Raw genomic sequence first — 144,179 nt, forward strand, 5'->3', positions numbered from 1 at the left:
CTCTACTCCTCAGTTTTTGGCTTGCTTGCTTTTTAGGATTATATGATGAAGACATAAACACCTTAAGAGTTCATCCAGTCTCTCCAGAAATCCAAATTTTCTCTTCATCATCACCACACCTTCAATTCCTCACTGGAACACCATAAATCAAAGATAATTATTGGAGAAGGAAAACAAAAAAAGGTGCTTGAGCAAATATGCCTTTAGGGGAGAGAGAGATTTATTCACAAAAATTGTTCTTATTAACCAGAGCAGTAATGCAGACAATGAGAACAAGTACGTTGAAAAATTTTGGAGGAAGAGATTATTCCAAAAGGAAGAGCACTGATTGATTTAAATCGTTATAAACTGAGCAGAGTCAAAAGGTTCTCCAGTCAGGGGAGATACACAAAGACTGGGGGGGCTGACTAGCTGGAAAGCAGGTTGGCAGAAAAAGATCTTGGGGTGCTGGTGGACACCATGTTGAATATGAACCAGTAATGTGCCCCTGCAGCAAAGAAGACCAACAGCCTTCAGGGCTGCATTAGAAGGAGTGTTGCTAGCATGTCATGCTTAGTGCTGGTGAGACACACCTGGAGTTCTGTGTCCAGTTCTGGGCTCCAGAGTACAGGAGAGACATGGACATACTGGAGACAGTCTAACAAACGGCCACTAAAATAATTAAGGGACTGGAGTATCTCTCCTATGAGGAAAGGCTGAGAGAGCTAGGACTGTTCAGCCTGGAGAAGAAAAGATTCAGGGGGAAACTTATTAATAGAAATATATAAACACTTGGAGGGAGGGTGTAAAGAAGGCAGAGCCATGCTCTTTTCAGTGGTGCCCAGTGAGAGGACCAGAGGCAATAGGCACAAACTGAAACACAGGAGGTTCCTCCTGAACATCAGGAAACTTTCTCACTGTGGAGGTGACCAAGCACTGGCACAGGTTGTCCAGGGAAGTTGTGGAGTCTCCGTCTTTTGAGATATTCAAAAGCTGTCTGGACATGGTCCTGTGCAGCTGGCTCTAGATGACCCTGCTTGAGTAGGAGGCTTGGACCAGATGTTCTCAAGGTTCATTCCAACGTCAACCATTCTGTGATTCTGTGACCATGGATCTTTATGGAAGCAAAAAATGTCTGGTTATAAGACCTAAGTCAAAGGCATGGTCTTTCTTTATCCTGTAACTGATAAGAAATAGCCCTACATGCCAGAGAGTTAGTGTGATGCTTGTGTGCTAGATTCCAAGCAGGTTAAAGCAAATTTGTCTAGCTAGCTTGGACTATACATGGCAGCAGGAGTTCAGCAGCTGAGGGTACATGGGGGAGTCCATAGGAGACTCATGCAACTCGCATTGAAGTCCACCCTGTGGTACCTTGACTGCTAGAGTTAACCAAGTGGGCACAGTGATCCATTTGCACCTATACTCTGGCTATACATAGGAAGCAAATACCATATAATGGGTAGCTAAAGGCTCTTCAACCACAGGATGGGCAGCAAGATGGTTGTCGTGTTAAGAACTGCTTTCAGTTTCCCAATTTGTGGCTGCACAGGTATGCCAGAGTTTATTAATGTTATTTGATACTAAGGATGCACTATTTTCTGCCGTCTTTTGTAATGTAGGGGAAAAGAGGATTTTATGCTTGTTCTTTATACTTATCTGTATGTGCAGAGAAATAAGAACAGTAGTGATTACAGTAAGATTAGTGGTGACTGCAGAAAAATAAAAATGTTTGGAGGCCTCTGTGAAGAGGAGTACCAGGATGTATCCTAAAGTCTTTCCCATTTGTGTGGGGGAGAACCCTCTCCCATTACAATTAGCATACTGATAGCACAACAGTCGACATGATTGCTGAAGGAGATGGAGCCTGTAGGATATCCACCCATACAGAACAATGGAAAATTTACTTAGCTGGCCAACACTGCTTTTATAGCAGGGTTGTATTGTTAGACTACATTGCAGGAAACAATGAAATACAAAAAAAGATGGAACCAGGGAAAAAATCCAGTAATTAGAAACCAATAATTAGAACAACTTCAAGTTCAATGTTTTAATTAAAACTGCCTGTCACCATTGTAAATGGGTCCAAAAAAACCATTCAAAGATGAAGCAACTAGACAGAAGAGAAGGGGACTTAATTTTTTTTTAGATTTCTGGGTGCAGTTGCAGTTCTTTAGAGAACTAAGGCTGATTGGACATTTGTTCCTTTCCACGTGAGTCCTTCAGATGCTCTCCTTCCTACTAGCAAGGACATAAACAATCTCTCATCTCTCCTATTTCAGGATCAGTGCAACTACTGATTGCAGACTGACACAAGGCTAGGACATTTACTAGTGACCCATTTCAGTTTTATGCAATGTCATGTAAATATTTTCTTTGATGTAAGCCCTAAGGGTAAAGATTATGTGCTCTTTTATGCATTAGAACAAGTGACTGGCAGAAACACTTTGGATCTATTAGCACAGAAAATATGGATTCTCAAATTAAAATTTAGTTGCTGGGAAGAACTACCCATTTATCTCCAGGGGTTTAAATTTTCCATACATAAAACAACCCTGTTTGCAATGGAGCAAGGGGTTAATCATTAAGGAAAATTGAGAATTTATGAGCATGAAAACCAGGAAAACAAACCACTGCTGCTTTTCCTTGAAATCAATATGAAAGCAAAGGGAGGAAGGCACAGTTTGATTTTCTGCCACCTCTTTTTTATATAACTACTTGAACAATTCAGTTTGTTTGATTTTTCACTTAATTTATTATGCTCACTTTTATTTAAATGAAGCTGCTTATAAGGGTTAGCCATTCAAAGCAAGCCATTTGGCAAAGCCTTGGGGAAGAAGTCTTCTGTTAACAAAATCACTATTGATACTGGAATGCAACTAACTAGCAGTTGCAAAGCTGCCAGGATCTCATCACTTCTGGGAAAGCTGTTGTTAACTATTTGGGTTGAACACACTGATAACAAGTTGGAACCAGCAAAACACTGTGTAACTATCAGCCTTTTCATCTAGCACCAATTCACTGAGCTAAATGTGTGTCTCTAGAGCTTTTCTTTCCATTTGGGTGACTGCTTGTTAATGATGACTGGCTAATTGTTGCAACAAGCCACAAAGTGGTGTATTCACTGAAGCTGGTAAAAACAGCCTAAAAATAGTTTCCAGTTCCAAAAATTATGGGGGTTTGGCTATGGAGATCAGATTTGATGATGAAGAATGGTCTCTCTGGGCATTAAATCATCTGAAGCAATGACAAACCAGCACTGGGTTTAATAGACTTTCAAACAGACATTTAGATCAGCTGCAGTGAAACTGTTCCATGGGCAAATCTTACCTTTTGATGAATTTATGGCATTTTCTCATCAGTGTAACTGAAATAATGATTTTGTTACAGGAGTCCAGCAGATAAAGTCTGATGCACAGCTGAGTGGCAAGGTGAACAGACTAGAGTGGGGTTTTTGTGAGGTTCGCGTTTGTTTTGTTGTTTTTTTTTTCATTCAGGATTAAAAGCCTGTGTGAAACAACTTGCACTTTGTGTAGTAATTTCCATCAACACTAAGTGAACTTTCAACTCTAGTTGGGTTTGATGCTGTTTGTGCTTCCTCTTGCATTGGTCTAAACAACTACACAGAAGTTGAAGCAGCTAAACGTGAAAGTCTGGCCAGGTGTCAATAGAGAAAACTCTCCTAAGAGAAAGAATTAATTTCCCTGTAATGCCAGTTAAAAGCCATTTCCCTCCTTCTCACTGCCGCCCCCCCCCCCACTGCCCCCCCCCCCCGTTTTATACAGAGCTTTTCAATATGAACACACTGAATATTTATAATGAAAATCTTGTATTGAAGGTATTTTGCTTAAATTAACATTTATTGTTTTGTGATGATTTATTAATTAAATCACAGAGAACAGTGTTAGACATTATTGTCTCTGAGTATTTTTAACTGAAACTGCTCTGTTACTTCATCTGTGACCTAAAATTGATTAAATCTAAGAAATAAAGGTTACTGCAGAGAAGATGAAGCAACAAGAATAGGAAAAAGAAATAACTAGCCTGGGTTATATGTAGACAAAGCTCTACTAAGAGTGTTAACTAGCAGGAAGCTTCATTTGAAGCAACTGGTGCTCAAGGAATTTTGCAGCACAAATTGGGAAAAGTAAAAAGTAACATAAGAACCCCTCACTGAAGGGTTCTCATATCCTATATCATTGCTCGTGTAGTTTAATAATAATTTAAAGAGTTGTCAAGGCAGCATTGTCAAAATAGAAAGAACCGAAGGAAGCTAGAAAACATAATCATATGTGCTGGACAAAGAACTAAGAAAGATTTCAACCAGGAAAGCTTTTGTCCTTCTTGCTGGATTTATCTTCTCCATTTTTTGGAGTATGTCATTTTGGAGCTGCTGTGTATCTAGGACTGCATTAAGTCACCTTTCCCTTTTCTTGCAATGGAATCTGACAGGGGAAAACGCTGGCACCACTCCTGCTCTCTCTGGTCACACAAAGCCTTGGCTTCGGTGAGAGTTTTGCTGGATTAAGAAAGCTTTAATGAGCTTTCTTAAAAGTGAACAGCATATCATGCCATCATCACAAAAAAATCGTAGGAGGGAAAATACTAAATATTGATGTAATATATCTTGCTGCCTATGCATGATAACATATTAACAGGTAGTGAAATTATTTGGCTATCACTTTGATTACAGTAATGATAGAAGTCACTGTCCCAAGGAGGTGCCTGCATACCTCTGTGAAGCTGAAGCAAAGAGCAGCTAATGCAGAGTATCTTTCCTGCTATAGGAGACACTACTTGCAGTTGTGCTGGAAGACAAATTTATATACTTCCTCCTCTAACAAGCAGGCATTAATCATCTTTAATTCTTTGAACCACTTATAACTTATTGCCTTTCTATTGTGCAGTGGGCTTCTTTACCAGGTGCAGAATACAGCGGAGGGCTAAGACCAGCATCATATAAGAAATAAAATATCACTTAGCTGAACGTGTAAGGCACAGAGAGCTTAGCCTTCCCCTGAGCTCTCCATGGATAAGCTATCTATCAAATAGACTGGACACATTGCAAACCCAATTGATACAGATTGCTCCCACATGGTGAAATACTAATGGACAGTTTTGTCACATATGGCTGGCATGTCAGTGAAGTGACATACACTACCTTCTCTGCTGTAAGATACCATAGCCTGGGTTGCATGCATCAGCTCCACAGTCAATGTGCCAGACCTTTCCCTGGGCACACTGCCCAAAAACGCTTCATTGTACTCTTGCTTTTTACAATGATGGGTTGTTTACAGCCTGCACATTTCTTGCTCTCTCTGAAGGCCAGGAGGCCATCTGTAGTTGCTTGACCCCAGGAGAGAGACCTCAGCTTTTCACACAGCAATTCCTGTATGTGTATGAAGACACACAGACACCATACTGACCAATTCATATTATCACAACAATGACTTTACCAGCATCTGATGGCAACTAACTTTAATGCACAGAATTGAGAATCTAAGTGCCTTTTAGGGGTTTGTTTTGCAACAAGCATTAAGACTTATGCATAAAAGCCAGTATTTGAGAAATTATGGGTAAGGAAGGATGGCATTCAGACCTGAGTAATCAAATATACTGCAGTAAAGGTAGAAGTATATCATGCAACACAAACTACCTTGTACCTGACTCATCTATGTTCCTGAGACCTTCCTTTTTCTTTTTTCCTATTTTTAAATTATCCATGAATCATCAAGCTTTGACTCCGATGTTACTGTGTTTTGCAAGAATCTGTGTAGATTAGGTACTTACTCTGCTTAAAGCCCAAAGGCACAAGATAATACAGAGTTTTCTGTAACTTGTGACAGCAAGAGTCTTCATTAGAATTGCAAGAGATACCTTGGCACATATTGAAGCAGTATTATAGCATGAAAATTAGCCTTTATTTCCATGCAACTCCATTGGACTGCTCCTGATTTACAACAGACCTGCTTCTTTTCTGAATTAAAGTAGAGGTAGACACTAGAGTTGTTTATTAGTCTGGCTTCATATGGATATAATACTTTTTAATTTGTAATTTCTGACTAAATTTGAAGGAGGAAGTTAAAGTTTTAAATGTAATCAAGTTCTAAACAAGCTTCATGATCAAGTAGAGGAAAGAGATATTGTATAAATAATGCCATGGAGTGGAAAACATGAGCACAGTGTGTTGTATTTCTTGGCAGCAGCAGTCAGATGGCAGAGCAGCCATCAGCACTGTATCTTACTGATGAAGAGCTGTACCACTACAAAAGAAAGCCCTGGTAATTGTAGTGAAGTTGTTTAGGAGACAGAGGTAAAATGCCTGGAAGCCTGCAGGAAACCAGGCTTCATTCCCTCTGCTCTCTGAGCAACTTGATTTTAAAACTGCAATTTTAATTTTGGAGTTTGTAGTGATAGTGGAAATGAGCTAAGAGAGTAAGGAGAAGCATGGCTGAACAGCATGATTTGAATTTTTTGTGGCAGAGATGCCAAGGAACCCAACTCTGAAAGCACTCTCACGGTATCACCAGGTACTGTGATATACTTAAGCTTTGGGTGCATCTATAGGGCTTTGTAGGGTTATGACTGAGAGCACAGGTCTGTCTCATCTCCTCATAAACATCCAGCTCCATCCCAGTACTCTTCCATCACGACAGAGCTGAGACTCCATGCAAGCGGGGTGGAACATCTCTCCTAAGAGGAAAGGCTGAGACAGTTGGGGTTGTTCAGCCTGGAGAAGAGAAGGGTCCAGGGAGACATTATTGCAGCCTTTCAATATGTGAAGGGGGCTTATAAGACAGATTGGGAAAGACATTTTAACGGGGCCTGTAGTGATAAGACAAGGGCTAGTGGTTTTAATCCAAAAAAGAGTTGATTCAGACTAGATATAAGGAAGAAATTTTTTACGATGAGGGTAGTGAAACAATGGAACAGGTTGCCCAGAGAGGTTGTAGATGCCTCATCCCTGGAAACTTTCAAGGTCAGGTTTGATGAGGCTTTGAGCCACTTGACCTAGTTGATGATGTCCCTGCTGATTTCAGGGGGGGTAGACTGGATGACCTTTAAAGGTCCCTTCCAACCCAAACCATTCTATGATTCCATGATAAGTGATAGCTCCCTGTTGAAAGGAGCAGGGACAAGAGGAGAGTAGAGGCACAGCAAAGCCAAGCAGTGTATGCATAAGAGAAGGAAGAAGGGAGAGAGAAAGTCAGTCATAGAGATACTTCAGTAATTATTGCCTCCCAATGTTGTTGTTTGTTTTTGCATAACCTTATAAACATGTCCTCCATGTATCATGTCATGTCTCCACATATCACCATGACAGCCAAGTCCTTGAAATTGAGGGAATCTGTGAATCAGGAGGGCACAGCTTCTACATTAGTTCCAAGGCATCAAGCACCTATCTTAAGATTTGGACATGGCCATTCTGCCATTTATTGTAATAATGGAATTATAAATGTACTGCAGAGTCACATCTTTGTAACATGAAGGTTCTTATGAGGAATATTTAAAGGTTCTGTGTCTAAATAATTGAACTGTAAACATGATGTAATACTCGGTAAACTCTCAGAGAGATCAACAAAGTTTGTATCTGTGCCATGAAGCTCATCATCTTCCAATAGTGTGACAAAGTACAACTAATACTCTACAAATCAATTTATAAATAACCCTGTTTCTATTTTTATGAAAATATTATTTCAAACACCCTTAGGATTACACTAACATTTTCAGAGAGCAGACTTTTAAGTATCATCAGAAACTGTTTTACAGCCATTAAACATATATTTCAGTTATGAAATATATTGTCTGCACTTAATACTCTGTTTGTGCAAACAGCTTGTAAAATGTATTGCTCGCTCTCTTCAAGCTGCCGTGAAGTCTCTGCAGAGTAGTGTTGCCTCTGAATTTGTGTAGAAAAGGATGTAGTGGTACAGCTTACTGCTGCCCATGGCATACCTAATGCCAATGGAAATGGTGGAGAAATCAAGCAGGATAAGTGTGCTCCCAAGACGCACCTGAGGTCTTGCTCTATTGTCATTAGGAAAGGCGCTGGGAAGAGAGAAATTCTCCACAACAGCAGAACAGCAGCAGAGGATACAGGCAAATGGGCCAGGCTTGCTGATCCTGAATGGTGCTTTGCTTCTGCAACTCCTAACCAAGTCCATGGGAGATGCAGGTCTTCACAACCACTAAAAGTTTGGTCTTTAATGAGGAGTGCAGTAGAGACAAGATGAGTGCTTCATCCTGTATTTTGATATCCTTTTATATTATTTATTTTTTGCTGCTGGCTGGTTTTCAGAAATGCTCTGTGAAATCAGACACCTGGTAGGCTAATCAAAATTGCCAGAACTGGCATGTCTGTCATGTGTAAGGCAGAGCTTTTAAGTTGGAATTACATCAGCGTGAAACCAGCCAATATTCATCCAGGACTCAAGGACAAATTATATTTGTGACTATTAATTAGGAGTAGAATCATTATAATTAGTCTTTTTCAAAACAGAATATGAGTGCACATTTATATATTGCCACATAGGTACAAGACACATTCATGTGTACAATATTAGTGCTTCCTAAAGAAAATACAGTAGCTTGTAGCATACTACCACAATGAATATAGGCTCAATGATATCATATACAATTTTCGTAGTTACCAAAGTCAAAACCAATCTGTGAGCTCCCTTTAAGACCTTCAGATTGCCAAGATCTGTCATACATCTTATCATGTTTTCCTTTACTGTCTTGTTCAGATGAAAACACTCAGTTCATGTAAAAGGAAGAAGAGGCAGATACGACTAGTGACTCATAGCCATAACGTGACAGCCCAGTTTTGCCAGGCTTCTGCATCCTGACAGTGTTTCTTGTGATACCCAGGACTGAGTCAGATCAACATATTTTAACAAAAAGCTCTTCTATTAGAAACTGTTGATTTAGCCAGATAAAACCCTTCCACAGAAATTTCTCAAGTCAGTTGCTCCTTTTGGCAGCAAGAACTAAGAGAATGCCAAAAAAAGACAAAAGGTTCCCCCGTTTGAACCTTACAGAGACTATATGGCAGAATATAATATCTTACAAATGTTGTGCAGGGACTAGGCAAAATGTCCTTCTTATGTTATCTATATTTTCTTCCTGACACATTTTCAATGTCTTATTCATATTAGAATACATACTAAATACCTATTCTGAGTAAATTACAAAAGTCGACATGACATTGAGGTTTGAGAAGAAAAATATTTTGGAGATGTGTTTGGAAAAGATAAAAAATGTGACAGTTCAGAACAATGTCTGAAGCACAAGCATTTTTATTCATTTTTTTTTTCTAAAATTTTATTAGTCTGTGTTGCTGAAGAACAGCTTCAATTTATAAGGACATGCTTGTAGGCAGATTTCAGTACAGAAAAGGATCTGGGTTTGAATCCTTTTAATGACTGAGTTCAATGATGGAACCGAGGTCAGGACGGTGATGTTCAGAACAGGAGAGAAATTATTTCAAAGACAGGATAAAGCCCTGTTTTCCTTGAAGTCAATAGTTTTCTCAATAAGGCAGAATTTCATAAACAATAAGAACTACGAAAACATAAAACCCAGATTGCCTTTGCTTCCAAAACTTGAAAACAGCCAAGACAAGCAGCAAGGTCTGAGTCTCCAGCAAGAAGCTAGCTCCTCATCAGACATGCATTCTCTGAAGAGTTGGGACATACATCCCCATGGTGGTTCCACCAACCATGAGGAGATAGCAGCACAGTCCCTGCTCCATGGTGAGCTGACTCCTATACTCTTTATTTCCACTCAATATGGGGACATTACTCTTTCCAGCCTCTGTGAAGGACAATGAAAATGGCTTTTCTCCATGATGTTCACTCATGTGGGGTTTGACATGAGTCTAGCTCATTGTACTTTATTACTATTCAGCTGTTTTATTTATAACAGCAATAATAAGATGAGATAATGTAATTGCAGTTGCTTAAAACTGATTAGTTCTTCTACACCATGCCTTCCCATCATAGATGCATCCCATCTCCTGATATAAATATTTTACTGCACTGATAAGTATAGCTATTCCCCTTCTCGTCAGCTTGCCACCTATAAATGGGGGAAAAGGGAGCTCACAGTAGCAAGAAGCTTGTCAGTTCCCTCAGAAAGCCACTCAGAGGCCATTTCATAGTGTCATAGTGCATAGTTTGTCATCCCAGTTGTTGTTCTGTTCCTACTTCTGCCCATTATAAGCTCCCCAGACGACTCGCTCTTGCTACACAGCAAGATACTCGCAGCAGTGAAATACAAATTTCCCTTATGTAAGTGTTGTGGTTTAAGCCCAGCCGGCAACAAAACACAATGAAGCTGCTCTCTCACTCCTTGCCCTGCTCCCCTGGTGGGATAATGAGGAGAAAATATAAAGAAATGTTTGTGGGTTGAAGCAAGGACAGGGAGGGATCACTCACCGATTACGGTCACGGGCAAAAGACAGGCTCAACCTAGGGAAAAAACAAAATCCATTTAATTTACTACGAATTCAATCAAAACAAGGATATTAGGAAGTAAAACCCCAACCTTAGAACACCTTCCCCCACCCCTCCCTCCTTCCCGGCTCAACCCCACTCCCGGTTCTCTCCACCTCCTCCCCCCGGTGTCGCAGGGGAACAGGGGATGGGGGTTGGGGTCAGCTCCCCACACCTTGTCTCTGCCGCTCCTTCCTCCTCAGGGGGAGGACTCCTCACTCCTCCCCTGCTCCAGTGTGGGGTCCCTCTCACAGGACAGAGTCCTCTACCAATTTCTCCAGCATGGGTCCTTTCCACAGGCTGCAGTCCTTCAATCACAGACTGCTCCAGCATGGGCTTCCCCATGGAGTCACGGCCATCTTCGGGGCATCCCCCTGCTCCGGCGTGGGCCCCTCCCCGGGCTGCAGGTGGGCATCTGCTCCCCCGCTCCCCTCCGTGGGCTGGGGGGACACAGCCTGCCGTCTCACCACGGGCTGCAGGGGCATCCCCTCCTCCCCCGCTCCTCCTCCCCTCCTTCTGCACTGACTCTGGCATCTGCAGAGGTTTTCCTTTCACATTCCAATATCCTCTGACTCAATGCCGGTTCCCCTTCTTAAAGATGTTATCCCAGAGGTGTTACCGCTGTCACTGGGTGGGTCGGCCTTGGCCAGAGGTGGGTCCGACTTGGAGTCAGGGGAGCTTCTAGCAGCTTCTCACAGGAGCCACACCTGCAGCCCCCTTCCCTGCTACCAAAACCCTGTGACATAAACCCAAAACAATAAGGTGTTTTCAGTTTACTTTTAAGTTACTCTTCTGAGTCCTGAGAAAGGGAACTGCTGGCATCCAACTCCTGTGCTTCAATAAATGATGAGGACTGTTTTGTCCTGATTATGCAACTTTCTAATTACAGCACACCTAAAAATGGTCATGTAAAGTCAGACCATGTCCATACTTGCAAGAAAGGAGTCCCAATAGGGGTAGAGTAGTACATGGATGCAGTTGGCATTGGGGACCCAACATCCACGTTGTAGTCATTTCATTAAGTCTTACTTCAGACTGGAGCTAGTCCACTCCCTCTGATGAAGCTTGCCCCTATATATGTGGTTCAAATATATATGGAGCAGATGCCCACCTGCAGCCCTTGGATGACCCCATGCCAGAGCAGTTGGATGCCCCCGAAGATGGCCATAACTCCATGGGAAAGCCCGCGCTGGAGCAGTCTGTGCCTGAAAGGTTGTGGCCTGTGGAAAGGACCCACGCCAGAGAAGTTTGTGAAGAAGCGCAGGCTGTGCGATGGACGCATATGGGAGAAGTTCATGGAGGACTGTCTCCTGTGGGAGGGACCCCATGGTGGAGGAGGGGAAGAGTGAGGTGTCCTCCCCCTGAGGAGGAAGGTGTGGAAGAGACCTGTGAAGAACTGACCCCAACCCCCATTCCCCGTCCCCCTGTGCTGCTGTGGGGAGGAGGTAGAGAAAATCAGGAGTGGAGTTGAGCCTGGGAAGGAGGGAGAGGTGGGGGGGATGGTGTTTTAAGATTTGGTTTTCTCATTATCCTTGTTTTGATTTGATTGTTAGTAAAGTAAATTGATTTTGTTTTTTCCCTAGGTTGAGCCTGTCTTTTGCCCGTGACCGTAATTGGTGAGTGATCCCTCCCTGTCCTTGTCTCAACCCACAAGCTTTTCATTATATTTTCTCCTCCCCATCCCACCAGGGGAGATGCGTAAGCAAGCACCTTCATGGTGTTTTGTTGCCAGCTGGGCTGAAACCATGACAAACCTTATGACGTTCACATGGGCCCACTTCTAGAGCTTGTCCAGGTCCCTCTGAATGGCATCCCATCCCTCAGGTGTGTCAGCTGCACCACTCAGCTTGGTGCAGCTTTGCTGAGGGTGCACTCAATGCACTGTCTATGCCATTGATATTAAAGATATTATGAAGATATTAAACAGTACTGGTCCCAATAGAGACCCCTGAGGGACAAGGGACAAGGGACAAGGGCAGAGGTCCTTTGTCATACAGCTGCACTTTGTTGAACAAAATTTTGGAAGGTCATGCTTGTGTTGAAGATAGTGACAGTTACCCTACGGAAACTCACTACTAATATCTCCTGTTGTGCAGTGGTTAACTAGTTTGGGGCTGGCAAGTCCACTGTGGTGGTGGCCAAAATGTCCTCCTTCATTAATATGCATGGGAAAGGCAGATGACATCACACAGCCCCTCACAATCTGTGGGTTGTCGAAGTGCACAAGGTCTGCTGCTGAGATGCCCTTCCTCATCCAGTCCCCAGCCCAGAGCAGCTACAATTACATGAAGAACAAGGGCTTCATAAACCTGCCTGGCCTTGTAAACCACCAAGGCAGGTGAAAGTTAGGCAGTCTTAAGCAGCCCTTGACTTCACAGTCCCCAAAGGACCAGAGATGGAATGGTTGCCTGCCCTCAGTCAGTCCCTGTACCATGGTTTTCCTTCTTTCTTGCTACTGTGAACTCCACAGCTTCCAAGTGAACAGTGCTCCCCAGAAGAGCGAATGCAGGTGAAGCTCCTCCTTGACACAAATTCTCCATGTTATGTGCATCTGGTTCAACATCCACTTAGACGGCATAGCCCCTGTCTAATCTGCACTGAGCATTTTAGTATTTCAAGGCTGAACTATCTTCCTTTTTTCCCAGCAGTAGCTCAGGTGTGACATGTCCTGAAGGACACCCATTCCCTTCTAGAAGCTTTAGAAAAAGCTTTTTTTGTTTCTTTTGTATGTTTGTTCCATAAAGCCATGGGATCAACATGATCCTTTGACTGTCACGATTTTAAATTAGTTTCTTTTTTCATAAAACTACGAGGATGGCCAGTATTATAATCCAAGGTAATGACTGTCAATAATATGCCAGATATGTGTAATAAATTAGAAGTATTTAAAGGCATAGCAAAACTTCATTATTATGATGGTATTTTGTGATCTTCATTATAGAATAATTGCTTTTCAGTATTAGTAGAACAAGAGTAATACTTTCTTCATGTCACTGGAAAAGTAAAACCACTGGATTTGATTTCCCCTTGGTGCTTTATTGCTTCACTTGGTACTCAGCCTTGCAAACCTACTGTAATACCCAAAAGCAGAACTGGGCATGTACATTGTGTAATAATCAGAACATTTGTGTGACCTGCTATTCCTGTGATAGGCAAACCAATAACCCAGAGTACAGTACCCACTAGAATGCAATAAAAGCTAGTTATCTGAACAATTAAAGCATATCAGCTTTGGTTAGTTATTAGAAGTGAAGAGTTTCCTAATCAAAAATGACCAGAATGAAGAGGAGGCTGAGAGAAGTCAGTGAACCATGGCCATCTTGCAGTCTGCATGAGAAAGTATCTCAAAATAGAATTATTTGGTTTAATTTTTTCAGACCGGGATGTGTAGAAATTATGTAGTTAAGGGAAACAAGAAAAATTTATATTTTGTTATGAAATACCTTTTTCTACCAGACAATTTCAAATCATTTACCATCTTCTTTGAAAAGAAGGCACATATGATAGATTTGGATAGTAGTGAATATGGAGGTTTAACAAACCTTGCAAAAAAAAGGATTTTCCTGAATGAGAAACATTTTTTCAGTTTATTAAATTTTTTCCATCCTCAGAATGAAATGGAAGAGCTATAATTTTTTTCATAAACTAATTGTTAAGTTGCAACTTAACAATTTCAGAACATTTAGTTTTAAAAGAATTCATTTTGGTTTTGACCTTTTTAACATTTTGAAACAAAAATGACTAAGTAACAGAGGAGAAAAATCAGTAGAAACATAAAAAAGATTTCTGTTTTCATTCTGAAAATGTCAAAAAGGATGTTTAATCAATCTCTAAATGCTTTCCAATCTTTCTAAAAATTAGGACTTTTTCAGAAAGTGTGACCCATTCCCATGCAACACACATCATCATTTTTTTCAATTAAAAAAAGCTTATTATATATGAAAAAAATCCCAGTCAGCAGTGGAAAATGAAACAGGCTATAAAAATAATAAACAACTGACTATGAGATCTCAATTTAGTATTAGTATAAAATAAAACAATGTATCAGTTAAGGTCAGCTGCTTGTCAGTAAAGGTTTGGTTTACAAGTGAATTAATTTTATTTTCATCATTCATGTTTTACAAATGTTATACATACAATAACTAAGGAAGCCAGAGATGAACTTCTGGCTCTGAAGAAAAGGGCTCTTAAGCCAGGTGATACAGGTTGATAACATGATCCCAAGCCTGTGCAATTGTGCCTCTTCAACCACATGGTAATAGCACTTATGTCAATGACACTAATGTACCTGTATGGTCAGAGTGCTTATCAGATTAGCTCTGAGCATGCCAGAGGAGTCAAAGCCTCTGAATTCTTCCCTATAGGGCTGAAGGCTTTGTGGCTTGGCATATTGGGGTCAGATTGAAAATTCTCGGTGGTAGCCAGGACAGGCTAGCTGAGAGGTAAGGGTGATAAATAATTCCCAACGGGGTCCTTTCAGACCAAAAACTCCATTTTTTTAAGCTAATTGCTGAGCTGGAAAATGGCTTATGCAAGTAAGTATACTGAGAGGCAAATGGATTGCTGACATGGGGAGGAGTCACCTCACCTGCAGCTGGGCATCTTTAAGTTAAGCATCTAGTAGAATGCAACTTTCCAAGCTACCTCTGCGGCCCCTGGCACCTCCACAGTGTGTTCTTCCATCCTAACACAGACCAAGAAGGGCAGGGGAGTCACATCTGGAGGTGCCTCTTTCTCTCCAGTGATTACGGAGGAAGCCTAGCTAGCTGCCCTGCTGTTAGCCAGCTGGACATCAGTGAAACAAACCTGTTTCTATGGTCCAACATCTTGCTTGAAAGAGGAGATCTTGCTTCAGTAAGTGTCCATGGCCACAGAGCTGCCTTTTCCCCAGACTTTGCCTTAAAAAAAACCAAAACCAAATGTGATGGGTTGACCCTGGCTGAACACCAGGTGCCCACCAAAGCCGTTCTATCACTCCCCCCTCCTCAGCTGGACAGGGGAGAGAAAATATAACAAAAGGCTTGCGGGTCGAGATAAGGACAGGAGAGATCATTCACTATTACCGTCCCGGGCAAAACAGACTCAATTTGGGAAAATTAACTCAATTTATTACAAATCACCAGAGTAAGGTAATGAGAAATAAAACGAAATCTCAGAACACCTTCCCACCACCCCTCCCTTCTTCCCGGGCACAACTTCACTCCCGGATTTCACCACCAAGCCCCCCCAGCGGCACAGGGGGACAGGGATGGGGTTTATGGTCATCACCCGTTATTTTTTGCCGCTTCACATCCTCAGGGCGAGGGCTGATCACACTCTTCCCCTGCTCCAGCGTGGGGTCCCACCCACGGGAGACAGTCCTCCACGAACTCCTCCAACGTGGGCCATTCCCACGGGCTGCAGTTCTTCACGAACTGCTCCAGCATGGGTCCATTCCACGGTGTGCAGTCCTTCAGGAGCACACTGCTCCAGCGTGAGTCCCCCACAGGGTCACAAGTCCTGCCAGAAAACCTGCTCCGTGGGCTCCTCTCTCCACAGATCCGCAGGTCCTGCCAGGAACCTGCTCCAGCGTGGGGTTCCCACGGGGTCACAGCCTCCTTCAGGAACCTACCTGCTCCGGTGTGGGGTCCTCCCCGGGCTGCAGGTGGAGATCTGCTCCACCGTGGACCTCCCTGGGCTGCAGGGGGACAGCCTGCCTCACCAGGGTCTTCACCACGGGCTGCAGGGGAATCTCTGCTCTGGTGTCTGGAGCATCTCCTCCCCCTCCTTCCTCACTGACCTGGGGATCTGCAGGGTTGTTTCACTTACATGTTCTCACTCCTCACTCTGGCGGCGGTTGCCTCGCATCCCAACTTTTTTTTCCTTCTTAAAAATGTTATCACAGAGGCGTTACTACTATCACTCATTGGCTCGGCCTTGGCCGCTGGTGGGTCCGTCTTAGAGCCGGCTGGTATGGGCTCCCTCTCTCTCGAACACAGGGGAAGCTTCCAGCAGCTTCTTACAGAAGCCACCCCTGTAACACACACCCCTCCCCCCCCCAAAACCTTGCCACACAAAACCAATACACCAAAGAAAAAAAAAAAACCATGATAAAGCCAACTGGCTTTGTTGGCTTTACCCCAGCTGTGTTGTGCTTGTTAACTCCCAGTCAGAGACATGCTGCTTGTGTCGTGATCACAAAGAAATTCTCCTTTCTGGCTTGCTTGAGAACAAAGACATCAAAGATCCCCACAGCTAGGCCTGCTAGGCTAAATTGCATTAAGAGGTGCAACAAGCACGCAGCCCAGAGGAGAAATCTTCACCACCAGAAACAAATAGGCAACAAAATAATAGCTGACATGGGTGCAGGCAACAGCATGCCAAAGAAGGTACGTATGTTTCCTGTTATAAGCAAGCTTTAGATGAGAAAACAAGGGTTCCTGACAGCACTGAGTTCAACAGCACAAGAGTTCATGACAGCACTCAACCCAGAGGATCTCTTCTCGAGACTTAAAGCAACCCTGGGGCTGGCTATGTAATAAACATCATGTGCAGTGTTTTCCACATTGCCCTTCCATTTCCATCCAGTACCAGGAAGCAGACACACCAACATATGCAGGCTTCTGTAAATAAGGAAAACAAACCCAATTTGAAATTCTTACACAGGCTTAAAGTTTCTTCTATTGAAATTCTCAGTGATACTTCTTCAGGTCATTTTTTTGTTTTATTCAGATCCTTTAAAACATATCATTTCGGCTTGATGTATAAAATATCAACAAGAGGGAATTTATTAAAAAATCATGATAGTAGAGATTAAAAAACAAGAGACATTTGTGTGATAGAATTTGGATTTAAAATATAGTACACATGCATTTTACTGTAAAATTCTTTTGAGCTAGTCCCAGTGGAAAATTAGTCGCTCCATCACAATGTAGGTCTTTTCAAGTACAATACACCAGAGACTAAAATGATTTCATTTTAGTTTGTAGAGAGAGTAATAAAAGCAAACAACCCAACTGTAGAAGCCCTAGGGATCATGCATAGACACCTGGTATTTAAAGGAAAAAAAAAAAATGGGGGGGGGGAGGGGGAGGGGTGTAATGTAACCCTAGAAAGCTACATTTTCAGACTTCAGGTCACTTTTCCTATAGTTCACCACTGAATGTTAACCTCAGTGCTGTAAAACTGCTCCTCCCTCGAGTGGCAAGGAGCAAACTGCATTCCAGATGAATATGAAAATAATCCAGAGTAAGGCGCAGCTCTCACTGCCTCAGTCTCCCAAAATGAAGAGCAAGCAAAATCCTAGCATAGAGAGACTCCTATTTTAGTGATGGGGAAAACACACAATGTAATAAACCAAAATGCTGTCAGTTACAAGATACTCATTCAGATAATTTGTGCATATAAAAGTCATAAATCCTTTGCAAAGTGATAGTATTCCAGAATGTCTTAAATCATTCTGGCACACATAATAAACCACATCCTCTTGTACTATATGAGGAAAGACTGTAGTGCACTCATGACATTTGAGAAGGTGAATATTTTGGCTTCATCGGTTCTCATCTTTTTCTAAGACGGCAGCAACAGCCTTCTAGTTTTTTTTCCCAGACCAGGCTGGAGGTGTACCTGGAGAATAAAAGATAGGATTTTCTTTAGGAATAGACTGGAACAAGATACCTGATGGCTTTTGCGTGCTGTTGACAATTTGCCTCTTTACCTGACTTCCACCCTGAGCCTGCCTGCAGCACAGGTGTTTACAGGGCTGGTAGCTCCCAGCCACCTTCAAGTCAAGTCTGCAATGATCAAGACAGCCCCTGAGTGTGGGGAGGGTCTTATCTCCAGCATGCTTCGACCAAATCAATGGATAGTGGTGTGATATGGTGGGCAAGTCTGAGCCAGCTCTGCAACCTAGGGCTGTAATGTGATCATTATAGATTTCTCAAATACTGATGCTGTATCTGGTATAAACAAGTTGAATAATACCCTGTCTGTCCCAACACGCACAAGTCCCAGCCTTCCATCAAAATATTCCTCATCTGATGAAGACAGCATTGGCCCAAGAGAGTCACTGTAAAATGGCACCCTTTTTGAGTCTCCATCAGTTGGCTACACAAAGTCAGATGTGTATCATTGCTATTTCCCAATCCATCACAACAAAGCTGTTACAGCAAGGACAGAAACAATGAACATTGCTTATAAATATGTTCATAAAAGCCAAAAAACATGGTGCAAAATGATTGAGGAAAAAAGTATCCATTTTGATGTGAATGCTTATATACAGCCCTGTTTCCCTGCAATAGTATGCTAGCCAGCCAAAATCTATCATTTATATGCATAATCTGAGTTTCATTTGCTGTGCTGACAGTTACATGGTAATAAATGGTGCATATAGAGTTGATAATGGGATAAAGAGCACATTTTGTGCCCACCTGCTCATCAGCCATGTTCCTGAAAAAATAACAATGTACACATCTCTTATGGGGACTGATCCCAAAGTCTCCCCTTGTTTTTCCCAGTCTGCCCCCCTCCCCAAAATTCCCAAGAATGTTTGAATGAGACAGCTCTTGCTTCTTCAAGCCAGATTTTGCTCTACCACTGTCATCTGAGAACAAAAGCTTGAGACAAAATAGGAAATACATTGGAAATCTTTTGTTAGCAAGACAGCAGCACACATTCTGGTTCCGGATATGTGTTCCTTTGTGCTGGCTGCTGTACACTCTGCAAGACTATAATCTAGATGCACACAAATTAGATGCAAGATTCAGCTAATAGAACAGAGGGAAACAACGACCACATCAAGGGGAGCATAGGGTTACATGTGCAAAAAATTTGCATGTTCTGAGCCTCATTATTGTGAGAAAATTTAAAATAAATTAACACAGTTTATTAACTATTTCACATGCCAAGCCATCAGCAATTTATTGTGAACATCAGTTCAGTGGTGCACAAGAAAATGGGCTTGAAGGAGCTTGCCAAAGAGCTGTGTTTTATAATAGTGTTTGAAACATATGGGGAGGGGTGGAAAAGGCACTAGGTGATGGGGGGAGAAGCAAATTAACATGCAACTTGAGAAAGAAGAGCAAAGGGGAGAAAAAAAAAAAAGATGGCAGAGGCAAAGTGCGTTGGAAAAGTTACTTTCTATTGAAAAATTGCAGCTTTCCATTAAAATTCAGAAACCATGAATTCTGAGATCATATCTAACTCCAGGCAGTCCTTAGGAGCAGCTTTTTGTTACAATTCATATTACTCTGGATTAATTTGCAGTGGTTACTAGAAACAGCTGATACTCTAATTAGTGAAATTAACAAAGAAGTTCAAAACAACAAGGGTTTTGAGGACACAAATTACATTTAGTCCCTTGAAAATTAAATTGTGTTGCTAACTGAAATCACCCAAAAGGCAACAAAATTCCACGACAGTTCAATTTTCCAAAACCCATCCATATCACTAGGATATGAGAGGGCACCAGCCAGGAATGTGTAACAATGTCAGGAACAACATGTATGTCCTGTACTGTTGTACTCACCTGCAAGTCTAAAGTCTTCCTTTCCTCTGCACATCTTGTGCCCATGGTGAGTGCTTCTAGAAGAAAATGAGAAAATAAGTGAATGAGAATGAGAGTTAATGAATTAATCAATGAGTCTATAATCCAGTAGGCAGGGCAATCTGGAAAGAAGGAGATCCTGGATTCCTGTGTTCCCTCAGATAACTTGTGCAGTCTGTATGGATCCTTACTGAATGATACACAGAAGTAAAAAGTAAGACAACTTGGCTGTTTTGATGTGCAAGTCTCCGTGTGGTTCTGCCCCTAAGCGTGTTCCATATTTTCTTCATCAGTCTCCCACTGATTCATTACAACACAAGCAGAAATCCTTTAAGGATAGAAATAAGGTATTTCAATTTGCACAAAACTATTGAAATTAAAGGTATTGCTAATAAAAAGACCAGATATTTTAACAGAAGTTCTGAAACAAAATCTGAATTGTTGAAGATATTGAGTTTATTTATATCTGCTTTTGAATTTGCATCACTTAAAAATAAATAAATACACAATTAACAAATTAAGAAATAAAATTCCTAGCAGTTCCAAAGCACTTCACATTTTTCAAAGCACTCTAGACACATTAAATACATTACCTAATTAATTCCTCCAGAAGCCAGTCTAACAAACTTCACTGCATGCTGTGCACTGAGAAACTGTTGCTTGATTTAAGGTTTATGGTTACTACCCTTCATTTTTCCTCTTTCTGACCAAACAAAACCAATCCTTTAACACTTTTAATTTTGCATGGCTTTTTGGTTACATAATAAATACTTAAATGCCATTGAGATTAGCCACTTTAAAGTCAGTAAAACTAGTAATAGTGTTTACTGCTAGATTTTCTGCAGAGTGTTAATACCAAGCCTCCCTGTTGTGTGGTTAAACAGGGTGTTTACAGTGGTTAACCCTTCAGGATCTCCTCTCACCTGATCAGTGCTATCCAAACAATGAAACAGCCGTAATGTCTGCTGTCTTTTCTGTCTTTTAAAATACTTGGCACACATCCATAAGAGTCTACCTATTAGACTTACCCAAAAGGTCTGCAGCTGGCATTTGCAGCAATGGACAAGGTGGAGGTTTGTGTTTCTTTTAAAAAAAAGACAAATTGAGTTTTTCAAGATGCAATTGTACAGGGTGCTAGATAATCTCATCTAGACTCCCTTTCCCACAAAAGGTTGGACCAGATGATCTTTCGAAGTGCCTTCCAACCTGGGCTGTTCTATGATTCTATGAAACCTGACTGACATTTGAGAGTTCTAAAAGAAACAAAAAGTCAGGGTAAGATTAAGGCACTTCTACTGCAGAGTCTTCAGCAGTTTGAATATGAAACTATAAGCTGTATATGATGCACAGCAGACTACTCCTGGCTCCACCATTAATAAGGTTTCTCCTGTAATGATTTTAGATTCTGAATATATATGAATAAGAAAATATAAATACATCTTCTCCAAAGTATTTTTTTCTCAGGAATATAGTATCTGACAGAAGCAGGTACTGAGCATCACAGACACTTCTTATGCATCATCAGATGGGGCACTAAGGATGGGGAAAATACAAGGGTCAACTGCAATTTGCAGATGCTGAGTATTTTTAGGGAGAATGGCTCTATTATTTTGAAGTTCAGTACTTCTTTTGAAAAAAATAAACCATGGAACAAGGATGTAAGATAAAAATACAAATTTGAATACTCCTTTATTTTTATTAAAAAGCACGTAGATGTGATTAAAAGAATCAGTGCTGCATTTTGACTTTAGTGTCTTCTTAATTCATTCCACAGAATATAGTCAAAAAACCAATTTGCTTTACAGAGACAATAGAGGAGATAGATAATGAGTTGGCCATGCTAAGCCTTAACAGTGCAGGCTGTACTTGTCAGAACAGTAGCTTACTTCACAAGATGCCTTCCTTTGGACCAGGAACCTTTCCAAAAAAGACAACACAGTCCCAGCCTGGGTGTTGTATAGACAACACGCTGCTGATTGCTCTGTGACACAAACTCTCTGGTTTTGCAAAGTCCTTTGGATCTCTGTATTTAAAATCATGAGGTCCCTCCTGGTAGACCTAAGAGACGTTGAAACCTGACAGCATGTAAGTTAACCACTATGTGGTCCATCCAGTGTGTTAAGCTGACTTCTAAAAGACTAAAGGACATTCAGGGCAGATGTAACTGAGAACAACAGATGATATCCATTCCCATATGCGGCACTATTACAACCAAAGAAGCACTTACTCATGACCTGTAGGATAATTATGCCAGCTATGGGTTCCCTGAGCAGGTGTGAATTTCACTCTGATCAAGTATCTTATTTTTGGCATTTCATTAGCGAGTGCTTAATTTTTTCTTAATCAGAAATTCTGGAGTTTTATCCCTGTGTTCCCAAGGTACTGTAAACTCTTTAAGGTGCATTTATTAGAATGAAAGTGCTTGCGTTTCATTACCAAGGCATAAAATGCAGAAAATTCTATAAAGATCAACGTCTTACTATCTAAATTACAGTTACATCATAAGAAAGACAACAAAATAACAATAGAAAAGTAAATCTGGGACTTTGGGGGGTGAAAATGCTTTATGCCAAGGCACTCAGACTCTGATATTGTCTCTAGAGCATTAAAACTGGTATGAAAAATTAATTAAAATTGAGTACAGGATAAAATTAGAATAAAATTAATTTCAAGGCACAATCTTCTAAGTTTTGCCAGTGTGACATCCATTTACAAGAAGGGTCAGAGGGAGGATCCAGGGAACTACAGGCCTGTCTGCCTGACCTCAGTACCAGGGAAGATCATGGAATAGTTTTTCTTGAGAGCGCTCACATGACAAGTCCAGGACAAGCAGGGGATCAGGCCCAGTCAGCATGGGTTTACAAAAGGGAGGTCCTGCTTGGCCAACCTGATTTCCTCCTATGACCAGGTGATCCGCCTAGTGGATGAGGGAAAGGCTGTGGATGTTGTCTACCTTCACTTCAGCAAGGCCTTTGACGCTGTCTCTCATGGCATACTCCTTGAGAAGCTGGTGTCTCATGGCTTGGACAAGTGTACTCTTCGCTGGGTGAAAAACTGGCTGGATGGACGAGCCCATAGGGTTGTGGTGAATGGGGTGAAATCCAGTTGGTGGCAGGTCACAAGTGGTGTTCCCCAGGGCTCGGTGTTGGGCCCCATTCTGTTTAATATCTTTATCAATGATTTGGATGAGGGGATTGAGTGCACCCTCAGCAAGTTTGCAGATGACACCAAGTTGGGAGGCAGGGTCGATCTGCTTGAGGGTAGGAAGGGTCTACAGAGGGATCTGGACAGGCTGGATCATTGGGCTGAGGCCATTTGTATGAGGTTCAACAAGGGCAAGTGCTGGGTCCTGCACTTGGGTCACAACAACCCCATGCAGCGCTACAGGCTTGGGGAAGAGTGGCTGGAAAGCTGCCCGGCAGAGAAAGTCCTGGGGGTGCTGGCTGACAGCCGGCTGAATATGAGCCAGCAGTGTGCCCAGGTGGCCAAGAAGGCCAACGGCATCCTGGCCTGTATCAGAAATAGTGTGGCCAGCAGGAGCAGGGAGGTGGTTGTTCCCCTGTACTGGGCACTGGTGAGGCCACACCTCGAGTCCTGTGTTCAGTTTTGGGCCTCCCACTACAGGAAAGACATTGAGGTGCTGGAGCGTGTCCAAAGAAAGGCAACCAAGTTGGGAAAGGACCTGGAGCACAAGTCTTATGAGGAGCAGCTGAGGGAACTGGGGCTGTTTAGCCTGGAGAAAAGGAGGATGAGGGGAGACCTTATTGCTCTCTACAACTACCTGAAGGGGGGTTGTAGTGAGGTGGGTGCTGGTCTCTTCTGTCAGATAGGACATAGATAGGATGAGAGGAGATGGCCTCAAGTTGTGGCAAGGGAGATTTAGGTTAGATATTAGGAAAAATTTCTTTACTGAGAGGCTTGTCAGGCATTGGAACAGACTGCCCAGAGAAGTGGTTGAGTCACCATCCCTGGAGGTATTCAAAAAGTGCATAGACAAGGCACTTCAGGACATGATTTAGTGAGCATGGATGATGGTTGGACTCGATGAACTTGAAGGTCTTTTCCAACCTAAAGGATTCTATGATTCTCTGATTCTATAACTTATTTCTAGTTTAAATGAATGGGGAGAAGGTGTCTTTTTAAAAGACTAAGATTCATTTCAAACTGGAAATTGGAAACTTCCTAACTGAAAATCTTACACCTTGAGCTTCTAAGAGACTTGACTTTGCAAATTTGAACGAGTTCTGAAATGGATGTACTATAGTATTGCCACAAATCAAGCTAAAAGCCCATTTTCCAGGTAAAATCATTATTAACCCACTATACAGAGCCATTTCTATGCCTACTCACTCTTGTTAGAATGGCCATGTTACACCTCCACAAAACGGCACAACAAACATCAGCAAAAAATGCAGTGATGCCTTATGCCAATTACCAGTATGACAGGACAGCCATGCATCAGATTTAACACTGTTAAATACAAAAGGGTTTTTTGGTATGATCATTACCCATCAAAAGACTGAGAGATAACACAACTCCAGACTGAAAGATGCTGGAAATCAAACGATGAGATTCATCCATTCTAGATATTGCACATGAGTGATTAGGGAGAGCAAGAAAGAGCAAGGAAATTCTCCTCATGGGGGCATGAGGGCCATTTAATAACATCTTACTTTGTGGGACTACTTTCTCCCACAAGACTTACTGATGAGGTACAAGTTTGTATTTTAATCTTAAACTCATGGCAGAGATCACTGCTCAGAACACAGCAATGACAGACTTGATTTGTTATAACAGTTTGTTCAATATACCTGAGACAACCTATGTGCTGGATGCAGCCCACTGTCACCTCCACTTAATGTGCTCACTCTGCATCAGAATGCTTCTAGCATAAGAATGCATCAGAGCCAAATGCAACCCAGCAAGCAATGGGGCAGGCTTTTCTAGTAATTTGCTAGAGCTTTTGTCTTCTTTTGTCACTATTCTGTAGCCATGGTTTTGCTCATTTTTGGTTTAATTTTTTGTTCTGATGTCTTTCCATCCATATGTTACTTCTAGCCTCTGGAACTTCCTTACAGGGGAAGCTCAGACAACAGTTAGCACTTCTGAATTGTTTCCTTCAAGTCATCTCATTCTCTCCCATCTCTTGCTGCCTTCAGGCCTTGCAAGAGAAGCAGCTGCTAGCTTATCAAAATTGGATTTACTGCATCTATTCATTTCCAGGACCAGCAGATCTCAAGGAGTTGGCAAAGAAAAATACCTTTGCAGTATCATCTTTTTGCTTTCTCCAACCAGCTGTTCCTTTTAATCATAGCAATGCCATCACTTAGTCAATGAACAATTCACACACATAAATTCCTTAATAAAGACTGGGATATAAACTACATTATCTACTACTACCTTTCACCCAGAATCTCTGCACAGTCACAGTATCTTTCATACCTGTATTCCATAAAAATCTCGGTTATAGACTTGCTGCAGACCTGTGGGAGAAAAAAAATACACCAAAAACAACAGAGCAAGATATTGCCACAGACCTTACTCTGCTGTTCAAAGGGAGAAGCCATTACCTCTTTTAGCCTTTGCCTCCCTCCTGTTTCTACTGTGACTCCAGTGTTATAGAAGGCACAGCAAGAGTCACACATCTGAGGGCTTATATAAGAAAGTGGACATGGGAAGATGGAGTACAGCTGAGCCATATAGTATCACTGTATATGCAAGGCTTCTTGTGCAAAGAAAGGTCTTCCTTGAAAAGAATGAACTAATTTCTTCCCCTACATAGAATAAAAATGCAACCTGTGGTGAATGCGTGGCTCTGGGCTTTGCTTCCCAAGCAAACTCTATTGCAAGTCACCTTCCATGCTGGTAAGAGAATGAAACATGCTACTCAGACAAAAGACATTCATCAAGCTGGATGAGAAAACCAAGTTTCCACATGCAACTGGTAAAATCCTGTATTGGTTAACACTTCAATCATGCCTGAATTATGGAAAAAAACTGGGCAAGCTTTTCAAAGATACTTGAAACAGTTTTGAAATGTGGTGTATCTGTGACCTGTCAGTCTTTGCAGAACTGTTATCAGTAGAATTGGAAGGGACCTCAAGAGGTCAGCTAGCCCACCACTGTGTCCAAGGGAGAGATCAGCCATATTTACACCATATTTACAATGTAAATTGATAATTTATAATGGCATAATGCTGTTTTCCATTTTTCTGCTCTATTTCTTTCCTAGTAATTCTCAATATTACTTTAATTTTCTTTAATTTCTTCATTGCCACTGAACTTACTTGTACTGACAGAAATGTTTCCTCAATATCCTCTCTTCTCACAGCATAAATATTTTAAAAATCATGCCTGTCTGGGATGGACAGGAGTATTCTTGCTAAATTATCTGGTTCATGTTAATCCAAATTAACATAAAAGAGTTGGAGTGTATTTCAAGGGTTGTGTATGTGGGACAGAACATGTACTGACTGAGCCATATGCTTATGGTGTTAACCTCTCTAATTCATGTTCAGGTCAAAATTCCTATACATTCAGACCAAAGAGACAATAAACTTGGTGTTAAGATACAACCAAAAGTTTTTCTTCTTTAATTAAGACCAATGTATAAATTAATTTACTACAGTAAGCTTAACTAATAGGGACAAAATGTGAATGGACAAAAATGTATCTACGCTAGGGGTTGTACTGGCCTGATCAACTTAGTTTTTAAATGAGTTTTGATTAAATTAGCACTCCTTTACTGTGTGGATAATATGTGGCACATGTGCCTGCTTCCAATTGGTTAAGTCGTAACAGCATGCTCAATAGTGCAGAGTTAGTGTTTTATGTGCAGAGTACATAGCTTTTTAAATTAGTAGTAGGGACCTAATTTCAGGAGCAGCCTTCTGTTTTTTACTGTGCTTAAAAGGGAGGATAAACACAGAAAGTGGAAAGCAATATATGGAGGTGCTGTTACATAGTATATGTACATTGTCAACAGACTTGCACACTTCTCAAACAAGAAAAGTAATTCAGGAAGTGTCACCTACCGTGGCAATGGCCAACAGATTTGCAAAGCAGTCAAGACTAATTGCAACAAAAGGACAAAGAAAGCCTGAAGGCTGCAAATCATTATTTTAATGTGCTGAAGTTTGATATGTCAAAAATGTACCTTGTCCTTCACTTTCTATTGCAAATACATAGATCATACTTTTAAGAGTCTCGTCTCTTTGGATATACATAAATGCACACAGCCATAAACTTAAATAGCATTTCTGCATCCATATATTACACACACACACACACACACACACATATATGCGTAGCCAAAAATTGATTCAGAGATGTTTATGTGCAGTGTAATGTGAAAAAATGGTTGTGTGAAATGAAGGATCCCAATGCAGTTCATGTTACCAAGCCCCACAGAGCCTGGTGGTACACTGGTTATGTGTGCACACTTGGTCCCCAGAAAAAATTAAGGGCATTAGGTTTAGCCTTCAGTGCAGTATCTTGTATTTGCTATCGGCTAGGGACACATATGTGGCTAGTTACCCAGATCGGCCAAATGACCCCGGACAATCGTTTAAGTCACAGCAGTAAAAGTTTATCTGAACCCAAGGGCTACAAATTTAACTGCAGAAAAACACAAATGATAAAAAATATTTCTGATTAGCCCAGGAGATTTTATATTCCTGCTGATGGTGAGCAGTAGACAAAAAAAAGAGCACTGTGAGCAGCTACTCCCTAGAAGGAACAGACTATATCATACATGGATAAGTATGTAGAAAGCCTCATGTGTCTATGCAAGGTCCTACAAAGGAATAAAGTTACTCCTTCCTCTCCGGTGTGAGTTACAAGGACTGTAGGTGAGACCAGCCTGGAGAGTTGGCTCTGATGGCTGTTGTTTTCTTTGGAAGGTCACAGAGTCAGAAAAGGGATGGTAATAGCCATGCTTCACATTGACAGCTGCCTGGGTAAAGGATGGACACAGACAAGGGACTGGGCAGTGAATCACCTCTCAGACAACAGGAGAAAACCTATGCAAAGGTTTTCTCATAAATATTCCTTTGCAAAAGTATCATCCCATGGCTTCTAACATAACATGGAGCAATACATCTGAGAATCCCTTGCTGTCCTTGAGACAGACTAAATGTATCTTGTATCTCAGCCAGAAAAAACAGGGCCTGACCCTGGGAGACAGCAAGAAGGAACAACAGACAATAAAGGTGGGATCTCGCGCAATATCTGAGTGTTAAAGCTTCTCATTTACGCTAGTAACCTTCCCTCCTGCTACAGCCATCGGGAAGAAGATGTTCTTCTAAGTACAATGACACATTATTTTTTAGAGCATTTGCTTAACTCTGTCCTCAGATCTTTCCTAAAATGTGTGTCACTCACAAATACAGCAGAAGATGGGTCCTTGATTTCAATTGCACTTTCAGGGGACTCGCAAAATGACCGCTGGCCTTATCATATGCCAGGTCTGGTAAGATGGAAAGCAATAATTACAGTGTAATAAAGTACATGCAGATACTATTTAATTGGCAGATTTTGCATTTAATGGAAGTTTAAAAATGAAAACATGGAAGAACCTTACTGGTGCAATATCCAGTATAACCTATGCTGCAATCTGAAACTACATTTAGTAATGTTTCTTTGTGTTTCTTTGGCCCACAGGTACATGGCAAATGCCTGCAAAAATTTAGGCTCATTTTGAGACTGAAAACCTTCCTAAACTTTATGTTGTAAGGACATTTTTGGCTTTTTGAACTGTTGCAACTAATCTGAAAAATATTTTACTACTGACATTGGGAGCACAGATCCCATTAGTGGGGCCCACTTAGTTGCTAACAAAGACTTGGGTCTATGGAATCCACAGGAAGGTATATTTTGATTTAAAATGGATAGATAAATGGAACTTCTTGCAGCAGTGATAAAACGAAGAAAAACATAGTTTGCATACATGCATATTCACAGTTATGAACACAATTAATCAGTAGCAGCTGGTAAGTAGACGTGTGGATATCATATTTCAAAGGATTGTAAAGCTTCTCAAAACAACAAAATAAAACTTAAATGAAAACAAACAAATATCTAACTTATTCAATAATACAGTTTATTTTTAAGCATAACATGCAACCTACACTGCAAAGAATCACAAAAGTACTGTTTGGATTAGGCCTGAGAGAGAATATATAAAGGAGCAGCACCACAAACACAGAGGTGGAAAACTTAAGAAAAGTGTAATCTGACATATTCTGCCAAGAAAAAGCAGGAAGAAAAGCCTCCCAAAGGGTCAAGGGCTTCAGTTTTTTTTCTAGTGTATGCTGGTGTGAATTAGCAACAGAAATGAAAGTGGTGTGAAATCAATGTAACCAAAATATTTTGCCCAGGGATTGAGAAAGAGTGTTATGGAGGAGAAAGTTGTATTCCTATTAGACAGGAACGTATGCACATGTGTATGCATCTCCAAAACCACTTCTACTTATACCATGCAAATAGTTTTCTTCATCAGAAGCCCAGCCCTCTGTCTGGCTAGCATATAGCTACAGCAGTGGGAAACTGGAGAAACAGGAAACTGTATGAGGTTAAACTCCTGAGAAAAATCAAATCAAAATGAATCTTGTAAACCCTGAAAACTAGATAAAGTAGACAGAAAATACTGCAGGGTTCCCCCAGCTCTACACCAAACAGACAAGGCAAGCAGAAAATGTGTTAAAAACCACAGCCAGAAAATAATCAGAAAGGCACATGAAGCCGTATCAACTCCTCTGTCCATGGTTAGGGCTGGGAGATTACTGGATAAACTAGAGATGTGACTTTCATGCAATAATACTTACCCTCTTTTAGTGAGTCCTTTATCTTATCAAATATTTTAGCAAAATTCAGGCTGCCAGCCCAACAGTTACATCAACTGAGATCAGTCAATCTGTCCCCTGAATGGTGCATTCTGTCAAATTGGATTATTTTGCTGGGTGTCAAATCAGGTTATGTGATGCTGTCCTCCTTTGGCACACAATTACTGTTGAGGGTAACACAACTTCATGTTATTTTTAGGATTTACAGATTTTAAAAAAATACTCTAACAACAAACACCAAGCTACTTTTAACTTGCGGTGTTAAGGTGTTGACAAAGCTTGTAAGTGAACAGTGTTATATCCATATGAAAGACAAAGAGACTCTTTTAGAATTGCCACCATCTACTAAATGATGATTAAATTAATTTTATTTTATCCATTTTAAATTACATTACATAAAGCAGAACATAAATGGGAAAAAGGCCACAGGAATGCTTTAGCTTAGAGGAGAGCAATGTTCATTTAACCATTCCCCAAATGACACCCTCTAGGTCATCACAGAGGTAACAGATGTATTTTTCAACAGAAAGTCATGGCCTACCACAGGAAGAGAGTTGCATTCATGCATTGTAAGGGCTCGAAGGAACAACCGGGATTGTGTTTCTGTCCCCTGCTGTGACCTGGGAAATCCAAACCAGTCTTGCTGAAACTCAGAGCATTGCCACCGCAGTGCCAACCACACCATTCTAGTGATTAATTATTCTCACTGATGATAAACCCAAGATGAATTTAGGTTTTAATACCTTAGTCTACCAGACTATCTGTAACCATTATTTTGGTAAATGCTGGGTTCTTGACTTTGCTTACTTCCCAGTTGGCTTTCCACAGCTCACAGCTCCTCTGACAATCCTCTCATTTTCATCAATACATTTCTTGTCAGTAACAATAGGAGTCTAGTTGCACTTCCAGCTTGGCCCCTTCCCATGACAAGTTGTCCTGACAACCACAAAAGGAAAAGGCTTTGGTGAATGATCTCCCAGTATCACACAAGCAGAACCTTTGTGCAAGAATGAAACAGTTCTGACCCCTGGCCTCACTTTTCTCTTGAAACGAATGAAAATTACGTGCATCAGGCCATAAGAAAAGGGCCACAAGAGAAGAAGAATGCAGATGCAAGAGGTAGACTGCCAAATGAGTTCAGGATACAGAGCAGATGGCCTGCCATCTCCTAATTTCATGTGTAGTACAGGAAGACATGAACATACAAAGGAAATAGTTATGGGATATCTTCTTTATAGGAAAAGCTTATTTCTATTCCCTGTAGTTTGACATTCATTGTCTTTTATAGCCAGGCCATATTGAAGCAGTTACAGCCCAAATCACAAGCCAAGTTAAGTCCCCAGGGCTACATCCTACTAAGCTGAGACACTGAGAATATTAAGGAAGTCATCTTCTAAGCTGGGTAGTGTCCATTACATACCTGAGAGAAGTTTGCAACTTTGGTCAACAGGCCCCTGTCTTTAAACGGGTTTGGTTCTGCCCCACCAAACCAAAGAGAGTTTTATGTATGCAGAATTCTGGCCAACATTACTCAGCAGAGGCATCTGCAACCTCCTCAGTGATGCTGGGGCATCAGGGTCTAGATCAAAGGCTTAGGAATTAAAATGAATAAGACAACTAATGCTTACTACAACTACTGTTATGGGGCTTTGCTTGAGGTTGTTTTCTAGAAAAAAAACCCTACGTTATTTTCTAGATTTCCCAGTCTTGCTGTCAGCCAGCAAAATTACCAATCCTCTTATTATATTTTAATTTAATTGTTGGCTTAGTGTGAATTCATATAATGCAAGGTGAACTTGTCTTATATTTAACATACAACAGGACCACTATTTATTTTTAGTTTAATCTAAGTGAGGAATTTAAATCACAGGTGGCCTGATAACAGAATAATTCTCTTCCGTGAGTTGTTTTCCTTGTGTGAAGGTATTTTATTTCATCTTATTAAATTTAAAAAGTAAAAAAAAAAAAAAAAAAGAAAGAAAAAAGGACTTACAGTTCAACTAGATATGATAAATGTGAGTCAGAAATGTGCGCATATGCAGACACGTGCATATCTGTGTGAGAAAGGGCAACACACAGTAAAACCAAAACATTTAACCTTAACTCTGTTGATACTATAAAGCACTCTCTTAGGCCATGACAGATACATTTTCACAAGCTTCACACTGAGCATTTCACTCATTTGGGTAGATTTTTCTTACTCTGAAAATGTTTTCTTTGAGAGGTTTTGGATCCCTCCAAGAAATTAGAGTGATTTAAGTTAAAAGAGATACTAGTGCTTTTCTTCCCTTCGGATGGAAAGATGCAAATGCAAAATGGCTTTAAAGGTCTTTGTCCAAATTGTCTTTTTTCCCTCACCTGTTCTAGAAGAATCAGTCATGTCTCTGCAAATCCCATTTCCATTAACCTTTCGAGTACTGCTGACATTCTTGTACAGTAAGTCTCTCGCACTATATGCCAAGAACCAGGACATATACTTTAGAATTCTCTCTTGCTGTATATCTTGACTCTTCCAGTTAGTTTTCAGGTCAGATGACTGGGAATATTAAATCAAAGCTTAATTCACAGTTTCAAAATTAATTCCCAGACTGAAATGATTGCTTTCTATCTTACTAACCCTGTTCATTTCTCAATGCTCAAAGGTTAGAGAGTAGAGGTAAATTTTGTAAAACCAATAATAATGTAAAACTGATACAAGACCCAGAAAGTTGCTTGTATTAAGTAGGAACAGCACTGGAAGTTTTATCTTTATCAGAGCATTATAATTTTTTTTTAAGGTTATGGCTAAATGCTTGCTTTAACCTGGCAGAAGTCCACTCTGCTACTGAAAAGAGCATAGGTGCCTTCCCCTTCTGTGAGGGACTGAGAAACTGTGAGAGGCTGGCAACCATTTTGTCTCAAATAACCAAGCAGGTAGCCACAAGCAGCCGAAACAGGATGTGCCCTGTGGAGGTAGGTGTAAGGAAAAAAAGATTTAACTGCAAGGTTCAAGCAAATGATCTCTTTGAACTTCACCTACAGACTTAACACACTATTGCAGGTTTTACAGATACAATGGAGGAATGCACTATTGCAATTTTAAAAGCAAGAGTAGTACACTATTACAACCACAAGTGATTCACAGACAACCACAAGCACACACGTGTTTACAAACTTAAAGCATAAACAATATTCACTTACCCCTCCAGGTAAGGGCTCTCAATCCGAGGGAAGCTACATTGACTGGCATCCTGGTCAAGGCGGGGAAGGGTCTCCTTCACAAGCCAACTGTATAGCTGGAGAAGTGACTCCCCCATTTCCAACCTGAATCTTCGAGTTTTTATCCCCTGACTTATGGAATGGTGTGTATGACTATGCCTGAGTGGATTATGATATATGCCTGAGTGGATTATATATATTTAAGTGGAGTTTCCCCTTATCTTTCTTTCTTTTGCTGGTCTGTGATTGTTTGACTACACAAGGTGGTGGTTTGAAACTGAGGCTGAAACCCTCCAGCTTTTTTTGTTTTACCTTGTTTCCTCAGGCAACTGGACAGTGGTTGGATTGAGACTCAGGGCATACTATTTGGTGAGGGATTTCAAGACTCAATTCAGGTTTTGGTTCTTTGAATGGTGCAGCCACTGCCCTGTTTAGTTTAGGGTTTATCAGACAGCCCAGGGCCAAGCTGTCTACACAGCTCCCCGGGAATCACCTCTGCAGAGAGACAGGGCCTCAAGGCAATCCAAGGCTGAGTCAATTTGTAACCCCCCATGAGTCGCCTGTGTGCACTAGACGTGGCGAAACTAATTTGTGAACTATGAGCTGGACAATCCATACAGTGGAGTAGTGAACTGTTTCTGGGAGGCTTTCTATCAGTTGTGCCTCAAAGAGGCTTTCTGGGGATTGTCTTTCTGGGAAGTTTTCCAGCGGTTGCGCTTCAGATGTTTTGTCACAGGTTTGGAGTTTTGCCGCAAGCCCTTGCCACAGCAGTTGTGTAAATAAGTTACATGGGATAAAGGGGCATCAGCGACCCCCTGACTCGCTCCTCAAGAACTTTTGAGAAAACCCCACAACACATGCGATGAGGGTGCCTGCTGCCTGAAAAATCCAGACAGTTACTACCGAGACTCTTTGCTTGCTGGATTAAAGGGTGGTGATACTTACCTCTCCCTTTTTTCTCTTTCTTCTTTCTCTCTCTTATCTCTTCTCTTCCTTCTACCTTGTTGTTAGGAATATTTTTCTACGGCTGTTAGGTGTCAAGTTTTTTATTAGAAATATCTGCTGCACCAAATTTAGCCACACTTGTGTTATAAGTCAACATTAAATAAAACATAGTATGAGCATTTAGGAGCCATTGTCGTGACTGCTGCCCTGGGGTTCACCGAGCGAGATGGGGTGTTGAAATTTTCCCTGTCCCTCCTGAGCCATTGTTGTGATTCCTGTGTGCAGCAAGGGACTATCTAAAAGACCTCCACCGAGCTCACCGTGGGGTGGGACACCTCCCTACTGCAGCTTCTAAGCCCTGCCCCTTGGCCTTACACCAATGCTAATGGGAACTGATCCAGCTGGAAATTAACTGTCCAGAGTATTGGCATAGGCAGCTGGTGGGAATGAACAGCCCAGAACAAAAGACAGATGGAGCTGTTTCTTTCAGTGGTGTAGGAGTACATATGCCTAGTTAAAGCAACTGTGTAATTGCATTCCCCATGCTGTGGGTGCTTAACAACAGAATCCATGTATAGAAGTTGTCCAAGCTCTGAAGAGTTCAATTCTATGAGAAAATCCTTAGTGAATCAATTGCAAAGCTACGAGCATGATTTTCAAAGCTCTCAATTGCCTAAGCATGTAGGGTTCATGAAGGTCATAGGAATGTTTGCCCCAAAGTCCCTGAAGGACTGGAATCATAGGAGCTGGGAGTCTCTGTGCTTTTGAAAATCCTTTAATGTTCCTAAATGGATCTTTAAATTCTTAAGTACCATTAAAAATCTCACTCAGAGACATTTTTTAAATGTCTCACCTCACATACATTGCTAAGCTTGAACATTAAAGACTGCATTTGCAGCAAGTATGAGGAAGTGAAAAAGCAGCACATCTAGGGCCTATCCCAAACAAGCCCTTTTAATGATGATAAGCGGGATTGGTGGTTTGTGAAAATAAAACAAAACATAATTTGCTGTGAAAACAGCTGGTACACAGCCCTGGTTTACACATTTCCTACATCCATTCAAGGGACCAGTATTCCAGCATGGCATAATTGACAATTAAATAATTCTTGTTAATGAAATTATAAGATGGTGCCTTTCTGTACTTATTTTGGCATTTATATGTGATTTAGAAAGTGTGTTATTTAACATATTTTATTTGGAAGTGATGTTTTTTTAATTGATGTAGCACTGCAGGGAACTGAGTTTAATTTCCTTGTGGCTTGCAAAGCTTTACTTTGAGCTAAGAACTTTAGCTTTGCTATCGACAGAGTAGGAACATATGTGGTGGCCATATACTTAAAGTTGGTTTTGTCAATGTTAATTATCAGTATTTTTTATATTCTGCTGCTGACTTACACTTACAGGTGAGATGCTGATCTCCCATCCACTGGTAGGCATAATTCCATTTTTCACATCTCTGTAAATATGATCAAAATCTAATCCAATGTGCCTGATGTAACAATGTTCCTCCTCATTGCTATAAGCATTCTGTCTAGTATCACAGCAAAGAATAAAAAAACCCATACAAACTTTTAGCAGATACCAAGAGAAAACAAATTAAAGCGAATGTGAACAAACAACTTACAGAAGAGTTTGAAGGCAGCAACTTATGATGGTAAAAGACGCACAATGGTAAAAGGGCAAAAACTATCACAGCAGCAAGTTAGACAGAACTTGTTGAAATGCTAATTTTGTTTTCATCCTTCCCTGTGAAAAATAAAAGAACCATTTATACAAGTAACTATTGTATGATCTGTTATGACTGATCAATTTGCTATGAGTCAGTCACCCCAGATATTTATGAATCTTCTCAGAGCTTAAGTTTTTTCCCTTATGAAAGTAAAAATTATTCCAGTGTCTGCTATTAGAAAACAGAAGAGTTATGTACTGAAAGAAAGAGAGCTGCAGATGGAAAAAAAAAAAAAACATTATTTAAGATCACGCTACTGTGCTTTTCACTATCATTCTACTCATATGATCAGGAGTAGGAGGCAGATGGTAGGACTTAATATGAAATAATACCAAATAGATCAAAATTATTATTGTTTTTAATTCTCATATATTAATACTTAAACTCTCTAGCACTATGGGTATTAACAAGTCTTAGCAGGATCCATTTATCTTTCAGATATAATTTAGTATAGAGATTACATAGGAGTGCCAGTTAGCCTTCTGTAATGCTGTTTTGGGAGTAGTTAAAATTTAGGATGCTACAAACACAAAGCTTCCTTCCCTTTACTATGTATGACACTGCACTACCCTGTTTTCGTTGATTTTAAACTTTTTTACACCTGAAGAGGTTCTACTTTTTTTCATTTTACTTAATACATGAGCTCCTATTGCAGAAAAGCAGCCCTAATCCCACCGAAGCAATAGGTATTAAATCCTTTACAGCGATCAGCTATGAATGACAAATGATTATTTTTTGGTATCTATCTGATACAGGTTGAGTGTATGTATTATGGATGGATCATGCCCCAGTTTTTATTACTTAGTATGACCTTTATGGTTGCCCAGGATCTATAGTGTATGATAATCAGATGAAGCAAAGTGAGAAAGCATATAATGCAGATTTTCTTAACAAATCCAAATAAACTCAATGACACATTGTGTAGATTAAAGCAGGCTGTCATCATGGTGCACCCAGTTGGTGTGCCAAGATGTTGAACAGTGCTGCAAGTCCTTCATTTAGGAAGGGTTTTGGCATCTGTGACAGAAAAGCACTCATAAGCACACATTGGACTGAATGTGGTAGCAGACAAGAGTCCTATGTCAACAATTAAAATAACAAGAACCAGCATCTTCACCAAAATTTACCTTAGTGTCGAAATGTTTCAATTAAGCAACAGTGCCTCATCTAGCCCAACAGGTAAACATGTAGTTGTGTGAACTGAGGTCAGCTATATACCTGCTAGGTGCGCTAGTAATAGGTATTCCTCTGGCACCCACTTCCACTTATATGATTTTACAGGCATACTAGGAGCAGCAGGCATTTTCTGTGTTATAGCACCATTTTCTTTGCAGCTGCTGGAATTCAAAGCATCCAAAAGTCATGTGGCTGGCCCAGGACTGGAGAAACATACATGTACACAAAAGTTTTTAAACAAACAAACAAATTTTTGTGTTATGTGGTTCATTATGTATTTAGAGACCTGTAGAAGAAGCTTCATAGCTGTTAATTTCACTTTTTGCAGTGCTTGCTCTGGTATTAAACCAAAAAGAGGTGGTATAACTTTTGGTGATTCTTCCTGGCATGCTGTTTGGATAGCTGTTACCTACACTGACTTCATTATGCATGGAAGTCAAATGAGTTCATAGTGTTCCTCCTTTACCAGGGTTAACACATCGACTTCATAGCAGAAAGCTTTGGTCAGGATTCATCTGCCTAATGCAAAACACCTGTTGCATATGTCCACATCTGAAATAGCTCTCTACCCTTGAAATAGCTGTCTACACCTCTCTTTTACAAACAGAGAGAAACAGGTACTTCCAGGGTGACATGGACCCTATCTCGAAAGAGATGTCTAAAAAAATTTGGATCAATAGGGCTCAAGAATTGTTCTCTCTACCAATCACAAAAGCTGTCAATACAAATACCTCTGATGTAGGTATTGGTAGATGATAAATCCCATCTCTTGTGCTACAATCCTAAGGACTGTGAGATACTAGCTTTTATCCTCAGCTCAGCTAGAAAACCAGAACAACCTAGAGGCAGAAAGTGCTACCAAATTTCTTCAAGGGGAGCATGAGGGTGATACAATGGCGGAAGAAGCAGCAAAGTGCTTAAGCATCTTTAAAGAAAGAAATCCACTGCACTGTTTTGGTCACTGATGTTAATTGGCTCTTTGTAAGAAGAGCATGATGAAGTTTTCCAGAAGATAGCACCACAGCTTTAAAAAAAAAACCCTTCAAGATAATTTTGAGTGACGTGTTCTCTTCTGCACATGCTGAATTTAGCAGGGATGGATTGAAGGAGGACAGTGGACTCCCTTCCTAGAACTTTTTGAAGCAGCTGGCCCTTGATTGATCTCAGATTCTAGGGTTGTAGACTGCTGCTGGAGGACTAATAGCTCTGGCTTTCTCTACTCCAGTGTCTCATCCTGACCTTTAATAGACAGGTAATAACCATCTTTCAAAGTGGTAGCTAACAGATCTGAACCTCAGGATCACTGTAGTATATGGCTGACCGAAGTATCTATTTAAGTATATGGAGTATATGTAAGTATATGGCTGAGCAAAGAATGGAGCCGTCCTCTTGTCAGGGGCACCTAGTGACAGGACAAGAAACAAACTGAACCACATGAAATTCCATCTGAATATAAGAAAACATTTTATACTGTAAGGGTGACCATGTACTGGTACAGGTTGCCCAGAGAAGTTTTGGACTCTCCCTACTTGGAGATATTAAAAACCCAGCTGGATATGGTCCTGGGCAACCTACTCTAGCTGACCCTGCTTGAGCAGGGGGGGTTAGACTGGAGATGATCTCCGGAGGTCCCTTCCAAGCTCCACTATTCTGCGATTCTGTAATGTTGTCCAAGAAAAAATGAAGACATACTCTAAATGGCCTATAACTGAGGGAAGGCCAAGGCCCATTTATTATTTCAAGACCGTTTAAAGATTATTTCTATTGTTGTAATTTTTTTCTTTGAAAACCAGGCTAAAGCACCCAGTATCACCCATGAATGAAACCACATGGTAATTTATAGAAACTTTCCTAAAAGATATTCACAGCTAGTGATCAGCCAACAGCTCACAGTGAAACAGAACGCATACCATGTGTATGCAATCAAACTTATCTTGGAAATGGTGAGCAACGTCAGACTTACTGTGGCCCAAGGCTGTGTCCAGCGGAAGTTAGTAGGAAGCAGCAAACACGTTGAAAATTCACTGAACTCCTTGCATGGTAGCTTCCTGGACAGACAAGCCCTAAATGAAGACAAATCTGCTTCAGGATTTTACAAGGGCACCCTCAAAGTTATGATCTGTAAGCTTTTGTTTTATTTTCAATTAAATGGAAAGCAAAATATTGATTCTGTGTTCCTCAGGAATTAGTATTTGCTCTGTTCAAGGTACTGAGTTTATTCAGTGAGTTTAAAGCCCAGAGGAAAGCAGAGAAACCATTAATAACATGAATATAAAAGTAATCTAATGGATTCATTATAATCTTCATACACACATAAAAATAGATTATAACCTACCACTTCTCATCCTGAAGCACGTGTTTTGGTTTATAGCACCTCATTAATTTTAATTGTAAACCTAGGAAATAATCTCTTTTTCTCCTTGCTAGTATACAGAATTGCGAAAGTGTGTCCAATACATTTGTCATTTTGTTTCAGGTAGTTAACCTTCCCTTCAAATGCAAGTCTGTACAGAGTTTATGAAGCATTGAGCATTTTTTTAAGCCCAGGATAAAATTTGGTATTCCTTCAAAAAAAATAAGAGAAAGGACCACCAAAGGAGGATCATAAACTGCTATCCCTACATCTAGGTTGAATAGATCTGTCATGCTTTTATTTTTGGTAATATATCCATGAACTCACAATCCCCAAAAATGTATTTTTTAATTACAATTGCAATTAACGTCATGGCTTGTTTTTTCTGTGCCTTCTAAATGTTCCAAGACTTAAAAACAACAATAAAGGAAAATAGAGAAGAAAAAGCATAGCAATTTTCATCCCATAATTCTGAGTTCTGTCCTTACTACATTAATGTCACTTATACTGAAGGAATCAAACCAGAGCAGACCTAGAGGATATTAGCACTGACAACTACACAACTTTGTTTAAGTAAGACCAAATATTGCAAGACAAACTTTGCTGCATTTTTGACAGAGTTCCTAAATTTGGAAAAACAGAAACTGGGATAATTTCATTTTAAACTATGAACTACGGTGTATAGTTCTAGCATTATAGTGCAGTATAGAACTGTAGCACTCTAGTATAGTATTATATATACTACTACAGTATACTGTTTTTTCCATGCCTCGGTTTCCCACTTGCAAAATGGTTGAAACATTTGCTTCTAGCTACCGCCTCTCTGTGCTCATTATAAACTTCAGAATTACGACTGCCTGCCCTAAGCTGCACAGGTACGCCAGCTAAGATGCTGGTATCTTTCAAAAGTCTATCTGTAAAATTATTCTCTCTCATGATAAAACATTGAGAGGAAAGACTTATTTTGCATTTTTCCATCAACCTGGACTTATCAGACAGACAGATGTTAAATTCCAGTGGATTATTTAACCTGACATCCTGCATAACACTATCTGAAGAACTTTTAGAATTTTAGAACTTTTAGAACTTTTTAGAAAGAACTTCAAAGAACAAATTATCCTTCATTAATTTTCATCAACTTTTTCAACTGAACGGAGACAGTTCATCAACAGTGAGCCATCCAGACTGAGTGTTTTGAGTTTCCAACCAGAAACATCTATACTCAATACTGTTTAAACTATCATCTAAGCAGAAGTATATTATACACAGTATTACACTCTAAACTTTATAATATGTAGAAGGAATCAGGAGCAGTTAAATCTCCACAGGTCATAAATACTTGTATTTTGCAGGAATTAGGGGAGTATAAAGATTATGTGTTAGGAGGAAAGTAATACATCATACACAAAATCCAGGCCCTCCCAAAAGAAAATAAAACCCTGCTGTAGGGCCTGACTAAAAAGTCTTTTTATCAACCCCATTATTATTATTATTACATATTAGAGTGTTCTGAGTTGCAAAAGCGTACTGTAGTTCTTCTTGATTCAACCTTAATACTAGTTATAAAAGTCTGCGTCTATCTGATTACCTGAAATTTAAAAAAAAATGGCACAGAAGGCTCTTGAGAGCAGTGGAGAAAATAACCAATCTTTTTCCTTGCTATTGCCTGTTAGAAAACATCTCTTCTTCAAAATAGTCACCATCTTATTTCCATGTATACTGAATTTATTTTCCTAGTAAACCACCTGCTGAATTTGTCTCTTCTTTTAGCCTTCTGTTGCTGGGGACCTAATTCCACATTCCTCTATCTCTTTTCAGAATGTTCATTCATCAAAACCAGTGGGTACTTGGGTCTAAAGTGTGGCAAGAAAAAAGGCATGGATTTTTAACTATGTTCAGAAGTACCTGGATGTCAAATTCCTAATACGTTTCAATGGACATTTTGTGAGTTTGCAAATTTCATCCAAAGTGTATACCTGAGAGGTGTTTAAAAGGCTACGTAGACAAGAGAGTTTCTGTGATTTACATCTGAAAAATAACCTTGTTTTTTTATGACTCCAGAATAATAAGCACTTGCTCTGAATAAACAAAGAGGCAACTGCTCGTCATACGCATGCATATCCCTATTTAACGTGCTTTATCTAACATTGTGGAGATTGCAATCCAAATTGCAACTTCTTTGGAAAAAGTGACCCCTAAGTTTTTTGCACTAGTCATTTACAGTTTGGAAATAAATTTATTAGAAATCCAATATAGCCTAAGGAAGCACTCATATGTAACCAGAACAGTGCATAGTACCAAAAAATAAACCTTTCTTAGTCTGGACTCCTGGTCAAAATCTGTATACAGGAACTCCCATTGAAAATCACATAAGGATTCTCTTATAAATCAAATCAGACTGAGTTTGTAGAATTTACTTCAGCATTCATTAAGCAGTGGAAATCCCCAACCATTTGCGTTTTAGCTGCTGGCCAGCCCCAGAGACGTTAGCAGGAGAAAAAGCTAGAGATAAGTTCAGAGCATCCAGGAGCATATCTACCATAGCAAAGCCTTCCATTATCCAGATGCCAGCTACTGCTGCATGAAGTCCCTGCTAGTAGCATCCAGCAGCTGATGGATCCTATAATGCCTGCAAATCCCATGAGTGTATGAAGCTCCTTCTTATTGTTATCAGCAGATTGTAGTGGATGCTATAGCAGTAGTATTCACCTTTGCAGACATAAGACCAGAGAGGATACACAGAAATACTGTCTAGCCAAAGCATCACTGCACAAGCATAGGGTTTTGTTTTTTTCTCTAATAGTAGAGAGGAATATGTGTGTGGAAAAAAAAAAAAAAAAAAAATTATCATTCCTGAACAATTTTTAGTCAAAAATCAGACTGCTAGACAATTTACTGCCTGTAAGATGTAGAAGAGGATTGGGAGACAGCCCAGTAGTGTGTGTTCATGTCCCCTGTACCCAAGGCTGCGCAGGGAAGCATGACATCAGCTAGAGACTTACAGCTACTGATACAAAGCAAGATGGGTATATTGACTCCTTGGATTGTCTATAAAAATGGAAATTTATCAGAAGGCATTTTGTAAACACACCACAGCCCATGAATTATTTAACAGTTGGCTAACCCTGTTCAGCAGCACAACTCTGGCAACAGTCAATGCAAGCAGAAAATTTTACTTGGCACTTGACAGAACTATTACAATATCATAAACAAATCAGGTACATTCTAGCGGCCTGGCATTTGCTTGCTGCACTCTACAGTGGCTCTGTATTTAGGACAATCTCACAGTTAACATTAAACTGTTGCTGTCACAGAGTTGCTTTGACAAATGATCCAGTTTGGATGCTGTCAAGTCCCATCTTTGTAGGTTTGTGGGGGCTTTTTGCCTTTCATTGCTGTTTCTATACTCCTTAAGTGGCATGAGTAGGTAGATAAGCACAGCATTCTCAAGAAAGAAGTGAAAAAAGCAATGTCATTATAAACAGGACTAATTTTTCCAAAGTACTTAGTCCTCAGATGCCACAGTCATATAGCCAAATGGGAAGCTGTCAGAGCATTGCTGGAAGTGCTCAGCAGCTTGTAGGATGAAGCTCTGCACTCTGTTACAAAAGGAAGAACATAATAAAAAAGGAAGCAGCACATATCCAAGTGAGGTATATTTATATATGCAGAACAATACACCTCTCAAAATCCCATGGGTCAGCAGCTGCCTGCCTGGATGCAGCGATGACATGGACTAGATCTTGAATCCCTGTGTTACTGCATCTGCTATTTGATAACTGAGAAGACAAGTAGAGGGAGTAAAGGAGCTTACCCTTTGCTTCTATGCCACAATAAATCCTACTTTCTTTTAGAGGGGGCAAGACAGGTATGTCTCTCAGTTCTAATGCATCAGCTTTCACCTTCTCAAAAAGTATTTTTACATCCCTGTAAATGGCACCATCCAAGGCTACTTCCACAATGGATGTGAAGGCCGCCCCTACAGTCAAATCCAGGCCACCTTGCTGCAAGTACACCAGTAAAACTCCAGTCTCCCACAAGCTGTGCTGAGCTGCTCTGTGTCCATACAAGCAGAGAGCTTTCACTGATCTCCAAGTATAAGCAACTCACATCTTACGCTGTAACAGAGCAGCCCCCAGTCCACTTTGTGAAACATCAGCTGTCAGTTTAAATGGTTTGTTTTGATCAAAGTAATGCAAAATAGCAGCTTTCGTTAATGGATTCTTCACCTTCCCCACTGTTCCAATGATTAGACATTGAGCTCTCAGGGTATTATTAGAACCCACTTTTCTTTCAAATCTTTAGTCAGGTAATTTGGGGGTTGTGACTTTTTAAAAGACACTGAGTCCAGCTTTTTCAAAAGCAAAGAGACAATTCTTTCCACACTCATGAAACACGAACAGAGTTTCTTTCCTACAACCCTGTTTGGATGAAAATACCTGGAAAACATACTGAAGATATGAATGCATTGAGGAAAGATCCTTTTGTTTTTATGAAAGACGCCCCATCAATTAAAACACTGTCATAGCAAGCATTGCTATGGGAAAATCAAGAGCTAGCTATGTTTTGAGTTCAGTTCCATTTATTTCCACAGGCTGTATCTTCCCAGGAGATACACAGAAAAAAATATACACAGAAGGAAAAGTGGAAGGACTGGAAAAAGCTATTCACTTGTGCTTGCTATCCATTCATTGAAAGGCACCTGTGGAATATCAACCTCTGCTTCCTCCTCTTCCACAAGGAAAAAGACATCCTTCCTGCCACTGCCATGTGATTATGAAGTGGAAATGGTTCCTAACCTTGCCAAGTATCAAACACATCAGACAGTAAACAAAAAGACACATGCTATAGGAGAGTTTGGGAGGCGGGAGTACCTCACCACATATCCATGATGCCCTCCAGTAACTGGGATATGCACTAACTAGTATGAACTGGCACTGACGTATAAAAAACACTCTGAAATATCTTGGTTTGTGATGATCCAACCAGCAGGAAGAAAATACGTCACTATGATTCACTGACTGTGAGACACTGTTCACAGATGCTTCTACCTTAAAGTGCTATAATTTGGTGCCTTCTTTGGGTTAATTATCTGTGAAGATCTTCTATATTTTTTCCTGTGGGTGTTTGTTCTGACCACTATGAAAATGTTCAGGGCTATGAATTTAAGTAGAGCAGGGTCCCACAGGGCCTTGAGAATCACATATGATTTTCCAGCTAACTTCATTCCTAAATAGTTGGTCAAGCTTTCAGGTATGTGTCTAAAAGTCCCTAAATGCATCATTAAGTTCTTCATTCAAAGCATCTTGGTTTAGGACATTTAAGATTTTGGTTGATTTAATTTGATAAAACAGATGGTTTAGGGCTTCCATATATTCAGATGTCTGGCCTCAGCTTCAAAGTATTTCTCCAGAAGGAATTCCTTTCTCTTCATATTAATATAGTGAGCATGGAAAAGCTCTTCTGGCTCACCAGTTTGTGGGTGAAAAGTACCATCATCTAATAGGCCAGGTTGGATGGGTGCTACGTAGGTATCTGGTGTTTGTTTTCCTGTAGATTTATCAAATAAAGTATCACTTTATCAAAACTGTAGCTGAATCTTCATATTCTTACTTATGAGCTGGAAAGTAATCCTTTTACCTGTTGAGCACAGTGAAGTTATTTTTTCTAATGTCTAAAAGATTCAGTTTTCATGGCCTGTTTTAATTGTCATGCACAAAGCAACACTAACACTCACCTGTGTCAATACACACTCCCTGTGAAGATCTTTTATGGGTAAGCACCTTGGAAATGCTTCCTGCTCTCTTTTACAGCAAATATAAATCTTTCTCCTATTCAAATACATTCTGAACAAAAATTGAAATAAGCTCTTAAATAAGCTCTTTAAAAATTACCTCTTTTTTTTTTTTGCCTTTACAGCCATCTGCTCATTATGTAGTTTGTGTTCTATTGTACATTTCAGGCTTTTTTTTAATGTTTCTTACTAGGAAAAAAGTAATCCTGGCTTCCTGTTCTTCACCAGTTACCTTCTCTTCCGTCTTTGAAGCTTTATCAATGCCATTAAGCAACAAGACTGACTATGTATTTAAAGTGCAGGGATAATATAATTAAATATTCCATTTTTTTCAAATTATTTCTGTGGTACTGTTTAAGATCTACAGATTTTGATAAAATAGTCAGAGTGGATCATAAATTCCCAAGTTTTAAAACCTGTTCTGCTGAGTCAACATATATGTTTCCCCTGGTAGTCATCAACTGTGAGGGAGAGATGCTACTCTAAAGTGTTTCTAGTGTATTATCACTCCACACTGGATTCTTTATTAGGGCACATCAGTTTAACTTCAATGACCTATATCAGTTTACACCTGAAGAGGATCTTGCTTAGTGAAATCAAACACAGTATTTCTCATTGGCTTCCTATAAGCTCTAGACAGGCACAAAATGAGAGTGATTTCATCTCCCCAGTTTGTTATTCAACTCCCCAATTTTTTATTCATCTTATGAGACAAGGATAGTGCTTGCTTCTTTGTTCCCTTGATAGAAAGGGCAGCTCTTTCCGGAGGTCACATGCTGCCCCTTTTCTGATACATATGTGTGGCTGAGAGGAAGGGGGCTGTGCTCAATCTGTGCTCCTTTCTCCTTGCAGTACCACTCTCCTGGGAAGCACACTGCTGTCCCTCAGCCTTACCAAAGCATGGTGAATGGCAATGTACAAACTTTCAGCAGATGACAGATACGCTGTAAGTGGAAAGGAGCTATATTTAAACAACCCTTCCCCTGAAATAAAATCCAGTGTGAGAGTAAGCAATAAAAGCAAAACAAACAAAAAAACCCCAGACCACTGGACCCCATTTTCCTTTTACTATTTTCCTCTCCTTTCTCTCAGTTCCTCTGTGCAGCACTTTGAAGTGATAAAATACCTTCATAAAATGTCCCTTATCTCAGTCTTCCTGCAGTCTTACCAACCACATGCCCTACTATCAGCTGGTCTCGTAGTTCAATGACTAGAGTTTGTAATATGGTCCCTGTGATGTCCATTTCCTGAGCTGTCTCACAGCTCTTCCCGTACCTTAGAAAAAAAAACAAGCCCAAATGAAGAGACTACAAAAAGAAGCCTCAGCCCTGGAGCCATGGAAGGAGACACAGTATTCAGATATTCTTTTGTACAAATACAGGTGAGAAGGTGCTTAAGAGAGCTAAGTGTTTAAGAACCCAAGATTAAGGAGGAGTGGAGGGTGGCAGAAGAGAGAACATTCAGAAAGCAGGAGGTCAAAAGGTCAGCTCTTAAACTGAAATTGCAGCTTGCAAATAGGTAGCAAAGGTTTTGTGGTTTAGATATTCCCAGCACTTACCAAAATCTTTGAGACCCATGATGTCTTCTGAGGTTCACTCATCTTGTAGACACAGGGTGTAATCTTTGAGTGACAGGTCTGCAAATAATTAACCTTCTCAAACTGTCAGTACTTCTAGCAGAATTTTCTGAGGAGGAATTGTAAGATAAATACTGTTGTGACACTCAGCACTGCAACGGGTGTTGAAGAATCATTGTGGTTTTCCGTGTTTTCCAGATACAGAAGCACAGAGAGACCACATGAAAATTTAGTCAACTTTTCCTTCAAATGTGGACAAACATTCCAGATCTATAACTGCAAGTGTACCACGATATTCAAAATAGAGACAAAGTAGTGTTGAAGACATTGCTCATCTAATCAAAATGTCTACTGCTGCATTCAGTCAACTACAAATATACACTTAGAATGACCTAAAGAAACAGTTCATTCTCCTTCTTATCCACAGAGGAGGTATTTGCCTTCCACTTTCATTACCTGGTTATTCATATCAACTTCCAGTATTTAACAATGTTGGCATCAGGGACTTTCACATACTCCTCCTCCAAGACAGGTGGGGTTGGCATGCAGCTGTAGCCTGCAGTGGTGCACTCCTTGCATCAACCATGATAGTCTTTATGAACCAGCATGCTCCTTAATCCTGCAGGGTGGTACAGAAGACGTGTCACTTCACAGCTTCAAGATTAAGCAGCTGGGAGTTGAGTCCTCCTGCTAGGACAGGGGTGGTGGTGGAAGAAATAGTGAAGAGAAGAGCCCTGGAAAGGCAGGCTAAATGCAACTGCTGCCACTATTGTAGGAAAGCAGAAGTACAGGTGGCTGTGACTGCCTTGGGGAAAAACTGGTGATCATTCTAGCTATATAGCTGCAAAGTCATCCAGCTCACCTCTCTCCTCATGAGTAGCAGCAAGCTGGCCCAAACAAAAAAGTGGGTTCCTAGCTATTTTATCACTTACAGCATCTTGGTGCCCTAGTTAGATATCTTCTGACTCATGTAGAGAATAAGCCCCATGTGAATACACAGACACATGTTCCTGTAACACTGGTACCTTCTGATGTTGCTCCCTAAAGTATTCATCCAAGCCAAGGCTTCCACCAAAAGATGTGTGTGTGTTTGAAAAACAAATAAATCCCTGAATTCAAAATACATTTGTAAAGAGTCTTTTCCTTCCCATTCTCATCAAGACAGAGCCAGAACCTCAGCTGGCCTAAATCAATGTAGACCACAGATAGGAAGACTTCCATGTCAGTTGGGCTATTTTGATCTTAAACAACAAGGAACCTTATCAGGAGCAAATTTAAGTGCACAGACAACAGAATTTTGCTTAAGGCACAACCACTGATCGTACAGACATGAGACATGGTAGAGAGTACTACCAGGTACAGCTCTGTAATGGAACAGGGGGAAGAACACCTCTTACAGTTGTCCTAAAAACATGTAGCCCTTTCTTCACCAATCATTTCTATGGGCCCTGCCCCTTCTCACAAACGTTAAGACTCTCCAGATGTGTTTTAAAGGGGGGGTTAGATTCCTGTCTTCAGAGAAAAGGAAAATTTCCCATTCATCTATTGGTGTATAAATACCTGGTTTATTTGTGGCTGAACCTTCCTGAATATTACAAATAATTTGAAGGAAAATCATGCTGAATGCTTAGGGCTAAGTGAAATGAATGCTTTTTATTTTTACATTTCCCAACCTAGAATGCCTGCTTTACTATTCAGCTTTGTGTTTGGCTATTTATTGAATAGATGCCTTCAAAAATTTTTTCCACTCCCCAGCCACATATGTAAATTCCACTAAAAATGATCTTCACATAAAAGCTATTATTAAATTACGTAATATTTTACTATTGCATATTAAGTAGAATCAAGTTTCCTATCCCAGGGCACATCACAGATTGTTACAGGGACCCAAATCTCAGTGTCTGTGTACTGCCACAATATGTCTTACCATGAACAAGACAGGCTGTATTCTGATACAAGATACTTCAGCGTAAACAGTGTGACAGATGGGTGATATATTTGAACTGGTGCAAATTACATTATTTCCTTTATAAGTTAGAAATCAGTTTCCATTTGGGAAATTTTTGGTGGAAAAAATCCACAAGCTGAATGCTCAGCATTTAGTATCAGTACAGTGCAGAGATCTCCGACCCTCATAAACAGTGCAACATGTAACCCGATAGGATTGTTTGGGTACCAGAGGAAGCCTAGCAGCCAAAGCTGGAGGGTAGAAGCCTTTTCCAATAACTGTAAAAATGCTCACATTTCAGGAATGCCATCCTACTGACTTGTACAGGAAAGGAGAGAAATACAAGTGGAGAAGCTTTGAACACTCAAGAGCTTCTGGAAAACACAAACTGATTCTGTTCTGCCTATCCAAATAATTTGTTGATAAAGCATATAATTCGATGAGACTAAATGCAGATGCACCTGTGTGCTGCTTTAAAAGACATTGCTCTTGAGTGTTTTATTCTAAGCACTAAATACAAATATATTGATCCCATAAAGCACTAAGAGGTTACTGCTGGGGATAATGGAAAGGGTGGAGTGTGTGGAACGGCGGCCTCCTGGGGAGTACAAGTGAGGGCTCAGGTGCCACTTGCCCTCAGTCTCTGGGAGGCTGGACCAGGGAAAAAACACTTTCCTAGCCAAACACACTGAGGCCAGCAAGCTAACCTCTGAGCTGGAGAAGCCAATCTCATTATAAAGGTTCAGCAGAAGCTGAGGTATGTGTTACTCATAATTCCGAACACCAAGCTGTGGACAGATGTCTGACGGTAGTTTTTTGATAAATACAAAAAATTAAAAACCAGCAGAAATTCATAGGGGCATAAGAACTGCTGAAACATTGTCATGCCAGATGGGTTATCATTTCAATATTCCCAGTGTTATTATTTATAAGATAAACACCTATGTGAATAACTGAGTCATATGTTTGCGTTAGGAGACCAGAGGAATATTTTTAGAATGTGATCTCTCTTTTAGGCTAATAGAAAACATATTTTATTATTTCAGCTTCTCAATCTCAAAGAATTCTTTGGAAAAACCAGCAGGTTTTCAAAGACCTTATTTGATCATGGTTTTTTAATTAAATCCCCTCAACCTAGAAGGAGGAAAAGCACTCTTAACATGAAGCTAAATAAAGAATGCAACAGACTGTACACAGGATCAAACTGAGATGAGATCATGAGACAAGAAAAGAATAAAATTCTCCTTCCTCATACAAATACATCCAAACCCAGATGTTTTGAAGTCAAATGAAATGTTCTCATCATCTTCATTAAGTTTTGGACTAGGTCCTAGTGTTATATGTGTGCATGTTAGTGAGCGCATGCTATGCTGGGTATTCAAGCAGCAAAGGGGAAAACTCTTCTTGTAACATGTTTATCATTTGAGCATATTGTATAATCTTATACAGTAAAAGCACTGGAGGAAAATTCTTCAAAGACTTCTTGGAGGTTGTTATATTACACTGCTGAGTAGAAAACAGGACCTTTCTCAGGTGTACCCTAGAAAGAAACTGCATCATACCATTATTTATTCTGGCTGTATTTCAGTTCTTAAATATACTTTCATTGTGCTGCCAATTAATAGGTATGTCAAATGTGGAGACACAAAACTGTACCGATTGTTAACAGTAAATAACAAATCTAATAGTCCCTAGCTTGTGGGCCAACTGAGCTGGCAAAACTTGCCTTGCATACAGCACAGGACAGGATCAAGAGACAGTGTAGATTTAATGTGCTTCATCTTCTGAAAAGGGTTTCAGCTCACTACAAAAGGCCATTGCAAAAGTACTGATACTTTTAAGATAATAATAATAACAAAGAAATAAAAATAATTTTTTAACCATGTTATTTGTATCCACGTGGGAAAAAACTGTTTGCATTTTTTTATAAGTAGACTGTGACCCATGGTTACATAGCTCCAAGACCTGTCTCCACATGAACACGGCAGTAAGTCAACGTAAGTGGCAAGTGACACACTGGAGGCACATCTGTGTTTTGATATATTATCTATAACCATCTCACACTTGCTGGTTTTTACTCCTGACTTCTCACTATAAAGTCATCTCAGAAGTACCCCCAAGACATAAAAAGATAAAAAAATTAAAATGTTTTGATTTCTTAAGAGTTCGAGGATTTGGGGGAGTATTTAAAAAATCTTCATTTAGAAATCTCCATCAGAGGTGCTGGCATAGTTACACATAACACATAGCACAAGGTAGCTTTTTACATTCCTCCTTACACCTCAGTTCAGGAGTTAGACCATCATCAGGACTTTTCTATTTCTTCAATTAATTTATAAATAAAATCAACACTTGCTAAGGAAAGCTAGGCATTATCTTCCTCTTGCATGAACGTGTTATTGAGCTTAAATTTGTTATTCTGATGTTTAAACTGGTGCAAGTAGGGAACTTACTGTTCACTTATTCACTGTTAAGGCTCATCAAAGCTATATGTTGACGCAATTTTCTTTGACTGACTACTTCGTTGCCTCTGGTATAGGATTTATACCTTTGAAAATGACAGGTCTATATAACTATACTCAATAAGAAATACATAATGTACTCCTTGTACAAAGCCTCAACTTTAAAGCAGAGATTTTCCCCAAAACAAGAGAGAAAACATACATACAATTCGTAGAAAGGAACTAAATTATTTCATACTGGTTTAATTGGCTTGCAGAGTAAAAAAAGGTATGTATTTTCTTACAGCCTATATTTGCTAGAAGTACTTTTTTTTTACTGTGGCTCAGTCAGCTATTTAATTGACAAATATTAGTTTTATAAATCGTGAGCTGATAAAACATGCACTTCATCCAGTAAACATCCAGAATTCTACCTGATCAGGGCCGGGGGAGGGGAAGGGGGGCAGGGTGTGGTCCTGATATTGCTACTTGAACAGATGGATTATATTAAGATTAAAAAAAAAAAAAGAAATAATAATGAAACAATTTCTCAGACTTGTTCATTTGATAAGAAGTTCATTGGTGGAGGGCTTTAAGTGAGAGTAAACCTTTTCATTCATCATTTAGCTAATTATTTTTTTTCTTTTAACTGATATATTTAATGGAAGTCCTATCTTCCCTTGTTTCTTCATTTCTCCCCCAATATATACTAGGATCTTTTCTACCAAGGAAATACTATAGAGACTACAATTTCCCTCCTTGGCAAAGCGGGGCATGCTGCAGAAGAAACTCAGCACAGTATTAATTCCAGTAGGACTTTCATTCCCCGCAGTACCTCAAGACAAATATTTCTGATCATGGTTCAAAGGCATACTCTTAAAAATACAGGACTAGAAATTATATGCAAATATGTATAGGATTCAGTTACTAACTTCTATTAGGAAATCCATTCTTTATGTTTCACATATGTCACGCAAGCTGCCAAGAGTGAAGAATGTGGTCTTTAAATACATTTTCACCAAAATTTGTATTAAAGATACAGAGAGACTGAACAAATGGCTTTACCCCTGGCATATTCACTAAAAAAAATAGACTGCAATCAAATGAAGCAGATCATGATTATTTTCATTCTCCTCTGTTGCATTTGCATATCAATTCACAATTCTATTTATGATAGATATCTTTTTTTTTTTTCCCTCACAGCAGGCAATGGTACTGAAATAGTGTCCTGATCCAATGTCGGGGAAGGTTTCTATATGATCCCAAGAGTGAGATTAAGACACAAATGAGGTCAAATGCCATATACCCCAAAGAGCTTTTATTATCAAAAGTATCAAAAGTAGAAAATAGTAGCGATAGGATAGAATGGAAGAAAAGGTAGAAATCAAGCAAGCAGTCAAGATAGAGTTGCAAGGATAGTCACCACCATGGATCCAGCGGCATCCCATTGGTCCTCAGTCTTCAATTCCTCAGTGGTGGGTGCACACCACGGCTTGTCTCCATGGTTTTTTATAGGGTATAGTTCAATGATGCATGCACATACGTACTGTTCATGCACTGTTCACGGGCTGCAGGTTTTGTCTATTGCACGACCTTTGCATGATCAACACTAGAAACCAGTATCTTATCTCAAAGACTACAGCTTCCATGAGAATGGTAGTCTCCATATTCCTGCATGCTTGTCAGCTCCAGCACACGCCCCCCCCCGCCTCCGGTTTCCTCCCCTGGATGCATCAGTGGCCTGGTAATTGTCCTTATGGACAGAGGAGTGTCCTGCTTAAACAGGCCATCTCAGAGACAAAGGGCGTGGGAAATATGTGCTCGATGCTTTTTAAACAAAATGGAACAATATCTTGCTGCTCTATCACAATGGCAGTAGCTTCCATGGCAAAGTGAAAAGTAAACTCTGACACTGGGAGTATCATCAAAGAAGTGTTCTCAGATTCTGGAATGAGGGCATAGTCAAACACCTTTAATTCTGTCAATGGGATCAAGAAAAGACACTTATGAAGAACACCTAGCATATGAATTAGCATCTTTACAAACAGAATTTTTCATGCTACAAGGTTACATACTGATATAGCAGTCTTCTAGAAAACAGTAAAAGTGATTAGGATATTAGTCTTACTTAGAAGAGCTCAGATCTTTTCTCCCTGGAGAAGAAAAAGCTCAGTAGGGACCTCATCAGTCACTGGAACAACCTCCCCAGAGATGTGGTAGAGTCCCCATCACTGGAGGTTTTCAAGATGTGATTGGACAGGGTTCTAGATAATCTCATCTAGGCTCCCTTTCCCACAAAAGGTTGGACCAGATGATTTTTCAAGGTACCTTCCAACCTGGGCTGTTCTATGACTATGAATTTCACATGCCATCAGATTTCTATCTCCAAGTTAGTCCACAGCAACTTAAGCTTTCTGACCTGCCCACAGCTACTTTATACATAAGTAGTAATACTGACTAATTCTTCAGCTAGAGCTTAAGCTTCCACTTTTGTAATATTCATGTTGACTCATTTAGGAAAAAAAAAAAAAAAAGATATAGAAGAAATTTTCCTCTCATTAAGTAATTATTCCATTCAAAATGACTGCAGAAGTTGAATGGAGTACAGAAATATGCTACAGGCAAACTACTTAGCTTTTCAGGGGATGCTGACTGAAGTCACAGAAAGATACATTCTCCTTACTAAAGGAATAAAGATGCTGTTAAAGAGGATAAAGTTGACATGGCATTCTTTACACTATTGGCATGAAGGTAACCAGCTCTACAGCCCAGTGTCCTGCCACCAGAAAAAGCAGTCAACGCAGATGAGTCCTGAATACAATTAGTGCCTTTTAGATTACATTTATCTCATACTTGATCTTTGTGGACTTTTTATTTTCAGGACAATCATATGCAATACTTGTTTGTCAAAGAATATACATCTTTAAGCTATTAGTATTACAGTTCATAAATGCTGGGTTTCACTGCTAATTAAATCCCCAATGTCATTTTTAAGTAGTGATGTAAAAGCTACAGAGGTCATGGAACATTTGGCTACCATTCCTACTGACTACAGTCCTTTGACGACATGTTTAAGATAGCCTTTATACTGTAGTTGAGCAAAGAACAGCGTCTGCCTGCCTCCTGTCCCAACTCTTTCTCAGCTATCTCAGTTAGTTCAATGTACCTCCTGGTAGCTTTGCAAGTTGTAAACAAATCTTGACAAATTAACTCAAATAAGAAGGCTAGCATTTGAGAGAAATTCACTGATGTGATATTTGAGAATTTCATTGTTAGAATTTCATAGAATCACAGAATATCTCAAGTTGGAAGGGACCCCTAAGGATCATCAGGTCCAACTCCCTGCTCCTCGCAGAACTACCTAAAACTAAATCATGTGACTAAGAGCATCGTCCAGACACTCCTTCAACTCTGACAGGCTTGGTGCCATGACCACTTCCCTGGGGAGCTTGTTCCAGTGATCAACCACCCTTTCAGTGAAGAACCTTTTCCTAATGTCCAATCTGAACTTCCCCTGACACAGCTTCATTCCATTTCCTTGTGTCCTATCGCTGGTCACTAGAGAGAGATCAGCACCTCCCCCACCATCACGCACCTTGAGGAAGTTGTAGACTGTGATGAGGTCACCCCTCAGCCGTCTTTTCTCCAAGAGAACAAACTAAGTGACCTCAGACACTCCTCATGAGTCTTGCCCTCGAGACCTTTCACCATCTTAGCCACCTTCCTCTGGACACACTCTAATAGTTTGGCCTCCTTCTTATAATGAGGTACCCAAAACTGCACACAGTACCCAAGGTGGGGCTGCACCAGTACATAGTGGGACAATCACCTCCCCTGGCTGGCTAGCTGTGCTGTGCTTGAGGCACCCCAGCACACAGTTGGACATTTTTGCTGCCAGGGCACACTGTTGACTCATATGCCATCAACCCAAACCCCCAGATTTCTTCCCATGGGGCTGCTCTCCAGCCTTTCATCCCCCAGTTTGTACATATACCAGGATTACCCCATACCAGGTGCAGAATTCAGCACTTGCTCTTGTTAAATTGCATACAGCTGGTGATTGCTCAGCTCCTCAGTCTATCCAGATCTCTCTGTGATGCCTCTCTACCCTCAAGGGTGTCCACAGCTCCTCTTAGTTCAGTATCATCAGCAAACTTACTTAATATACATTCAATTCCTGTGTCCAGATAATTTATAAGAACATTAAAAAGCACTGGCCCTAAAATTGACCCCTGGGGAATCCGACCGGTAACTGGCTGCCAACCTGATGTAACCTCATTTACTAGAACCCTTTGAGCCTGACCCGTCAGCCAGTTGCTCACCCAACATATTATGGACTTGTCTAGCTGTGTGCTGGACAGTTTATCCAGAAGGGTACTGCGAGAGACACAATCAACAGCTTTGCTAAAATCCAGAACCACAACATCTGCTGGGTTCCCATCGTCAACTAGATGGGTGACCTTTTCATAAAAGGAAACTAAGTTGGTTAAGCAAGACTTTCCCCTCATGAACCCGTGCTGGCTGTGAGCAATGACTGCATTGCCTCTCAAGTGTTTTTCAGTAACTCCCAGAATAACCTTCCCCTTAATTTTACCAGTCACTGAAGTGAGACTGACAGGCCTGTAACTACCATAGTCTTCCTTCTTACCCTTCCTGAAAACTGGGACATTTGCCAGCTTCCAGTTGACTGGGACCTCTCCAGACTCCCAAGACCATTGAAAAATAATGGAGAGAGGTCCCGTGATGACATCGGCCAGCTCTTTCAGTAAACCCGGATGAATCCCATTGGGCCCTGTAGATTTATGTGCATCCGGATGGAGCAGCCAGTGTCTAAAAAGGTCAAAATTGTCTGGCAGTTTATCATCCCTCCAGTCACAGTCTTCCAACGCAGGGCTCCGGGGGTCTCAGGGCCCATCATCGGTGTTGAAGACAGAGGCAAAGAAGGCATTAAACTCCTCTGCTTTTTCTATGTCCGTATTTGTGAGCTGACCGACTGTGTCAAGCAATGGACCAACGTTATCTCTGATTCTCCTTTTACTATAGTATACTGCTTTGGAAGCCTCATTGGGTAAGGACTGCCTATCGTTTTCATACAAAACCCATGGATGACATTTGAGAAGCCCAACACCTCTCTTATATTGCATGCTACATGAGATCTCAGCATTCAGGACAGCACAATTTACAGGAAAAAAAGGCTAGAGCCCCAGCTCCATTGAGGTCAATGGCAAAACTCCAGTTGATTTCCAAGGGCCAGATTTTCAACCTTGGAGTTTAAAAAGGCCATAAAAGAGAGAATTTCAGAGATGGATTAAGATAAGAAAGGATTAAGGCATGGCTACACTTTTTACAAAAGCAGAGTAAAGCCGAGGAAAAATCCTAGCAATATTCTCAGTCATAAACAGATTTATAGATAAAGAGGGAAAAGAAAGTTCATGGCTGGGCTGGTGGTAAGATTGCCAAGAACTCTGTTGGGAAGAGGGCTAACAGCTTCAGATGCTTGCTAAAAATGAGCACCACTGCTACTACGTATGTTTCAGAAGCACAATGTGTAAGTGATTTTGAGGAAAAAAGTTTACTCTACTCATCCTCTAGCCCTGAGATAAGGCATACATTGTCTGCCTCCATTTATTTTTCTCACTTCAATATTTTCCAGCAGTTTCCACAATGTTTCACGCTGCCATCTCAAGTGATTTAGTACAAAGAACTAATTTTGTCTCTGGTCTACCATCTGCAAATAATTATTTTAGAATATATATTCTAATCTAATTAGAAATATTTCCAAGTATTCAGAGAGACATCTTACTGATGTATTTATTACATTTTAAAGTAGTATTTATTACATTTTAAAAAAATAAATAAATTTCAGACTGCTTTATTTGGAACAGTGTCCACAGAAAAACTGCTTAGAATTTCTCCCAACAGAATAATTTACTTTTAAAAAAGGCTGATTTAATCAAATCAGCATGCTCTACAAGAAATGCTTCATTTTGATAAGGTAAAATGATTTAACTTCATTTTTTTGCCTTTTTGATGCAGTTTGTTCATTTGACCTGTTATAGTATATCATATTATAACGTCAGCAAAACCTTGAACTCAAAATTCATTCCTACTTTGCTGGTAATTCCTTAGAGGAAACAATGTTGAAACTAAAAAAACACAGACAGCTCAAAAACCCAACCACACTTCTCTTCACCCATGTTTTTCACTAGTAAATCTGAAAATCCAAATACTTCATCTTTATTGATGCAGAACGTATTACTCATGTTAAAACATATGACTTAAAAATATTACAAATTTCACAAAATACTCATTCTAACTTTTCAAGCAAATCATTACATCTCTGATTTTCCCACAGAAAGATGATTTTACTAGATCAATTGACACACCATTAGCTTCAGTAACAAGGATCTCAAGTAGGCAGCAGCAGAATTTTCTGCCTCTCCACAGCTTGTTCTCACAGATGAGTCTGTCAGAAATCATTTGATCAACAAACCTAAGATCATGAAATAGAAAAGCTTGATTACTACACCTGTTGCTGAGTTAGGTGCAAGGAAGAGCAAACTTTTATTTCAGAGCACCAGAATTGAAGCTGAACTGAGTAGCCGTACACAAGAATATGGATCTATTCACCCATCTTTGGGACTGTTAATGAGGTAGAACATAGAATGATAGAATCATTTAGATTGGAAAAGACCTTTAAGATCATTGAGTCCAACCGTCAACTATGGCCACTAAACCATGTCCTGAAGTGCCTTGTCTATGTGCTTTTTGAACACCTCCAGGGATGGTGATTCAAACACTTCCCTGGGCAGCCTGTTCCAATGCCTGACAACCCTTTCAGTAATTTTTCCTAATATCCAATCTAAACCTCCCCGGCCGCAACTTGAGGCCATTTCCTCTTGTCCTATCACTAGTTAGTTGACAGAAGTGACCAGCACCCGCCTCACTACAACCTCACTGCAAGTAGTTGTGGAGAGCGATAAGGTCTCCCCTCAGCCTCCTTTTCTCCAGGCTAAACAACCCCAGCTCCCTCAGCTGCTCCTCATAAGACTTGTGCTCCAGGCCTCTCACCACTCACCAGCTTGGTTGCCCTTCTCTGGACACACTCCAGCACCTCAATGTCTTTCCTGTAGTGAGGGGCCCAAAACTGAACACAGTTCATCTAACACCTAGAAAAGAGACACAGGAATCAACCACCTGTCTTGCCTTAGCTCCTGCTCAGTGCCATGAACTTTTATTAAGCTGCTCCTTACTGTCAAAATTATTAAATTGGGTCATTCAGAGCAATACCAGGGGTGACACTGCATATCATCATTTGCTGGCAGTCCACAACACTTCCTCAAATTAGTGTGATAGTGAATAAAAATCCACAAAAATTTGGGAAGGCTAGCAAACTTCTTGATATTTAGTTAACAAAACCAGACACATACCATTGAGTTGAACACTTTGCAGAAACTCCAGGCAGAGACCAAACCACCGCACATTATTTGGACTCGCAGATTGTCTAGGTTTGATCTAGAAAGTGCAACACTTGATAAAAACAGGGTGAGGAGGAACAGAAAGTGCTACTTCTTAAGGTGAAGGAACATTAATCATGTTCCCCCAAGTTGGCTTTCTTCCTGAAACAGTACAGGGAAAAGGTCCCAGCTACTGTTGTCAGGGTCATGATTTAGTTCAAACCTTGGAAAGCTGTGTAACCTTCTGCATCATGTTACAGTTTCTTCCAAAGGGGATTCAACTTCCAGCTTGGCATCCAGACATAACTTGTCACTAGTTTTCCCTCTAAGCAATCTAAGGATGAGCAAAGCACAAACAGCTTGTTCACTGTAAAACAATAATGATGTGGCAGGTGACTCACACTTTAGCAGTGGAAGGTCTACAAGCTGTCACAGCATCCTGATCAGAACCCAGATCAGGTATGGCAAGTCAGGTCAGGCAGTGATGGAAGGAAAGAAACTATCAATGTTTTGGATGTAATCTAACGGGTTTTTTATGATATTAGGTCTGTAGGTACTTACACTGATAACTACTCTATAAATCCCTAAAAGAAGTAAATGTGTATAAAATCATTATATGTGGAGAATGGTGAATCTTCTTCAGGAACCTAGATTTTTTCCCCATTCATCATTAAAATTAGAGAAGAAATAATTAATAGCATGTTAATGATGGTCTTCCCACCAGCATGCTCTATCAAAAGGAACTGCATGTCAAAGCATGTTCACTTTGAGAAGTCTGTGCAGGTTTAACAGACCAAAGTTACAAAAGCATTCAATGATCCTAATGACCAAAACTTGACTTCCAAAGGTACAATGGAACGTGAATTCACTGAGTGATGCCTTGCTCTCCCTTCAATTCCTTCCCATCAAAGCTCTACCATACAAAGGCTCCATCAACACCAGCATTAGATAGATACTACACCTTCGAAAGACAGCTACAATCCACCTAAATTCCCTATAAGGTGCACAAATATGCCATTTAATGATCAAAGCACAGAGCTGGCTTTCAGTCACTATTTGACAGAAAGTCCCTTGGCTTTAGTAACTTTTTCAGGTGCTGTTCTCCTGACCACTGCAGAGGTAACTACTTCCAGAAGAAGGGAGAGGTCTGTTTTTCTTGATTCTTGTAGCCACCTATTTAAGTATGAATCGTGGTTTTATCATTAAAAAAAAAAAAAAAAAAAAAAAAGAGTTCAAGCTCCTAGTGGCTTTGGTGGCAAATAATGTACTCATTTATTTTCCTAACATTATGCAAATGTTACTTTAAGGTACATACCAGATTTTCAGGTCTTCCAAATTATGGGCTCCAATCCTCATACTTTGGCATCAAAAAGAATTTTGCAAGAGAACTCTTGAAAATGCTCTAAGGCTATTCAAAAATGTCCCTTTAATTTTTTTTTTTTTTTCCTGTGGCTGAAAAATTCAGTTCTTGGATTTTTTGATCTATAAATAGAAGCTGCTTTTTTTTTTTTTTTTTTTTTTTTTTTTTTTTTTTTTCATTTATCTTAAATGCATACTCCAAAGCTTGGAATTTTCTCAGTCAAAAATTTGCTGGTGGGAGAGAGACAGACAAATCTTTTGATGTTTCTTCAAATGTCTATTAACACATTTTCAATCTTCTAGATGTATATTCACAAAACCAAGTATTAGATTATTTTTTAAAACTTCAGAAATATTCTTAGCAGAATGTTTTTTCTGAACATTTTGCAGTATTTAATATACATACAATACTATTTTTGAACTCTTTATATGGGAGGACACCTTTCTGAAAAAACGTTTTTTTTTCTTGATGTCTGTGAAGTCCCCAGTAGCACAACAGACCCACCCCAGATAAAAAATGAAAATCCTCTGAAATAGCAAGTTGATGAAAAGCTGCCACCTCTCAGTACTCTCTACAGCATTATGAAATGACTGGTATGTACTGTGTCAGGGTAAGAATAGTTTAAAAAAAAAAAAAAAATCCTTAAATTGGAGAAAAAAGGAGAAAACATAGAAATATGCTAGTTCATGAATTTATCTGAACTTAATTTAAAACAGCTTGGGTGTTCATTTTCATATGAAAGCAACAAGACTTCCAGCCTCAACCATTCAGAAGTAATAGTATAGAGACTTCCTTATAGAGCACATTTCATCTCGCTTTTTAGTCCCTGACACTTGAAGGTGTTCCTACAGCATGTTTTAAGACTTTCTCCATTATGAAGTGGGCTAAAGTTTTACTTCCCAGTTCAGCTAAAAGCACCTTCTTCAGTACTGCAAGTGTTCATGCTCAGAAGTTTTGCATTGAAGTAACTCTTTCACTTCTCTGATGTACAGCAGCATGTAAAAATTTGTCCCTGTTTCTCCAAGAACACTACATACACACAATGTATACACTGTTTTTTCATTCCCAGTAATGTTAGTCTTTACAACTGCATGAAAAATTTCATTATTTTGTGTTTCAGACCTTCGGTTTTTGTCAAGTGTCCACTGTCAAGGACACAGAAAATAATTTTAGTAGAACTGGCCAGAAGGCGAAAAAACATTCCTGCTGATTTTGTTCCTGTTGCTGGTCCACATTCCCAAAATAAAGCTTAGTAGCTTGTGAAATAGGTGTTTTCCTTCTGCAGCTCAATGCACTGGAGAATATCTGATCAACTAAATTTGGATTTCCCAGATTTCTGGGGGCACAAGTGATATTTACCTTTTCAGAAGGAACTCTTAGGCAACTGTCAAAAAAAGATATTTCAGAAAAGGATCTGAGGATTTACTGCACAATTGCACATAACACCAACATTTCCTTGATAGAAATCTCCTAAACAAAAGCATCTAATCCAAAGAAAACTTACACTCTGGGAAAGCACTGGTGACTCCATGAGGTAGAACTACTGGAGATACTTTTTTTAATTAAAATTGGCCAGATATTGGGGTGACAAGGCAGCTATATCAGCTAGGAAAAGACCAATTGCAAGGTATTGTGTATATACAACTTTTCTGAAACAGGAGAGTAAGAAATACATGGGAGGTGTAATTAGCTACTTCTTTATTTAAGAATTCTCTCTAGACTTGAGGATGTTTTATGTCAAGAAACCATGGAAAGACAAACTTACAATAATTAAAAAAAAAAATAAATCTGTGAGTTCACTGCCAGAAAAATACCATCACAGCTGTAGGAAACGAGACCTTCCCAAACTGTTTCTTTTTCCTCCTGGATCAAATGTTCTGCTCAGTTAATCACATTCAGCATAGGTTGTACAAAGTTCTTTTGCTTACGTCCTTCATGTCTGCTATTTTGCTTTATGATCAGATGCACTTTGCCTCTTGAACTGTAATTTTCATCAAGAGTTCCCATGTCTTTATCAAACTCTTTTGTTCTAAGCTTTAGCTTTGCTTATCAAGGAGCCAATTTATTCATGCTGTTCCATGTGATGATTTAATACCAACACAGATATTTTGTTCTGTATGGATGTGAAATGGCTTTTCTTCACTATTTCTGTACTCCTTAGCAGGCTTGGTACAGCTCAGTTCAACTCTATGATTTCTAACAGTTCTTTTAAACAGATTTTAAACTCCCCTGGGAGTTCTTTTCCTGCAGTCTCTCTTCTCTGGCAAAAGTCTTCTGCCAAACAAGATCTCTAGTCAGAGATTGGTGCCACATCATTAGACCTGCTCATTGCAGAGGGATTGGACTAGATGACCTTTAAAGGTCCCTTCAACCCCAAACTATTTTATGATTCTATGATTCAGTGATCACATACCTTTCTCCAGGATGGCACTGGTAGACACAGGGCAAAACAGAGAGCCATTGGTTTTGTTCAGTGGCATACTCAAGACTACTGAAATCCAAGACTTTAGACATAAACTGTTGACTAAGTCTGGGCCTAGGAGTGGATACAACCACACCTAGACTCCTCTCTGAGGAGTTTAGTAAACAAGTGGGTCCTTTCTGAACCTCATGACTCAATGGAATGGTCTCCCTGACAGTTTTGTCTGACCCTGTCCTCTATGCAGTAAATATCAAGTGAACCTTGCTATTGAATATTGTTAAACGACTGTCATATTTAGTATCAAACTCTTTTAAATCACTGTTTTATGTCAATAAACATATTGCCACTTTGGAGAGAAGTGTGTCACTCCATCCATGACACGTGCCCAAGTTCTCTTTAAACGAGTGTATCTGAGTGCTGCAATTATTTTCTCTATGAAACACTTGATTCTTACTTGTCTCTTTTCTGGTTTGCACCTAAAAATTGGTCTGCTCACAGTATTCTTACTGATTAGTCTAAAGCTTGCTCAGAGACTTCAACATCTTTGATGACCTTGTAGCTATACAATATGGTCTAACCAATACCCAAATAACAGTATAAGGTAACGTACTTTTATATACTCTTTATTTCATGTTTTCTAACCATTCCTCCTACATCTTCTTAACATGCAAATTACACCAGCTTAAATCCCCTTCCATGTAGGCTTGCTGAGTCAAATTCAGAGGCAGGTATGTATGTACTGTTAGTAAGACAATAAAAGGTCATGTGTTTCCATTAGCGTTTACACATCAGGGATGAGGGACAAGTTTAAATTAGATTATGATATTCCTATTATACTCCCACATACTAAACTCATCATTTACCTTCATTTTTATTCTTGGATAAAAGCCTTCTGTCAGCTCTTGTGGCACACCTTCACAGTAACACTTTGGAATAGCTCTTCTCTTCCCAGTTTTCCACCCTTTATGTTATTAATGTGCTTCCTGTATTAAGGCTTATATATGAGGTCCCATATTTCACACAATTTCTTTGTAATATATATAATTTTTTCTTACCGCTTTAAACCAGACTTTTTTTTTTTATTATTAAATTTTGGCTCTGTTACAGTGGAAGTTCTCTTAGAATCAATTATTCCAGCTATGAACAGCTTGAAAGTATATTCTGCTTGTAAGTGTTCAATTTCTCTGGTGAGACAAAACCCAGCACATTAGATGACATATAATCTTTGCAAATGGGAAGCAAGAAGCTAATTAAGAAGTAAAACTCTGTCAGTTTTCTTTGCTGGCATTTAAAAGTGGAATATTAATCAAGTATTAACCATGTCATGGAGGAGCCAGACTAAACAGTCCTTGCTGAAAAAGAGAAATATGCTCTTATGTTAGTGATATCAAACATTTAGTTTCTCATTATTCCTGTAACAAACTACTTTCTCCCTTACAGATATCAGAAACTGATTTACCAAGGGGCTGTTATGAGATACTTCATTCTAGTGCCTAGCCTGGCTCCTGTGTCTAGTACAGGAAAGATGTCATCCTCTGTACATCTCTTACTGTTAGCATTTTTAAAGACATCAGTGCTTCCCTGCAGTTTAGCTACCTTTTCTGGGAGACAATGGTAAAGATACATGTTTTCTTGCAGGTTGCCATGACTGCTTGCAATGCTGTTCCATCACTGTACTTAAGGGAAAACATCTGTTGATGGTTGACAGCAGCCACGTGTCTCTCTTCCTGTAGGACTTACTTGCAGTATCAACATAGGCTGGGTCAACATGTGTCTTTTGTGATTTGTTGTCTCTCTATCCAGTAATGTCTCTTTAATTGTCGTCTGCCTTTGCCAATTGCTTTGAACCTGTGGTAGAAAGCTGCAGGATTTTATCACTTTGCTCACCATTCAATCCAGGACTTCACAGAAGTTTGATTTCTTAAGCTAGAAGAAGTACTCTGATAACAACGATGCAATTCTCCAGCATGCCTGGAACTATGGAGATACCATAGTGGGCCACAGAATCCTGGCTGAGATCCTCTAAATCACCCACTGTCGATGCATAATGGAAAAGAACTGTGACACTCTAGGAAAGGATGTATGGCCAGGTACAGTAATCTGCCAAGCTGATTTTCAGGATGGGCAAACTCTGTGTCTTCATGCAAGTTAAGGGGGGTACATAAAGGGTTCCCTTAAAAAGCAGGAACAGGTTTGTGGGTTCTTCCATCTGAGGCCACTGCAGGGTTTTATTGGCAAAGGATGACTTTGCCCACAGGACTTTGTGCTTATTTTTGATAAAAAGGGAAAGCCAGGAAGAACTCTGATATATAAACTAAAACAAATTAGAAGAAAATCAAAGATAGCTTTATCATCTTTAGACAAAACAGGAGTTCAGAGGCATTAATTTCAATGACAAGTTATTTACAACATAAATCCTGTAGTGAGACTGTTCCTTTATCCTCTTTTCATTTTAAATCTCTTATTATCAGTGTATATTAAAATGCCCTGAAAGTGTAACATACAGAAAGACAGAAGATGAGAAAAAGCAGACACATTATGCTAAGTACACACTGTGCAGATGTTAAAAGACATCTCCTGCCTTCAGGGACTTAGCATCCAAGTTTCTGAGCTGACCAACCCAGCCACTGAAGAAAGCACTATGCACTCCTGCTATTAGCAGTATATATAGCTCGTAAGGTAGTCTTCCACACAATTTTCTGCCCATTTTAGGTGAAATCTATATACAGGTAATCCTCCTTATTATGAGAGATAAAATTTATAATCAAACAAAACATTCATTTAGATATCTTCAGTTAGTATGTTTACAGCAAAACCCAGCTCTATCAGTATGTAGGTCTGTTTCAGGCTGCAAGTGCCTCTGGAATCTTCTCGGAGAAGGAGCAAGTCTGTTCTAGATGAAATAAAATTTTCCAAGTACAGGAACACAGCCTCCTCCATGAAAGCGTACAAAAGTTACTTCCTTTCAGTGAGACTAAGCACACTGACTTAAAGCTGAGCATGAGACTACCTGCTCACCAGGATTTTCTGAAGCGTGGAGCCTATATCCCAAATAAGATTAGGAAATAGCAGTCAGGCTTAGGATTTTGCTATGCTAAGAACTTTTGAACCAGCCTTTTGAAAACTTCCTCTCCCATAACATTTGCTCTTGCTCCCTCCAACGTGTGAGCTTCTCAGCCATTCAGAAAACACAAAGTGCAATGAGCTTTCTGTAACACATACCATGTGCATCTTTTTCTGCTTAGATTTAAGCTCTGAATAATTCCTAGCATCCTCCTGCATTTGAACTTTTAACCTTCTAGAAGAATGACTTTTGTTCAAGGGATTAAACACAAGTCTAAGAATTTTACTGAAACATTCGTTCCTGTGTCAAAAACTTTAGCTGAAGATTAAAGACATTTGATGTACTCAACACTCCAGATTTCAAATGTTCAGTGTATTGTTTTGATTAATTCATTATTCCCACAGAATTGATTAAGAAAAAAAAGTTTCTGGGTGTAAATTCTCATTGGCACCTCTAGATTTCTTTTAGGGCAAGCATTTCAATCTCCTTTTATTTTCTGCTATTTTTATATGTGCTCATTGAATGCATGTGAAAAGCATCACTGAAATCATTCCGAAAGCTAAATACATGTATACTTGTTAGTGGGATCAAAAAGCCTTAATCACCAGATATCTCTGATGCATTTTAATTTTCTTCTGCATTGTGCTTCTGTCTTGCTTTCATTATGTTTTCTGTCTATCACATCTTTGTGTCATATCTTCTGCTTGTTGCAAGAGCATCACTTCATCTTAATTTAATTTGTCATTTGTAGTCATTTTATGGTAATCAATGCCTGTTTTGAAAAGCTTTCTCTTTACTGAAGCATGTTTTCACCATTTGATAGAACATTCTTTTATCTTTTACACCTGTTCTATTTATCATTGTACTGTTTCCCCTGTTATCTACAATATGTCATGTTTTATGCCTGTTCAGGTGACAGTTTTGAATTTAATAATAGATCTGTCTTCCTACCAAATGTTGTTGAGAAGTCACAGCAAACTGGCAGAAAAACATTGTGGTTTACTGAAAAAGCTTTAGGTCACTGTCAGTCCAATGAAGTTAAGGTCTGTATTGAAAACAGTAGTAAAGCACAAGACAAAGGTGCAAAGTGAAATTTTTTTTTTATTTATTTTGAAGTTTCCTTGGTAGTGATTTTAAATGCTAATGAAACTTCAGACTGAGAATGGCCTTCACTGGTAGAACAACAACAGCTAGCATATGGTTTCAAAAGTGATTAAAGCTTTTTTTTTTTTTCCTTTTCTTTTTAAACAGCTGTAGCTGTAATTTTCTGTCACATATCTAGAAAAATGCTTTTTCTTTTACCTGGAAATGTGAATGTAAGTTTTTGTCCCTTCTTGCAGTGATTTGCAACTTGTGAAGAAGTCTATGCCTAATGAAGCACAGCTCCCTTGTAAGTCTCTGCATCTCAGTTTCAAGAATCCAAAAGATACAGGGAGCATTTTTAATAGCTGGTGAGGGACAGAGACCCTCAGGCTGTTGCACAGTACAGGGACTGCAGTAGGGAAACCAGCTAAAATAGTGCACTTTTCCTCTCTCCAAGCTGTTCTTCCTCGCTGCTGTAGCATGTCATCTCCTTCAGACTGCTGACACTACCATTTTACAAGATCATATTGTGAACCAGATCAATGAATTGATCCAGGTTAAATATAATCCTTTTTTTTTTTGCAGAGGCCCAGGCAAAGCGTACACAAAAAGCAGAGAAATTGAAGGGGAATGGGGAAAAAATAGGGGGAAACAAGGCTTGCCTAAGTTTGTCTTTTTACTCAAAGTCCCAAACTTGTGGAAAGGCTGCCTTAGTCTCTCAAAAAAACCTTCTATGTGGTTATGCCACATAGAGAAACAATTAGCTAGTAGGCTTTTCCACAATCTTACTTTTATGGCTTGTTTTTAAATCACATTCTTCACATCAATGCACCCAAACCCCCTTGTGTACAGTGATCGTGAATCTCTGCGAGACTCATTAACTGTCTGGGAGTGGTGAAGTTATTTGCAAATTGCTCAGGCCCAAAACTAGCCATATAAGCATATGTTTAAAGCCCTACAAGAGCAATAGTGAACAGAAATTTTCAAAATGTACAGCAACACAACTGCATGTGTCAGAATACAACTAAGCCTTAAATCCAGACTGGTCAAATAAAACTTTCTCTGTGATAATCTCCAAAAACTTTGAGAGGATATCCAGTTACTAATACCAACTTTAATCCAATGATCCCTTTTTGCACAAGGATTATTCCTCTCTTTCTTCTTCCATGTCTGTCCCGATCCAATGTTGGGGAAGGTTTTGATATGATCCCAAGAGCACGATTAAGACACAAACGAGGTCAAATGCCGTATACCCCAAAGATCTTTTATTATCAGAAGTATCAAAAGTAGAAAATAGTAGCGATAGGACAGAATGGAAGAAAAAGTAGAAATCAATCAAACAGTCAAGATAGAGTTGCAAGGATAGTCACCACCATGGATCCAGCGGCATCCCATTTTTCCTCAATCTTCAATTCCTCGGTGGTGGGTGCACACCACGGCTTGTCTCCACGGTTTTTTATAGGGCATAGTTTGATGATGCATGCACATACGTACTGTTCATGCACTGTTCACAGGCTGCAGGTTTCGTCTATTGCAGGACCTTTGCATGATCAACACTAGAAACCAGTATCTCAAAGACTACAGTTTCCATGAGAATGATAGTCTCCACATTCCTAAATGCTTGTCAGCACCAGCCCGTTTCCTCCCCTGGATGCCTCAGTGGCCTGGTAATTGTCCTTATGGACAGAGGAGTGTCCTGCTTAGACAGGCCATCTCAGAGACAAAGGGCTCGAGATAAGCAGTAATGGCTTGAGATGCCAGTCCAGTCTCTCACACCTAACAATCTTTGAGACAAACAGCTCGAGATAACAATTCAGTCTCTCACAATGTCTACAGGGTAACTCAGGTCCACTGTACACAGCAAGTTCAAGACAGCATATCCCAGTGGGACTGGGATAAATGCAAAGTGGGACTTCTGAGATGCTTAGCCTTTGAAATAACGCTTGAAGCATGTAGAAGGTGATTCATTTAAATACAGTTAACGTGCTAGGGACCTTAAGTCTACTGCAAGACTTAACAGGTCTGCAAGTGAGTGAAAGTGTTATTTCAACCTTTGTAGGTTTACATATTTAACACAAGGGAAATATGTAATATGAAGAGTGCAATATGGAGCAGTCCTACATTATATAATTTATTTCATTGTCAGTAAAGATCCTCGTAAAAACACCTGACATTGCCTTCAAAGAACAGCCCCCAAAATTGCTATAAGGACTGACCAATGACTGTTTGGGGAATCTCTTACAAGACAGACCTGAATCACCCAGCAATTTTCTTCAGTGTTGTGTAATCTTGATGCCCTGGCAGGCAATCTGGGGACACGAAGTTACAAAACGTAACAGGGCAAAACAGGATGTCAGGTGTTATGGATTAAGTGCTGTCTGGGAGAAAGAAACCCAAGTCACAGCTCCAGTAGCTTCTTGCCCTTTAGATCCAAAAATAACACTGAATGGAAGAGTAATAACTTCAGAGCTAGAGGCACCAAAGGGAATGTCACCAGCCTGTGCTAGAGACAGTTATAGGAAGAAAAGAGTTTATGGTCTTTGAGGCATGACCTGATACTTAGAAGGATGCCCTCAGCCTCCACTCAACACAAAGCAGGAATAGGTATATTCATTGACAGCCATTAGCTATTAGTCCAACAGCTAGCAGTAGCTCAAATCTGAACTTAAGCTCCAAGACAAGCGTGTGCTTTTAATCAAAGAAAATATTTCACAGCATCTGTACAGTTAATCACAACTTCAGTGACTTTTTTGACACAGGAACAGGCTTAAGTGTTACGGTTTCAGTTCTGAAAAACACCTGCCTCTGCAGTTGTTGCTTTAGAAATAATCTGTACATCATAAGCCACCTTCGTTCCTGTGTTAAGTGACAAATAGCTTATCTAAAAATCAGAGCACAGGAAAATCTTTGGATTGCAAATGGTTACAAGAAATGTGCCCCAGTAAGCGTGATGAGTGGCTAAAAGAAAAATCCAAGTGATATTAATTCAAGTAAATCACACAGAATGAAAAAGATAGTAACAAGCAAGCAAAACAATCCATCCAGCTCTCATTTCCTGACAATCCCACTGCCACACTGAATCCTCAACCCACAGGCAGGCATCCCAGCAGCCACTGAGATTGGAACCCAGGAAAGCCAGTTGGCTGAGCTACCTACATCAATCAAGATGAATCTACGACATTGAAGGTAGTATATTGCAGGAATACTAACCAGCAAAATGCTTACTAAACAGTTACTACAAAATGCTTACTAAACAGTTACTAAATTGATAGATATGTCAAAAAATATTTCCAATATACAAGCAGGAAACTAAAATACATAAATGTTTGATAACATTTGCACATAGAAAAATACATTGATTCTTCCCTTTCTGTCTTCCACACCTACCTGGCCAAAACCATGCCCATTTCAGGCTGTCCTGAGCACAGAACCCGGATTATTCATCTCTTGTTTCTCTATTATTAAATTCAAACTGCACTGCAAAACTTTGAAAGCTTTGGAATCAAGTTAGAATCTACTTATGGTCAGGACATGGTGCAGTTGATACACTAGAGGGAAGGGATGCCATCCAGGGGGACCTTCACAAGCTTCAGGAGTGGGGTCCTACAAAACTCATGAAGTTCAACAAGGCCAAGTACAAGGTCCTGCACCTGGGTTGGGGCAATCCCTAATAGCAGTACAGACTGGGGGAAGAATGCATTGAGAGCACCCCTGCAGAGAAGGAGATATTGATGGACAAAATTTGGTCAGGGGCTGGCAATGTGCACTTGTAGCACAGAAAGCCAGTTGTATCCTGGGCTGCACCAAAACAAGAGAAGCCAGCAGGTCCAGGGAGGGGATTCTCCCCCTCTACTCCTCTTTCATGAGACCACACCTGGAGTACTGTGTGCAGCTTTGGGGTTACCAGCACAAGAAAGACATGGCCCTGTTAGATTGGGTCCAGAAGAAGGCCACAAAAATGATCCGTGGGCTGAAACACCTCTCCTATGAAGAAAGGCTGAGAGATTTGTGTTGTTCAGCCTGGAGAAGAGAAGGCTCTGGGGACACCTTATTGCAGCCATTCAATACTTAAAAGATGGCTTATAAGATGGAGAGAGACTTTTTACTAATGCCTGTCATGACAAAACAAGGGGCAAAGGTTCTAAGCTGAAAGATGGTAGGTTTAGATTGGATATAAGGAAGACATTTTTTACAATAAGGGTGGTGAGACACTGGAGCAGGTTGCCCAGAGAAGTTGTGGATGCGCCATCACTGGAAGTGTTCAAAGTCAGGCTGAAGGGGGCTTTGAGCAACCTAATCGAGTAAGACAGGTCCCTGCCCATGGCAGGAGGATTGGGTTAGATCATCTTTGAAGGTCCCTTCCAACTCAAACCATTCTGTGTTTCCGTGATTCTATGACTTGTATCAAGAGAATTTAATATGACTGCAGTCATGTGTAAGAACCAATTTGCTAAAAGTAAAATTATATATGGTTAGCCAGTTATGACTTTGAAGTAAATTTCACTCTTCAGGATTGCCTTGGTGAGGACCTAAGCTAAACTGTTGACAGAGGTAAACAGCCACATTATAGAGCTATGATATAACATACTTTTCTCTAGCTAGCCACCTGGCATAGATTTGAGTTATTCTGAAAATTTGGAGTCTAAACCACTAGTTTGTTCTGAGAGGGGAAACAATCCTTAGTTATTAATGTAATGATGCCAGGGATGTTCTCCATTCCTGTCCTTATTCCTTCTGTTATTGTTTAACTTTTCATGGTTTTATAGATGCAAAAACTACACAAGACCTTTATGATCTTGTAATCAGATCTCCAGCATCTGGTTCATGCATTTTTACCCAGAGGTTCATCCATCAGAAGCTGTGTTCTAAACCCCAGGCAAACCTCAGATAAAGGTTTTTACCCTGAGGAGCTTAGGATAGGTCAAGAACAGAAACACAGAAGGGGTAGGTGAAGGTGAGAGAAATGCAGTCAAGAGTCATGCAATTTTCTCTGTGCATATTTCCGTTTTCTTTGGTTTGGGTTTGGGGTTTTTTTTTTGGATGTTTACTTAAACACTACCTCTGCAGGGTTTTTTATCTTCTGTTCATTGGTCCTTGTTAAAAGCTGCCAATAAATGGGCTGAGATGAGCTCATTGGAGCAGTGTTTGTGTGTGTATCTTTGTAGCTGCATTATCTTCTCCATACTGTTTTAAATGTTATCACCTAGAGAATGTATAGTTTAGTGGGGGCAGTGCTTCTGGAAGCAATGCAGCCTGACTGAAAGAAAATGCACTATTTCTTGCATACTTATTTGGGAAAGCTACAAGAAGTGTGTTGTCCATTGACCTTTTTGGTTTTCTGCTGCCCTGGTTGCTTTTTCTTTTGGCATTGGGGCAGAAATACAGGTTGCTTTTTGAACCGGACAAGAAATATTTGTAATCCTAGTGTGGCTGTGTCCTGGTTTTGGCTGGGATAGAGTTAATTTTCTTCCTAGTAGCTGGTATAGTGTTATGTTATGGATTCAGTATGAGAAGGATGTTGATAACACAGTGGTGTTTTCAGTTGTTGCTACATAGTGTTTAGACTACATCAGTAATGGTCATAAAAGCATAACAGCTTTAAACTGTTCTCTATAATTCCCTTTCTTCTCAGTAATGTTTCTATTGCACAGGTATCAGTTGGAAATCTTGTGATTTTTGGTTTACAGTCCTGATGGCTCACGTTGTCAAGTTCCAGTCTCAAAACCTGGTGAGAAGGTACATGTAAGGAGAGACACATGATAATAGTTGTACCTAGCAATAGCTTTACAGACAGGCATTAAAGGAATGAGTTGAGCTGTCCATATGGCTTTCATGTAGACTAAAACCATTAAATTTTCTGAAGTAATCCTTCAAAAATGAGTTCTTGATTCTATAAATTAATTTTCCCAAAGGATGACATTAAAAAAAAAAAAAAAAAAAAGAGAGAGAGAAGACAGAGGAAGGGATTAAAATATGAGACCACAGCATGCCCCAGGAGAACCAATACAGTGGTGAAACAAAATGTGAAGAGGTGAATAAAAATATTGGCACAAGCAGCTGGAACCTGTGATAAGTTGTTTTTTTGGCAATGTGTTTGCATAGGGAGAACATTTTTTGTAGAAATGTAAATGCATTGGAAGACCACTGAAGTTCAGATGCCAAGGCTTTCAGGAAATAAAAGATGAGGGAACTAGGCTTTCTGATTTTAAATTGTAGAAGCAACCTGATTGGGGAGATCATTTACTGAATATAGGCTAGAACATCTCAGACTCTGTGGGAGTCATTCCAATGTTCTGAATAGGGTTGGAGTGTAATCTTTAATGTAGTAGTGGTGTGTCACGTTTCAGAGCAAGATATGGTGAATGTAACTATCATGCTTTGGAGGTTGCCTCTGGCAGGAAAATTACTTGTGCTGAATCGTGTTGGAATTGCATGATATGTGAAGCAGAAGCAGAATACAGATGAAAGTAATTGGGGGAAAATGGAAAAGAAGGTGTGGGGTGAGGGAGATGGAAAGCAATGGAAAGTAATAAACTAGAGGAAATCCTTACCATGGAACAAGTGGATCTAATCCGCTGGGGAAAGGGGTTGATCTGCTTTTTCATCAGCAGAATTTTGGTCCAAAGCCAATGCATGAACAAATTAAGAGTAGCAATGTACCAGAGATTCTGCTGCCATTTTGCTGTGCTACTTAGAAATAAATGAACAAGAATTCAGGTAGCTCTACAACTACTGCTCCTGAATACAAAGATTATATGATTAAAAATAGGTTTCAAGGCATATTTAATCTTTCTGCAAGTCTTCAGGCAGTTTGTCTGCCACATCAAGTTATTATTTCCTACATAGCATGGGGAGAGTGGGCAGCTTGAGTCCAAAACCAGGTAGTTCTAGTGATCAATATGAAGGACCTGTGGTAGACTGTATATAACTCAGAGGAAAAAAGAGAATCAAAGAGGGCACAGCTTTCATATTTATTAACTTATTCAGCTTAAAAAAATGAACCCAAACAGCGGAAAAATAGATGTGAAAAGTACCACAACAGTGGACTTCAGGTAGTTGTACTGCTGAGTCTGACTTGTGATTTACATAGATTTGTTTGTTTGTTTCCCTCTGTGGGTAATTTCATAAAGTAGTCCAATACTTTTGTGTTTACTTTAGTTTTTAAACTTTAACAATACTTCTGAAGCAATTTGGAAGCATAGCAGAAATGAAAGGTTGCCAAAAGTGTGTTTGTTGTGTGCATATGGGCAGGAAAATTAATGAATCACCAAAGCGCACATACACTATGGGAAGACAAGTTGATTGCTTCCTCCAAATTAAGTAAAATTAAGTGATGTTATGGATCACTTGCATCTTGGTAAATAAAAGTAATGACCTTTGGTTTAGGTGGTTGACCTCCCTGGAGCACCTAGTTTTTTATAAGGAAGTTATTAATTATTCATTGCACCACTCTAAAATGTCCCAGTACATTTGTGATAGTTTATGTGCATTTGGAGTAACATGGGGTTTGTATTTGTTTCGCAACCATAAAAAAGAATCATAACTGGTTTTTCTTGGAGTTGATGTTTTTGTGTTACTATGAGGGACAGATGTTTCTTTTCCATCTTGACATTCATTCTTGTGAAGATATTTGTTTCTTTCATGCTTGCCCAAATGAATTGCAATCCTTTTTCATTGTTGCACCCAAATTCAGCTCTACACTGTTGCACCCAACCAACCTCTACATCCTAATAACACTCCACTATTTAGGCTGGCCATTATGTTCCAGAAATTGTTTGCTCTTTCTTTATTATACCTGCTTTTTCCCCCTCACTGTACCTATTTCTAGAAACAAATTCTGACTCCTTAACGTCTTACTGCTAACCTAAATAGCATATATTGTCAAGTGTACATCTTTATGCCTTGCATTCATTGGAAAAACAATTATCTGTTGCAAACATGAAACAATTTCTGTTAAGTCCACCACTTCATTTTAAATCCAATCAATTTAAGTATCCCATCACAAATACAAACTTTCTTCAATTATGACTTTATTTAATCATCCCTATTCTCCAGACTCTTAGATCTCCTTTTTATTTTCTACTCAATGTACCTGCCAAAAAGCATCACCTGCACCTAGAATTCATTTTAGGTGGGCCTCAAAAGCTGGACTCAGATTTGCCTTTGGCAGCAACAGGTAACACATGTTTGATAGCAAAGTCTGTGGAAAGGGAAAAAAAAAATAATCACGAGGCGCTTTCTCTCTGTGAAAGGAAAAGAAGAAATGCAACTAGATTTCTACACATATAAATATATGTCCAAAGCCCAGTCTTTTTCTTCTGATTTTTCTTTCTTTGCATCCTTTCCAGCTCCCTTCATTAACATGGTGACGAGTTTTTTTAAAAATAACTTGGTTCACACTGAGATATCTGACAGAGCAGATTTTCAGCGTTACTTAAAGTAAGGAGCTTCTGTTTAAAGATACAGTGATAGCAGTATGCATGCTGCAGTGGGACGTGTCCATTTGGACAGGTGGCCTGTGCATACTCACAGGTTGGTCACAGGGAGGCCTAGGATCCTATATTAAGGCTACACACTATTCCTGGCAATAAGCAAGCTTGATTTAAACTGACATTGTATGGTGTATGTTGTAGAAATCATAGAAACACAGAATGGTTTGGGTTGGAAGGGACCTTCAAAGATGATCTAACCCAATCCTCCTGCCATGGGCAGGGACCTGTCTTACTCGATTAGGTTGCTCAAAGCCCCCTTCAGCCTGACTTTGAACACTTCCAGTGATGGCGCATCCACAACTTCTCTGGGCAACCTGCTCCAGTGTCTCACCACCCTTATTGTAAAAAATGTCTTCCTTATATCCAATCTAAGCCTACCATCTTTTAGTTTAAAACATGAGGGCTGTTTAAAAAAAGAGGGCTGCTCTCAATGCATTCTTCCCCCAGCCTGTACTGATATTAGGGATTGCCCCAACCTGGGTGCAGGACCTTGTACTTGGCCTTGTTGAACTTAATGAGTTTTGTATGGGGCATTTCTTTTTGTAAGCAAGCAGCATGTCACAGATACCATCTCTAGCCAGAGGTGTCATTTTTCTCTTCCTCCATTCCTTGAAGTCTGTTGTGTATTCATCTCAAGTGACTTTGCTTAGCTGCCCAACAGCCTAAGTTCACCTTCCAAATAGGGAAAATGATATGTCTTGTGAAATGATGACCAGTCTCTGTTTTAATACATCCAGCAGGACTGGATTTACCACTTTGGATAAACAGTTGCAACTGCTGGTTGTCTTAAATCTTTTTTGAATTTATAAGTCTATTTGAAGGCATATATTCACAGTCATCCTTCCATCACACTTTCACACACCAAAATCCATTGTTTGTTTCCAGTCCTGCTGAGTGTTAACATTTCTCACTCGTGATGACTTTTTGACATGTCTTACCACGTCCATCAAATATTCCTTAGGATATTATGCTTCTTGAGATTGGGGAACAGGTCTATAATTTGAGTTGTACATACCTTTTAGCTACTAGAAATTTTCAAATCTATAAACTACTTATCCTATCATAACTGAATATACCTGGAAGCATATATTGTAGCAGAGGTGCAGAGTCCTTATATCATTCACCCACCTAGGTGACTATGCTTCCAATCCACAACCTAGATTCTCTTAACAAAGAAGGGGTCATGGTTCTCCCTCTGTCCTATCATAAGTCTGAGGATCATATTAGCAGGTCAAGGGGAAAGCTATGTGTATTTTACACCACACTTCTGATCCTCCTTTGGGATATTAGAGTTACAGGTTGGCTGGGCTACTGGGATTCCCACTACTGGCTTCCAAAATTCTCTATACCTAGCTGCAAAATGTCTCTGCTTCTCTTCTGAAGCTGACATCTACCAACCAGCTGTTTCTACAAGTCACCTTTTTTATATGGTGCATGCAGAGAGTGTTCTTTACATTTAGGAGAGACACCTTAGAGGATCAATGTAATCAATACAGCAGTGTAATCCCTATATCCACCTTGCAGGTATTTTCTTACTCTGAGAAGGTGTGTCTTGGAGTAGGAAGAAGCACAGAAGCAATAACCATGAAGGTGACCGGTACTTATTCTGACTGTTTTGTGTGCCATCTATGACTAAACTCATGTTCAGATTTCTGGTCAGAACCGCAAATGCTAAGCATGGGCTTTTGGGATTCTCAAACACAGATAAGTTTTCCCTGTCTAAGTTGGTACATAATGACTGGTCTATTTGATGATTTTCAGCTGCATATCCCTCGATGTGGAAAATCTCAGTGAATGAAATTTACAAACCAAATGTTTATCTGCAATGTCTTCTCTTTTAATTGTCTGTGCTAATGACCTAGAGGGACATGGTTGCTTCAAATTGGAAAACCTGAGTATCTAAAACAATGCTCATAAGGTCCAGCGCACAGGCATACAAAGAGAAGCAAAGAGCAATACCTTCCTCTCTTTTAAAAAAATGCAGATTAAAGTGTTAATCAGAGGACAGACATGTGGCCAATTACTATCTTTCAAGTTACAGGACACCAGATGAACAACAGTAACCAGTCATGTTCATACCCTTTTCTTTAAACAAATGTGAAGTAGTGAAGCTGTGCTTCTCCTTCTTTCACTGCAGACTACATTAAGTTGAATTAATTTGTATTTGCCATGGGCTAAAAGCATGCTCACGGACAGTTCCTGCTGCTCAAAGAGCAATTTGCTAAGCCATGATAACTTGCCTGTGTGTCTGAGCCAGTGATAAGCTCAATGAGGAATTGTTACTGCAGCATGCCACCTCTTACTAGAAGGTCATAATTAGCAGGCCAGCAGGTCAGCCTTTTTACCAGGGACAGTATGATTACCACCACTTACAAAAGGGAAAGCCCTGACAGATGATGCTGTTAATGCATTTCTGATCTAAAACATGCAAGACTAATATATACTTATAGTGGGATCTGAACTAAAATCTGCTTAGAGGGGAACTGGAGTTTATTTCATTGACAAGAGTTTAAGGGACTACAAAAGCTGCTGCTTTCCAGTCTATCACACAGCAGTCAAAAGGATGCCTCATAGTTTTAACAGTACTGCTACGTTGTAGGATTGCGTATATCCACACAGTTCGTCGACACCTTTTTTAAGAATCATCGCACCTACCTTTTCCCATACTGAGCAGTAGTAATACCTTTTTCAGCCTCTTCTGGTTCTTTTAGTAAGGAAAACTATTTTTAAAGGTGCCATAATTAAATGGAAGCAGAGAGCCACTGAACAAACAAACCATTAAATTGCATTGAAATCCACTGCCTTCAAAGGCAAAATCTAATTAAGGTTTAAACTCCAATGTTAATTGCACAGTACTGAGATTCACTATGCATTATGGGTTTATTATCAGTTTTCTAACTTGAGTAATTTCAGAGGGGCAAATGCAACTTCTGGGACCCATGTTATGACATGGAAATGGACTTAATTACTAGCAGGAAAATATTTGCTTTATAGTTGGTTTAGGGCAAAATATCTGAAAAGATCTTGCTAAGAGCTTGGGAACATAGAGCACCATGTAAATCACAATGTAGTATTAAGATTATGCTCAGAACTATTCATGGATTGCTTTTCAGTTTTAATCATCTCAGCATAGTTTGGAGAAAAATGAACCTGCTGTTAACATTGATGCAAATAACTAGATTCTAAGAAAAGACCATGAACAAAACAAAAGAATTAAAGCAAATAATTTTTCACAGACTTAGAGAAAAGAAAGAAAACCTATTCTGTGTCAGCTCTATTCAATCCTCAGAAAAGACAGCATTTCAAAACAGATTTTTTTCTGAACTACTTTTCCTACATGAAAACTTTAAAAGAGGAGAAACATTCCTTCCTCTATGCACTTTTGCTTTGGTTTTGTCTCTCAGCTAATTCATAATAATATATAAGTCTCCAACTGAGGCCTAACACTTAGGTATCTGATTATCTTTTGCTTTTATAGAGACTTAGGTTGACTAAAGCTCAGCTCCTTGAAGGCATTATGTACTTACTACTGAATTCAGCACCTAAATATCTTTGAGGATTTAAGTGTTAAGTGCCTATGTTACTTTTAGTAATGGGATCCCAGTGCCCAGGTAAAATCGGCACTTTCAATTTTTTTTCCCCCATTGCTCTGACCTTTCACTCCCATATGTATGAGTTTTTCATAAACACACTTAGATGAGTGCAGGTGACATGACTAGGCGGTTTGTAACCATATTTCAGAATCCCTCGTTTAATGTCATTTCCATAGGACAAATGACTTCTTGCTAGACATAAGAGAAAAATGAACACAGTGCATTCATTCAGAATTAAGCATATGAATCAAAACTAGACTATCCTTTAGTTACAAATTTTCTGCTATGTACTGTCAGCCATTTTTGCCAATTTTCAGGGAAGGAATGTTGTTTACATTGAAGACAGAGGAAGGGTTATTCTTCAGATTGACATGTAGACCTTTGTCTACAAGTGAGTTCTACTGTTATTGCAAAATACATTTGTGATTTTCAAAGTTCAGTTGTCCACTGAAGTAAAAGAAATGAGGTTGATTACGACAGCCAGTTAAATCCCATGGAAAACAAGCTGTTGGATGAAACCAACTACAGATGGAAAATTCTCATACCCAAAAGGAATCATGAAAATAGCTTGACAGAATAACCTGTAGGCTGACATTTTTCATTCACAAAAAGATTCAGGTCATTTCATGAATGATTTGTGAACAGAAAATAGCACTAAATTCACAGCTAATACTCCTTGCAATAAATTATTCAAGCATGTCTACTTTTTGCCTAAACAACATAGCTATGAATAGCCTTCCTCCATAACAGGAGAATTTTTCACCAAGAAAAAGCACATTCAAAGAGTTTAAGATCTCCTGTCTCTGTGAATGAGCCATTTAAAAATGGACTATTAATGCAGTCTTTTTTATAGCCTGTTTCTTGCATCCTGATTAAAGCAGGGTGCAATCAATACAAGTAGATTAACAGCTCAATATATAAAATGTTGAGGATGTAAGTATCACATTCATTAATTATACATGTATTTAAAATGAGAGAATTATGCACCAAAAGAGTTTTTAAAAAGTGTTCGGTGCTTATAGCTTATTCTTTAAAGAAACCTCAATGTCTAAGACTAGACAGCTTTCAGAAGTATAGGAAGTACGCTTCTCAGTCCAAGCTCTGTTGAAATGCTTTAAGTCTTGAAAGCCTAATTCTGCAATCTTGAAAGTCTAATTTGTATCTCTGGAGGAGACCTAACCACCACTACATTTTCATACAGTCAACAAGAGTTTTATGCCATTAAAGGATCAGATACTAAACCAATAACACAGATACACTAGAACACCATTCACACAATCTCACTAATTCAATATCTATTATTTCCCCTGAAACTGATGGGCATCTAATTTGCAAAGCAGTGAAAATAAATGGTCATTTTGCTTATTTGGCACTTTATGAAAAAAAGGAAAAAAAAAAAAAAATCAGGGAGGAGAATAAAAAATAAAAAGAGCCAGGCTTCATTAAGAACACCTTTGTGTATCAGCAAGAATAAGAACATCTTAATTGTAGTTACTCTTGGCCCTTAACAGATACAAAGAGCTCCTGCAGCTGTAAGCCAGACTACTGGGGAACAGGGTCAAATCACAGGTGTATGAGAAGCATGGAAGTAAAATCTCACAATGTAAACTCTTTTAAAAAAGAGTTGATAACATGTTAATGCTTTCCTGCATATACCTTTAGTAACCAATCAGTAAATAGATGCCATACATCACTTTCCAGAAGATGTCTTGAACTGCGTACAGCATACAGCCAGAAGCACATTAGTTCTCGAGCGTTTTAACAGACATGTAATTTTGCATTTACATACTAAGGCTAAAAAGCATGCTTTTTTTAATCCAAGAGTTCAAAATGCAAATCTTATGCTACTTTCCTGAAGTGACATGTGCCCTTCATTTTTTTCTCTAAGAACTAAATTGTTCCATTGCTCTATGAGGCACTGGCCCTTCCTAAAGATATCTGCCAGCACGTACCTACTGTTGATCATCTTTAGATCAGGCTAGTAAGAATCACTTTCCCCTTTTGGAGGACTGCATGGCCCGTTGCGTTGCTGTGAACAAGCCATCATTCCCAATGCTTATCATGCATACCCTGAGGCAAGGGGTTTTGCAGTGACTATAACCAATTTTCACAGTATTGTGGAGTTAGGACAACCTACACTGCATTTTTCACATCCAGCTGAGGCTCTCCATGGTTCTATAATTAAAGAAAGTTGTGTTAGAGGATGACAGAAGGTGGGAGCAAGTTGCAAGGAACAACACATACTACATAGGATACACACACCACACTGTCTATCAGGGGGATAGCAATTGATCATCATGTGCTAGTACAGCTCCATGGTTTTGTCTTGCCTCCAGAATATTTTGGACTATTTGATCCCTTGGACAGGATAAGCACCCCAGGAAGATACAACATAGAACAAACTGCACTCCTTTGCCTGAACTAGGAGGCTGGAAAAGCCTGGCATCCATTGCTGTTTAAGCACAGAAGGTGGGGCAAGGCAGGGAAGGGGGGTAAATGGTAATGAATTAACAACATATTCAGTCCATTCCTGCCCCCAGGACCTGGAATGATACCCTTCCCTCACAAAGGTTCACAGATTTCATATTATTCTGACTGCATAGCAAAGGCTGCAGCAGCATGGAGCAGCTGACCCAGAAACATGTTGCATCTAGCCCATAATATCAGACTAAGCTGTAGCAACACTGTCAGAAATATATGAAATTTAAGGTTGTACAAGGGACATCTGAAACTCCTTGGCATTCCTCCTTGAGCATAGTCCTGCCTCTGCTAATCACCCCACACAGCTCTTGTAGGGAGTTAATAGCCTTGCGTTCATAAAACCTTTTTTTTTTGTACTCACCTGTCTCCTATTCTGCAGCTTTCACATCACCCCAGATGTAAGGACTATGGACATATTTTTGTAATGTTCTATAAAGCATTAAGTTCCCCATTTGATTGGTGTATTAGTATTAAGGCATCACACAGCCAACACATACTAACAATGACCCCTGCAGAGAGTGTCAGATGTGATAGCAAATGCAGCTATACTCAGAAGACGGCAGCTGCCAGAGGGAACAAACTAACAAGCTCTTAAAAAAAAATGCCAATTTTAACTTGAACTGACAAAAGAGAAATTCATAGTTCATGCAAAAGCAGAAGGCACTTTCTTTCACACACAGATAAAACTTTCTAGATCGCTGTGCTGAGCAAACCGGGTGCAATTGTCCCCCAGTCCTTTCTAAAAGAAAATGTCTTGTATAGACACATCAACTCAAACACTTCTATTTCAGGCTAATGTAGCCCAAGAACTTGCACAACTAGAAAAAAGATGATGCAAACTGCTAGTTACGCTTCTGAACAAATTGCTAATATCAATTCTCCAGGGAGCTGACCTTTTCAAGCAAGATTTCAAACAATGCATAAATGAATCTCTTGATAATCCTTTTTCTAGACAGAACATGACTGGAGTGGGAGATATTTGGAAGGTTTTGCCTTTGATAACATATACAGTGAAGCAAGAAAATAAGAACACGCTCATCACATCAGGATACTCCTGTAAACCAATGATTATTTTCTTCTGATTATACTTGTTGCTAAAAATCCTCAGAGCAAAGCTATTAAAAATAATAAAATAACATTTTTTAAAAAAATAATACTTTAATGCCATAGGAGGAATTATCAATTTTATACCAGAATCTCAAGATAATACAACCTTATTTATTTTCCTATCTGTGCTAGCATTTACACACCTAGATAAAGATGTAGTAAAAAAAAAAAAAAAAAAAAAAAGATGCATATCTTATATCTACTATACTGCACATAGTGTTCCTCTTTGTTCCAGGTTTTTATTGTTTTCCAGTCACAGCTTGTGACAAATCACAAATTTTATTCCTAGTTACTTGTTGGGCTTGCTTTAATAATAATTAATCATCCTTGTGTCGCCTTTAGGTATGTCCTCTATTCTTAGGCTATTATTATCCACATGCCCATGAAGATGCTATGTGTTCCTTCTGTCACTTATGCACCCCTGCTAGAAACAAAACCTTCCCTTGTTAGCATGCTATTATTTTCCAGAGAAGTTATTCTTGCTTTATAGATCTGGTAAAATAATTGATACTCTGTAAAATGGGAAAATCTTACTCTTTCATTAGAACCCTGATGGCCCATAAGTTTATATTTGATGAGAGAGATATATGGGATGCAATATTTTGAGTATGAGATATAGGGGCTGTTGTTTTTGAAAGAACCTTGACGTGTCATTATTTTATTTGAATTACAGTGCAGAGGCTTCATCACCAAAAGACCATAAGAGATTGCTATTTTTCTGAAGTGCCTGCAAACACAGTTTATAGGGAATTTTTACCAAAAAAAGAAACCCCAAACTCTAGATTTCTATTGGATGCTGCCAATTCATTGAAATTTTCTATGAATGTTTTTCTGTGAAATTTTTTATGAATGTTTTGTTTTGAAAAAATATCCTCAGAGATATCACATTTTAACAATTCCTAAAATAAGTAATATTTTTCAGTTGGAAGCATTTTGCTAAGAAATTTAAATGAATGTATAGTAAGACAATGAAAAGTTACCATAATTGCTAGGGTAATTTTGTTCTTTCAACTGTTTTGTTTTCTCCCCTTCAACTGTTTAAGTCACAGAAGTTGACAACATTTCAGCCTTTTATCCTGATTTTGCATGTGATTTTAGTTTTATTCCCAAATCTCTTCAAGGATTGGAAACAACATCCATTGCCAGCATCTACTTGCAGGTTACAACAGGCCCACCTAAGAGCAAGAAGATAAAAAGAGAGAGGTGATGGGCTGCCCAAGGGAATAACAGGGCTACAGTGGGAAAAGACCAAGGGCAAGAAGCAAACTCTCCTCTTTGGAATAGCTCCTCGGAAATGAACGAAGCCACCAAATTCCTAACAAAACTTTTCCACAGGCTGCATGGTATGGAGAAGAGTCACTAATCCAGTATATAAGAACACCGTTTGCCCAGTGACTCCAGTCACAGCTAAAGGGAGACTGGAAAAGGGTTGAAAGCAACTCCTTAGTACCAGACAGTAGAGAAAGAGGCAATGACCTCATTATTAAGTGCTACACAAAGGCCTAATTAAAGTGCTATGTGGTTTTACAATTTTTCTTTTCTTTTTGTCCATCCCACAAGGAACACTTTGTAAATCCTGCCTTGTCAGCTTAACACATGGGGACAAAAATGCATCAAATGCTTGAGTAAACTGGGTTTTATGGTGTTTGCAAGATTATGATAGGATTTGTTGCTTGAGGAAAGTGGATCATCCACTTTGCTTTGTGGGTGATTTGCATTACAAACATCTCTCCTTATACTACAAAAGCAGAACTGAAATCCTGGGTGAAGCAGCTGACTTCCAGCCTCTCTGAAAGTACAAGATTTCTTCCCTGAGGCATGTTTTTTTCTGGTTTCACTTCTAAGACTTTCAGTGAGTTAAATGTGTATCACACTGAAACCAACTAGTCTTTTTTATTATTGTTTGGGTTTTAGAGTTTGCAGGTGCCTTTGAGAAGTTCCTGTTGGCACCCTGTGGTGACACTTCACTGAATTAAAATTAACATTAAGGACCAGCCCAGGGTGCGTGTGAGGGGAGCTTATCCTGGGGACTACAGCTTGCTTCCCTATGCCAAGGATAAGTGGCAGAGCATGGGTCCTGAAGCAATTCTGTGGCTGATTGAGAGCAAATTCATAATGAAAGTGCAAGTAGCACCCATTGTCCATCCTGAGAGCACCAAGTGGCATTGCATACCAGCTTTTGCCATAGGAAACCCAGCCATATGTCTCCTAGTTAGGTTAGAGCCATTTATGCTTCTATTTTGCAAATATTTCTTTGCATAGGCTGCTTTAGTAGTTACTTCCTTAAAATCATTTCAGATCTGTAAAATTTCCAGAGCTACACCATTCCTCATTTATTAGCAAAGCCATGTTCCCTCAACTTAGGTTTTTTTCTTGTCATACCATCACAAAAACAGTTTTATGTCCTTTTTCAGCTGCAGCTGTCATTTACTGCTTACCACCTTCTTCTTAATTTATCTTTTTTGGGTCAGACTCTTCTGGCCCATGGCGATTTTGGCCTCCTCAAAGTGGGACGCTCAGACTAAAGTCAGGACGTGTCAACGGTGCTTCTACTAAATCTAAACTGTTGGGGGGGGGGGGGATCACTTTAATGTCATTTGTGTTTGTAAGAGGACTATTTGAACAAAATATACAAAATTATTATAACAGTCTTGATTTAAATTCACCAACATGCAGAAATATCATTTTTCTCTCCTTTTTCCTCCACACTGCCTTCTTTACTGGTAAGGGAGAAAGGGCATAAGGCAAAAGAGAGAAACAACGTCTAATGAAAGAGAAGCATATGTGTGCAAATATGTATGTCTATAAGTAAAAAAAAAAGTCAGTAAAAAAAAAAAATCCCTGAATTTTTAGTCAGCTGTACATTTAGGAACTCTCTCAAAACACAGCATAAAAATAATTTGCTTACTGGCAACTTCTGTGTTTCTAAGCACCTCAGGGACTGCTGGAAGGGAATTCAGCTATAGGCTGAATGAATTCAAGCAGCTGATGACCTTGTATATGTAAGTACATTACACACCCTCTTTGACTGACTTTCATGTAATCTTTAGGCTTTTTGGTTTTGTTCTGTTTCATTCTTAGAACTCTGCACACATTTTTTTCTAACAGCATATAACATACTATAGGCTCAGATTTTCTTTGGAAAAACAGCATAAGACATTAACCTACCTGTTCAAAATTGGTTACAAAGCAAGGAAATGTGAGGAACTGTCTGAAGGACTTGATATTCCTTAGTCGAGGCAAAGACATTGCACTTCTGTACTCCTCTGCACATTTCTGGTTTTATAGCAATATTTTAACATTAGAAAATATTATGCATTACTCCAATCCCTTTCAGTCAGTCCCATCTTCCTCCTGAAAATATTCTAGCAGCACTCAGATAGTTAGCTTCCATTGCCTACAAACATCTGCCTTTTAAATATTGATGTCTATGTAATAAGATTTTTTTGGAATAACCCATTTGTCCTTCAAACACTGTGTGACCACTGACATGCTTAAGGGTTCTGTCCTTGAAGGTGACTCAGGTATCTCCTTAATATATAGTATTCCCTTCTGCAACACTGCACACATGAGCGTGGGAGAAAAGGTTGCAGTGGTGACTTGCCCCCCTCTCAAAATACATTCCAATCTTCCCACTTTATTTTTCCTTCACATTCTCACCTAACAGTGTTCAAAACACCCTGGGTCCACTTGCAAATGTCCAAATCTGGTCTTTTCCAGCCCCTCTTATAGAAGCCATTGCTTCAACATGTCCCACCTCCAGAGTAATCCACGCTGTCTGCCTTGCTCAGGAGTACAGCTGGGAAGGTTTTTCCCAGCTGTGACAATCTTGAAGATTTAGAAGCCCTACATACAAAATCTGAACAAACCCAAGTTTTAGGGGAGGAAAAGAAATACTGCACTATTGCCCAGAGTTGGACCTAAAGGTGGCCCAGGCTCACAACAGGTTTTCACAGTTTGGATGCCTCTCTCCAATCAATTAAAATTAAATTAATTAAATTAAATCTTTTATTGCAGAATTCTCTTTCAGATCTGCATTCTACAGATCACTCTGTTGGCACTGCATTAGTTGTATTTGGATCTTTGTGAAAGTGCATATTATCCTTCTATGTCTGCAAAATACAGCAAAGCCAGAGTTCCTCTCTGCTCAGTGAATATTTTCCATTTTATTTGTTGTGTTCAACATCCAGAACAAGCTAGCCAGGGGAGCTCAAATTATAGCAGTGTCCTTAGGAGTGAAATTTTCATATGCACCAGTAACACTGGCCTACCACTGTTCCTATTTACTTCAGCACTAAATCAAGGCCAAATCACTTTTTAAATACTGCTAACATGTTGTTTTCAATAGTCTAATTCATGAGCATTTCATTCAACCTCCCTGAAATTGCATCTGTGTGTTACTTTGCTGACTTGTTATTTTTAGCTACCCCTCAGCTACTTTGAAATCACACACTATATTTGCAGCAACATTTTTTTCTGCTGCAGTCATCTTGTCTTCTTATATCTAGTGTAATTAATATTTGTTTCCCTAACTCTTACTTAGAAGAAAAGACACAGAAAGAAAATTATCATCTAAAGCATGGAATGGCTCCTCTCTGAGGAAAAATTAAATAGATTGAACACTGCAGCTTGGAAAGCAATTGAAGAGGTATATGACAGAGGTACCTAAAATTATGAGCAATATGAGGGATGTGGATTGGCAACAATTATTCATTGTGTCTTGCAATACAAGAGCTGTGGAGAAGCAAATTAAATTTTCAGGGAATGCTGTTTCATACAGCGTACAGTTAAAGCAGGAAACTCCCTATCACAATAAGTTGTTGAGACTCAATACAAAGAATTCAAGAAAAAATAATGGAAAGAAATGTTACTGAGTGCTAATAAAAAACACATGCTGAAAACAATACTATATGAGTTTCCTAAGCCACAGACTGTAGGAAGATGGCGGATGTAAAGGGAGAAGCCTAACCCTATTCTATGTGTTCCTAAGCATTTGGCCACTGTCAGAGACAAGTAGTGAGATGGTCTGAGTCACTACAGCCATTCTTTTTGCGGATGTTTTAAAACTTGAAATACTTAAAACTCTGATTCTTTTCACTGTATTACTACAAATGGTGCTTTCTTATTTGGAATGTGGTAAACACTGCATTTCTGGTGTGCGAAAGAATAATTAATTAGCATATAGGTGTGTGTCACCTAGTACATACTATGTTTGCCACATAGAATGCTGGGAGGCAGGAAGAAGTAAATGACAAATATGGTTGAAGACATGCGTAAAATACCGAATATACGGTTCAGTAAAACTGGATAAATTGGAATTAAAAGTTCTTGCTCTGAACATAAAAGCCTTGGTTCTTTGCAAGTAGGGCAATGAATGTGATTGCAAAAGTGTGGGATTGTGAATGAAGACAGAAGAGAGGAAAAAGTCTTGAGATTCAAGTGGAATTAACATTCTCAAGGTGTTTTTCTACTGCTGAGTTAAATTCTTGCCTCTACTAGTAATTTGGGGTGAAACCTTTCAAATGCAACAGTCCGCTTGTGATCCTGTTTTCTTGTCTGTTCTACTGACATGTCCATTGTTATCTGAGGTATGGGATGGTTAAAAAACGTTGGCCAAACATTAGGTTTCCTGATTCTATCCTTAAAGCAGAAGTTGTTCTGTGAGGGAAAACAACCATGTTCATTTGTTCTGAATCTGGTTCTCACTGGAGATAGAGGAAAACATTCCTATTTGAGGTCAGTTGGGAACAGGTCAGATATTGCAGTACACACAAGTGAATGTGGTTATGTGTTGACTTCAACAAGAAGCAGAAATGTAAATGGCAGTTCAGGTCATAGCATATGAAAAGAATCCTGAACACTAAAATATGAAATTATTAATTTTCCTATAAATTTATTATATATTTCTGTTGACAGCTTAATTTTTAGGCAAAAAGTAGAAAAGTACCAAATTTCTTTTTCCTAGATGATCTGATAAACAGTGATAGTCTGGTGCTCCAAACTCCGTTTCTGACTTTGCCACAGACTGACTATGGTCTTGGCAAGTCTGTTACTGTCTCTGGGCATCAATGCTTCAGCCTCAGGGTAAAAGTACTTCCTTCATCTGTCCTCCTTGTTCTGCTACTAAATCACTCAGAGGAGGACCTACTGCCCCTCACAACAGTACACATAGCCCAGAGATGTTCAGCATTTTTAATAGTGACTAATCTATACCATCTCTCCTTACGTGCACTAAAGCACACGTTGAATTACAATACCTGACTGATAATCTGACAGGGAAGGAAGTCCCATCAGTTGTCTCAGAGATTTTGTCTCCAGATTACAGGGCTACATGTTTGTCTGCCAGATAATTTCTACTTTTAAGAAGTGGAGCTGCATTGCTTTCATAACCCCTAAGGATATTAGGAAGAAGCTGTCTAACCTTATTCTTTGCCCAATATGCAGTTGAGCAGAAATTAATGTAAAATAGGAAATCTTTTAGCACTCTGCAGCGATGATCAAATTATCTCTTTCTATCTAGCAGTGCACTAATTGCCATGCTGCATCTGGCTTCTCTGTGACACCACCGTCACCAGAACCAAATTGCTTCATTGATCAAGATCCTGAGCAGCAATGGCAGTAGAAAAGATGCCACTGCAGCAGGTCAGAACTCTATTTCAATCAGAAGAAAAACCTAAACAATTGAAAATACATTGCAAAATAAAAACTGTGACATATTTTCAGTTGGGACTAGCAAAAATTTAATTTACACAATATTGACCTAATTTGTTTTTTAAATGTCAAAATGTTTCACCTTATTTAGTTATTAGAGTTGATTTATTGCCTTGGTTAGCTTAGATTTGAATTCATATTCAAATATTAAACAGAATCCATGAAATATAATATGTTGTGAAAATAAATGTTAGCATTAGAGTCCAAGTGAAATTATTTGGAACAATAACATTTAAGCATCCTACCTTATCAAAATGACTCATGCTTCTCTTAGAAAGCCAACTGCTTGATATTAGTGAAATGAAACGGGAACATCAGAGCAATTTATTTGAAATTTCTCTTCATCAAAACTCCTGTTAAATGTAGCATATTTCTGTGAAACATCTTGATTTTGATGAAACTGCACTTTTTGATGGAGAATCATTCCATTAATTGTCTTCTAGAGAATCCAGACATTGCACCTCATCTTTCTTCTCTAAACTAGACTAGAGAAAAAAAAAAGTTCTGCAAATTTCCTTTTTTTTTTTTTTTTTTTTCGGCCTCCAGCTGACTGAGAAGGTTGTAAATGGTTTTAGTGATGCTCTGGGATTCCCAATGTCGAGGAAAATTCCCATATGTCTCTGTAAAACAACTACACAATGGAGTTGCACAAGGGCACCATTTGGAAGGCTGTAACTTCACAAAAACATTGTAAGGCACACATGGAGAAAGATTTTTCTCTCTACTCCCTCACTTCTTGCAAACCCTGATGAAAATGGGGAAAAGATAGATCTTAATTTTTGCCCAATAGATGGCCACAGGTTGGCATGATTGAGCTCACTGTGTGAGGTCTGTGCTGACAGAAATCAGCTAGATTCAGATTTCCTACATACACTTTAGGCAGGTCTCTTGCTGGAGTATCCCCAGAGAAGAATGATGAAGATAATGCAAAGCACACGCAGTTCATCAGACAGCGGGACAAAGACAATTAACATATTTGCTACTCTGTTATCAAGGATTCTGCTACCCTGACAAGCACAAAGAACCAAAACTAATTCCCTATATAATTCCAAAACTAAACATAAAAATACTGGAGAAGGCTGATTCAAAACAAATAACAAAAAAATTCATAACAATTCATACAGTCCAGTTAGTCTCAATGGAGGTGGCTATGATTTTTTTCAGTTCTTACTTTGCAAACTATAAACGGTGGAAGAGACAGGTCCCCAGTGAGCCAGGGAGAGACCTGGGAGCAAAAACCTTATCTAGTGCTCCATCCACTGAGAGACACTGCTCCTGAACAATGCCACTAATGTTGGGAATGCATTGAATAATTACATATACCTTTTAATTAAGAGTTAAAGATAGCTATAGGAAAATCTTGGGAAACCATGGCTTTCCTGAAGGCTAAAGAGCAAACTGACGAGTTTTATGAGGTCCTGCAGAAGCAGAATTTATCTGACCTAGTGCAGACTTGTACAATACATACGGACATGGTATTGCACTATTTACCTTCCCAGCCAATGAAGAGAAATATTTCTCAATTGCTCACTTCCCAGAAAGATGTCCAAAATAGGCCAGCTGAACTGCTCTTTTAAAGTGCTTTTTAACTTTTCACTACATATTAGGCATGACTTGATAACTTCCTGAGACAGACATCTGCTCTGTAGCCATTTGAGATTAGGTGACAAATGTTACTGAAAGTGGTGTCAAATAGAGGTTTCTAAAGACCTGTTTGCAGGCATCACTGCAGTCAATTAAGAAAGTGAAAAAACAGGTAGAATATGATGCATGAAATATAAGATGGCTTGAGGAGGGGGCTGGAAGGATCACATGATGTGTTGTTGGTAGCTGCTGAGAAGTAGGTTATCCAAAGAGCTCAACCCACAGAGCTGAAACCATCATTCAACCATCTGAGGTGAAAAGGAACACACCCCTTAATTATTCTTAGCATAAGCTGTTCAGATCTTGCCTTTTGGCTATGAAATCTGATCTCTCACATGTACCCCCTATCTCTCACACTGTCCAATTATCCTTCTGTCCAATATCCAGATGTCCATTGTCCTTCGAACTGTCCAACTGTTTGCATAAAGTAGGACAGAAAACTCAAAAAATGGGCTCCTGATCCCCAAATCTCAGTTAGGCTTTTCAGAACAACATATAACTTCCACACACCGCCTTGAAATAGCACGTATTTCTCTCCTATTATAAAGTAACTTTGGGACATACCCAAAAAATACTCTGATGACAAGCTGCTTTATGGTCTAGTCCTGTAGTATTCAAGTAGACACAATTTCTCTGGGTGGGGGGATGAGGTTTGCTTTGACAGGATTGTAGGACAGAGCCTAAATTTCACAGTTGTCTCTGGTTCAGGGCTGTCTGCAACGTAGTGGTTCATTTCAAGGTGCCTGAACTACCTTGACGGATGGAGTGATGCTGGCTGTTTCACCTTCCTCTGGGTTGGACTCTGGCCAATATTGCTGTGTGGTAGGATAAAAAGAGCTTGAAACTGTTTGTATGAATTATGGCTCACTGCTACGGTGAAGAGATCTGTAAATCACAGTCTGGAGGAAATGAAGAAACCAATGATGGAATGACAAACTAAAGCGCCATATTGCATTGGTAAATTCTTGGTAGGAGAACTCATGTGGTTTAAGCACCTACCAGACATTAAAAAGACACACACACAAAATCGTTATTTTTACAAATCCGTAAAAGAATTGACAGAATTCACAGGATAGTGAAATCTTCCAATTTTTATCAGCTTCAGCATGTGAAAACTCATTACATTTCAACAGGAATACAATTAGAAAGCTAAGGATGGGTTGATCTTAGCATAGCAGAGTTGCATCACTTCATGGAAAAATTTGCCTCCTCTCTTTTTTTGGTGCAGATTCAGTGTTGTAGGAAGAAGCCTATTGCATTATTCCATCCTTTAGCCAAATCAGGTACACAGTATCACTATCTCTTTCACAGATCCAACACTCTTATACAAAAACAACTCATATTTAATATAAAGTGGTTGGTTTAGGGATTTTTTTTTGGTGGCTGAAGCAGCTCACAGGTTCACAACGAACATAGTAGCTTAAATCCAGAATGTGATACCACCAACAGCATTGATCCTGCTCAAATCTGCAGATGCCTTACTCCTGATTTTAGCAAGGACGGCTTTTGACCCAAGCCAGATAATGCACAGCACTATGCTGAAAAGGGTAATTAAAAGCTTGAAATGGGTTGATATCCTACTTGTAAGCAAGTGTGAGGCACGACAACTAAAATACATCAGAACTGAAGGACAGCAGTTTCATTCAGAAGTATCACTCCAAATAATTATCACCTCCAAAATAATGTCCCATATCTTCACCATCCCAAGCATGTCCTCAAGGAACCACAGCAACTAAATTGTTACAACCCCAGCTTTGCCTTCTTATAGTCTCACTTTTGCCTTTGCTAGCATATTAAGGAGATAACATGGTCTAAAAATTTCTACCAAAACCTGAAAGGACTATAGCATGCAGAGGTAGAGGAGACAGTTGCAAGAAAGCAGTCCTTCAGGTTGCTACAATCTTACACCACTATGGATTTTCAAGTCTTTGAAATTTTCAGTTAGAAGGTAAGAGACCTGACATTCAGCTATCATACGTTCCAGTCAAAATATCTGAAGTTGTTCTTAATGAGTAACTCACGATCAGAAATTTGGAAATTATTTGCAAATTCATCTGTCAAATAACATAAAGGTCAAATTTCCTCATTTTGGAGTAAAATATTAAGTAGTTCTCCCCTGTGCTTGTCTGGATATGACAAACACAAACAACTTCAAAATGTTCTCATGAAAAATGTTCTTGCAACATTACCTTGCACCACTGTTTACAGAAAGGCAATATAATATCTGCTTATTTTATTCTTACTGTATTGTGAACATGCAAAGTGAGAAAAAATTCTCTGCTTTTTCATTGCTGTGAACACAAGACTTCTAAGCTTCCTCACTACTGGAGGAACAAGCATGTAAACCAAAAAGAAAAAAAAAAAAAAAAAAAGAAATAAGAGACTAAGCTTAAGTTCCTAGCAGTAAGACTATCCAGAGGTGCCTGCTTGACTTAGGGGAAATTTGTTTCTTCAACTCATAACCATCACAGTTGCATATGATTGTGCACACGTGGTTGAAGTAGCTGAAGCTGTTGCAGTTGCTCCTGACTCCTGTTCTTATAGTCTGCTGCACCTTTGCTGAGACATCCAGCCTGATCACATATGGGCACTTCAACTTCTGCTTTAGAGCCAAATCCACTGTGTCAGACCATGCTATAATCTGTACCTAGCAAACTTTTCTACATGTTCCACAGTCAAGCAGTTACCATCAAGAGCTCTTCCTCACATATCACTTGCGCAGAGCTCCTTCACAACTACTAAATAATGCCATGTTTCCCTCCTTTCCCTGTTTTGTCTGTTTCAAAGTTGTTTTACCAATTTGATATTTTTGCACTAGATGATTGTCATTAAATGTTTGGATCTCCACTCCACCTTCTCCTGTTTGCTCTCTGTGACCCTCCTGAGGAAAACAGCACACAAAACAAGAAATACCACATAGCTGGAGACAGTCAAGACACTCACTTGTCACCTATTTTATTTCTGCTTACATTCACGTTTCTACTTTTCTTCTGCCAGAGAGCTGTCAATCCTTTCCACACCTGCAGGGGAAGGTATATACATACTTTGCCATGCAGCCATGCATCATTTTCTCTCCTCTTTCTCCAGGGTATCACTGGGAACATGTTCATCCTGTCGAATTATCCATGTTGGCTCCTCCTACTGGGAAACTTTAACCATCCTTTAGGTGGTGCATTAGGCTGAAAGACATCTCTCTCCCCTGACATCATCCTACTTTATCATTTCCTAAACGCCTGTTTCCTCAATATTTTGCTCCCTTTCCCTCCACTGTAGGTGTCCTCAGATTAGCAGTCACTTTACTATGGAGAACAACCAATTTTAAAGCCAAAACATGGACCAGAAGGATAAAAATGATTTACTTATATTCTTCTTTATCTTTCAATGTATTAACCATAATTCTAAGAATTCCCCAATATACCTCAGGTCATGTTACAGTGCAGTAAAACCTATACACAGAAACAATTGATCGTTTGGTTTCCTGGTTATTCTAAATGACTGACAGTGCTTTGCTCCAACTTCCCAACCCAAACACCAAGCTACCAGAAGATAGAGAATACACACGTCATCTCCCCCATCCTGTCCATCTTCCCTCTGCATTTAGACAAAAACCAGAGAAGCAGCAGCAAAACTGTAGAACTCCTTAAACACTGGCTGGAGTTGGATCAAAAAATCCGTAAGGCTTCTATAGATTTATGGTGTCACACACTGAGCACTGTCACAGACTTCTCCATGGCTAACTGGCTTCAAATTTCACTCATGGTTCTCCTGAAAGCACAGCTGAATGTTTGTCTGAAGAAAAATAATATACATGCTATATGCTGTATGCTTTGCTAAAGAGGTAGCATTAGTATTAGAGAGGAAGCTGCATTGTTCCTGGTCTTCACTACTGCACTCTTCACCAGTGTTAAATATTCTGGACGTGAGGAAGGAGCAGGAATCATTTTCTGAGTGAGCCTGTTAACAGGACAGGTTCTGGAATACCTGGGCACGGAGCAAACAGATGGAGACACAGCCTCAAGAAAGCCTGCAGTTCAAATAAATACGAGAAGGCAGCCACCATTTTTATGTTGCTGTCTCCTCGTCTTTCCTGAGAAGGCTGAAAAGTATTTTTTATTGTCACACTTACTTACCCAAATTGCATCCTACCTTCACCGTTAATCAGTTCCTACAGATTAGTAAGAATCAGGTCTGAAAGATCACCTTTTTTAGTTGCCCTCTCTCCAATTTCTTCATTAAAAATGGCTCTCACTAAGCTGCAGGAACCCCCTAGACAGTCTCTACTGCTCAATTGCATTCCCAGCAGATCCAGATAAACTCCATACCCAGCTAGTCTCATACTTTCAATAATATTCTGCTTGCCCAGGACAATAACCTCATTCCCCAGATCTCCCTACCTTAATGGTCTGAAGTAAACTCCTACCTTCACAGAACCCTTTTCTTTTTCCCTTTTTCACTGTCCAGATGCTTTACACTTCAGGGTATATATTCTTGATACACACAGATAACTGATGACTAATATATTCCCACTTCTTTACCTTGGCCATCCTTTGTATAATTCAGTATTGGTAGTAACAGCCGTGCTTGTGGTCCATTAGTGCAGTCCCTACATGAATGACTAACAGATATAGGCCATTTCAGTAAGGAATTTCTATCACAAAACTCAGGCCATCACTACATATTGCAACAAAGTGAGTAAAAGCCATTGTCTGTTATTGCTTCATACAGGACTGTCTGAATTTTTTTCTCCTCTTTCATTATAATCAAAATCTGGACTTGCACAGAGCCAAAAAATAAGGATGAATTAGCATAACAACATTTTTGTAATAAGAAAAAATAGATGGCTCAGGTTCATGCAGATTTAACACACAACACATTTCAGCACTTTGAAGAGGGTTTTCTGCAAAAACATGGATATGTCTCAGGTATTTTAGAGATCGCTTCTATGAGCTCATAGTTATGCATTAGAAATACATACATATAAGTAAATACATACATACATATGTACAGAAATGTAGCAATCTATCAAACAAAAGTGGTCACAGCTTTAACTTGTTCTCTGGGCAAAGTTCCTGAAATGGAAAAAAAAAATAAAAATAAAAAAAATCTATATTTATGGCTTATTTGTAGACTTCACCAGAAAACTGAAAAGCAGAATAAGAAAGTCACACATTTACAAATATCAGTTGTTGAACAAGTGGTGGACAGGATGTCACGTTCCAAATTTGGAGCGACTCAGGTTCATGGATTTTCTTTGTCAGAATTAAGGTGAAATGACACGAGGGGAGTTCAAACAACAATCAACATTTATTCAACCTAGCTACCCTTGCCCAAGTACACATGAACTTATCAATATGAACCTTGCAACATGTCGTTAAGCCGCTGTTTGAGAAGAGAGGGGAGGTGTAGAAAAAGAAATGGAGAAAGGAACATGAAATGTATCAGAAGGAGAGCCCTCCCGTTGAGTCATGAGCTTCAGAGCGGACCCCCTTGCTTTCTGGACTCCTTCTCAAAGAGGAGCCCAGGGGTGGCTGGATCCACTCCTAGTCCCAGGCTTGGTCAACGGTTTGTGTCTAAAGGGATGAGGTTTACAGACTGTGGAAAAGAGAGAAGGAAAAGGAGGGGGGGGGGGGGGGGTGGGTGGAGAGAGAGAGACAGAAAGAGAGAGAGAGAGAAGAAAAGGGTTTCACCAGTCCTGGGTCCAGCGTTGGTCCAGCCAACGTAGGGATCCAGTTCCGTAGGGCACACACAGAGAACTCATTCTCCCTTCTTTTACAGTGTGTTAGTTGATGGTCTCGACATGTGCAGTTCCCATTCCCGTGGTTCTCTGGAATCAGTCAGTGAGCTTTGGGGAGGGGAGAGGGGGTCATTGCAGAGTTGCCTCTCTTTTTCTGCTGGCGTGACCGCTTAAGATAGAAGCACAGTCCCATCCTCCATGGGGCCTCCTCCTCCAGGCGCATATGCTGTGCTCCTTCTCCTGGTCACTTAAGATAAGGAATTGCAGCTTTGGAGAAGCACAGTCCCACTCTCCAGGGGGCCCTTTCCTCCAGCCACATTGTCCTGTTCACAAAACTCCAGCATTCTTACAGACGCTGTTTTCTCCACCAAAGTTCCCCAATGAATGTTTGAGACATTGACCATAATTTGTCAGACCATCACACAGGAGTGTCATGTTTTCTATGAGATCACATGATGGCATGGTTTATCTTTCCAAGGGAAAAAAACAAACCAAAAAAACAGAAAATAAACACGGTAGTTTTGGACCATCTCAGCCTTCTTAGTGCAAGCACTATGGCAACTCATGCATATTATTATTTTAAGAAAACATCCTCTCTAAGATACACAGACAAGAATGTTATGCTGATATACTTCTACAAGATTACCTGAATTTCTTTGTTTGGGCAAACAGATCTGTTTTGAAGCTAGGGTTGGAAATTAAATGAAAGGCCACACATATGAAATCACAGTTTGAATTAAGTCATGCCTGGTAATGAACAAAACTGTTTCTGCTAGTGGATATTGCATGGCCTTTGTGGAACAATGGCAGTAGCCTTGTTTTTCCTTCCTATAAAGAAAAGACTGATACTAGTATACTAGCACAAATAATACCAACTGGCAACAGTCTCAATGCTTTCTGAATGGGAAGTGAAAGGAAGCACAGTCCAAGAATCGTATTTGAAAATTGATTGTTGAGTACTTGGCCACAGGAATGTCACCAGCACTGTTCCTGCTTGTGCTTTGTCAGTGCTTGAGATCTGCACTTTGAATTTTCACTGTTGCACTGCTTCATACAAATGGACGCTTTCCTCCTGCCCTCTTTTCTCCTGGTTCCATGTAACATACTGAGATTATGCAGCATATCTATGGAAATGCAGGAGGCACTGCATTATACAAGTCACAAGCTTCCTCCCACACTCTGGACAGTGTTTAAAAAACCTGCAAAATTCCATTTCCCCTACCAAAGGTCAAGCACAGCTAATGTGTCTCAATGCCATAAATGAGATTACATTTAGGAAGAAGGCTCAAGGGCTTCAACTACCCCTTGATGTAGTCTGTTGCAGCACATTCTCCCACTCACACTACAAGGCTGCACAGCCACTAGTTCCCTTTTTCCTTCCTCACCTACAGATACATCTTGCCCTTCGTATCACAGCCAAATTCTCAGCAAAAGCTCTGTTAGATCTATCCCTATTTCTATCAGCCTCCAGTAGCTTATGACATACTTATTTGCAAGAGATTTTAAAAAAATAATACAATGTGGCAACTTACTGACTTACGCAATTAACTCCAGCTTTCACCTACGCACGTAGCTGAGATGGCTTCTCAGACAGTGACTGCTGATTTGGAAACACAGCCAAGTGGTTAGTGCTCATGAAATATTTTGCAGTTGAGAAGTGCCTTGGTAAGAGCAATATTTTTGTTGTGATCATTATGGAAGTACTTTTGTATGCTGGTCTTCATACAGCTAGAGGCCATTTTGGTATCTGCAGAGCTCTAATGACAGCTTGTGCTCTTATCTCCTGCTTCCCATGTTATTAAAATAAACAAACAAGCAAAAGTTTCTGTAGACAGAAGGGCTCTCAATATTAGAAATTTCACTATGCTATCCAGAAAACATCTCTGTTTGCAGACCATCCAAATTGTTTCATGACAATTTGGCAGATCTCTAATTCAGAAGAGAGGAAAAACTCTGTAAAATTTACAGCAGGAACTTGCAAAGCTGTATTTCTTAACAATAGAGCTGACTCACATTTATTCATTACTTACTCCTTATGGTGGGTTGTTACTGGAATTCAATCCCAGATGGCAGGTTAAGCTGCAGAGAAGTGCTCTATATTTACAATGCTGATGAGACATGCAAAAGTGAAATGGTTTATTAGGAAGACAAGCTTTTCCTTAGACCTGCATACTCAAAAGTGTAACTTTCAGCATCTCCCTTTGCAGACAACTGCCTCCTGCCACATCTTTGGCTGAAGACACCTTGCTTATTCAACTTTTGGAGTAATACAAATAAAGGGGACAAAGGAAAGGGGGGGGGGGGGGGGGAAGACGGCTAAAGATTTTCTTAAACAGACTACCTAACTGAAAGTGACAAAGAAAGGACAGTATAGCCAGATAATTCATTTGGCCCTTAATCCACAAAATCAATTAAGCACTGTTTTACATTTGACCTGTTCTTTGCTGTGCAAGGGCTTTGTGGTTTAAAGGAGGTGCAGAATTAACAAGTCTTCCATGCTGAAGTTTCTGATGGGAAATAGGTCCCAGATTCTAAACCATATACCAGACACTGTCCTGATTGCTCAAAATGCCCAGAAACTTCCTTCCCCAGAGCCTAGGACACTATTCGGCAGAGGGTGTTGCATGTGCTTACGTGTTTCTGTGGAAGAAACTATCATAGCCATGAGGTTGCTCCAAGAGGTGCCAAAATCCCTATAAGCCTTACCATCATATATAATACCTGACTGCAGGTTGTCTCTTTTGAGGCAGCAATAGACGCTTGCTTATAGACACAGCACCAGCTGCACAGGGAGCACAACAGCTAGCAACAGCAAATGCAGCAGCCACCAACTCACATACACTGTGTGGAAACTCTCAAGCCATGGCCGAGCCATCTGTTGCTATAACTACAGCCCAGTTCTCCACCACTCTAAGCTCCCACATCCCCAGCTACACATCAGTCTTGCTGCTGGTTCGCTAAGTCTCTTTCTCCTTGCCACTGCAAAACCAGAGTCAGCTTGTGCTGGAACATATTGTCTTATTTTATAAAACCTTGTCCAAAAAATCTACAGTGCTGAGAAGCTGGTCCTTCCTCTGTCAATGCATATGAAGCAGCCACGGGGGAAAGAGTGGGAGAAAGATGTTAAAAAAATTATTAAGCCTGAATCTCTTCAGGAGAACAAGTGAAGAGAAGAATGAAGGGAACCTACAAGGACAGAGCAGTACAAGAAGTTACTAGAGAACTTCTCCCCATCATAGAAGTCCTTTCTTCTCCACCAGAAGCATGGCCTCTACAATCTGGGAACTGAGTTATCTCAGAGTGGTATTTGGCCAGGCAGCCTGAGTGTCGCTCTATGCTTATGGCTGTCAGTTCGCATTGTGTTGTGAATCTTCAGGACAAAGGTGACAGATATATTTCAAGCTGTCTTACTCCCCAGAAAGGGAGAAACAGATCAGTATCCCGATTCAGATTTAGGACTCACTAACTCAAGTGAAATTGATCAGTTTATATCTACTAACATAAGCACAGGGCATCACACGAAATGCATTTTATACATTTACTGAAGCAGGATGAAGAATATGACATCTCTTAAGTGCATTATTAGAGGTCTCTGGGGTGGCTACACACTCAGAAATACTCCCCACTTCTGGAAGTAACCAAAGATACTAAGGAAAACATATTACCAGAAATTAGGACTTCAAGCACAGGAAACAGCTCACAGTTCTGTGCAAAGTTAACCTTCTTTTTTTTTTGTCACTTCAGGAACACTCACTTATCATCATGCTCTAGTTATAAAAGCAGTACTTTGGGTACTTACATGTTAACCAAATTTAGAGCAAAATTAAACATAATTAGAAGGTCCATGGTCTTAGACCATGGAAATTCAGGCTATTCCATCTGTGCAAAGCTTTATCCTAAATGGATCTTTATTTCAATTAAATATCTTCTATTAATTAGCTTCATGAACTCCATCTGTCAACCTGAGAGTGAGTTGTCTCTGTGCATTTTATTTTATGTATTTACTGAACACATGCAGGCAGGGTCCTTATTACCATCAGTTGAAGTTTTCATCAGACTAGGTACAATTTTCAAATGCAGTAATATCACAGGTTAAGTCTCTTTTTTTTTTTCCTGAAATTACACTCACTTTGAATAACCAAAACAATAGACCTTTGAGAAGATTCTGGCTCCTGCTTTTGAGGAAGCGGTCTTATCATTAATGGCCCTTTTAGTCCTAAATTCAGTAGCTTCTCCAGCCATGGCTGCAGCACTGTGCTTCAAGACACTTAAGAACATGCTGACAAAGCACAGTGAGTCATAGTTCAGAGATGCAGGTCACATCATGGGGTTGCTCAGTGATATCTACACAGTGCCACAGTAAGTATACATGGAAATAGTAGGGCACACTTGCTCAGGCAGAGCTTCTGGCTCTAGTAACAAGTATCTGTATACCTTAGAATGGAACCACCAGCACTTGGCCAGACATGCAGGTGGAAAGCTGAGGAGGGAGGGAGAGGTCAAGCACCCCACCAGCTGGGCTGGTGAACGTATCTGACAGATGCAGAAACAAACCCTTCCTCTGCCCTACTTCCTTTTGCTGGTGGTCTTTACCATAAAGGGTAAACTAACGTTTTTCAACAAATTAGTCATATGGGTTTGTCCTATAAATATCGAGTCAGAGGTTCACCCATCAAGACAGTCCATTTGTATGTTTCAACTTAAGCCAAGGTGGAAATGCTCAAAGGTGCATATTTGTTATGACTCCTAGATTACCAAGTTATGTATACCCTATCACCTTACATTTCTGCCTACAAAGTTGCCTTAATTTTAACTACAGTTCAACTGAAAACAATAGAACAATGCAGAAAAAATAAAACCATTTTCATCCCATTCCATTTCTATTTGCTATGGCATACACGTGATAAAACTCTCACACAGTTTGGGGATGGCAGAGATAAATCAACATCACAGTTCCTGGAAAATCCTGGCCTTCACAATTTTCAAAGTTTTCTGCAACAATTCAGCATAATTTTGAGAATTCAGAAAAAGAAGTTCACTTTCTAAATGTGGAATTACATCCAATATAGTGTCATTTCACACAACGCTACCATGGGGAAACATACTTTGAGCAAAGCAGTACATGAAGTTTGTCCAGATCCCATCACTTGTGGATCTTAATAATAACTCTCAAAACATCAGTTTATATGTGATCACTTACAGAGACTGGAACTGGAGTTGGCAAAATGGAGAGGAGGAAAATACAATTGTTGCTCAGCCATAACCAAGGAGATAAAACAGAGGAACTGAAGAGACAATGCTGTATTTGCCCTGGTGGACTAGCTATTTGTTCAGAATAAAGGTTACTGCCATTCATTTGAGAAAAATGGGCATTGTATATGTCTAAACTGTCAGGCAAGATGCAGCTGAATGGTGCTTTTGTTGAGCATGATAAAAGGCATGAGAAATTTAGGAGTAAGGAGGCCTGTTTGATACAAACTAGGTAATCTCCTGAAATATCTCATTTTCCTGGGATAGTATCAACTTGCGTTTAGAATAACCCTGGTATTTTGCCCTCAGAAATCCTGCCATGCAGACAATCACATACATTTACTACCTTCCAATTGAAAAAGTGCTTGCCTGGACTGCCGTGCACTTTCCTCAGACACTTTGCTACCCTGACTAAAAAAAAATATTCTAACATGTCTGTGTACATGTGATGAGGGTGTACATCATGGAGACTGATTTACTGAGTACATCTTATCTGGGGATCTGATTTGTCCTTGTTCTTGATACTTCCCTGAGACAACACACCTATGCTCTCATTCTTAAACTACGAAAACATGCTATGCTACGTGAAAACATCACGATCTAGTCCTAAACATGCATCTCCTCTAGCAAAAAAAAAGAAAAAAGAAAAAAAAAGAAGACAGCTGCTGCTTGATGATCCAGTCTTTTCACATTGACTTTACACTGATAGCATATGTTCATACATTTCTTGTGGTTTGTTAAAATTTTTATGGTTTTAGTATTTTGTACCTTCTATGAAAATGGTTTGCTGCTAGGTGACTGTATAAATGAGATTTGATAAATGATCATATATTAACATTATGGTTGAAACAATAGACAAAGGGAGATAATTACTAAGTCTAGTAAAGTGATTAACTAGTAATTATTCATGAGTTTTGCCGTTCTTTGCTCTTATGACTAGATGTTCCTGTACGCTAGATGAGAACAATGTTGAAACAGACCACATGTGATTGAAACTGCGTTAAGCTTCAAGATGAAAGAACAAGGACAAGAATAAAGACTTCAAGGACAGCCAACAAGAACTTCAAATGGGTCGGTGGTCGCAAAAGCAGCCCTTTGACTCAAATAGATCCTTCATTGCACATGATTGGATGTAGGCAGTACAGTGATAATCAGTTGCAATCATTTTTATGTATATGTATACTAATCTGATGAATATGCAATTTGTTATTCTATATAACCTGTTTGTGCTAAAGCTGTGGTATGCACACTAGGTGGAATTATGCCCCGTGCATCCAGTGCTGCAATAAAGAATGCCTGCTTTCTAAAACTCCAAAATGAGTCTTAGTGAGTTTCTTTGACTGTTTTTTCGGTATCAACACAAAAAGAAAGAACAATTTTAGAAGATGAAAACTCAACAAAGTTTAATGATGTGATGACTCTGGAGTCTGATCACAGCAATTTAGCTGACTACAGTCTTTGTATTTCACTTGCAGGCTTTCTACTCCATATTTTGAACCAAAAGCCCATGGCAGACTGCTTTTTTTACCTTTACACAGAAATGTGTTTTTGAAAGTCCTAAATTTTTTAAGTTCCTGTGGCCAAGTAACTTCACAATTGGAAAATGACAAAATAAAGTAGTCCAGGCAATTTTGCTTCAGGTGCCTCACACATCTCTAATTACATAGGTTTATTGTGTGTTCTTTTATACCATGGTAACTATATGAAAAAACATCATGGGAATAATTCCTTGAAAATATAATATTGCAAACTGTGTTTCCTAAACTACATGTTCACAGTGACAAGCCTGCCAACTTGCTTGCATGCTTTTTAACATGAGCAATATAATAACTTTTGTCTCAATCATATTCCCAGTAATCAAAGTATCTAAGCCTCAGGCAGACACCCAGTAAGGGAAATTTCAGATCACAGTTAAACTTTTTCCAGGCTTAAATGAGTGAAAGCTGTGTCTCAAAATGAAAAATGTCAGGGAAGTTTAGCAAAGGACAGTGCTGTAGGTAATGTCTTCTCTAACAAAAAGTTTTCTAACACTTTTTATGTATTTGCAAACAGATTAGCTGGAGTTTGAACCCATACCTAGCTGAATATTTCAGTTGTTTCTTAGCAAAGTGCACTGGGAAAGATGACAAACCAGAATTTCTTGGCAAACTGGAAAATCTCAAGGAAGAAAGACATTCTTACCATTCTGAGAATTCCTAACCACCACTTAGTGTTTAAAAAAAAACAAGAAAGGATGAATTAAAAGCCCAGGTTTTATGTTACACTGCAGACTGGAGCTCAAAAGCCCTTTTTTATTCTACACAATAGGAACAAGGACATATCACAACATGTGCTGGGACCCTTCCCTCTGTAAAAGATGATGGAACAGGGTTCTCTGTTGGTAAATGAGCAATGCCTATTTAAATTATTTCGATTAGCAATAAATACAAGTGCTTTCATTCACCTGCTTGTCCGTCAGGCTGGACAGGGAAAATTAGAAAAGCTCTACATTGCCTGTGAGAGTGAGGCAAAATCATTGTGCTGTGCTTACGCTCATCTTCCCTATAGATCCCAGAGGGTCTGGAAGTAGCAGTACTGGTCTGAATCCAGGACAAGCAATCCCTCAAAATTACTTTCAAAAATCACAACGGCCAATGACCCTAAAAACACCATGTCATCAATGAACTTTGCTTCCTACCCCTTAGCCATCTTTCAGGCTATAAATGAACGTTTCCTCCAGTCCCATGGCAATGTTGTACCTTTAATGAGCTTTGGCATGGAAATTTGTCAGACCCTTTTTGAAAACTCCCATATATTTTGTCCACATGCTTACTACCATTCTCATTGCAACTCTTCCTGTGTGTTGTAAATAGGTCCCATGAAATAAAAAGGCATACTCGGACATATGAATCTGCCCAGGAGTGGAGGTTTTTCAATTATTTGAGATAAGTGTGGCAGTCCTGAGACAAAGCAGCATGCTACAGAGCTCCTTTTACTTTCAGAACATTGCCAGTTGTAAAATTTAAACTCTTACAGCAGCAATGACATAAGAAACAAAGCACAAAAATTTTATAATTACTAAGACCTGAATTAAACTTCTAGAACAAAAGGAGTACTGTGCTGGGACAGAGCAGAGCTGTCACTGTCAGCAGACACCACATTGCTAGGGAGATCATAAAAGTAACACAGAAGTATACAATGATGCTTCACCTGTGTACATCCTCCCAATAGCCAACTAACTGCATGCTACACATTCCCAAAGGCTGCATCTTAGGTGGCTTCAAAATAATTTTTAGCACCATTCATGATTCTTTTTCCCACTACTACGTAAAATCACATTTTTACTACATTTGGGATAAAACTCCCTGCAGCATAAAATTCCATGGTTTAGTTTTGCATTGTGTTGCATTGTGTAAGAAAGGGTTTCACTGTATATACAGGAAATCTGCTGCCTTTTATGGAAGAAGAACAAAGATCTCTATTTGCTTTTTGAACACCACGTTTTTATATACATCTTGTAATACCCTTCTTCAGCTTTCATTTTTCCAAGTGGATGAGAGCAAGCCTATTTAATCAGTTCTCATACAAAGTCTGCTCCATATATTTGACCACCCTTGTTCTTCCTTGTACCTTTCCTAGCTCTATAAATTCCTTTCTTAGGTAAGGTAAAGAAAATACCATGCTGTCATCACGTAGGCTTAGCAAATTAAAGTGACACAATGACGGTTTCTATTTTTCCCTTAACTTTTACCCAAACCCCTAACATTCCATTTGTCTTTCTGAACAGTGATAAAAAGAGAGATGAGGCTTTAGAAGATCCTAGATAAGAAACTCTGTGATGTCCTTTCTGAGCAGCTCAGTTAGAGCACCCTACTATGCACAGGTAGTCCTGAAACTGTTTTCTGTATACATTACCTTGCATTTGTCAGTGCTGAAATTCATCTGCCACTTCATTAGCTGCCACCTTAATCTTCACAGTCAGTTTAAGTTTGAATAATTAACTTTGTTATCACACTACTTACCTTCCTTTGCAGATCACTTATGAATATAATGAACAGCAAAATCTCTACAGGATACGACTGCATGTTTAGGGATTGGAACTAGATGATTTTAAGGTCCCTTCCAACACAAACCATTCTATGATTCTGTGATCTATCTGATGTAGAATCAAGTCTTTATTTCGTACCTTTTTAGTAACCATTAATTCAGAAGAAGTTGCCCATTCTCTAAGAATACTTAGTCTTTAAAAACACTTAGTGAGGGACATTAATTTCAGATGCTTGGAAACCTAAGTACATAGCACCTTCAGCTGCTAAATATATTGATATGATTTTCTATTCTCTCCCTTATCATTGTTTCATCATATCTGACACCTTGATGGAAGTCAGACTTGGTCCATAGTGCTATAAATCTCTTTGGATCCCTTCTTTAAAACTACATTGCATTTTCTGCTTTCTATTTTCCTGGACATAAGCTGATTAGAACAATAGGTTTCATATCACCGTTAATACTTTGGCAAATTCTCTTTCCTGAACCTGGCAATTGGTTACTACTTATTTTAGCAAATTTTTCTGACGCCTCTTACACTGACACTTCAATTTGAGGCAACGTCTCTGACTCAGGCCTCTCTCAAGGCAATGTCTGAGGCCCTTATAAAAAGGCTGACTTAGAATGCTTCCTAACAAACACTGACAAAAATAATTTCTACTTTAACGTGGCTTTATCTTTTTTAAGTCCTCCCTTTGTTCATCAGTCACCTATCTAATGTTCAAACATAGTACTGATATGTTTCCTGGGATTAATGTGTTAAAAAAAAAAAAATCTACTAGAAATTTTAATGTGTTTCACAAGCTCCTTCCCAAGCTATTTTATGCCACCTGCTAGGACGTGCTTTCATTTAATTTGACAAACTTCATGATCTTTTCCAGTTAATTTAGACAGAAGTTCAGTCTTATCTGCATCTTCTTTGCCCTAGTTTTCTTTTATCTACATTTTCTGTGCTAAAAAACTTCCTTTGTTAATCTGATTTCACTGCTTAGGAGAACAGTGTTACAGTACACTGCTTTTTATTCTGTCTTTTCATTTCCTTTGGTTACTTATTTACACAAGCTTTCCTACCTCCATCCAGAATATGAATAAATGTTATTCATGTTTTCAGTGGTTAGAGTTTTCAACATATCAGTTACTGCTTTTTATTTATCTTTAAAATCAATGGAATGATCAAAAGAGCAGTAGTGTTACATGAAAAAACCAAAGCCACAAGGATTGAAAGCAAAGTTAGCTCTGGTTTCTAGGGGACGAATAGCTAGGCAAAGTCACTCACATCTAGGATTTTGAGAGAGATCTCAAAGATCTAATTACTAATTCTCACTGAAAGTTAGAAAAAAAATGAATGATGGATTTACTAACATGTCTGTGGAAATCTTGACATATGTCCACAATCTTTGTGACTACTACTGCACACTACAAAGGTATGCACACTTCACACGTATGACTGAAGCCTCCTCATATCATTAGGGTGCTTTTTCAGTGATAAGAGAACTGGAGTGGTCCCTTAAAATATAAAGCTGTCAAACAAGATTGAAATATCTTAATAAGTTTGAATGTAATGTTTAAACAGAGAATGAACTGAAGACAGTGACCAGAACCCTGGGTATTTGCTTAACATTACCAGCGCCAGAACAAAAATAAGTCTCTCTGGAAGAGTTATGATGTGACATTAAACATGACCTTTTAAGTAACTGATTGAAATGGGATTCTTTAAAAAAAGAAACAGGCATATACACAATGTCGACTTAAATACTGCATCTGTTAATATGAGTCTCATTCAGTTTAAAAATCTCTCTGCTTTCCACAGCATATTATGTTTTTTAAAAAAATGTGCTGCATCTAAAGTAATAGTCAGAAATTAATGGTCTCCTGTCAGTACTACATAGGCTACTTGGTAGCAAATATTCAAATAACTAATTTTTAAAGGCATGCCCATGCAAAATCAGCTAATAGACTAAACATTTCAGATGGAAGTAGAAGTAAATGAAATCATGATCAGCCAGGGATTTCCTAGGGAAAAAGCAAGACAAACTAAAGAAATGTCAGGTCTCCTATTTTCCCACCTAGCACCTGGCATTCCCACACCATGAATCCTTATGTTTCCCAAACACCATCCCTATCAGATCAGCATTCTATACAACCCTGCTGAACAGTGTTTCTTAAAGTATACCCCTCATAACCAGTTCTCTACAAAACAACAGATTTGAAGGGCTAGAGCCCCCTAAGTTAAAGATCACATTTTCAAAGAGCACCTGTGAGATTTAGAGGACTGAATTTTATCACTAGTAAACTGCATCCCAGAGTTTGAACTTTCAAAAGCTGTACAAAAAAAATACAAGGTAAAATCACGCTGAAGGTCTCAATTCTCATTTAAAATACCTCACTCTAAGTGCAGTGCATCTCAGTCCACTGAATTTGACAGTAAGTGTCGGAAGCAATGCTTTTTTCTTTTTCTTTCTTTTTTCTTCTTTTTTTTCTCACATCCCATTAATGCCCATGGTTTGGTAGTATTTCCACAAAATTAAAACTGGAGATGCAAATGCCTACCTGAGCAGTGTAACTCCCTGTCGATGATGGGAGCCTGATGTAAGAAAAGTCCATCTGTATGGATTTCTGCATTTCAGAGATTCAGTTCCCAAGTGAATTGGTGCATCTACACCGCACACTGCACGTGGTATAGTTACTTCTAGGTGCCAGGACTAACTGTTTTTGTGTCACAGCTCCACAGACAGCTGCCCAGTATCTACTAAGCTGGTATGTGACATTCTCAGCATCCCATCTAGAAAAAGAGGCACCGTGACCTTCCATTGCACTGTGATATGAAAGTCCTCTGCAATTTGAAGAAAAGTACCTACATCAACCGCTTCTTTGTACAGAACCCAAACCCGTAGCTGTGCATTAGAAAAGATGACAGGATTAAGTCCCTCAGACAAAACAGATAGACAGAATAGATGTCCAGTTTCTGAATCTCAATGACAGATGTCAAGAGACAGCTGCTACCCTACTCAGCCCCTGCAACAAACAAGATGCATCTGCTGATGTGCTAAAGCATGTATTTCAATATCCACAGGAACTTCAGTCCTAAAAGTTGGACTTAAGGTACCTCTATGTTTAACTGGTAGTTGTGCAGGTACTTCAAAGAATTCTTTTTTAGGGACTCAGAATATAAAACCCCAGTTGGCTTACCAAGTTCAAGACACCAAGGTGACTTTAAGTTTTAACTGGGACTCAATTTCAGGGTAAACTCTTGAAGACAGAAGCCATACATGAGAAGGACAGATGCATTTTGCAGTAAGCAGGCTTCTGGCTCCTCTTCCATAACTAGTTCATAGACTAGTGATTTGAAGATCATCATCCTGGAAGTGCTGGAGCTGGAAATGATGACACTCAGGTAGGTAGGTGAAAGTTACGTATGATTAGAACTTGTCCTTAAAAACAAATTGCTTAGCTTCCAAAAAAAAAAAAAAAAAAAGGTTTTTGTGTCATTTATTTATGTCACATCAAACAGAATGAGAGCATAAATTTGGCCGGGATTTCTTATGCTATCTTCCTAACAATGAAGCACTATTTTCTGGATTTAATACAGATTTTGACCAAAGTAAAAAAATTATACCAATAAGATCTATTATATAGATAAGGAAAAAGTAAGGAGAAGGTTGAGAGGATCTGTTCATGGTCTAAAAATTCTTAGAAATTAATTCAGATCGCACTGTTTCATTCTCTGCATTGGCCATTGCAGAAAGGCCTAGCTTATTTGGCAAAACAACTGAGTGAATGAAGAGAAAAAAATATTACCTATAGTTTCCTACCCTGAATTTCTAACTTATTTTAATTCAGAGGAATCAACTCTTACCCATTCCCAGAAGTTTCACAAAAAAATATTTTAATATCATGTAAATTATTAATTTTCTAAGGTCATATAACTTTCTTCCAACTACATAAAAGAAAGCTGACATTGTATGACCAGGTGATGAATTTGTTCGGTTGTAAAACCAGGAATAGAGGACAAGCACTTTAAGGCTACCAAGCAGGAAAAACGCTTAGAATAAAATTTGAACGGAAAGAAATATTCAGTGAGTGGTTTACGATCACAGCTTGCACTTTAGCAAATATGTCACGCATTAAGTTGTAGGATGCTCTAGACAACCCTAACAAGACCAGTTAATACACATGGCCTTCACATTTGGAGATTTAATTTAACCTATCTGATGTTCCAGGATAAAAGTACTCCTAAATGTTTCTTATTTTGTTTCAGAGAAAGAAGAACTATGATCTGTTTTTAAACTGTCCTCAGATAGGGATGTGAGATGTCAACGGAAGAAAGCTTTTCCAAGGGCTTTTGCGACTGCAATCTAAAAGGTGGTAGCCTATTGATTGATTAAGCTAGATCCTTATTGAAAAGAAGTCAAATTTTGATCTATGCAGTCACTATTTGACCTTTATAAATCAAAGAACAAACTGTAATGAAAGGCTCCAAAGCATATTCACACTTTAAAATACCACTCAGCAGTTACTGCTGCAGTCCCATGGCAGTGTTTCAGCAACTGCACACAACGAAATCAGATCCAGCAGATCCCTTGACCATAAAAAGAGACAGAGTAATTCATCACAGCATGTCAATAACCTTCTGCAGCTTCCCACAGACAGGGAACCAACCAGGTAATGTGTGTCTTCACACAGATATCATGGACATTTTGGGTGCTTTAAAATACAATATGATTCCATAAGGAAGAGACAGATAAACAGACTGGTTTCCATTCTCTTTACAAGGAAATCTCTTTACACAACATACAATGGACAATACAATGGAGGGTTTTACGTGTGTCAGATGAAATGACTCAGTATGTTGAAATTTTCACAAATGGTAAGAAAAGTTAAGCTTCTCTAAGTACAGCTGCTAGAAAGCTTTTGTTAGATAGCAGAAGGAAATCTGTTCTGTGATCTGTCAGAAAGGAAAAGCCTGGGAGAAACAGTTGTTCTCACTGAGCAGGGTCTAACTGAGTAGAGCAAGCTGTTATCTCTTGAGTATGTGTGATGTCTTCCTCCACCCCAGATAGTGAAGCACAACAAAACCATGTGAACCACAGATATAAAACTGCTCAAATCCTCAAGCATAGGCTTAGGTAAAGCACCAGCTAACATACAGACATAGCATATGTACTGCTTCTAAAGCTTTCCAAAGTTTGAAGTTCTGCAACAGATAGCAGTCCTTATTTCCATTCACACTCAAGAAAAGGTATTACACATTTCTTTCCTTTCACAGAAATGTGTGTAATTAAAGTCCATGCCATATGAAAACTATATTCCTCTGGCCCTTAATTTCCTTCCATTCATGTTTTGAATTGATTCATGAATTGATTCATGGTAGTGGGTGGGATTTTTTTTTTTTTTCCCCCCAGAAATCTGAAAGCAGCTCCCAAGTTTCAAATCATGGTCTGATTGCAGTTATTATGAAGTGGTCTTCTCTTATTATTTACATTTCCTCTCTTATTCACTATCAGGATGCAGGCAAAGCAACAGGAAAAAGGGACTAAACTGTCAGCACAGGAGTCAGGTAGCGTGATTCTGGAAGAACAAATGAGCTTTGTAGAAGAGCAAATAGTCAGTGTTCCAGACCGGGAATGTTTCTACTCAGTTTGGAACTGAATACTCTGCCAAAATGTACTACACGTTTTTATGCAAGCGTACTTCATGGCTCTTATTGTTTATAAATATAATTGAGACTGTGAGTATTTTTAGAACAGGCCTTTCTAAAGATAACAAAAAAGATTTTAAACTAAATCAGATGGTCCCAAAATGCATTTGTTCATGAACTGGCCAACATTTTGGTTCCTGGTTTGAGAATATGTAGGAGGTGCTGGAGAAGATTAAGGAAATGGGTAGGACAAAACTGAAGTATTCCTACTTTGGTGAAGGATGGTGAGATATGGAAAGAGAGAGGAAAAGAGGTTGAGAGTTAAGAGCTAAGTATTATTGGTGCCATTGGCTATTCTTAAGTAATCTACAGTCAGAAACCTTTCACCCAAACAGATGCAAGCGATGAGGAGTGTAAGAGAAGGGAAAGAAAAAAAGTATTTTCTTTGCTTTGTTTTAAAAAGATCCAGAATAAAAGTCAGGTTTTCTGATTAATTTCTCCCCTGAATTATATCATTTGGTAATAAAGGCACCTCTACCCAAGAACCTTTTGGTTTTCCTCTTCCATTGTAGCTGCTTGAAAAATGCCCTTTATCTAGAAGGTATGATTTCAAGAAATGCAAATAAAATCTCTGTGAGCACAAACCTAAAATATATTACCACACCACCAAGAGTTGCATCCAGAGGGAAAGCTGCAAGCATGAATAAATGCCAACACTTGCTTCAGCTTTTCAGTATTATCAGCTGTGTGTTCACCAGGGAATCATCTGGCTACTGGCATTTTACACATATTTCAGAATAATTGGAGTTCCAAATGCAAACTGAACAGCTCAGGAAGGTTACATATGCTTCTCCCAGTGGGGCCTAAAGGCCACAAACCAGAGCACAGACTGAAATGAAACACACAGAGCAAGATTTCAAGGTGTGATAAAGACAGTTTGTTAAGTACTATTTTACGCTTCATATCATTCATTTTCTTCAGATCAGTACTCTTTTATTTCATAAGAAGAGAAGCTCTACTCAACATTAGTATGTAGAGAATTCCACAGGGCAATTAATTTAAAGGCAAAGCTGCTAAGGAGACATAAATTAAGAATTTATTCTGTTGAACTATAACATCAGGGTATTACAAAACAGAAAGGAGGCTTCTCATCTAGAAGCGCACTATTAATTACCACTGCGTCATCACAATGCAGTTGACTCTGTCAAGTGAGGCATTTCTGTAGGTATGGACAAACTGACTTTACCAGACAGCTCTTTGCTTTGGGCTTCACTCATACTCAAAGCTCAAAGGTCAGGAGTAAGCAACAAGAGGAGACATGTCCTCATAAGTCTTTGGACTTGGAACAGGGAGATTAATTCTCTGAAGCTGACCTGAATTGAGAGTTTTGGTAAGATTTTCTACCCCGCTGAGTCTCAGCTTTCTCAGTAGTCATCAATTCTGGGTTTGCTGACAAGGTTGGAAATGCCAAGAGGCATAGAAAAACTTCTCAACCATGTTACCTTTCCAGAGACGGTTTAGTTTTATCAACCTGAGTCCCAACTCTGCATGCAAACTCCAGAATTGCCTCTTTCCTTACATTTAAACAAACCTGAACCTTGACTCTGAACAAAATGTATTTTTGTGTTGAAAATGTAGAGCTAAAACTCAGCTGTTCTTCTGTAGACCTCACTTTCATGCCATTTAAATTACTCAAACCTTATTTATTCATTTAATTTGTGCGGTTGTTAAAACAAATAAGGAATTTAAAATCCAGAAACTAACAGAACAACTGTTGTGAGCCAATGAAATACCAACAATGTGATGAGGTCATTGATTAAAATGTTCCCTTCAGCAAACAGTAAATAAACGACAGCATGAACTCCCATTTGGCCCAGGAACTGAAGCCAGCACAGCTCACTTCAGTAGCTGCCAAGGGATCATTGATTATGAGAGATCAAACTCTTTGCTAGCTCGCTAATATCAGAGCAAAGAGATTAATCATGGACTGCAATCCAGAGAAAACTGTCACAGGACCCATCACTGCTTTTGATCTATGAAGGCTAGATTTACCTTTGGCAGCTCCCAGTGATGAGGCTGGCAGAACAGCTTGGACTCAGATGAATATGACCACTGTAGTTTTACCAAAACCCCACTAAGAATCTTACTAATTCCATAAAACTTTTTAAAACCTCTTTGGGAATACAAAGTACTTTTTAATCTTTATTTATCCTAATTCAGTTGTTATGAGAGGCAGTCAATTCACTGAAGTACAATCGGATCAGGCCTGTAATTATAGATTAGGCACGGGGCTACTGGAATGACTTGAAAATAGCATTACATTGCACGATGTAAAGCAAAATAAAAAGAAAAAAAACCCCTGATTATTATCTTCTCCTATTACACTGTCATGTTGAGCTGCCTTTCCAAATCTTTCCTACAGCAACATGACAAAGGTGTAACCAAGATTTCCAAAGGATTATTTACTTTAATCAGGGGGATCACATCCTTTAATTATTTGTTCACAACAAACTTCTTCAAAATAAGTTAGCTAAAGGGTTTACTGATGAAATTTTAGTTTAGGCATCTCATGCAAAGATTTTCAAGTGGGAAAGAGAGTTAAGGGACTTAGCAATACATAACTGACTCTTTCTCCGAGGTCCCCTGATCCATAAAATTACAGCCAACAGGCATGGGGCTAATGACTTCAGGTCTCCTCAGAAAAGAAATATTTTAACTCTTAACAAATTTTGCATGCTGAGTTTGAGGCCTATTATTTTTATTTCTTTGAGACATCGTATGACGTTATTTTAATACATAGAATAGCACTGTATTCCTGGGAAGTGAAGAGTTACCCTTTCCTGTGCCTTGCTACCCACTCTGGGCACCAACCTCCATTTTTTATCTAACAAAGTCAAGACTTCTCTCACATTAGCAACTTGCATTGTTAGGCTTTGTAATTGATAATTTCCTACTGGAATGAGAAATAGCTTTCTCAAAAATATTCACTCTCTTTGGCAAGAAATAAAAGATACAGCACAGCTAGTGCTGCTGGTAGCATAAGCTTGTGACTTCTCTGTCATTCCTTCTCATACACCACCTTCTCCAAAAGTGCAGCAAAATTTTGACAGCTCAAGCCTATCATATTTTTCACCAAAAAAAACCCTGTTGATATTTTTTTCCCACAGAGCAGAGCAAAACAAATATTGCTTGCAGCCATAACTCGTTTCCTATCCCTTTTTCTAAGTTTGCATGGTGGGTTTTTTTCAAAACTAAAACTTTAAAGTCCATAGTAACCTCACTGCATTTGGAATCCTGTACATGATTCTCTTCTATACAAGAAAATCTCTTGTATAAAAAGAACAAGAATGAATAAGCTGTTCTTACTCATTTAGTTTCCTGTGCTGAAGCCCTTCAAAGTCCTGAAAAGTTCCCAAGAGAGAAAAAAAAAGTAAAAGAAAATGCTCTACATCTTCAGAAATCATCTTCAGAAACTTATGGCATACTAATTTAGCTGTATTCTCGGGAAGAATGAAGCTACTCACTTCATTAAAAATGTTTCAGTTTGGGCACCAAAGAAACCCAAGAAGTCAAAAGTCATATATTTTTTTTAAAAGTATCATAACTTTAATTTTAGTTTTATTGAAATTTCCCCCTGCTGTATGTTTCAGGAGGTATTGTCAGGTTAGCCCAAGAACACCTTGTGAAAAAAAACGTAATAGGGTTTTACTTGGAAAAGAATTTGCTATAGGTAACAATATAGTCAGGTAAGTGAAGATAGGGCAAGAGATCCTGTATCTTTTACTAAAAATGGACCAAACCCTTAAACATGAAGCCAGTATTAAACTTCTGTTTTCAGTTGGAATGGTACATTTTTATAAGAAGTCATTTACAGTATATATAGTCATATAAACATTGAGCATACAAGAATATCATGCTCTTTTTCTTTTCCTTTTCTTTTTAAGATCACTTAACCAGCCTCTGCAGTGAAACTAAAAACGAAGATTTACCAAGGTTGTACACTTATGCCCTTGATGACTTTCCAGAACTGCATCCAAATTCCCCTGTGCCTTTCAGTGACAAGCCTTCAGAACACTCCAGGGAAATTATTCCAGTTGGTGTTTCTATACAAAGTGGAGAGTACAACTCGTCAACAGCAGATTGACTCTGATTGCACATTTAATATTAGACAATCCTAACTCTCAGCAGGATTTTCAGAGAGAGACTATTGACTTCCTGTCCCTGTACCTCAAACCAACAACCTGTAAATCATATGACAAAGTATATGGGGAGTTTATTTCTGAGGCCAGACAGGGAGATAAAGAATAAAGATGCCCCTAAAAAAGATTGAAACTCAAATCATTGATTTCCTGAGACAAAATTAATAGAGGTTTTTTTCTCATCCTCTACAGTTAAATCTCAGACTTCTCTCCTGTTGGTTAAAAATCAAACATAATACACAGTAATCCTTAAGGTACTTTCTTCTCTTAAACTCATTAAACCCAAATCTAACTCTTTGTGGCGGTTTCTTTTTTTTTTTTTTTTCTTTTTGTCCATAGTGAAAACTCTCAGATCAAATAAAATCTCAGACTAATATAAGGATATGAAATCCATACACTGAAGAACAAAGAAAAAAAACCATATGCATTTAGTATGCCAAATATTAAATGTTTTTTATTGCTAAAAATTGTTTCATGAAACAAAAGTAAAATTATGCTTAGCAGAAATTCTACTTCAAAGGGCTAAAGTTCTCAATACTTCTTTATTCTAGAAGAAATTAAAATACTTCTAAAATACAGTATCATAAGGCTTGTTCTAGTGTTGGCTGCCTTGAGCTCAACCCTATAATTTCTGATCAGGATATATATCTTGTAATGTTGTAAAAGTGCCTGTTCTCAGCACTGATGCATGCAAACGTGTTTAGATTGAAAGAAATATCAGGAAGAGGAAAGGAAGGTGAGAAATGGCAGACCACTCATCCCACACCTGCTGTGTAAACAGCATGAGACAGAGGATCAGTGGCTCAGTGTATTGGTTTTGTTTGGCAAGGTTTTGGTAGTGGGGGGGGGGGGGTTACAGGGGTGGCTTCTGTAAGAAGCTGCTGGAAGCTTCCCCTGTGTTCGAGAGAGAGCGAGCCCATACCAGCCGGCTCTGAGATGGACCCGCCACCGGCCAAGGCCGAGCCAATCAGTGATAGTGGTAACACCTCTGTGATAACATTTTTAAGAAGGAAAAAAAGTTGGGACGGGGAGAAACTGCCGCCGGAGTGAGGAGTGAGAACATGTAAGAGAAACAAGCCTGCGGACACCAAGGTCAGTGAAGAAGGAGGGGGAGGAGATGCTCCAGGCGCCGGAGCGAAGATTCCCCTGCAGCCCGTGGTGAAGACCCTGGTGAGGCAGGCTGTCCCCCTGCAGTCCAGGGAGGTCCACGGGGGAGCAGATCTCCACCTGCAGCCCGGGGAGGACCCCACGCCGGAGCAGGTGGGTTCCCGAAGGAGGCTGTGACCCCGTGGGAACCCCGCGCTGGAGCAGGCTCCTGGCAGGACCTGCGGATCTGTGGAGAGAGGAGCCCACGGAGCAGGTTTTCTGGCAGGACTTGTGACCCCGTGGGGGACCCACACTGGAGCAGTGTGCTCCTGAAGGACTGCACGCCGTGGAATGGACCCATGCTGGAGCAGTTCGTGAAGAACTGCAGCCCGTGGGAATGGCCCACGTTGGAGGAGTTCGTGGAGGACTGTCTCCCGTGGGTGGGACCCCACGCTGGAGCAGGGGAAGAGTGTGATCAGCCCTCGTCCTGAGGATGTGAAGCGGCAGAAAATAACGTGTGATGACCATAAACCCCATCCCTGTCCCCCTGTGCCGCTGGGGGGGCTTGGTGGTGAAATCCGGGAGGGTAGTTGTGCCTGGGAAGAACGGAGGGGTGGTGGGAAGGTGTTCTGAGATTTCATTTTACTTCTCATTACCTTGCTCTGGTTGATTTGTAATAAATTGAGTATATTTTGCAAATTGAGTCTGTTTTGCCCGTGACGGTAATAGTGAATGATCTCTCCTGTCCTTATCTCGACCTGCGAGCCTTTTGTTATATTTTCTCTCCCCTATCCAGCTGAGGATGGGGGAGTGATAGAACGGCTTTGGTGGGCACCTGGTGTTCAGCCAGGGTTAACCCATCACACTCAGTGATGGCTTCATTCTGCTTGCAGCTGATAGCACTATGATTTCTACCTTCCACTCAAAAGAAAAGTAGATTTAGCCAATGGCAGGTTGAAAATTCTACCCTAAAATGCTCAGTGAAATATTCACAATAATCTGGCCGGTGATCTGCTGTTGCTTCAAAACGTTAAAAAAGCCTTAATAATTAAATATTCTAAAATCTTACAGTATTGATCCTTAAGGAATTACTACTAATTTCCATATTTTCGCAGAAGGTTATTCTTCTCCAGCAAGACCTAACCTTTGAAAGCTTTTCCAGAAAATTTAAGTTGAAGTGAGGCCAATTTTGAATTGGTGGAAGAGGTGAAAAGGGATTCTGTCTTGAAGTCATAAGACTGAGAATCCTCAACACTCATGAGAGACATGATAAAAAAAAATCTAAGCATGAGATAAAATAATTATTGAACTGACATATAGTCTGGAAGCCTCCTCAAGTTCCAAAGAATAAGCCATGTTTGACTAAAATTCAGTTGGCTGTTACTGAGTTACTGCATTTGTTCTAAGTGAAATGCAAGGAAAAAGTATGACATATTTGCCCAAATCAGTATTTAAAAATGAGTGGGTAGAATCTAACAAGATTCTTTAAAGCAAGTTATCTTGAGGTAGAATATTTTGGCCCATGTATTTTAAAGGAAGGCCATGATCACTTCAAACTTTCTAAAAATGCTGAAAAATGAGGTTTTGTCCTCTTTCTTCCCCACATCCTGAAACAAGGGTTTCTTATGAGAGAATTAAAACAGAAAGCTTATGGAGAACTAAAATGTTAAAGTGAAACTTTTTTTTGTTTTTAATGGTAAAATTAAATATCAGTCCTAAATGGAAAAATTTGTTATGAAATGAAACTTCAAAATAAGGTATTTTAAAATCCATCATTCTTGGGTGTTCATGAATTACAGAAATCTCCCATTTCCAATGTAAAAATGTTATGCTGTTAAATATCTAGATTTTCCTATGTTTCAATTTCGGACCGAGACAGAATTTTTCAATATTTCCACTGAAGGCATTTTTATTTTCAAAGAACTAAAAAGAAATTATATTTAAAAAAACCACAAACAACGTATTTCAATTTGAGTGCATTGATTATTACTTCTACTAATGCATGGACAAAACTCTTCATGCAGTTTCTTTGAAATTAATATTTTTTGTGGTTTAATTATCATTAAAACTGACAGAAAATACACCAAAAATCCATTGAACAATTTAACAATTGACTGAAGAATTTGCTGACTAACGTGTTTACTGAAGGAACACTACATATGTTCTGTTATATAGATTAATAGAGAAGTATAAATGATTTATGACACAAGCTGCAATGAAATGGACCTTAGGGCTGCCTCTTGTTCATACCATAAACAGCAACACTGTCACCATTCACAAAGAGGAGTACAAAAGGTATGACTCAGCCTTGCTGCTATCAAGTAGACAGATGGTTTTAGAAAACTATGCACAATTAGTCTGTCCTTTTGAGTGGTTTTCATTCGCTCTGGCACTGGGAGGCCTCTGAAGGACAGTATCTTCTTGGGGATGGGGTAGCTGGGCACACTATGAAGAATAACCATGTCTTTTCAAAGCAGTATCTCAATAGAACACAAACCAGCTCTTCACCTTAGAGAAAAGCAGTTGTGAAGGCATTTCTGATCCATCACTGTGGATATGATGACTATTATTCACTGATTCCATTTTCCTTTTCTGATAGCAACCCCGAGATCAGAAACCATCCAGCACCTCATCAGGCAATGAATTAGCAACACATTGACTTAACAACGTGCTGCTGACTGCACTGCAGTGTGTAGGATTAGGAGTAAAACTAATTTATATGTTGGGTTTTATTTCATTTACAACTGTGTAGTGCTGCAATTGACTGTCACATTACATCATCCAGACTAATCCAAAACAATAAGAATTATTTCCTATCAGACAACTTGCTGTATTTGTGGTTTTAGAGTGCTTTTAAATCAATTTATAATCTTCCTATTGTTTTTATCTTCAATATTTTCTTCTCAGTTAAAGATGAAGTGTTGTGAATTTAACATTTCCTTGCACCATATATACTTATTTCCATCTTCTCCAGTAAGTACAAAAAGTGACGGAAGAAAAAATTTGAACTTTTTAATCTGCTTGTCCACTGTCTTGGGGATAATTGCTAAGGCACAGGACACTTGAGGAGGATCTGTGGCCAAAATACCTGCTATACTTCGCGAGGTTTAAGGCAAAGGCACTTATGATTCTGAGGACCATCTGACAAGAGCTGTTGACTATAAACGAACCTCATTATTGCCATTGACTATACCATGGACGATGCTCCACTACTGAGGAAAAGACAGCAGGATAAATGCTAAAACTGACAGTAAAAACATGATACATATCTTTCCTTTGGCTGAATATTTTGTACCCAACTCCCCTTGCCAAAGTTAGACACTTAAAAAGTCAACAGTAAGAACAGCATGTTGACACTGTGGTCTTCTGAAATCTCCATTCCACACAGAACTAGTTGATAGCTAAGCAGATAGTTGCAGTGTTGGTCAAAACCCCACTGATTTTAATAGTTAATAAAAGACCTGTCATGTCCTTATTTTTAATACAAATTAATAAAAAATCTTAATCTACCTGGTAAATTCAAAGGTAATTTGTTAATTGGGCCAGGCTGACCTGTGCATCAAATCCTTCCATCATCAAATTTCCCGTTCATCTGGGAGAACAAAGCATGCAATATTACAGAAAGTAACCAAATGCAGGCTTGACAGTCTGTAACACTTCAGAAGAAAATTCTTGCTTACACAAATTACTCAAGTTTTCTTTTTTCTGTGGCACCATGAGTCTTTTCAGGATATCGAAATCTGGACAGGCTCAAAACCTGTTGCTGACTCTACACAATAGCTTTTAATACTGATTGTGAAAGTGCTGCCTCGGACTAAACCGTGTTTCTAGTAAGTACTATTCCTTATTTTACATGAGGAAAAGCACCTACACCACATTTAATACTTTGGCAATATCATAAAAATAAAATGTAACTAAATTAGCTGCTTTTTTTTTTTTTTTTAAGGCACTGAACAATTTTTTCATTTCAGTGATATTAACATCCACATGGAAAAAAGAAACAGCAAGTAACATTATCTGTGTTGAAGTATTCAGAGAACCACCCCATGCACACTTCCGTTGACACTTGCAAACCTCCTGGAAATCCTTTATTAACACAAAAAGGCTACCAAGCCCTGGAGAGAAGCATGAAGTTGCCTGCATGATGTTCAGACTGGTGAGTCATTATAGCAAGGACCTGTTCTATCAGGATCACCCTTCCAAGTAAAATGTCACTGTTTGTCTTCTGTTTTAAGCAAAAATATTTGCAGACATTTTGGTAATTCCTTTTATTTGCTGGGGAGAATGCACAACATAAGCAATAACTGCACAGAACCAACAAATATCAAAGGCTTGTATTAATCACAGCACACATTTACACCTTTTTTTTTGTCTTCTGAACATGGTATTGCAGGCTTCTCTGAAAAAACAGCAAGAGTTGATTCAGGCTTTTTTGGCACCAGACAATACCCTCAAGAACCCACTGTAGTCAATTCTCACTCATTTTATCATGAATCTCATGATATTTGGTATTTTACTTAAAGCTTCATTTCCTCATGGTAATTGATTACAGTGACAAGTCAACATCCATCACTAAAAAACAAGTTTCTGTCCCCAAGTCAGCAGATTTTTTCCAAAGTATAAGAAAAGTACATTTTAAGAACTTAGAAGTCATGTTGCAAATGCTTACAGTGATTTTTAACATCTTCTTTTCCTCCCAGATATTTACTGAAAAATAGAAACACTTTCCAATAATTTTTCACATGGCTCTTAATGAGATTTAAGGGCAAAACTTTTTTGAAAGAATTACCTGATGTTTACAAATACAATGGAAAAAGATGCTACCCCATTCCTATTTTTGTCCTATTGTTTTTGCAGCATTTTTCCACCAGAGTACATATTTAATAAGGCATCAATAATACATTAGAAGGCAGTGTGACAAAGGATGGAATTCGATTTGCCTACCTACATTCACGCATCTTGTAGAGCCTGACATTTACGCTAGTGAGTTAAACTCTTTTTGGACCTAAGGGAAATAAAAAATTACTTTGCCTCATATTTATTCTCCTCCAAATGTAGACAAATTTGATGTACAATAAATACAAAATGACATCCGAAGATGTAAGGGATTGTAGGTGTGTTCAACTGGAATATCACATGCACCAAGATGACAGCATATCCTTATGAGAAGAACTAAGGTTGCATTTTGTTAAACCCCTAAAAACCATTTCTGCATGTAAATCACTAATGAAGAAAGTGAACTAGTAGATTGCATGCTTAGTCAAAGCACTCCCAAACGTGCTTTTCCAAGAGTAACAGACTTGTTTCTTAATTTGAGGAATTTTTTTATATTGTAAAACTGCAATTCTTAAACCAGGTTGTGGCAGACTAGCATGACTATATGCTCCAAACTCATGATTCCCGTGATTGGAGAATTTGGATCACATAATATCAGATCCGATTTATGAATGTATTTGGAGACATAAAAAAGGCATATTTATGTACCCTGACATTTTTTGCTGCATCACCTTAGGTCTGATTGACTAAAACACATTCTGAGATTGATTTTTTCTTCTTTTCATATCTCTTTCCCACAGTCTTTTATTTACCTTTTATCTCTTGCTTATCTTTCTCTATATGTTGCTTCCTGTTCTTGTTCTGTTGTGTGTGGGGTTTTTTTTTAATCTTCTAATATTTATGACTCTCTCTTTTTACTGTGAATTAGCTACACTTTTTTTTTTTTTTTCCCAGTGTCCTCCTCTCAGTTCTGCTGTGGTTTCCATTATATTGTCCTCTATGTTAAAAGTACAAAAAAAGACCTTTCCTCAAAACCCCTGAGGTTCTCTTTGATACAGGCAAGTGGAAGGTGTCACAGCCTGTGGACAGGTAACCTGTACCATAGAAATTTTTCACGGCTTTACTCATTGATTTAGATACTCTATTAAATCAGGTAATCATGTACTTAAGTTTTCAAAAATCAATAGCATATAAGGACATTCAGAAGTGTTTTGTTAAACAGAATAATTCTAGACTTATGCAGCATTTTTCAATATTATCACTTAGCTTTAGCTTATCATTACTGATGGATGAAAAATTGGACATGAGCTGTCAATGTGTACTTACAGCCCAGAAACCAAATTCATCCATTCCTTCAGGCATATCAGCTGTGTGACTCTGCTTGCCTTCCACAAACTTGCTGGTGGTGCAATCAATCTATGTCATTGATGAAGACAGTCAACTACACCGGTCCCAGTGAAGACCCTTGAGGGACACCACTTGTTACTGGACATTAAGACATGGACTCTAACTCCTTGGATGTGGCCATCCAGCCAATTCCTATCCATTGAATTGTCCATCCATCAGACCCATTTGTCTCCAATTTAGAGATAAGAACGCTGTGAGGGACTGTTTCAAAGGCCTTACAGAAGTCCAGGTAGATGACATCAATAGCTTTTCCCTTGTGGACTGATGCAGTCAGTCCATCATAGAAGGCTACCAGATTAGTCAGGCATGATTTGCCCTTGATGAGGCCATCTTGGCTGTCTCCAATCACCTTCCTGTCTTCCATATGCTTCAACACAGCTTCCTGGAGGATCTGGTCCATGATCGTTCTGGCCACAGAGGTGATGTTGACTGGTCAGTAGTTCCCAAGGTCCTCCTTATTACCCTTTTTAGAATGGGTGTGATGTAATCAGCTTTAAAGACAGGGTGCATAGATGAAAAGCAACACAGTGAAGGTCACCCCAGAGGGCAGGCTAAGACACCCTTGCACAAAGCACAGGTCTGGTTTTGAACTGCTGAGTCATGATGTCCACTAGAAGACCAATCAGTCTCACAAATTCAAAAATGACAGCCTTAGGAAAGCCCAGAATTAAGAGCATCTATGTAACCTTAAGTGACAGAAGGGGACAGGACAACCATTTTAGCTGTAACATGGGGCAGTTCACCAACCGACTGAGTCCAGTATAAATCCTTAAGATTACTTTTGAGAGAAAGAAACATGACTTTTATACATACAGAGGGCCTAGGCTGCCTGCAAGCCTGAATAGCAGCTATGACTAGAAAGCTTTCTCCATCTGTAGAGAAAAGCCAGAGCAATAGACAGATGGGGATTTTCCCAGAAATGGATTTGTTTAGACGCACAGAAGATGACAATTTCAAGGTGACTGGTTATGTGCCTTGGGAGGTGCTTAGCATTAAGCTTTCAGGACAAGACCTCAATGTCATACTTCACCTTCCTGGTGAAAATAACCCTGATTGGTCTTTGAGATATTTTCAGGCTCTTCTAGAGGGATGTTCTCACGTGAATGTAAAGCCACCATCATTTACCAGAGAAAAAAGAATAATACTGCTTCACACACCATTAAAAAAGGACTGATTTGAGCTCCCAAAAGTGAAACAAGTAATGTAAACTCCTTCTAGTCCTTATGGTTTATGTGTGCTTGCTTGCTCCAAATTTAAAATATCACAAAAAGGGTTTTTTATGCTTTTTTCTGTTTGGTTGGTTGGTTGGTTTGGTTTTTTTTTTTGTTTGTTTGTTTGTTTCCAAATGAATCCTGGGCACAGGTTGTTCAAATGTTTGGTCCTCTCCATTTGTTGAAATGCACTGCTCAAAGCTAGGAGCTTTATTTTCATTCAAGCTCTTAATATTTTCTTGATTTGTTTGCATCTTTTTCATTCAGAATAGTCTGAATGAAGCTGTTCTGACTCATTGCATTCTTGTTATTGTATTTTTTATTTCTTAAAAAAGGTTTATCACACAAGCCTGGGAGATGTATTTGAAAAATCTGAAAAGCAGTATGAACACTGTATGTTTGAAAACAGAAATGTAACCAGTTCAGATCTTCAGCTAAACTCTTCCACTGGGTCCATAGCACTGATCTCAGATCAGCACTTGACCTGAAGTTTAGTTCCATGTATTTATATGTTTATTAGTTTTGGCTGCTGTGCAGAACTGTGGCTTAGTGATACTGTCCCAAAGCATCAATATTGGCGTAACTCTGCCTTTTAATACAGTGCCCAATGCTTTGTTTTATGAATTCATTTACTTAGTTTTGTTATTTTATTTTTTTAATGCAAACAGGAACAGGATGCTAAACCAAAAAATATTATTTTTAAGAGATTATTTTGAATTTTAAATGGCCGTGTTCTCAAAGATTGCATTACTTTACAGGTTCTCCAAAGGGGAGCGTGGGAATATTTTCAGTGAACTTAAATGTCTTCTTTTTTGTTTCCAAGTGCCTTTGATTATTTCAGTTATAGCAAGTCAGGATTTTATACTTCCCATTGGCCACAGCTTTGTTTTAAAGTCAATAATGCACTTAGCTACTTCAAAGACCCCTACTAGCAGTGCTCTAATAAGAGTCCTTAAGATGAATTGCAGCATCATTACTATTTGTGTTTTGGGTTGTCCTTGGCACAGCTACATTGTCCTTGTTATTACAAGCAAAAGGCAGAGCAAGTCATGAAAGCCATACTGCGCGGTTTAGGAGGGAGAGGATATTTCCAGCCTGCAGAATGAGTATTTTGACCTTTGACCTTGTATCCAATTCAATCCCACAGTAAAAATGGCTGTCATTTAAAAAGCACTTAAATGCTTTTCACATTACCCAGTGAAGAATACAATTCACAACATATCAGACACTTGCCAAAATTGAAATTAGTGCCTTAGACATGAGACCTGCAAGTAGCCACCACTAAATGCTATCATTTCAGGCATTTGTGCAGAAACAGCATCCTAAGTTCAGCTTACCTTTGAGCCAATGCTTAAAATATATCATTCTGCAGTGATGAAAGAATTCAGGCTTTGGTGTAAATGCCTGAAGACTGTCCACAGAATGTCACTACATGTCAGGAAAGTGCCTCAAAGTAGTTTGGAAGAGAAAGACAAAGAAGACTGGGATATTTTCCCTTAAAAATGGGTATGAGTAAGAATGAACATCATAAATATAAATGAAAATACAGATATTCAAAAGACAGCACATCTGAACATCTCAAAAAAGACCAAAAGAACTTGCAATGAAAGAGAAGTCTGACAAATGCAGACAACAAAGGAGAACTTTTTCCTCACAGCATGTCAGTAGAAGATGAAATTGTGCCATAAGATATCTATGAAGCTAAGAACTTAGCAAAGCAGGATGTTTCTATAGATAGCAAAAACATCCAGATTTACTATTATAGTTACAATTTTTAGGAAGGATATAGCACCTCAACAATTTGAGGGTAACAGCCCTAATGACTAGAGACAGGTGAGACTTACTGTGGGAAATGTGTAGGTAGAATAGAGCCCCAGCATAGCCCTGTCCCTGGGGCTTTACCATTCCCCAAAGCATCTGGAGCAGGCCACTGACAGGCTGAGGACAGCAAAAAACATGGATCTTGGGTCTGATCTAATCTGGCAACTTCAGTCTCTCCAAATTTTACACAAGAATTGTTCACAGTAAGCACAATCCTAGCAAATGCTTTCTGGTCCTAACATTAATGGCCAGTAACACCCACAAGTCCTTTGAAGAAAAATATTAAACATATAAATAAAATACAAACTAAATTATTCCCCAGGATGCAAGGGTGTAGAACATCAGCAACAGAGAAATCCTATTACTTCTGCTGGAGTTGCCATCCATGTGAAAGAACCTAGGAATTACAGGAAATTGAGAGAAACAGATTTTTTTTAAATCAAAGAGCAACTTTTTAGACTAAAGCAGTAAAAGTTTAGAAAAGGCTCAAATGTGGTCCAAAACTGAAGCAAATCAGCAGTGCTACTAACAGTAATGAGCACTAACTGTTCATGACTTCCATATCAGAGGGAGTGCTTAGTGTAGCATTATTGTTTTAGGACTATAGCCTCCTTTTTGAGGACAGAAACCTCACATTTTTGGGTTTTAATTTTTCTGTTCAGCATTTGTAGCTTTCAAAGAACTTTTCTCTCCTTTCAGGTCAGACAGTTCAGGCTTCAGTATGTAGCACACCAATCAACTCTTCCTTAAAAATATCTTCACTTTCTTCTTGCATTGATTATTTTGACAAACTGAGGATTTGCCTCAATCTGTATCTAAGACAGAAGTAAAAGTTTATGATTTTTCTTCTTTTCATCAGTAGGCTCATTTCAACCAACAGAACAATTCTTTGTCTCCACCAGGCAGAAGTCTGTCTGGATCTGGAGTCACCTGACATAAAGCAACGGGACTTTCCCAAAGTAACAGAAAGGCAAAAGGGGAGGGAGGAAAAAAGACCCTACAAGTAACTGCTATTTGGAGTAATGAAATCTGGCCTCCTAACAATCTGAATACCTTCTTCCATAGTCTTCACTGATCTTCCCAGGAGCTCCCCATGCCACTCTCCCCCTCTACTCCACTCCCATGAGACTCCACCTGGAGTACTGCATCCAGATCTGGCATCCGCAATGCAATAAAGACATGGACCTGTTAGAGCAGGTCCAGATGAAGGCCACAAAAGTGGTCAGAGGACTGGAACACCTCTCCTGTGAAGAAAGGCTGAGAGAGTTGGGGTTGTTCAGGCTGGAGAAGAGAAGGGTCTGGGGAGACCTCACTGTGGAAAGATGGAGAGAGTTTTATCCAGGGCCTGTAGTGACAGGACAGGGGGCAATATTTATAAGCTGAAAGAGGGTAGATTTAAACTGGATATAAGGAAGAAATTTATTACCATGATGGTTGTAAGACACTGGAGCAGGTTGCCCAAAGAAGCTGTGGATACTCCATCACTGAAAGTGTTCAAGGTCAGGCTCAATGGAGCTTTGAACAACATCATCTAGTGAAAGATGTCCCTGCCCACAGCTGAGTGTTTGGACTGGATGGTCTTTAAATGTTCCTTCCAACCCAAACCACTCTGTGATTCTATTCCTGTGTCTCAAAATGTCCAGTTCCCCCCTGTCTAAACATACACACATGCACAGAGCTTAAGCTCTGTCCCATGTTCTCTAAGATTTCCTCTCCATTTACACTGACTGGCTATCCAAATGATGTCAGCAAAAGTGGCAAGGATCAAATTCTCCTTGCTGTTCCCACAGGAAGGACATTTGGCACCTGCTTGCCACTTTTTACAAAACATGTGAAGGACTAATATTTGAGACTAATTTGACTGAAATTGGATAATGAGTTTAAGAGCACTTTAAGAGGAAGATGTTGATGGACAGATATCTGGAACATGGAGTTCATACTTTCTAGAAAAAAGCAGACAAAGTGTAGAAGGTAGTGTTGGATCATGGCATGTTGTAACAATGCAAGTTAAAGCAAGCTCAACAGTTTCCCACAGATAAATATTTCCAAAGGGAAACAGGACCAATCAGTGCCACATGCCAGGCTGGAGTGGTAGTTCCTGTAATATTATGTTAATTATTATTTAATAATGACATAAGTAAGAATGGAAGTAAAATTAATTATTCTCTGGTATGATAGCAAAGGAACTGTTCTATCTTTGCAACAGTACATGAAGAAATTATCACAGCCAAATGTGCCTTGTCTTCTTACAGTCCCTTTCCAGCCTCATGCTGCCCACACTCATCTCTTCTCCTTCCAGACAAACAGATTCCAAAAGCAGGAACAGCTATGTTATACCGTGTCATGCATACAAACGGTCTAGTTACTTTTTAATGGAAAAACATATATTTGTTTTCTTTGTAATTATTAGATTATAGTAATTATTGTCTGTTCCAAGAGAAAAATCTGTTAAGTTGCATGAACAAATCAGGTTGCAAAAAAAAGAGAGCTGATAATAGGAACCCTTTATTCTGCACTCATTCATTCTTTCTCTTGTTCTCATTTGGGGAAGATAGAGAGAATGTTACCTGCAAATAAAGTTGCCAAATATCTCTGCACTTCAGTTGTTCATTTAACTGTGTGGATGCAGTCTTCAATAAATAGAGATGCAACTCAGGAGAGTTTTCAAAGCTTCACCCATATTTAGGAACAAATCTAGATTTCTTAGGACACCGCTCAATGAAGGAATGCCTCCCTCCTTCAAACTATTCAGTGAGAAAGCCAACACTTATTTACTGAGAACTGATTAAACCCTGCTCTGAAGGCAAAATTATTAATGTCCTCTAGGCTTCTTCTCTGCTGTAATCACTGTAACTTCTGACAGTTTTGTAAATATTAACTATTTTTTGCTTCATCAAACTTCTATAAAGTTTGCAAGTGATTTTTGTTATCTTACTAAGATATGAGGCAGAGAGAGTTAAAGTCAAAAGTATCTAAAATTAGCAGATTCCTAAATTACTACCTGATTTTTCATGATGTTTAGCATCTTACAGCATTTCACACACAAAGCAGATCTCCTAGTAGCTTTAATAGCAATGGTAACTGTTCAGAACCTCTGCAAAACAGAACTCATGCTTTCAAGTTGGAAACATGAAAAAAAGCAGAACTCACAGTTCCCATTCATGAAAGATTTAAGTGACTTGCTCAATAACAGAAAGTCAAACCAGGTCTTCTGAAGTGAACAACCAGCTATGCTCCAGCCCCCTCAATCAAGGGGGCTGTGCAATGGATGAGTTAGAGGCCTGTAGAAAAAAGAAAAAAGAAAAAAAAATATGCCCTTCTTTTTAAGTTTCAGATTATAGTGTTTCAGAATACATACAGGGCAAGGAGGCAAGTGAGGCTGTACAAAAAACCTGAATCTTAACACATCCTAAGCCTCTGTATTCCTGTCATTTTTATGTTTAATAAACATTATTATGCATTCATATACACATATGAAACAAATGACTGTCTCATTTATGCAGACTGAGGAAGGAGGATGGAAGAGTGTCTTTAACCCGAGGATAAGTTTGACATAGGCATCATGGCTCTCTTGAGGTGGATTTGCAGTTGCTGTACAAAGCTCCATTTCTCATCCCCTATTTGAAATGAGGTGACATCTCTAGCCTTTATCACAAGAGGGCCTGAGCAGCTCTGATCTGTCATTCATTTCTCTTCTCACCAGAACTGCCAGGAAGGGAAGATCCATGATCTCTGGATGGAAAACTGAAGCTCAATCTGGCTTCTTCAGCTCACCAGACATCACCCTGGGAAACTGGAACCCAGTTGATACACGCACAGGAGGCTGGTGCTCTATCTATATGGCACTCCTTCAGGCAAGAGACCCTCTCAGCTGCTCTCCACAGTGGTTTCTTTCTGCTCACCTGCTTGACTGCCTCACCCTTAGCAGGGAAGTACTCTGACTGTTACAGTTCCACAACACCCACAGAAACATCTCATTTTCACAAAGAAGATGAGCTGGATTTTCATTGCATGATATACAATAAAATTTCAATAAAACAAGGAGTGAGTGTGGCCGATTGACCCTGGCTGAATGCCAGGTGCCCACCAAAGCCGTTCTATCACTCCCCCTCCTCAGCTGGACATGGGGAGAGAAAATATAGCAAAGGGCTCATGGGTCGAGATAAGGACAGGGAGAGATCACTCACCAATTACCATCATGGGCAAAACAGACTCACCTTGGGGAAAATTAACTCACTTTATTACCAATCAACCAGAGTAGGCTAAGGAGAAATAAAACCAAATCTCAAAACACCTCCCCTCCACCCCTCCCTTCTTCCTGGGCACAACTTCACTCCCAGATTCTCTACCTACCCCCGCCCAGCAGCTCAGGGGGACGGGGAATGGCGTTTATGGTCCGTTCATCACACGTTATTTCTGCCACTTCATCCTCCTCAGGGGCAGGACTCATCACACTCTTCCCCTGCTCCAGCGTGGGGTCCCACCCACGGGAGACAGTCCTCCATGAACTTCTCCAATGTGGGTCCTTCCCACGGGCTGCAGTTCCTCACAAACTGCTCCAGCATGGGTCCCTTCCATGGCGTGCAGTCCTTCAGGAGCACTCTGCTCCAGTGTGAGTCCCCCACGGGGTCACAAGTCCTGCCAGAAAGCCTGCTCCGTGGGCCCCTCTCTCCACAGATCCGCAGGTCCTGCCAGGAGCCTGCTCCAGCGCGGGGTTCCCACGGGGTCACAGCCTCCTTCGGGAACCCACCTGCTCCAGCGTGGGGTCCTCCCCGGGCTGCAGGTGGAGATCTGCTCCAGCGTGGACCTCCCTGGGCTGCAGGGGGACAGCCTGCCTCACCAGGGGCTTCCCCACGGGCTGCAGGGGAATCTCGGCTCAGGCGCCTGGAGCATCTCCTCCCCCTCCTTCTTCACTGACCTGGGGGTCTGCAGGGTTGTTTCTCTTACATGTTCTCACTCCTCTCTCCAGCTGCTGTTTCTGTCTGTCCCAGCCACACAAAGCCAATACAGTGAGAAAACTGCATTTTGCCCCATATTTCATACCACAACATTCCATTTTCAAATGGGAAAGCAACAAAACAAGATTTTGAGCAGCCTTCATGTTGACTATAGTCTCCCTCACAAAAAACAGCTAGTCTTTTTTATGTCATAAGCAGGCTCAGAGAATCTCTCAAGGTTTCTGCCACTTCTAGTCAGAAAAAAACCAATGTTGTTTGATCCTTGCACTTATAAAACATGCTCACTGAGCACCCACAGGACTGAGGTTTTTACTTTTGCCATTAGATAAGGAGTACCTGAGTGATACAACAAATCAAATGAGGGTTACATTTTCTAGAAGACAATCTCATGGCTGAAATAATTAAAAATATCCAAAACCCCAACCAACCAACCCTCCACTTTTCTTCCACCAGTTTATTTCACTTGTACCTATTGATGAGAAAAGAGTAGGCATTAATTATCCTTTCCCACATGTTTACATACTGCATCAAAGCAAACCTTAATTTAGTATTATAATAAATGGAGCATGTGCAATGAGTTGGGTCTTTTTTTTCCTTACCAGTTACTGTACCACTTTTCTATTGCAATAAAGGGGACCAATATGCAATGAAACCTAACAAAATAAACCAAAACCAAAACCAAAACCAAACAAAAACCCAATAACAAACAAAAAAAAAAAAAAAAAAAAGAAAAAGAAAAGGCTTTGGTTTTTTAAGATCATGCTGTTCATAACAGCATTAACAATTGCTGGGCCAGGCACTGGGAAATGGTAGCTACAGATTAACTCAAGAAACACTTTGAAGCCAACATGGCTTCATTAAGGGCTAATGGTGCCTGACAAATTTGGTGGCCTCCTATGATGGGGTTACAGCATTAGTAGATAAGGGAAGAGCAACTGACAACATCTACCTGGACTTGTGCAAAGCATTAGACACTATCCCACACAACATCCTTGGCTCTAAATTGGAGCGACATGGATTTGATAGATGGACCACTCAGTGCATAAAGAATTGGCTGGATGGTCGCACTTAAAGAGTTGCAGTCAGTGGCTCCACCTCCAAGTGGAGAGCAGTGATGAGTGGCCTTCCTCAGGGGTTGCTATTGGGACCAGCACAGTTTAACATCTTTGTCGGCAACATGGACGGTGGGATTGAGTGCATCCTCAGCAAATATGTTGACAACACCAAGCTGTATGGTGTGGTTGACATGCTGGAAAGAAGGGATGCCATCCAGAGGAACAGGCTTGAGAGCTGGGCACTTGCAAACCTCATGAATTTCAACAAGGCCAAGTGCAAGATCCTGCACATGGGTGGGGGCAATTCCAAGCACAAATACAGTCTGAGTGGAGAATAGATTGAGAGCAGCTATGAGGAGAAAGACTGGGCAGTATTGGTAGATGAGAATCTCAACATGACCCAGCACTGTATGTTTGCACCCCAGAAAGCCAACCATATCCTGGGCTGCATCAAAAGAAGCGTGACCAGCAGGTCAAAGGAGGTGATTCTGCCCCTCTGCTCTGCTCTTATGAGACCTCACCTGGAGTGCTGCATTCAGCTCTGGGGTCCCCAACATAAGAAGGACATGGACCTGTTGGAGCAAGTCCAGAGGAGGGCCACAAAGATGATCAGAGGGCTGGAGCACCTCTCCTCTGAAAACAAGCTGAGAGAGTTGGGGTTGTTCAGCCTGGAGAAGAGAAGGCTCCGGGGAGCCCTTATGGCAGCCTTCCAGTATCTAAAGGGGACCTATAAAAAAGCCGGAGAGGGACTTTTTGCAAAGGCATGTAGAGATAGGACAGGGGGTAATTAGCTTTAAACTGAAATAGGGTAGATTTAGATTAGATGTAAGGAAGAAATTCTTTGCTATGAGGATACTGGGGCACTGGAACAGGTTGCCCAGAGAAGTTATGGATGCCCCATCCATGGAAGTGTTCAAGGCCAAGTTGGATGGTGCTTTGAGCAACCTGGTCTAGTGAATGATGTCCCTGCCCATGGCAGGGGGGTGGTGGAACTAGATGATCTTTGAGGTCCCTTCTAACCCAAAACATTCTATGTTTCTATGATTAAAATTCAAACAACTTCTCAGGAAATTTAGTGATGAAAACAGAAGTTTACCAGAAACTGGTTTCCTCTACTTAGAAAGAGGTCCCAGTGCACCTGGTAACTAATTGTCAACCTATAAAGCTAAGAAGCGACAAGCAACTTCCCACTCCCCCACTTTGTTTCATCTCTTGCACATATTGCCACTGCGTAAAGTGCATATGATTTTTTCTCCCCCAAAACATCAGTACAGATGTAAAATAAATCCGTTGAGTTCAATGAGGCTCAGTGACAAGAATATATTTCATAAGAACTTTACACAGAAGCAGAATCTGGTATGTGGACTTACTGGACAAAAGAAATTAAACAAAACTATTGAAGTAATATCACATTACGTGAAAACACATCTAGCAATCTTTTTTGTTCCGTATTTCATAATGTTACAATGCAGCAAAATACGATATGCAATAAATACAATGCTGTACTAAGATCTCACGTAAAAGTCCATGACAAACATTTTGCCCAAACTGCTCTTCTTCAGTCCTACTTTCTCCTTATCTTCAGGATTTGTCTTGCCTATTTAAAAGGTTAATTGTCATTTTTCTCAATATTGACTGCGCTGTTTTTCATGTTCTGTGGGACTGCAACATCCCTGGAGTTGGTGGACTTCTTCCTTCATCACAGGCATTTCTGAAAGGTGTCAAGCTCCTTCATTTCACATAGAAATCCATGCTCAGTACACATCAAACTGTTCAGGACTCAGTAGCTATGAATTTTATTACCTTTCTATCATCATGGCAAACCCTATCTGGGCAAACAGAGATCTCCAAGCCAACAAACCCACAACTGAAGAGCCAGTCCATCAAAGATCTGTAACAGAGCTGTCACATCCCTAGGGCAACAGGCAGAAGGAGGACAAACAGCATACAATGATGAAGGAATTGTATGAATTTCACTGCCTGCATGAGAAAGACCACACAACTTACTTTCTTAAGCACTTCATCTCCTTGCCTACCCCAGATTACAATGCTGAACCCAGCCTAAACTCCAACACAGCCCTTGGGAAACTTCTGGGATGGGCACTGGTTTAAGGACAAAATGATACTGATTTCCAAACTGGTAGATGAAAGGAAGTATGATGACTCTTGAATGTCATCAGCATATCTAATGTGAAGGTGATTTTATTTCCTGTGAGGGAATAGCATTTTACACATTCCTGCACTCCCCATCAACAGCCAAGCACGGAGAAAGGAAGGCTGGTGAAGCTTTCCACTTTTTCTCATCTACATAAGTCTACAAATTGGGATGAATACAATGAGATCCTTAATTAAAAACCTTAAGTCCAAGAACTATTCCAGCCCCAAATTTCTTTATCTAGTTTTCTTTTTTTTTTCTTTTTTTTAATTAGGCCTGTTATACGTGAGATGATTTGTGCCAAAGTCCTTGCCAAATGGGAGCATCCAAATTTGCTTGTCTTACTGCAGCATCTGAGGTGGAAAGGTCTAAGCATAAGCCAGTCAGGCTTATTTGACAGTTACATCAGCTTTTTTTTTTTTTTTTTTTTTTTTTTTTTTTTTTTGCATTAGGCTGAGCATACAGTCACTGATTTGGAATAATCAGAAAACAGCTCTCATCTGTCAGACCCTGATAGGGACCTGCAGTACAGGGGTATGTGGGAAATATCACTGATAAGCTGCTGCATTTATTACCTAGAAAAATCAATTATCTGCTCTGAGGTAACAACAGTCTCCTGGAAACATGAAAGAGAAATAACAGCAAAAGGGGATTAATGGAACAGTTAGTGTGGTATTGATTAGGCCCCTGGTTTGTCCAGCTCAGTCTGGATTTGGCTAAAAAGAAACAAAAGTCAACCCTATCCAAATACCAACAGAATAGATTTTTTTTCAGTGGTAAGAGGAGCAGACCCTGCATGCAAAAAAATACACACTAAGTGGGGTGGCTGTAATGTTTTATATAGCCTGAAGTCTCCAAGAATAGTAGTTTTATGCAGAATAAGTCATGCAAATGCACAAAATTTTCATGCCATTATCCCTCTCTCCTTCCACCATTAACATAAACCACGTTGGAGGTGAAAACCTTGTTCATTTGGCAAATGTTAAGAGCAGAAACTACCAGAACAATAATTCCGAATAAAAGATATATGATAACGTTTCCCCAGACAGAGGGAACACCTGAATATCTGGTATTCTGTTTTCAAAGAAAGCTTCAGGCTGTTTGTCCTTTTGCAGAGCACAGAGGAAATCCACTTTCTAGCACTGGCTTCTTTGATGGTTCACAAACTCTAGGAATTGAGATGTTTTCATGCTTTCCAACAGAGTGCGTAGTCATAAAGTGACAAAAATAAGCTGTGGTAGTGGACTTTTTCTCTTCTTAAAAGATGAAGGCCTTTCCATGTTTTGAAATAGATCTGATTTTACTTAATACAGTCACTTAAGACCTGGACATGGAATAAGCAATGAGCTGGAGGAACATAAAGGTAATGCAAGACTAAGGAAGTTAGTTAAAAGTAGTTAAAATAAGGAAGAATGTTGAGGGGCTGAACACGCCGTCTGATGACAGGTAAAAGTAAGAGCTAACAATTAAAAAATATATATTTTAAATATAGTTGATGAACCTAAGGACACCAAAATCCACAGTTTCCAGGAATGAACTAAATTCCTCTCCATTTTCATTCTTACAGAAGTAGATATATTTTAGCCAGGGTAATGACAGATGAATAAACAAACATCATTGTTAACTGGTACATAACATGGTACAATGCAGAACAGTATACAGCTCCTGGCTGCCCAGAACACTGCATCCACTCACCTCAGGAAAAGAGACACACTCAAGGGAAAAGAATGTGTAAGCAGCACTATTTACGTGCCTGCATATCCATTGTAATGTACCAAAGAATGTGCCTAGATGTAAATTACTGAAAATCATAATCCTTTAGCACTGCTCCTTGTCAAAAAGAACGGTTTATAGGAACTTTGCACTCATGGAAAACAAAAAAGATTATCCTTTCCTTCAACATTTTTTTTGCTTCTCTATCACCCCCACCCACAACCCCACCTGAATGTCACCAACCTGTCACTTTCTTTATTATATTTGTCTCTAAATTCAGGGCTACATCCTCTAGAGATTTTAATTTTTGAAAGCATATATTGTTGAAGGCAACTTCAACAGGAGGAGACTAGGTGAAAAGACTACCCTCCAAAATTTTTAAAAAATTAATAAAATTAATTTTCCATGTAATTTTTTTTTTGGGGGGTGGGGGATTTTGCAACCTTGTAGCTAAAACTGGAAGCTCCTAAAAACAACAGTCATTCAACAATAACTTAATTTTTCAAATATAATACTGGTGTCAGTGATTGAAGAGAAGGACTTCCCAGATCTCCCTTCTGACCTTTATTCATACTTGCATTCATCCACCACATAAACTGTGACAAATGAATTTCCAATCAGATCTGTCCTTGAGGCTACTACAGAGATGCACAAACCTGATAAGGAAGGTAAGAGAGGAAACAAGGGCCTAGTCAGTAAGGGACACCTTGTTCAGTAAGAGCCTGTACTTCTCTAGATTAAAGTTAACATAGAAATGCAGCTTCAGCTTTTTGCATAACCTCCTTTTTGCATCACTGAGCTTTGGGGGTTTTTTAAACATACATGGGTAAATAATGTGTGAGAGTGCTTCATTCTGTGCGTCTCAAAGATGCATTTTTCCCAGGAGTGATCCAGAGTGTGACTGGCTCCATGCAGTAACAGCATGATAAAGATAACAGGTCTTAGTAAAATGCTGCTCACTTCTTTAAGCATTGTACAACAATAACCATTGCCTCTTCAGCAACTGTAAATAATTAAGTGACTTTTATGTTGCTTATTAGAAACAAATTTCTAATTATGCTGGGTAAAAGAAGTGAGAACATTTCTGTGGGGGTTTCTAGCATTTAATTTCACATGGATCTGAGGAAATGGGGCTCTTAATATTTGTTAGACTCTACCACTTGCTGGTACACACAATAAGAGCAAGCAACTAGTACCAGAATAGCATGTAATAAACTGCATCAGAGGACCAAGCAGTATAATGAATCAGCGAGCACCAGTGAGCCCATGAATCACATAGGTAACAAAAGTTTCAAAGCAGCATCAACTGACCTGCATCTGAAAAGCTAAAACTCCAGCTGAAATGCAGCAATTACTACAAAAGCCATTGCAGGGGGGATATACACCTCATCCTGCACACACGGCCAAGAACAGCAAAGCTTTCCAGACAGCCTTGCAGGAGCCAGAGACTTTCTCATTCCCTCATTCCAGGTCTCAAACCTGCAGTCCGCTCCAATCTTAGTTAACACCAGTGCCCAACTCGCCCACTGCACCTCAGTGATGTTTGACACTCCTGTACTGTTTCTGGAAGAATGGCTCCCGGGAAAAGGTAACACACAAGATAGATAGGAGGCCTCTTTGGAGCACTGCCCACCAGTGAGACAATACTAAAATCACTAAGTCACTTTCCCAAAGATGCAATGCAGTTCAGCAGCAGTCATTAGAACACGAGTTTACTGAGTCTGCTTTACCTTGCTCCATCAGCCTAGCAACAAAATTTCAATAATTATCTCTCAATATTTGTTATTTATGTGTCGTATCATACTCTTGAGCAAGCTGCATACAGGAGAAAGTAATTCAGAAAAAGAAAATCTGGAAAGTCAGGATACAATCTTTTCTAAAAGTAATTAAGTGTAGATCCCGCAAAACTGAAAATTATTTCTTAGCCTCAATTTCACTTTTACACAACCCAATTATAATGAAAAAACTAAGCAGAGTAAGAACATGAAACAAGGTAACAGCAGTGCTGAAACTTCAGGACAGGAAACTATGCAGAAATCTATTCAATTGCAGCACTTAAATGGATATATTGCAACAAATTAGATACTGAAAATCTGAATAAAGCATAAAAGTATGTATTTTGCTGTATTCAGGTGAAAACAATCAGAAGCAGAAGCATAAACTAAACTAAGTTTGGTCAAAGTTAATAATAAAAATCCAAATGATTCCCTGAAATTGCCAAGCTATAGCATTCAAACCAGTATTACATGTTACACTCTTCCAACACACTGAAATGAGTTTGGAGATCACATGTAAAAGACTAATTTACTTAGCCCTATCTACTGTCTATTCGTAGCAATGACACTGAAAGCATTTAAATATATTATTCATCAGAGTCTAGAAGCAGAAACTCAGAAGTGACTCTATACACTCCATGGAAGAATTCAGAAGTGGAGGCCTGGGAACAAGGCTCAAACCATGTCTTTCATGCTGTGTGTTGTTTTATTTAAGTGAAGCAGCGTCCCAGTCATTCATAAATTACTGATGTCTTGTATCCTCCAGTCCATCTGTTCCTGCAGGGCTGAGAGAGGGAAGGTGTTCACTGATTCATAGGCCTTTCAGCTTTTCCAGAACACACCTTGAATATTTATCTGCTGCCTTCATCATATAGACCAACTGTTCCTGAGGAGGAAAATGTGGATACGGATATGAAAAGGGAGCACAGGTCTTTGGTTTGGCCTCAGTAAATCTTTCAGCATAATATTACTATGGAATCCATATCCTAAGTATAATCATCGAGAGGCCCAAAGACTGCAACAGGATTTGTTACTCTTGTTTTGAGCATCCGAGCAAATCCCCGGGGTCTTGGTAAGACATACCACAGAGCCAAGAACATGTTGGTGAAGGTCACAGGGGTATGAAGAAGGAGATGAGAAGAACATTTTATTCCGAACATCCCCATTAACTTTTCTTCTACAGAAGAAATGCAAAGAGGCGGAGCTGGATATAAGCAAGCGCTAGTTATGTGAAACAAAGAGGATTTCACAAGTCTTTTGACTTGTGAGGGAAAATTTCCATTGTGCAGAAAGAAACTAATTTCTCTGCAATGCGGACAGAGTTAAGTTTGCCAGGCCTAAGCCGAGGGACCAGGTGTGCTCCTCTTGGGAATGAAGGACAGGAGAGACAAATGCTGCTTGCCAAAGGAGGCAAGATCCTGCACATAACACCACACTACACTGAAGTCCTCTCTCTGCAGCAGCCCACCCAGGGCTCAGGTGCAGACAGACTGCAACGCTCTCACCACCCATAACAGTCTGTAAACAGCAAGTGTTGGGAGGACACAGAATAGCTGAAGTGCAAGACAGCAGAGCTTGGAGATTTGAACAAAGCAATGAGACCTTCAGGAGTTTGTCCCTCACAAACGACCATGAATATCAAAAAGAGACCACCATCTCATCTCAGATTCATCCTTCAATCTCATGAGGCATATAGCTTTCAGCTTCAGCTGGAGTCAAATCCACAGCAGCTGACTCAAGATACTACACAGTTAAACTTCCTTAATGCCTGTAAAATTATGAGAATCACCAATGAACAATATTGAAGGAGTTTGCTGAAGCCTTAGAAAAGCACAGAGATATGTTTATAAAGACAACTAATACATACTGACTGTGCTGGGCATCCAACCATAGATTTTTATTTCTCCCATCTGCAATTTCAAAGTGGTAGGAGAGTGGAGTTGTTAAGAACATGCTTTCTTAATTACTTTAGTACATACCAGGCTGGCTATCCCAGTCCCAGTCCCAATCCCAATCCAAACATGCCAAAGGAAATCAAAGATTTGTTTAGAGTTTGAGGTGTTAACCTGATAGTTTGCAACTCCTTATTCCCGTTGCAAGCCAAGGAATCCTGTTAAATGCAGGGAGTCAACAACACAGAGATTTTGCCTGCCTTTGTAACATTCTTTCAAAATATTGGCTAAATTCTGCAGTATTCATTGCAAAATCTCACCTCCTTAGGCTTTACGGCTGACCTAGACCGTAGGTCTGTTTGGAGTAAGAAATATTTTCACTGAGTTATGGATATGTATTAACTTTGCATGGCAATGTTTTGGTAGCAGGGGGGCTACAGGGGTGGCTTCTGTGAGAAGCTGCTGGAAGCTTCCCCCATGTCTGATAAAGCCAATGCCAGCTGGCTCCGAGACAGACCCACCTCTGGCCAAGGCCCAGCCCATCAGCAATGGTGGTAGTGCCTCTGGGAGAACATATTTAAGAAGGGAGAGAAAAAAGGTGTGCAATTGCAGCCAGAGAGAGGACTGCAAATGTGTGAGAGAAACAACCCTGCGTACACCAAGGTCAGTGAGGAAGGAGGGGGAGGAGATGCTCCAGGTGCCGGAGCGGAGATTCCCCTGCAGCCCGTGGTGAAGACCCTGGTGAGGCAGGCTGTCCCCCTGCAGCCCGGGGAGGTCCACGGTGGAGCAGATCTCCACCGGCAGCCTGTGGGAAGCCTACGCCAGAGCAGGCTCCTGGCAGGACCTGTGGACCTCTGGAGAGAGAAGCCCACGCTGGAGCAGGTTTTCTGGCAGGACTTGTGACCCTGTGGGGGACCCACGCTGCAGCAGTGTGTGCCTGAAGGGACGTAGAAGGGACCCACGTTGGAGCAGTTTGTGAACTACAGCCCACGGAAAGGACACCCACTGGAGAAGTTCACGAAGGACCGGGTCCTGTGGGAATGACCCCTCGCTGGAGCAGGGCAAGAGTGTGAAGAGGAAGGAGCAGCAGAGACAATGTGTGGGGAACTGACTGCAACCCCCATTCTCCATTCCTCTGCGCTGCTTGTGGGGGAGGAGGTAGAGAGAACCAGGAGTGTAGGGTTTAGGGATTAATCCGTGCGGGGCCCGGACGACGGAACACCAATGTGATGATCAAAGTCGCCAGTTTATTGAGCTGAGCTAATCATTTTTATACAATTCTCTAAGTTGTTGAGAGACTTTGATTGGCTACTACATGCAAGCACTTGGTGTCCACATGCACACGCATAAGCAGTGATTGGTTACATCGGTACTGTCCACGTGCACAAACATAAGACATAATTGGTTGTGTTAATTAGAGCATACAAGACTTGTCTTAGTCCAATTGGTCAAGATAAGCCCCTGAATTGAGGTTGTTTGTGCCAAGTTCCCTTTATCGTGGAATGTGCACCTGTGTTTTCCTAATTGGGATCTTTCTTCTTCTATCTTCTTATTTATTCTGTTCAAGGCCTTCTAAAGGCGCCTGGAACAGTCTTGTGACCATGAGCTATTTTCAGGTCCAATAACTAACTTCCATATAACTGAACCCTACACAGGAGTGGAGTTGAGCCGGGAAGGAGGGAGGGGTGGGGGAAACTGTTGTAAGATTTAGGTTTTATTTCTCATTATTCTGATTTGATTGGTAATTAAATTAATTTTTCCCCAAGTCGAGCCTGTTTTACCCATGACGGTAACTGCTGAGTGATCTCCCTGTCCTTATCTCAACCCATAAGACTTTAATTATATTTTCTCTCCCCTCTCCATCTGAGGAGGGGGAGTGATAGAGCAGCTTTGGTGGGCACCTGGCACCCATGCAGGGTCATCCCACCACAGGTTATAAAAATTTAGCTGAAGCATGTTCTGGTTCACTGCTGAAGCATCATGGAATGGAAGCAAGTACATTTCAATTATTTGCAGTGAGGTTACAGGCACAAAATATAGCCAACCCCATGAACAATAAATTCACTTGACTCTTCACCCTTGGTCTTTAAGAATTTTAGAGCTTTTCAAGACATCCTGAAATTATTTCACCAAGACACATAATGAAATAAAGTTTCAGTTCAAACTCAGAGCTGACTAGTAAGCCAGTTTGCTTTGTTTTCTGATGCAACATCCCCTTCCTGCCCACACTGGGGTTGGGGGTCAGGGGAAGACACTGGCAACACTTCCTTACAATTTTCTCAAACAGCTTTCTTGAAAAACGTGCTGCCTTCATAAAAGATTTTACACACCTGGCATGCTCTACTAAGCAGATCAAACCCATCTTTCTCTTTTCCTCCTGCAGTAACTGTTCCCCATTTCAAAGCTTTCAAGGTTTTCAAATGTTCCCATTCTGAAGACCTCAAATTCAATACACATTTCCCTCATCCCCACAAGAGAGAAAGGCACAGAACAGCTAGTGGGAGGTGGGACAATGACAATACCACTACCCAAACAGTTTAACACCAGTTAAGGTCAAGTCTCTTCTTATTCTATTCTAGCTATGCTTGGTAGCTACTTTCAGGCATACAACTATCTCACAATGAATAAAAAGCAATTTACCTCTTATGACAGACTTCCCGTGAGTGTGGTTACTACAGAGTAGTTAAAATGTTCTAAAGCCAGTGGTAGTCCGTTTCTTTGGAAGGTTACAGAAAAAAAGACTATCCCCTGAAATCCAAGTCTGTAATCTGGAGCAGAGAGAAAAAAAAAAAAAAAAAACAAAAAAAACCAAAAAAACAACCCACAACAATCTGAGGAGTTTCTCAAAATCCAGTGAAGTGCTTAAACTACCAGACCCCTGGTTCTCCCCCACCTCCAACCAGAAATCTTACCCTGGAGTCAAGAATCAAGGAGAGGCTTATCACTACTGACATATTTATCAGAGTTATACTTTTGGCTAAGTATTTTAATTCCTGAGGGTTGTTTTTTTTAGAGAAAATACCAGCCAGCTTTTCTGTAAATGACTTTGGCAATGTGTCTACACAGTATTTTGAAACCAAATGAGAACTTTTTCTTATGGAACTTCAAGCTCGCCAAAGACTCACTAATTCCAGTCAGAAGCCAAGCAGACAACTAGTGCAGGCACCATGTTCCACCTCGTAAACTGGCCAGATAACTTTTCTGAAAGCAGGTTACACTGCTTCTAGATTCAGACTCAAAATATGAGTGGAAAAAATCATATGCCTGCCTGTAAAAAGATGCAATCACTGGAATATTCACCTTGATAGAAAGCCATTTCTCACCAATATACAAAAAACAAGCTCCTATGATTTCAACTCTAAGCCTCTATTTTCTATAATAGTCTGAGTACACATTGTCTTAATTGCAACACTTGAGTTTATGCTAAAGTATAAAACAAAAAAGCAGTCCAGATGATAGTCTAAAAAAATAGTCCAGATTTTTATCCTTTTTTTTTTTTTTTTTAAAGACTAGAAAAGCCAATCTCTGTCTGATAAACTACAGCTCATCTTACTTCCACATAAAAGTCTGACTTATAGAGCAGCATCCAATTCAGTATGGAGCTGCAAATTCATAAAGCAAAGAGGCTTAGCCCATGTTCCAGGCCCCCAACACAAGAGCTCTAGTCCCCACAGGTTTCTGGGGCAATCCCATATGAAGCTTAAAGGAGTGTTTGGAGCCAAGTGATACAAGGCATGAGCTGAAGGTTGAAGGAATCTCCCAGACGATGGCTAGAATTTAGCATAAGCAGACAGCTTACAAGTAGGAAATAAAATGTTTTTGCTTCCCAAAACTGATTGCAGGGAATTCCCATGCTTAAGTAGGGAACAATATAAGCTTCAGAGAGCTGCTTTGTAGTTACTACATGTAATTGGATCAGAAGGCAAGGACAATACATGATGGTGAGGTGAACAGAATTCTTCTCGTGGGGGTTTGAATAAGCACACTGTATGGAAGCAAAACCCTTCACTAGTGACCGAGAACAAGCCAAGGCAAGTGAGGTGAGACCGTGCGTGCATTGTCCCCTGCACAAAGAAACATATCTGGGACAGGTACACATGCCCTGATGGAGAGCGAAACTTCTCGGTCATGGAAAAGAGAAAAAAACCTATAAGCCGTGGTTTGGGGGTTGAGCTACTCCACTCGCACAGTAGAGCTGGGTTACGACCACCAGGTACACACTTCGGTCAGAAATAAGGAAGTGTTGGCCCTCAGCTAATGAGGACTAACATGACTTATTTGACCAGAGGTCAGAATCGACTAGGGTATAAATGGAGCCCTGACAGAGGGCAAATTGAGCCGGTCCTCCTTGGAGCAGTGGGTCTGCAGTCAGGGACTCTCCCCCTGGGTCAGGATGCCACCCAAAGTAACTCCTCGAGGTTGAGAGCCCTCATCTTTTAGGTGAGTGATGTGTACATTTTGGGTTATCATTTGTAAAGCTTAAGAATTCTTAAGTTGGTTGCGTAGTATTAATTTCCCCTTACATCATTGAACCTGTGGTTTACTAATGTTGTCGGAGTTCCGAATGATTTTGATTGAAGAATAAATTTCGTTGAGTTTAATTCGATTCTGTGAGCCTCCACAACATCTCAAAAAGGTTCAATGAATGTGGGTGATGCATGACTAAAACTGTCTTCATACCTCTCCCTTCTTTATGAAGCAGATTGCTGAGAACCTTGAGCCCATCTGCTTAACTAATGAACAGAATAAAACCTACACTGCTAAAAGAAATAATATTCCACCAAATTCTAAAGTATTTGCTATAACAGAAATATGTCGCAGTATTAGAGTTCAATAAAGGTTACAAAGTACTGTCTGCTTCTCAAGAAAACAGGATACACAAAGCGGCTTTTTCTAGACATCAGAAGTACTAAATTACACTTCCATGACACTTTTTAAGGGGTAAGACCAAGTACTGCCTGTGTTGTACCTCCAAGAGCTCAATATTTGGGGAAACTAATAAAAACTACAATAAAAAGAAAGCAATATTTAGTGGAGAGGGTGACTTCTTTTTTAATCGGAAGATTCCAA

Source organism: Accipiter gentilis, chromosome 12 (genome assembly GCF_929443795.1).
Source record: "Accipiter gentilis chromosome 12, bAccGen1.1, whole genome shotgun sequence".
Lineage (NCBI taxonomy): Eukaryota > Metazoa > Chordata > Aves > Accipitriformes > Accipitridae > Astur > Astur gentilis.